Source organism: Symphodus melops (genome assembly GCF_947650265.1).
Source record: "Symphodus melops genome assembly, chromosome: 7".
NCBI classification, from domain to species: Eukaryota; Metazoa; Chordata; class Actinopteri; order Labriformes; family Labridae; genus Symphodus; species Symphodus melops.
The window spans coordinates 23,197,527-23,340,422 of NC_136697.1; the positions used below are offsets into that span (position 1 = coordinate 23,197,527).

Consider the following 142,896-nt stretch of genomic DNA (forward strand, 5'->3'; position numbering starts at 1 on the left):
CCCATCATTATGCAAATGTAGGAATAACTCCTCGGCTTAATAAAATAAAAACAGATCAGTAATAAAAAAATCCACCCCTCTGCATTGTGTATTGCTAAGTGGGATTCCATTGCTTGTTGCAGGCAGCCTCAAGTGGGCACTGGAGGAACTGCATTTTTTTTCTTACTTCTACAATCCACTTTTCCAGCCCCAGAGATCGGTGCAATGAAACAAAATACTGGCAAACAGAGAGTGCAACTACAAAAAACAAGTTCTGAGATTGTCATCTTGCTGTAGCTTAGCTTGCACTAAGTCTTTGGATGTATCTAATAGACTTAATAAACAGATGGACAATATGTCTCAACATCCTTGCAAAAAAAGTGAAGTCAAAATGACATATTTCACATATCAAACTATCAATGCATTTTATAGCATCAAATAACTAATATTAATAACATCAAATCTCTAATTTATTTGATGTATATTTTGATTTCCAACTTTTGGCAATGTCCCATCTGAAGCATGGGACATTAAAGACGAACACGAAGAATGACCTATACTGCTGCCAATGAGTAAGGGTAGCTCTTTATCTTTGGTTTCACTTCAGGGTAGTTGTTGTTGTGGCCATGCTTAATGCAATATATGGTGTAGTTTCTGTATAGTGAAAGCTCATTTAATGTAGTGCTGTTAGCCTAGCTCACTTTAGTTTTCCAAACACTGTTGACAACTTAGAGAAAGCGAAAAATATCTGAGATGTATGTAACAAAGGTCAATATAATCAATTTGCGGTCCAGAGCAACATCTGACTATATTTTAAGAAGTCCTCCATTTGAACAAACACTATTGATGAAGTGTTACAAATCAGTGTTGACAATGGCATTGGTTACACCGAGGAATGTTGTCTCATGTGTTGGAGAAGCAAATGACACAGGTGGCCACGATGGCAGCAAATCCCTAAACAAAGCTGCTACAAAGAAGCAGTTTGAAATGATACAGTCACACAGAGAGATTGTCAGAGAGCCAGATAGACTGAAACAAAACAAAAAAAGGCAGTTTAAAGACACAAAAAAAAACCCCAAAGACATTCATGTTACAGTGGGGAGAAATAAAGGAAAGAAGACAGAAGCTTTCATTACAAAAGCCTGCCATGAAACAATGGTTCCCTGATGGAGGGTGGCAGCAGTAAACATGAACACCCCTGTTTGGCAGACCTTCAGGAAGGGATTGGCGAAACAAGGAGGGGGGGGGGGGTTAGACACAGACAAGCCCTGCAAAAACGAGCCCCCATGACAAGCAGTGCCACCTTGTTAAACTTGACCGTAGGAGTCTCAGCCAAACACTTTGCTTTTCTATGATAATGGCCGACCTGCTAAGCAGCTAGCACAGTCACGCTCCTTTGAACAAGCACTGACCTCAAAGCTGTCTCTCCGTTTCACACCAGTGCACGTTCTAACTAGCCACACTTGCCCCACGATACTTGTTGCATCGTAATTTTTTTAGTATGGGGGGAGATGATTTTATAAAGGTTGTTATTAAAGGCGGTATTAACATTTTCTCTGCTGTTGTGGTCTTCATAAGTTTGGGCTGGGCTGCACTGCATGTGGGCATCAGATAAAGTAGCAGGAGACTCGTGATCGCCAATTACGTCTTAAGACCTTTGAAATCGTGCTCCCCAGCCCATGCAAATTGGCAGAAAGGATATGAAAGTGTTTCCCATTAATGCACATTTATTTACCATTTTAAATTTCGGAGACCTACCGCTTGCCGAGAATCAAAGCGCAGCACATAGAGCCACGAGTCAAAGGGAAGTAACGAGGGTGAGGGGGAGATGAAGAGGGGAAGAGAGAGATAGACGAAGGAGGGGAGAGCAGTGGTTCTCTGAGGATTAGTTCATTTAGACTGCTTTGATCTGTGAGATCTTAATTGCCGGGTAGCACTGATAGAGTCCTCACAGAGAGACTTCGCAACAGCATCCAGGCGAGGAGGGAGGAGGGTGGTCGTGTCTTTAAGTTCTCTTCCTCTTGCCTTCTGTCCCTGGATAAACTCATCTACATTCCTGGACATTCTCGTTTAGTTTCTCATGGTTAGAGAGAATAAGCTCCTGCAGCCTTGTTGTGAGCTGGAAGCTGTTGCCGCTGGAAGTTATTTTGAACAGGGGGTGCTGTGAAAATCTTTTGTTCTTTTTTTTTGGACAAAAAAACTTATGAGCCTATTTAGAATACATGTATAATATACAATTAAGTGTTTAAAAAAGAAATAAATAGATTAAGATTCCCCACGTCATTGTCTTACACTCTTCAGTGAACACAGCCAGGGCCACACACACATCATCAGTTCTCAGAGGAATATATGTGCTGGTACTTAAACTTCACAATAACACTTTAACAATGTAATAGGTTTGATCAGCTGGCATCAACCTGAGTCACTGCACCTGTCACACACCACTCTATGAGCTCCAAAATCCTTTTACACACAGCACAAAGAAATACTCTCAGACAACCTAAGCACGTTATTGAATAGCTCTCCACATCCATTACGCAAACATACGCACAAAATGACACTTTTTTTCCTCCATCTCCAAGTTTCTTACGCAAACCACAAGGAAATAATCTCCGACTATTTACATGTTATTAAACAGTTCTCCAAATCCAATACGCACAGAACACACGATCAAAATAACACTCTCAATCCCCACAACTTTGTAAAAAATACTAGTGTGACGTTAAACTGCAGGTGAAAGTGCGCGGCGGCACCATGATCTGACTTTGAGCTGCAGACAGGGTGCCCTGGTTACAGGTGTCCAAATCTCCAGGTGCGCTCTGGGGCCGTGGAAATAAAGTCTGTAATGAGGGAACGAATGTCCAGGGAGATCAAAACTGTTTGTGTGGGCATGCATCAGTTAAAGGTTTGTGAGTCTTTTCTTGGTGCAGCGTGCCCATGTCTTCAAAAGACGCAAGGCTGAGAAAGTGTTCTCAAATGAGGCCACATAGACGGGTAGGCACAGACGTAACTCAAACAGTTTTTCTGTCTCTGAAAACATGGCTCTTGTTTGTCACTGGAGCTTAGTCCAACATAATGCTACATCTTCAACTGTGATAGGCCTACTCGTGGACCGAGCAGGGACCCTGATATTGACAACGTAACTTCCGTGAACTTGTGTTGATTATGCCTAAAAATAATTAAATCAAAATATACAAATCAAATATATAAAAAAAATCAAATATACGCAATAGCCTACGTGTGTCAAAATCTTTTCCCAGAAGATTCATAAGGGATTCATAAATTGTACAAAAATATTTTTAATACATTTTTAATCTGCAGCACCCCCACTTCTGGCTGTTGGACCCAGCTGTGCTTTAAATGAATCTTTAAAATCATGCTGATATTTAGCAGGTAATCTTGGCCATGTTCTGCAGTATACTTTATTTGGTTAGCATGCTAATATTTGCTATGTTGCACTTCACAGAAATTACAATTGATGTGTATCTGACATCATGACTTGATTTGCATTTCCTCATATTGTACAAAAACCTACAGAAAACTAAACTAAATTGTAACACACTGGAAAGTTGACACACTATTTGAATCTCTTATTCATACCAATCCAGTGTGCAGATGTGGAAACTTTACATAGGATATGATGCATTTATCTTGGATACATTTGAAATGCAGTTTGCACTGGGGAAGGAGACTTTTTTCTGCAATGTTAAGCATCTCCTCTTTAACATATCGTTCTTTTGAGATGAGGTATAATCCTGCCGTCAGAGTTAGGGGTTAAACACAGGTTACCTTTGTTGTTATGACCATTGGAAGAAACAATCAATGGGTTTAAATCCATAAATTCATCTTACCCATCCAGACATTGATTCCTAACTCTATGTGATGTCACAGAACAAGTGAGCGATTGTCTCAGTGATGATTTCCTGACCTGTTCTTTTTGTCAGTGAACAGGCTGTGCAGGTCACCACAGCCTCTCGTATTTTTTGCAAACATTTTGAAATTGCATGGCGCTCTCTACAGCAGTGAATCAGTGTTTAAAGTTAAAAAGGAACATGTTGTTTTTTTTAAATATATATTCCAAAATATTACTACAAAAAAAAGGTAGATATTGTTTGTAATGAGTCAACTAATGTAATCCATCTTTTTGAGGTGGGTTGTTGTGTTGTCTTGAACTTGTGGCTGAAACACAAATGCAGAAAAGTCCAAGGGGAGTGACACTTTGAAAGGGTCTAAATATGAGGACAATTCGTTACCATTTTTTTTTCACGTCCTCATTGTATTTTAGGTAGACATCTACTGTTGGGCTTCTTGTTGCTTGCTTGGATCGTGCCGCTTCTGGCTTTATTAATGAGAGAAAAAGAAACAACTGTGATTTTAAGGAGCAGAAAACATGGATGATTTTAGTCACAATTCACAATCACGGTGGAGGCTCTATTAAAGCTGGGAAAACAAATCTGCCGATAGAAATTTGAATTTGATAAATACATAATTGTGCTGTAATTGTAAAATACCCTCTGTCAATTGAAGTTCTGACATCATGCCATTGAACATTAAATAAATTTTATGTGATCTGATATGAAGTCCTTTTTTGACAGCTTTTGTTTGTTTTGTATCAAGTCCATAAAGCTCCAAATGTATGACTTATTTTTGTATCAAAGATAAAAAGAAATAAGTTGAAAATAAGAATATCATTTTTGTATTTATTGTTTCTGCTGTTTGGGTTCAGAGTTTTATTCTGCAAAGGAATGCTTCAAAGCGTAAAATCAGACGAAAAAGAGATGGAGAACGAGAAAGAACTGCAAAATCTGTGTCTAAACAATGTCTCATCTATTGCTCTAACTCGTCCTGCTGCAGGTGGTCTTTGTGTCCCGACCTGGCTCTGAACCTGAAATCTTCTGATAGCAGGGGAGGGATGTTAAATACACTACAGATCCAAAAAACTGAAAACAATTCATTCAACTCAAAATGCTGAAAGTTTCAAAGTTTTATCCAACGACTTTCTCAGGCAGAGGTCAAGGCCACACAAGGATTTTGTGAACGTTTTAAGCACATTTTTTTCTTTTTCTGTTTAAGTGCTCTTACTGACTCAAAGATTTCCACTGTATGGGAATGTGTTTTGAATGATGAATTGTATTTGAAATAAAAGTAAATTCTGGGAGTTGCACAGACTCCATGTAAATAAAACGTGCACATTGTACAAATTAATCATTTTAAGCTTATTATCACAAAGTGAGGATAAGATTTACAGTACAGGATAAAACATTTAAGACATAGGCACTGTTGTTTTCTCTTGTTTAGATCATACTGAGGTTCATTTGAGATCTAACACTTGGATTTGCCAAATTGAAAATTGGACTTAGCTCGTATTGTTCTGAGATATCTCTAAGAATCAAGGATCTAGGACTATAGACTGAACCTATAAACCATCTTTATGTCTCAGGATCATCTCTGAAACAAATGAGAAAATGGACGACAACATCCTTTAGGTCTAAAAAAGTGCTCATCTTTGTCTCGGAGAAATAGATAAGGTCTTTCACTTAGCCATGTGTGGTTTTCTCTGTTTTCCCCCCACATTTTTCTTTTCTGTGGCGAGGCGTCTTTTTAAACCTTTTCTGAATGCAGAGAAGCTCTTCAGTTGAAGTTTTTTTTTTTTTTATGATTTTTGAGGGGAGAGGTTGTTGGTCACAAGTCGGCAGTTGAATATAAATCTTACAGATAAAGTCTTTAGGAGAGGGAAGCCTTCTGAGGGGAACGGAGAGCTCACCGTATTTGCGGGCAGCTTCAGCTTTTGTTAAATCCCTTTTTAACCCCATATAGAGCTCCAGAGGGGCTGACTGGCAAAGACCGAGGGTTAAGGAGATCATTCAGACAGATGAAGATGATGCATGACTTCCCTCCCTTTCTCTCTCTCTCTCTCTCTCTCTCTCTCTGTTTGTGTGTGTGTCTCTCTCTCTCTCTCTTTCTGCTGCCTTTTGTCTCTCTCTCAGATGCACACACACTGCCCTTTTTCTCCCTGTATTTTATCTACTCCATGCAACCTTGTACACCCATTTCCCTGTCTCCTTCTCTCTCTCTCTCTCTCTCTCTCTGGCTGCAGCCCAACATCTCTGTCACTGCCTTTCATCTCTTTGGCTAAGACAGGAACAGGCAGATTAAGGAGAGGAAGAGTATTAGGGGAGCCGTTCTTACTGCCTCTTTGTGAGGGAGGGGGGCTGTTAGTGCAGCAGAGCCCTACCTCTGCTCAGTTTGATCATTAGAGAGGCTGCAGAGCGCTGGGGAGGAAACGTAAGCCTGAGGGAGTGTTTACATTACAAGAATGGTGGTATTTTGAGACGCTCGTGTAAAAATGCATTCAGTGGGCTTCTGTCGAGTGCTAAGAGTAATAAGGTAATATTTGTGTATGAAACAGCAGAAAGAGCAGATCAACAGTTACGCCGCAAAGTCACATTAAGAGCACGATAACACTGCAGGAAAATGTGATAGCCCAGTGTGAATACTCTCGTTAAAGACAGAGTTTGACTGCTACTTGCTGCACTAGTTTAAGAGGTCTTTAACACATTGAGTTAATGTGTAAAATAGGTTTGACACAAACGTGAACAATTGAAATCTTATGGTTAATAGGAGCTCAAGGGAGAACATACATACATTTCAAATCAAAAGAGCGGAGTCGATAATGAAAATACATAAATACTGCTGCACGGCTGCAGTGATGACAGTCTCTCTCAGGAGCGTCTTTTCACACTGCTTTGCCTCTTGGTATTTAAGTATGTGGATGAAAAATTTATTACAGCCTCTAAAATATTTGATTGATTCGGATGTCATTTTTGTAAAGCTTTACTCATCGTATTGGTCAGTGTTTTTCGAGGGCAGCTGGGAGCAGTCATGGGAAATTGAACGAAGTAAAAATCAACTGATAACATGTTATGTTATTTATTGACACTTTTGTGTTCCTTTTCGATGCCAGTATGTGATATATGCTATCAGAAAGTAGCTGTACCTTTTGAAAAGCTACCTACCGGTTAGGCAATGGTATGTGTAATTTTGTACAATTGCTATTGTTATATATAGTGCATATTGAATTACAGACATTTTGCAAGAGAGGGGTCCTCTACCTAGGCTATAATGCTGTATGAGATCCAAGGCATAGCAAAGTTTGGGGGACCGCGAGCGACAAAGTGTGTTTGCAAAGCCACAAGTCAGCTTGCTGGAAAACATCAAAGTTTCTGTCCTCACTCGTCTCACACAATGAGATAGAAAACAGTGCACTTTATACTTCCTACTTTCTACTCGTTAGCTGTGGCACGCTATTTTCACAGCCAATACTCTTTATTTCTTTGAGAGACAACAATGCATGCAAGAAAACTCACCAAGATCCCTGCAAGCATACCGAGAAAACTTTTTATCTCTACTTTTTCTCTCAGAGTAGAACTATATCTTTTTGTAAAGCTTTTAATAATGTGCCAGTTCGTGCAGAAAGAAGTGTGCTCAAAACAAGGGACCTTTTTTTTCACTAAAGTGATTTGCAGGCAGCTCACTGCAAATGACTCGTGCCTGCAGATGGGAGATTAATTTGGAAGTGAGTGTTTGTTTTAACTTGTGAAATTTGGCCAATTTAAGAAGAAAGAAATGATCTCATTGAGCAAATAGCAGCTCACTTTGTGAAAATTTGATGAGAGGGATCCCAGATTGTTTCCTATTTCAGGGAAGTTTGAAAGGAAACATGCCATGTGGATGAGCTGACATGTTCTGATATCAGCCCTGCTTTCATACGTCTCTCTCTCTCTCTCTCTCTCTCTCCCTCTCTCTCCTCTGTTCTGTTTGTTAAGCCATTATTTGAGCTCTGGCAGTTCTCCACTGCACCTCCAGCACCCTGACAGACACATATGTGATTTGTGATGCAACTGAAAAGCCTTTGTTAGTGCAATGAAAGATTTTTCTGAAAAGGGAAGAATATCCTATCAAATATCAAAAGTACAATTCAAAGAGCGGGCTTTATTAAATATTGATGTCACACACATGCTTGGCGGGATGTTAACGTTTGAAGGAAAACAGCATCACTTAACGCCCTTGTGCTACCTTGCTCTGCAGTTAGCAGCTCTTACATCACACTTGAATCATTCATTCTGAAACCAAAAAGAGTTGAGGTAAACACAAAATCTGCAGAATGTAAAAGAGCTCTCCTGTTTCCACAGTGAACGGTGCAAATATTAATGAGACTATTTGAAGTATAAACTTTCACCTCCAGATACAAGAGGCGAACCCAGCGACACATGCGTCTACTGGAAATTACTTTTTCGGCTTCTTATCTTTTGTGCAAATCCTCCTGTCTGATCACGTCCCGTGTCTGAAGCCAAACCTTGAAACCAGGCATCTTGTTTCTTCTTCAGTGCCATCACAAACATGGTGTGACATAATCCAAGCATTTGCTCCTAATTTCTCTAATCATCCATCCTAGTCACTGTGGTGGGTACTGGCTTTAATTGAAAGCTTTGGTAAATCAGCTTATTTGAATTCAAATGAGTTGAGAAGAATGATGCTGCTCTTGTGTGGGGTCTCTCTCTTGGCGTCGTAGTGACCGGCAACATCTTAGCTGAAGTAAGCGCCTCGACATCTGAGCTTCCGCAACATTCAAAGCAGATGTGCAGTTTGTGTCGCACCGATCTCTCAATGGCTCAGTCTCCCCTCTACCTGTTCTGACAGGGTTGAGCCGTTTGTAGGTCTGATCTCCACTCCGATATGGAGCCCAAAAATGATTCTGTTACTTATTTGAAGTAGACCAAACAAGATGTCTTTTGGTCTGGACAGTCCCTTAGAACAGCCTACGTTGTGCTCTCGCACTGAAAATTCACCCTTGTTTCTAAACAAACAGAGTACCTGGGTTTGAAAATGTGGAATTTTTGCTTCACATTTAGATTCATAATAAAACGTTACACTACTTTTGAAATGATTGCATTAAAGTGTCGCCTTATGTAGATGTATTTAAAGTTAACCTGGTGAGTTGAATTAACAAAACTTTGATAGAAACAGTGATAAAACAAAAGTAAAAGCTCAGAGACAACTTTATAAGCAGTGGCTTTCAGGATGAAGAACATTATGAAGAGGTGTTTTCCTTTCACGACTTGAATCATTTCGAGGGATCCAAAATAGTTAAAGCCATTAAAACTGTGCACACGTGAATTACAGATCAGTCCTTCAGCATTGGGTTCTGACATCTTCATTTGCCTCTCTTGAAGGTGTGAAATCATTTTGTGACAACAGCATTTAAATGTAATCTCAGTCGAGCCTTCTTGAAAAACATAAAATAAATTGGGTCTTCGAAAGCTGAACACAAAAGTCTGTCGCTGAAGTGTTCCAACTAAAGTTAAAGCTCCTCAGCTCCTGAGTTTCACCTCGGTTGAGTACCTGTGCTGAACCTGTCAGCAGGATCTGTGTTCCAGTTGGGCGACTGAGCTTTCCTGCTATCAAAACATGATGACAGTGAAGGCGAGTCTCACACCATCCAATGGAGTCATCAATAATGAGACAAGGTGAGAAAGAAGGAAGGGGGGAGGGGAGGGTTATCTGGGCACAGCACATGCACTTCCCAGTTGGCCGCAGGAGCAGACGGGGGCGGCAGAAAGGCAAGATATGGCGCGACGCTCCCGGAATCTGTGATTTGACGTCGGCTCGGTGCAAGAGTCCGTCAGAGGGCAGGAGAAGGTTTCTGAGGGCACTGTCGCTTCCTTTTCAGTCCGAGTCTCTGGCTTTTATCAAAGAGATCTGACTTGCAGGGCACAGAGAGGGGCTGAGCTGTATAGTGCTCACTGGAGGTGGTCAGTGTTGAATAGATACTTAATCCAGCAAGGTCAGTCCTCCTCCTCCACATAGGTGGAGGGAAACCAGCCCACCTGAAAAGCACAATGGCAGGATACAAATCAGGCAGAGGCACTTATCTGCACACACATTAAACAGAAGATGAGATAAGAATAAAAATAGCAGAACATAATAAATAATAGCAGAACAAAATCACACAGTGCAAAATTAAATTTGATAAAAATATAAAAGTGCCAAATAATATGCATAAAAAAATATTTAAAAAAGAGCCAGTAAGTTCAAGATGTAAGTCTGAATAAACTTTATGAACACTACCATGCACACAGTGCATATAAGGACAGACATGTTATTGCACAAGTGGTGCCATAGATTATTATTTCAATGCAAATCAAATTGAAATAAAAATACAAAGAAAATCAGGTGGCGATGACATCTCATAACATCATTATTGCACGAGAGGGAGGAATGAATTGTCAGGTTTCTGGGTGAGCTTTGCAATCTACTGGGAGCAGTCTTGGTTCAACAGAATATAGAGAGAGAAAAATCTCTGATTTGCTTAAACACTAAAGGTGTGATGGCTCAATAAAAACACTAAAACTCTTCAGACAACCAAGTCATATTTACACATGGCTTTATAAACTTCAGCTCCAGTAACTATTCCTATTTATGTTCATTAAGAATACAGTGATTTTGATTAACGATATTCAAGAGCGTACTGCCCTCGGGTGAGACCAAAGTAAAACATTTAATTATATGTGTAGTGAAATATGGCATAGTGACAAAACCAGACCTACCCTGCCGTCGACCTCTCCCTTCCACCACCCGTTGGACATCTTGGTGTAGATCTTGATGATGTTTCCCTGCAGCAGCGAGAGTTCCCGTGTGTCTCTGGAGCAGAAGTCATAGCGTGCTACTGCAATACCCACCACCCTGGGGGAAAACACTGAGACATGGAGTTCCTTAGTATTATTGCAATTCACCCCCTTAAATGTTCTCAAACAGTCGGAGTCTACTCTCAGAGATTCAGAGTGTTGCAGTAAAGTTCTCAAATAACTCTGGCCGTACAAATGGAAAGTAACTGAGCACTGGGGCTTTAAAGCTCACTGCTGTCAATGGTCCTCACAAAATAAGTCACTCCCAGTAAGACAATTTAATCAGAATCAAATCCAAAGTGTGGATAAAAGAGTTTGCCCCTAGGTGCTGCAACAGTTTCAAGCTTTATTACTCACTTGATAGGAAAAATAAAACATTGTGATGTTGCATTTTTCTCGTCTCAGATACCCCCGCCATTTAGCGCTGAGAGAAATTCTCACCTGTGTCGGCCCTTTGAAGGCTTTTCAAACAATTTTTCTCCCCTTGTATTTGGAATCGGGAGCTTTTTAAAAGATTTCCTTTCAACTCTAAGGTCTGTCACTCACTCGGGTAAGGGCAGTGATGTTTGATGACTGACTTTTAACATAACCCCTAACTGACAAACAGGCGCTTTATAACTTAATTGCATAGGGCAGCATTAATAACAAGAGTTTGGCACTACGATGACAACTTACGCTCAAAATAGTTATTCTAGCTTTAACAGATGTCAAAGCTGCCCATAATGGGGGGATAAAGCTTTCTGGGGCCCTTTAGCAAAAAAAGAAATCAAGAATATCTTCTGTAAATGTCTCTCTTGTCAAGACTGTCAACAAAGACTTAGAAGCAATCCCCCCGGCTGTGTTGTTGTTGAAGCTTTGTTTACATCATGTGAGGCCGGCTCTTTCCCTGCTTATAAAAGCTGTTAAAGTCAAGAACTAGAGAAAACAACAATATCGTTTTTCAGTTTACTTAATGCTTGTTTAAAATTCAATGGAAAATTTTCGATCATGGTCAATTGAGTATGTTCAATGTGAAGTTATAAGCGAACTTGCGTGTGCTAACATTAGCCTGCTAACACAACAATGCAGGCCATATAGGGAATCGCAGATCGAGAAAAGGACAGTTTTGTCCACATCTTGCGCTAAATTCTTTCGTGTGAATGTGAAAAGCGAGAGGTTGAAGGTGTGTCGCTGGAGGTGAGGGGAGGCTTAAGAATAGCAGAGGTGTCGTTTGTTTTGGTTTCATGCTGAGGCTCAAAGGTGACAGCTACAGGATCAAAAAGTCACATATTCTTCCTTTAAAGACACAAAATCACACATGATTTAGTTTTGCTTCAGTAAAATGTAGCCAATTTCAAAATGTAAACCCCCTTCTTCAAATGAAACAGCCTCTTTTTTTATGTTACTAACATAAGGGCATTCAGTGAACTGTTACACCACTTATGTTAGAATCAGTAAAGCTATTCCAGGACCTTCATTAACTTGTTACCAAACGTATTTCAGTCAGCTCCAAAGGATGATCACAGCAAATGTTAGCCAGAAGGATTGTGCTGACATTTCTGATCGAATGTTTATATGTTCATTTAAATCCTAGGAGTGCCTATTCACAAGTATCATCAACAATAAATGTATTATAGCTTTAAGACAATAAAGAGCCTTGACTCTGGTGTCTGAGTCATACTAAGTTCAATGAAAATCACAGCAACTCAGTGGAGAGAGGTAATCATGTTCACTGGTGACAAATGAAGAAATACACTACGCCCAGCTCCATGACCCCAAACAGGCAGCAGAGCACAGGGCCACAGGCTTCCATTGTCATGTGTTGATAAAAGTAAATGTTCAACCCAGCTCACAAATTCAGATTATTCAAGGATGTTCCTACACATGCAGGTCAGGGCTCATATCTCATGTAAGTGTAAAGGTTTGTTTACCTTATCTGTGGTAATACAGGTGACGCATATGAGAGATGTGTGGTATGAAAGCAACACATCTGGCCCCTCATGCATCACTAAGGCACATTATGCCAACACAGATTCGGCACACTCATACATACATGCATGTGTACATACCTACATGCTTATGGACCAAAGTGCACGCAAACGTGGGAAAAATAAAAATTGAAGTAGACTGTTTTTTTCATGCCATGCTGGCAGATTCTCTTATTATTTCTTATTATTATTTATTTATGTTTGAGAAGCCTTGTAGTTACACAATAAAAAGTTAACAAACCAAAATGAGCTATTTTTATGTATTTCACAATTTTGGAAAACCCAAACTGCTGAATTTATGATGTCATGTTGTTATGTAATGTTGTTATTTTATTAATTACATAAAAAGAAGATGCCAGCAGAGGTCTTACGGTCTTCTGCCACCAGTTGGTTGACAATTTTGCAGTTATTTTCCCCAAGTGGGAGATATCATCGCTGTCAGACATTCACTATATTTCTGATTTTGCTTCAAATAAATCAGAAGTGAAGGTTTCTTCCCACATGGCAACCAGTACGTTCTGTGCAATATGACGTAAAAGTACCACCATTAGACTCTATTATTCAACAGAGATGGGAAAAACAAGACAGATAACTGTCTTTGGAAACCCGGAAATGTGGGCAAACAGCAAGGGAGAGATAAAACGAGCATAGAAAAGTTGTACCTGTACCTGACCAAAAAGGCGAGGAGGTGGGAGGAACAAAGCTGCAGCCGCCAGGAGGAACTACAGAGAAATGAAGCGAGTGATGGAGGGGAGGAGGGGGGGTTAGACCGTGGTGGGAGAAAAGACAGAACAGAACATAGGCAAAGAAAACACAAGTTTGACAGAGAGAGAGGGTAAGAGGAAAAGTTGGCAAAGTAAAGAAAAATAAGCAAGGATGGAGTAAGAGGAGAGAGAGGGCAAAACAATAAAAGCATTACACAGAGTTATTTTCCAAGGTATATAGTTTTTAATGTATAATTTTAACCAATATAAATATTTAATAAGGCCGGAAAAGTTGAGGATTCGAATCATTTGTTGATAACACCTTAAGTTAAAATGCAGTTGGCATGCTGTAAATAGTACAAAACAAGTCTCTAAATGACCCTTCATTGTTCACTATTCACAGGTCTCCACAGCAAATGATCTTGTAAAAAAAAAAAAAGAGAACACTGAATCATTTCGAGGGACTGAATAAACACTGTTAGGGTGTTTTCACATTAGGAACGAGAGGAGACGGCCCTGCTGAACGGACACGAGGATTTGTGAAGCAACAGGTGCCGTTTAGAATTACATTAAATAGCAGTCCACTTCCTTATTTGAGCACAGGTGTGTTCGCATCTCCCATGAACCGTACCGGAGTAACATAGGAACCGAGCCAGATCTTACCGTACCCAAGAAGAATACGACTATAGTACGTGGGTGTTTACATTCCCCTTAGTGAGATAGAGAAAAAGAGGATGTGAGCAGAGCTACAGCTAGCATGTTCTACAAAGCCGCTAAGTGTGTTTGTAAGTTCTGGTTTTCAACAGTATTTGTTGTCTACATACAAGTTAACTGAAACATGTAAGCCATTCAATCTCACCATTTAAAATAAACACCACTCCAAGACTAGCTCGCCTACTAGCTTGGCTGCTATCTGGTCTTGGCTGTGTGCATTGTATTGTATTTAATGAGCATTCAAGCTATTTGATCTGTTACCAGAACAACACCAACACCTACCTATCTAGATTGGCTGACTAAGTATTAGGGTAGCCTACTTACTACTTTTGTGGAACAAATTCTCAAAAACAGGCCCCAAATTCTTGGGGAGAGTTAAAGAGATCTTTATTGGATTCAGTATATTGATGCATAGGAACCTTTTTTAATGAGAAGTTACATTTGGGTGTAAAGCTCAGGTGTCCATCTGTCTAAATACTTCCAGCCATGTAGTGTATACCTTCTACAACCTTACCCAGATTTTACTGCATAACAAACAGGAGCAAAACAGGAAAAACAACATTTTAAGTATCAGACCAGGTGGGCTACAGCAGCAGCATGGGGGTAAATATACGTCTGGGCACAGCACGGTGCCCTGACAAGGCAACGGCTGGGAATCCATGCCAACGACTTCTGCTCCATATGAAATCCCATCTGAGCCAACAGACCCTTACACTGAAAAAAAAAAACATCCTCCTGTCATCACCACAATATGGCTCCATGGCTTCTTCCTCTCCCCCACAGGGATAAATAAATGCAGGCCAATATGTGTCAACTTTGTGACCAGAGTGTACACATAAACCACACACATACCCGCTGGAAGTGCACACAGCATAAACAAACACATAAGGGGCATAAAACCTGAACTGCCGACCTACACGAAACATTAAGTAAGCTTAAACTTACTATACAGTGATATCTGGTTCAGTGTTAAATAAATTCTCAGATTCTCAGATCTCACTTCTAGTGATTTGGAATAGCTGTCACCACTCATCTTTCGTCTTAAGCCTCTGGCATATGAAAGCAGAGTTGAGATTCTCATTAAGTGCCCTTTAAAACTCTGAGTGAAGTATTAGGAAACCTAACTGTGTGGTCATGGAGATCACAATTTGGTTTAAAGCTGCCTGTCTCCGCTTAGTGGCAATTCCACATGTGATAACCAGTAACGTGATACCCTAATTGATATGTTAGAGTCATCTGAGTTAGAGGCACTGGAGAATACTGAATGACTGACTTGTAAAAATATTAATTCTAAGTGGCTGCTGAATGGTCCGTTACGAAATGCTTTCTACCATATCAGCTAGCACATATGCAATGTTAGCTGAGATTCCCTTGTTTGGCTATGGATGCAATGCTAAAGGATGCATACTGTAGCTTTAGAAAGTGCTGTACAATTCTCAAGCCGAACTGTTCTTTCCGATGAACAACAACTGCTGATGAAGACCAATCAACAGTGGTCTGAAATAAGCCTTAAAAAAACATCCCTTCAGACAAATGGCCTGGATTCAGGTCCAACCTGTCCTACATGTCATTCCCCACTCTCTCTCTCTCTCCCTGATTTCAGTCTATCCACTGTTCTGTCTCTTCAATGGAGGCACGAAACCATCCAACCAACCAAAACATCCAAAGTCTGAACTGAACACTACGGTCACTGTTTACCCATAGCCAGACCATCTGCTTGGTCTGCGCCAGTGATAACTTACACTTGGTTTAAATGGCCAAAGTCTTGGCTAATTGTTATTATTGGATAGAGGAGTTAACCAGATAGACAAACTTATCGGAGATGAAAACAAGAACATTACCTCACACAGTTCAAACTTAATATCAATATCAAGACATTTCCAAATTTCTTGTACAATATCAATACTTCCAAACATTAATACTCCGGCGATATTAGGTTTGAATGATATACCCCTATAACACTGATATTTCAAAGCACAATGATCTGCCTGACAGATTTAATTGCTTCCCAGTCTTAGTATTCACACACGTACACAGATAAGAAGCACTCAGACAGACTTATTTAAAGATGCTGTCTGGGTTTTCCAAACAAATTACTCCAGAGTTTTGATGGCATTTCAGCAGTTCTGCATCTTGTGAATGTTTGCTCAGCCTTTCATTCTGTTTTCTTTTGCTATGAGGAGTCTGTTTTGAGATCCAAACCATTTTGCGCTTGTTTTTTGTTCTGGCATGACATCTGTCTTTCCATGGAGGCTGTTTACCAGACAGAGAACGCGGGTGCCCACACTAAGTCTGTCTATGGGGGTGGACGACTTAAGGCAATAATAATCTATCCCAGAATGCACCGAGGCAACAGCGGGTATGTCAAGGCTTTCTCATAGAACAGGGCGTTGTGAATGGCACTGATGCACAAACACACCTCTTGCAGAGCTGCTTTGAAGCCTGATGCGCTGGGAGACCGAGGCTGTCAAAGGAGGCACAGGGACAAGGATGTAGCAGAATTATACATCCGAACAGACACAAAGGGCTAACTTTGACTTTGTTCCAACGTTCCTCCGCCTGCCGTGGCTCCTGTCGCCATCACCGTGGTTGTTTACACGTACGCCTCTCTTTAAGTTACGACAGTTTACCTCCAGCTGCTTTCTGCTCTTTTACATCAGATCATATTTGCAAACTTTTCCCCAGTTCTGCAGAAAGAGGCGCGTTCTCTCGGTTGGACCAGGGGTATCCCAGAGGAGTGTGTCAGCGGGCGGCTGTCACACGTTTTTCTCCGCTGCCACCCCAAGTGAAATGTCATGTCCTGTCAGGAAAATTGTGAAGCCATCTCAGAGCTGAGCAGCGTGTGGAGTGTGACGTTTGGAGTAGCAGGCTCCTGGTGCTTGCCTGGGGCATCGGGCCCTAACTGGGACCTCTCTGCCGAGCCTGGTGAGCTGCTGAGGCTCATTTCTATTTCTTCCACTCGCTGTCTCTCTATCACGTTCTTTTGTCTTCTGCTCTCTCTCTCACTCTCTCTCTCTCTCTCTCTCTCTCTCTCTCTCTCTCTCTCTCTTTTCTACCTCATGCCTTCCCTTTGTTCCTGTAGCGTCTCTATTTTTCCCCCATTTACATCTGGTATTTACACGCCATCTGTATTTAGATGTCTCATTAATTCAACCGGCAAACGAATGCAGAATACAATGCAGCCAGAGTGTCTCAATTTTAACAGAGTGTACATTTTTGCAATTACAGTTTGGATATATTTTTATACAAATAATTTGTTTTTTCAAAGCAGTCTTATCTGCGTTTCTGGCAAGACAGCCTATCTGTTAGCATTCTTGTGCCTGCACTTTTAGCGTGAAGCATGCGTCCCTCGTTTCAGCTGAGTATTAAGACTAGAACACACCAGTCATGTTGAATATTTTTTGCATAGAGCAGCTACTAACCAGACTCATCAGACCTGGAACATTCCTCCTTCCTACTATTTTGAAATTGTTGTTTTGCATGGATTTAGCAAATGATATGCTTTAAGCAATGACCTTCAGGTACAGAGACAGGCATACATTTACTGTACACTAGCACATTATCTGTAATGATATCTTTTGCAATAAATGGCCATTGGCCACATTTATGAGGAGAGTGTGTCTAACTTGCATGTTGAGTTGTTTTATCACGTTCTTTGCAGACTTTAGCTAAAGCCCATCTATACAGAAATGACATGCTATACTATTTAATTTGTACTCTAGACTTTCTTCTACACGTATTTAAGGACTGATCTAATGTGTAAATTTACAAGATTATGGTGCAGAGGCAGGCTATACCGGCTTCCCCCTGTTTATTTTTTCATGCTAAGCTAAAATAGCATTCTCTGTAAATACATAAAAAGAGACATCACATCTCCTATTCTTTCCCATCTCCCTTTCTCCCTATTTATGTCATTGTATCACTCTTTTTTGCCTCCCCTTTTCCTCCTGTTTTCTCTCCTCCCCTTTCTATTGTAGTAGGATCTTCCTCTTTAATTTCTCATTTTCCTTTCTCCTTCACATGCTTCCTCAGAGTCACTGAACATCTGCTCCTGTCTTTGAGAGCCAGTGATGACGCAGGGAGTGGACTTACGCACAACAAAGCATCATGTCTAATAATGCAGCAAGTAGAAATGAAAGTTCCTCTTTTACCTTTTACAGACTAAGACTGGCCGACCCTTAACAACAGTATGCTGTACGGTACTGGGTATATTTTTATACTGACTCTATCCCTACTATCTAACGTTAGTGTGACCCACATTGATGAAGTCTGCCACCTGACATGAATAAAATCCATCAGGTTACTTAAGGTAATAAAACAGGGTCACCACTATTTAGAAGGCTGGGCTCCTTTTCTTGTTTAATTAAATTAAGTATTACATTAGTTCATGTAGGACATGGAAGTCATACACCGCAGCTGTAATGAGCTGATCGCCAGATTGACTCCTTGTGTCTATTCATGAACGGAACCAATTAAAATCCATTTACGCAACAAGGTGGTGCCTTGAAATATGATTCCATGCTACGGACACCTGCTACACAACTACTGCTCAAAAAGGAAAAAATTATATTCAGTGTCCTGCTTTGGGTCCACTCTCTTAAGCTCATGTACCCTACATGAGCTTAAGAGAGTGGATCTCAGCTCTGCGTGTTAGCTTAGCATGCTGCTTGGTGTATCCAGGGAGTGTTCGAACAGCATGCGAATGTAGGATATTCACTTCACCTCACGCTCGCTGTCCAAGCTGTATCTGTTTATTATTTACTTCTTGGCTCTGTGAATTTTAGTTTCCCTCCAGATCCAGTATGACATCTAGTGCTTTTTTATTGAAGGTGAACTAATGGAAGTGTAGTGCTTTGTATTGATGAGCTGGCGACTTAAAGCCTTGTCAATAAACAGCTCGCTGTGAGCCAGATAAAGTTTTTCTCCAAATTTGACAAAAGACAAAGCAGCACATTTCAACATGATTATGGATTTTATTAATGCACCCTATCGCCACTTTGTCAAACAAGCTAACAAACTTCCTGTCGTATGCAGGCTATTATTTACACTCATTTTGAAAGATGTGCATTCATAATATAACCAAAAGCACATTTCATCTTCTCCAGATGTTGTATTGGCAAACTTTGGAGACAAGTCTGTAACAGAACTACTTCTCCAGTCTTTCACAGGGAAGTTCACCATGCAAAACTAAATATTTCTAGCATGTCTTAAATGTCAAACATGCCACAGGTATCAAGAAATGGTCTAATGAGCAAGAAAAAGAAGTATCATCATTATTGTGTAATGTAAGCTGGGACTGTTCAACATCAATGTCACGGTGTCAAGATGAGAGCATATGGCTTGTTACCCTTCTGTTCAGACCAAACTTTTATTTTATTCATTTCTGCAAACTGTTTCTACCCTCAGATTCTCCTGTTGTTTCCTTATGATAAAGGAGAGCACAATTAGTTCTTAGAATAGTTCTCTGAATAGTTATTTTAGTTTGTTTAAATAAAATACAATTAATTAATTAAGCAACTGAAAAATATTGTTAAAAATATTATATATTTGTTTATACTCAGACCATAATTATATGCATAATGTTTCTGATTGTGTTGTTTTTGTTCTTTATGTAAATGTAAAAAATTATGTAAAATTTGTCAAAAGCGAAATACAACAAAAAGATCCGTATTAAATCTTTTTTTTTTTTTTTTTACAGATTGGAGAGAGTAGCCTACTAGGAAAACTCACCCCCTCCGGTGCTCCAAATAGGTCAACAGAAATGCTCAGAAGCACTTTCATCTATAACTGGACCACAAACTTATCTGACTGGTTTGGACTTCCATCTGTCAGGTGGATCTGAGGTGTCAGCTGGGGAACACCTGGATGTTTGTGTAGCACACTCACCACTGCCAGTTCTGGTAATGGCCTTGGGCACGTTTCCATTGGAAAGTTCCCTATAGGGGACCTGCAGAGTGGTGTCAAGACTGCTGAAACCCTCCTTCAGAGAATGTTGCTGGTAGTACTCCACTAATTCCTATGCACAAGAGACAAAAAACAAAGGAGAGAAAAAAAATGTGCATGTTAAAAATGGGTGTTGGTAGAATTTGTTTGATCTTGAAAATACACATGCAGCCATGACCGAGGAACAATAATACCACTTTCTTTGAACCTATTTCCCTGATAACTACTTCAAAAAAGCTATTGCAAACAAAAATCAATACCAAGCAGCTGCGTAAAACACCTGTAGCAATGTAGAATTGTAACAATTAAAACACCTTTTTAGCACCGTAAAGAATAAAAGTTACATTTCCACATTCGTGCAATGGTGGATATATTCTATTAACTCAAGTTTCCCTTGATAACAATTTCTTTTTTTAAGGTTGTTTCTTGAGATCTCCCCTTGTCCCATAATCTTGATAAGATCACAAAGCTTGTTTTCCTGTGATAAGATCATTTTCTGGAAAACCAAACAATCATCCCTTTGATAGGTCAGACCAAGAACATGCCGTGCTGCCATTGTCCATACTGACGAGGTATGAACGCCTATTTGTCGAATGTGCATGTGTATGAATTCTGGAGATAAGTGTAGATCTTTAGAAGACAAATGACTTGTTCCCAAGTGAAAACAGAGTTAATAAAACATGCATGCATGTGTGCTTATAGGGCTTCCATAGTATCTCCAAAAAAATGTAAAAAGCAATGTGATGTCAGAATGATAACACTGACAAATGTTTCAGTGGATGATGAGGCATAAGCAATCGAGAAAGAAAAGTAAAACCTTACCAGCACAGTCTTAAACAGGCGACTCTCAGCGATGTAAAAGCAGCCTTCCTTGGTCAGAATCTTAATGTGCTTGACTTTTTCATTGAACCTGTGGAGTATGAATAAGAGATTGGTCGCTAATCAACTATACATGCTTCCACATTAAATCGAGTCTCTATGGTGAACCATCAACGAGATCAGTCTGGGCTCACTGTCGGTTACCATGCTGTGGACATCCAAGGCCAATTCACTCACAGCTGATGATAATAGAAGATTACCCACTTCTACTCTGTCAGAGCACGTTATTTTGTTTACCAGTGGTTTTAAATGTTTTTCTCCCAGCATTTAGATAATAATAGGTGATAGGTGTAGTAAACCTAGACAAAGCTTGTGAGCAGATTTAACAAACATTGGTTCTTCTTCTTATTTTGACATTTGTTCAGAAAAAAAATATTAAAAGTACCCAATATCAAAAGTAAAGTAGAAAAGATGCCAATGAAGAAATCATTTAATGTTACAGAAAGGAATTATCCCGTCTTTCCTCTTCAATTATATAATAATCCTTCAGATCTCTCTCTCTGCAAACAAAAGCTTATGAATAGTTGTATTGTTTTGTATGTATGATAAGACACTATACAACACTGAAAGCATAACTTATAGTAGTTATATTAAAATACCCAGCAGAAAACAACACAATGTCCAAAGGAAAAAAATATAAGAATATGTCAAAATATCTAAAACTATACACGTAGAATCTTTAAAAAGCATTTGAATGATGAGAAGAAAGTCAGTTTATGTGCTATACAAGCAGACACAAAAATGAGGCCAATGCACTTCCTTGAGAATCACAATTATGTCCAATGTGAATACAGCCATTGTTTAATCAGCAGTAATAAACATGTTTAAAGCCTGGAAAAAAAAAAGGTGTGAGCTCAATAGTTCCTCTCTGCTTTGTTGTTTTTTTTTCTTTTTGCAGAAAAAAAAACATGATTCCTTTTCATTATAACACAGTTATTCAAGTGTGCATCATTTAGGGGGTGACTGAGTTTACTGATAGGTTAGCATATTGTATATACTGTCAGGCTTCTTAAGGCCCGACTCAGCTCTACCTCTTTGTCTGTTTCTGAATGATTGAAAGGCAGGTGGTGATAACATTTCCAATATGGTGACTGCAATCATTGGGCTTCATAATGCCTCTTCAGAAACCAATGACCAGTATACAATTTTGTTGGTTGGGAGCAAAGCTCAGATTTGTAATTAATTAGCCCTAATATTTCAGAACAATAATGGAGGGAAAAACTGCTCAGTGATGGACTTGACTGGTCTTGATTTAAAATCCAAATCCACCCTGTTTGAGACCGAAACAAGACCGATTAAATGCTTTTGATTCTGAGACCAGACCAATACCTATTTCGAGTACTAGAATAGTACATTGGAGTACAAAGCACTCTGCTTTGTTGATAAGTGATGTGGGCCAACCTTGGAAAAATACAGAAAAACATTATTCAGGAAGTACTTGCTGTAGGCACATGTGGAGATGTCCTGTCAAACTTAATGCATGCACAGTACAGTAAATAGCATGCCTCTAATATGGTGGTGTGCCGGTTACACTGGAGATGGATCCAGCGTATGAATCTCAGAGCATAACAGATGAGGAGAATATGGTCCTGTTACAGATTGACTGATACATTATGAATATATGGTGACTTATACATTATTGATGTGTGTTGAGTTATATGGTGCATAACATATGGAGATAGATGAGCCCTGTTTGGTGAGAGCTGAGCTTTTTTTCCCCTCCTTTCGTGCACGTCTGTAATACTCGATTCTGGATGGTCAATTACGTGATTCAAAGGTCTGCTATTTCCCTGCATAAAACCATTGCAATAAATAACCGACCATTGCAAGGGACGCATCTCTAATCCGAGATTCTCTGACATGAATTGTAATCGTATCAATCCACCAAATGAAGTGTTTTTAGATATATGCTGCTCTATTTACTGCAAGAAATAATGAGAAAAGAGACAAAGCAATCATGGATAAAAGAAGCAAACAACTGTAGGCTACAACAGAAAGTCGACTCAACCAACGATGGCCGAAGAAGTAAACACTAAATGGTAAGTGGTACACAATAGGGTAGTGTTTAAAGAGTTTTAATAGTAGGGATGTAACAGTACCACAGGAGACAGTTGGAAATCAGTATACATAAGGGTCAACTCAAATCGATGATATAAAAAAAAATTAAACCCAGAGGCACTATCGAGACAGGGCGCTGCAAAAGGTGTACAGTACAAAGTGGAGGAAGCAGGCGAAGATTGCATGAGAACTAACTGCAGTGTCTCCTGCACCCAAAAGATACCTGTGCCGCCCACCCAGGTGTATTTGTTGGCCATTTTAGCATTTTTTTATACACAAAAGATCCTAGTCTGTTACTGATAATCTGGTGGAAAATCTTTCCATGTCTTTCTCACTGGAGTCACCTCAGCACATTCTGCAGCAAACAGAGAGAGAAAGAGAGACATCCTCGGGTAGGTTCCTCCTGTTAATATTCTGATTTATGTGAAAATATCTTTCGTCCAATATGGACCTTCTTATGCTGTGATGTTGTTTAAATGTTTTGGTTTTTTTAAATTATTATTTCAGATTCATTCATAATTTGAATTCAATCCATTTCACTAATCTGGAAACAATTGCAATCAAATCAATTGAATGCAGCATTGATACATGCATTGCATTGGGAGGAACATAAAAAGCAATGCAAGTTTCCATTTCAAATGTAACACTTATTTCGAACATTCCCAACAACCATGTTAAAGTGATTCACGCTGACCCGTTCACCTTGTCTTATGTCACCATCAATGTTCACTTCAATGTGAGTAATACCAACAAGCTTATCTCTTTTAACACTATGGATGCAGCTATGAGTTGAACACTGTGTTTCTTAACAGAAGAAAAGGAAACATTTTCAATCAATCAAATCCAACCCAAGTCAATAAGTTCAGGCTAATGTAAAGGGAGAAGGTTGTTTGAGCAGATGAACCCTTTTAAAGTGATAAAAGACCTCTCTCGCCTTCGCCTCAAGGTCCAGCTCACCAAGTCAGGGTTCCATTGTGCTATAACAACCGGCTCACTAAACATGATCCCTTCCAAAGATACCCCAAGACTACACACACATTTAACAAAACGCACAACCGGACAACTGGCGGTGTTTGACACTCGACAGTTCCAGTTGATTAGTAGCAGCTCTCTGTATAAAGCTCCATTATCTCAAACGGCCATCCTGATAATGATCTTAAGCAGCGCGACAGGCAATTAGGATTGGAGTGTTCAAAGCTTTGAATGTGAGGCCGGTATAAGTCCACAAAAACCAAATGGGCTGGAATGGCGTGTCACTAGCTAAATAGTATTAAAATCCAAACACTGTTTGAGAATATACACGTTCACTGGCTCTCAGTGTAATCTCTCAGAGCCGCCATGCCAGGTCGGGAGGACTCGATATTCCTTTTTTTATTTTTTTTTTTGAAAGACTGAACATGCTTTGATGTAGACTGAGAGATATTCACCAGCGAAATGGACAGTGTTGTATTTCAAAAGCGGCGCTCAACTTGCAGATAAAGCAGCCATATATTGCAGCCTAAAGGGATGAATGTTTTATCTATGATTCAAGTGCGATGCTAGCTGTCTTTGAAATACATTTCTGAGTCTGGTAGTGCAGCAAATAGTATGATGCAAAGATAACAGACTCTCCTTGAACACATACAGACAGACAATAGATAGATGGTGGACTAGATCATTCAAATTCAAACTATGGGTAACAACAACCATCAGCAGAAAGGTTTCAACAGCACAATTTAAATGGGATGGGCTGAAACTTAGGAAAAAGACTTGCCTTTATTATTTTGATTATGATGCAGGAACTTTTGGTTTTCTGTGCCAAGATGACATTTGATTTATTTTTTCTTCATGTATCATGTGATGGTATATAGGCAGAGCTTTCTGTTTTATGCTCACAAGATTTGAAAAATTAAAAATTCAGCAGTCACATCTCTTCCAGGAAAAAGAAACAGACCTCGTTGTCAATTGTTTTTCAAAGGGACTATTTCTTCTGTACTAACTTGTTGCAATGAAGAATCGTTTTCTGCAAGGTCAGGTTATGAAATGACCCACTCGTCTCAAAGAGACACGGCAGACATGTGGGTTGTAATGTGCATTTTGTATTCAAAGAGTTTCTATAAGAAGTCGATCAAGTCTTGTGGTTGAAGGTGAAGCCAGTCTGAATCTGTCTGTAGTCTGAGATGTTCTTTTGTGAAATGTTCGGTTTTTGATTTTACAATATGTGCTTGTGCTTTGTAAATAGTTGCTTTAAATATGCTTTAATGTTTTCTTTCAAAAAGGATAACAAATCCAATACGATTGAATGAAGGGGGATGAAGAACTAAAATAGTCAAAAGCCAAAGAAACAGGCACGTCTTTCTAAAAAAACACCCTGAGAGGAGGAGAAACAAAAACACCACAGCTGAGCAGCTGGTCAAAAACTACATTCAAGAGAAGAGAGAAACTGACTACAGCTGAGACACAAAGGCCATCAGGATCGAGTTTACAAAGAAACTGAAAGTCTGAAATTCTCATGAGAATCAAATCTGGGCCAATCAGTCACACGCACGCACGCACGCACACACGCACGCACGCACGCACGCACGCATGCACACACACACACACACACACACACACACACACACACACACACACACACACACAAACACAAACCTGACAATGCACTGGGATGATTGATGAATATCTTTGAGTTTTGCCCTACAGATTCACTTTTCCATTCATGTAGTGAACCACTGTTTCACAGTGATGAGCAGTCATATGAATATGAACATTTTGTTTCCTCTTGGACTGCTGTTGTCTGCATGTCTTTTCTTTATTCCTCCACCGTTAATCTACTGTTGTGATCATTAAAGAAATGTAATATGTAAAACAAGTTGCCACGTCACTTACTTTATACTGATGGCGTACTCGGTGCACTCTCTGCTCCTGTGTCGAACCAGGTAGGTGCTGTTCCCTCGGTCCAGGAGCTCCTCCTCGGCCTGGATCCTCTCCATTGGCCCTGCAAACCTGAACCCCCCCCCCCCCCCCAACATGAACACATGAACAACTGCTGCACTTACACTGCAATCAATCACTCTGAACAGGTGGATAATAGCAGCCAATACTATCAACACAACAGAGAAAGAATAACTTGTGGTTATTGTTAGCAATCTGTGCTCATTTGTTTTCATCGCTTACCAGAGCTGGGTCGAGTAATCAACAGGTTTTGGAACCTGGCATGGGAAAGAAAACGTGGTTAAGTCTGTGTCTTAATGGAGTCGATACAAATAAGTGGAGGTCATTTGTGGTAATGTGATATTTAAGCCACATCTAATGGCTAAAATCAGTCTTCTGCAGGGCAAAAAAAAGCAAAAGAAAAAGCACTATGTTCCTACGCTTCGACATCAATAGCAGCCATTATCCACTGAATGCATTGTTATCACACATAATGTGTCTTATTGATTATGAGAAATATGCAGACTTACACATGGGCAAGGCCTCACAGCATCACTTGGAAAGAAGCCAACCTTGCTTGTTGCCAAAATTCTGCCCTGCAAAGGCAAATGGCTGTTAATCGCATTATATTTGTCTGTGAGCAACCACACCTCTCTCCCTCTCCCTCTCTCTCTTTCTCCCTCCTCTCTCCTTTTCTTCTTCCCCTCCCACACTCACTTCAATAAATCCTTAGCAATTAGCACACAACAAGCAGCACATCTAATTTGCAGCCCAAGTTAATTACGGTTCAAACTCTGCCGGCAGTTAGATTTGTACTGCATCAAAACAAGAGCCTCGTTTAACACTAAATAATGGATCTTATTCTGGTCTTTGAATATCCAAACAGCGTGAGCTCTCTGACTTGCTCTAGACTAACAAATGCATTTCAGCTATCCTGCCTCAAGGAAGCACAAGCTTTATATGATAAGCGTTAATTCAGCCAACAAACACAATGTAGACAGATTTTATTTCTGCTGCTAAATGAACCAAATTGGGTAAATAAATTACCCACTTCATTTGAATACAGACTTCCTCCTTTGGCTTATTTTACAACCTTAACTCTCTTAAATCTTGGAGACATCATGTATAGGAAGATTAAGCTCTGGATAATTGAAGTTTCCAGAGCTGGGTGTTGAGGTCAATATGAAGTCCATTGAGTCAATCTAAAGACTGTGAGTGTGGAGCTCTTCATTCAGCTTCCTGCCCTGTTGATGCTTTTCCTCCTCACTCCTCTTTATTAGAGTATAAAATGCTTTTTGGGACCGTTCAGGCCCTGGCAGTAACTGGATTGGAAAGCAAATCTTTACCCATCCCCATGATTCATTCTGTGTAATAACATTTTATCAAAGGTTTTTTGAGAGCCCTTCTCTATTTGTTATGCCTTCGATAAGCGTACAATAAAGATTAAACTTATTACACTGTTGGCATAAACAGGCAGCAGCCAAAGGATCAAATGAAATTAAAGTGATTGATTGTATTGTTCTGCCACTGGGATGGGGGATAATTGCCTCCTGGGTAACAGGGGATATGAATTCTCAATGTTGTGTAATTCCATCCTCTGGCGCCACTGGGGACGCTGGAGATTAAAGGCACCCTGTGGAGATTTCATTGTAAACAAACAGGGTTTCGTTCAGATTCACTGTTTCTCCACAAACTCATTGTGTGTGACTTTAAGACCTGGGAAACTTGTTAGAAACAGCTTGCAAACTATTGATTTAGATTGTATTGTTCTTGATGTTTTCATTTTGAGTTTATTTCTCTTAAAAGGGACAATGTACACTGTAAGGTGGAGGGATCTATTTCTGTGTTGAATGGGTGAGGAGAACATCGTCAAAGATTTATTTTGCCATGGTTAAATAACATAACTACATCACAGACAATTGCTCCATCATGCTTGACCAAGACTTCACAATGATTGACAACATGTTTGATGACCAGAACCTCGCAGTCACTGGCATGCTGGACCTGGACTCTGCAGTCACTGGACCCAAGTATTCTTCTTCACAGTGCTCCTTATATTCTGCTAGAAAGACAGCCCACAGATACTTGACTCTGTATAAGGCATGAAGAACACATCTCCTTGACTCAAATGTCAAACATGTATGTTAAGCAAAACCTCTCAGACAACAACAGACAGTTGGCGCTGGATGAATTATAACTCTGCTGCTGTAATGAGATCTCTTCCACATGCATGTATTACAGCTTCACAAACCTAAAAGAATTACTCTCACATGGTTGACACAATTAAAAGATCAATCCACAAATGTATCAACATGAAGCAATCCATAAAAATATGTACTATCATACACATTAATAATATTAAGTAAAGTGAAGGCTATTCTCTTCTCAGTAGACGGCCCGGGTTCGACTTCAACCTGCAGCTCTCTTCCTGTATGACACTCCCCACTCTCATCGCACGTTTCAGACTCTATCCACTATCTTACCTATAAAGAAAAATATACTTCTGTGTTACCTTTAGTCAGATACGACTAGACTTTGTCACAGATGGGCGGTGAAATAAACAGCTCCAGCAAGTGAACTGTATCAGAGGAAGCGAGCTGGTGATTGAGCCACAGCGAGACGCTTTAGAAAAATCTACATTTACTCTCTTGCTTTCTCGTTAATGTTAACTTTTTCAGATATCACTTTGATGGAACAACATCTTCATTTCTGTTTGTTATTCCACATCGTTAAATGTAATTTTAATCTCCAATAAGCAGGAAGAAAATCTAGTCATGCTTAAAGACACATAGCTTAACAGGGAATAAAACCTAATAGTTCAATGTTCACCGTAAGGTTTTTTTCCCCCCAGGTCAAATGACCAACGTATATGTTTCTCCGGATCAATAATAGGAAATCACCCACCTACACCTCAAAGCCGACTGATGGAATTTTCCTCCATCAAATATGCAGGCAAGACCGTTTTCTTCAGTTTAAACATTCATACCTCCACTGTGGCTGAATTTACTTTACCATTCAAACTGCATTTGAAACATCAATCTCCCTCCGCTCGTTTGCAATTGGAGCTGCACATGTATCCCCGTCTAACCCCCTTTTGGATCTGTATCAGGGTGGTCTTCTCATAGTGGCCCATGGGATGTTTTTGAAGAAGGCCTACGTGTGATAGCAATAACAGTGCCACAATGCACAGGACAGATATAGCCTCGACACAAATGTGTATGATTTAATTAACTCTTCCCAACATGGATGGTTACCAAACAACGCCAGGCCATCAGGGCTGTGGCATGACATTCTGCTTGCTATTCTATCGGCTTACAAGAACTCTCCTGGCTCTCACCCTCCACCTAGTGCTCTGTCACAACACTGAGAAACACGCAGCAAAAGAAATGAGGCAAACGGCCAACTCCCAGCCGTGCCGTTGGCAAAGACTGCAGTCTGATTGGAGGACGCGGCTTTAATGCCGCCGTAAAGCAGAGTGAGAAAACAGCAAGGGAGGGCTGCCGGAAGACTCCAGATAAATCGCCATCCTTTCACAAATAAGATAAGGTCAAACTCTGTGAAACGTTGGGCGACCTCGTGAGATGGTTGTTTAATGTGCCTGTACATGAGGTTGTGCACCAAACGTTAAAACATCCTCCAGAGGGTGAAGTATCTGCTGTTTTATTGTCTCACTGCGACACTCTATTAATCAGCTGAAGCCACTAATTGGTTAGATCATCTGATGTGGGCTGTGATTCAATCTGAGGCATGAAAGAAAAGACAGATATCCCTGTTGGTAATGTGTCAGAGGTCCAGTGGAGTTCATACAGATCTTTTTCTGATTTTTCAAATGTACACTGACCTCATCATTATGTCATATTTATGGCTCACCTGACAAGACACAGAATGTGATAAAGAGCCTGAATGTCTCTGTGTGACTTAGATTTAGAATAATAGCCAATAAGTTAACCATTGATGTCAGCCCCATTCACATATTTTTTCAAGAAGCTTTTTCTCTGTCAGATAGTGGGACAGAGAGAGAGGAGAAGACATGCCACAGGGATTCAAACCGATGACACTGCAGAGACATCGCGTGCACAGAGCCAGCCCGGTGAGCTGTAACATGCTGGCTTTTTTTTTTTTTTTTTTTTTTTTCCCAGAGTCACAGATGTCGAAGATAAAACGAAGATGAGTTGAGTGACACGCACCTGCCACCAGGAGCTGTGCAGGTCGGCGAACATCAGTTCAATGACATCCCCCGCATGAATGCTTAGTGGGGGCCCGCAGTGGGGACAGGGGACGCCATCGTAGTCTCTGATCACAACCATCCTGGGGAGACCTAGTAGACGGGGAATATGAATTTACTTACTCTCATTTTAAAAGGCACTTATTTAAAAGACTGATAGAGGGGAACAAAGAGCTTTTACCAGAGAGGGGATACATTGTGCATCCCGATTCATTTAATAGTACCTTTTGATTAGAGATTAAAGATGTAAGAAACCTTTACACTTGATGCAGACAACATGATGAGATTGATGAGATTTAGCAAAGGACAGCTTATAAACAGGATTAAATGACGTTATCTATTGGTGTCAGTATCAACTAAGGATACTAGTATTGTTATTTGTGTGCACTTAATAGAATATGATACGAGATACGAGATGATTTGATTCGATATGATACCTTACAGTACAAGAGAATATGACATGATAAGGGCCTGGGATGAAAACATCCCACGTCTGTGATAATTAGTATGTTGTAAGACAATCACATTATGATTCATCACAACATCTTAATCCATGAAGAATTTAAAGTTATCCTGTAAGGGAAAAGAGCAGGATTCATGTATTCATTCACTGTTCCCCCTCTTATCATGATTCATCTTTTAACATCTTTTTATGGCTGTCCGACAGTGAGTCTTCTTTTCTGCCGCTGTCAACTTATTCTTCAGACAATTAACTTCTTTTCAATTAACCATCATTCATGCACAAACAGGAGGAGTCATGAAGAGGTGACATGGTTGTTCAAATTGCCAGCCCTAATGTGTTGCATTGGCGTGTGACGTTAATGTATATTAAGCAAACTGTCATGGTCCTTAAGGTTTAAGCTCAATTGATTTTTTTTACCATGAACATAAATGTGGACATGGTGACACCTTTCATTATTGAGGTCTAAACCATCTGACATGCTCCATCCTAAAGAAGCAGCAACTGACTCTTGCAGGAAATTCATCTCTTTGATTCCTAAACGGAGCAGCTCCAATCTTTCCTCAGCGTGCCAGACAAATACAGCCACAAGCATCCGGCTACAGCTAAGACTAAACACCGCTGCCAACTTAAGAGACACAGCCACTTACTCTCCCCCAGACTCACACATCTAGCCCTCCTGGGCACGTTCCCCACCTCCAGCCATGTCTCCCCCGCAAAGCCAGCCCGGAGGACGCTATTAGCTGACGGTGACCTCCAATGAGTGAAATATCTCTCACTCTTTTTTTTTTTTTTTTTTTTTTTTAATAAGAACAATAAGCGCAGATGTCTTTTCATAAAGCCCTTTATGGAAATTGATTTATCACAAAGGAAAAGCTGAGCGGTTGAAGCCGAGGCATATAGACTGCTGGAAGTGCTTTTCTGCCAGCAGAAAATTCCTCCTGCCGCGGTCCTCATAATGATTGCACCCACTCCAATTCATCTCAACGCCGTCTTGGGTCTCAGCATCGCGGCATGTGGTGAGAAAAGGGCTTTTTCTGCTTTGGTTAAGGAGTCCTTCTGCATCCTATTATCCATTGCTATTCTTACTCAAATGTATTTGTTAAGAGGAAGCTTTTTTTGATGATTTCCTTCTTTTCAAGCCTCTGTATGAGCACGCGAGATCCCTCTCTGTGTATTTGTAAGAAAAAAAGTCTTCAGGGTACTTTAAAGGGGAATAAAAAGAAAGAGTAAAATTTGATAAAAAAATGTGAGGGGGGTATCTTTGGCAGCAACTGAGGGTTTGTTTTAAAGTAGCATCTATTTCCTCCAGGTTTCACTCTGGCCTCTGACTAACCATATCCTTTTCATCCTCACAGTGTTTCTGTTTTGTTACAGAACCAAAATGAAAGAAGCTTAAGAGGGACCACGTAAAGCCCTCAGCGGGTTCACAGAAGTGGCCAAGTGGTCAAGCCATACTGACCTGGGTCTGCTGGTGCTGTACTTTCCTGTGGACGGAGAGAGACAGACAGCAAGTCAGGGAACAAGAAAGAGAACCAGGAAAGGAAGAAAGAATTTTAGGCAATCATACCTTTCATGTTGCAGGTTCAGTCTGACCTTATGAACCAGTCATACTGTTAATACAATTATCTTTGTGCTCTTTGGACTTGTCAAAACACTTTAAAAGTGAACAAGATAAAAAAAACTAAGGTTACATTGATACTCTGTTCTTGAGCATCTTTTGAGAAAATGTAATGGACCCAGAGCTCTGAAGTTCTAGCAGGTAAGTTAGTACTACTTGTGTGGAGGCTATAGTCCTCCAAGTAGGCGGCCCAGGCCGACCTGCAGCTGCTTTTCCCGATCTCTCTCCAATTTCCACCTCTTTACCCTGTCCTATCCAAATACAGGCTAAGAGCCCCAAAATTAATCTTTAAGATGGATGATGCATCTCCACTTCCTGAACAAGGGGAAATACCCCTGTGACGCTAATATATTGTGCTGGCATCACAGCACTGAAGGAGGCGCATTTGTCAACAGAGCTATCAGTCACTGCATTTGACTCCTTTTTACAATACCTCAAAACTGTTTCAAACTAAACTTCTCAGAAAATAAACACTCAGACATATCTCAGCATGAACAGAGCCAACTTTAAAAACAGAGATGCATGTTTGAGAAAATAAATCGGCTTGTTTTTTTAGTTGTATTGTTTGGCCAAATCTGCTTCCAAGCAAGAGGTGAAGCTTCTAATCTAAACTGCACCTGGCCAGGAGCTGTCATACTGTCTTTTATTTCAAACAGTCTGTGGTTGGACATTGGTTAACTGGCCTCCTATTTCAAAAAAATGATTTCTTCCATTAACACAATGCACAAGTATTTCATGTTGGCATTATGGGAGGGATTTTTTGTGGGATGGATACAAATATTAGCAAACAACACAAATGATATTGTTTTAATGTATTGAAGCAGAAGCAATAGTCACATGTAACGCAGTCTCGAGCCCCTCCTCGTTGAAAATGTGACATCACAAACCCATGATGTCACTGATCCAATCCCATTGGCTCGTTGTAGCAAGCACAAGCTTCCCTCAGACTGACTGCAGCATTCCCAATATGGTAAAAGGGGCGGAAAATATCCCAGAACAAAGCCGAACAACTGACCAATTACAAGAGAGCAGGTTGGCAAAACCAATCCGATCAGACTTGACAAACATTAAGACCTTTTTTTTCCCTCTCTCACTCTTTGTTTGGGATTCTGAGCATTAGAAATACAAGCAGATGAGAGAGCCTGCATGAAGTGGCAGTCATGAAAACAGACACTTTTTAAACATTAGCAATTGTAAACATAATTTTGTTGACACATATATTAGATATATGTATCTATATATAGTTTTTGGGTGTCTTAGTCAAAGAAAGGAAACAGTCCAGGTCTTACCTTGGGTTTCAGCTTTGGGTGATCTGCAGTCAGGTGAGAGAAAGACACAGTGAGAGGAATACATTATGAGTGTGTGTGGTGGCTTCCTGACATACAACCTCAACTGTCAACCTCTGCTGGCCCTCATCACGCCTCAGAATGCATAAAGACCACCAGGCGTCCGCTAAGGAGACTTGTCAAAGCTGTCTGTGTATTCAGAGAAGGTAATGTACCAGAACTGCAACCTACAAACACTGGTGGCAAAGAGCCGATGCACGGCGTAGGACGAAAATGCAACACCTGCTAAATACCTGACATACTTTGGGTTCATTAAACTGATCCAAGTCGTCCAGTGTGCCGTTTGTAAAGCAAAAAGAAGGTTTTCCTGAGGGAAAAATAAAGGTATGTACAAATGGATATAGAAGCCTTAGGGTAGGTCAGAGGGTTACCTCGTCGAGGGAGAATAATTTGTATGGGATCATAAATATTTACATCATATTTCAAAGTACACCAGTTGTTCGAGATCTCATATAACGGTTGACAATCTGACGTTGAGCGAGAAAGACGCTCTTTCAATCCACAAAATGCAGAGAGGTTTTTCTCCAGGGAGACATGAATGTCCTCAGTAAATTTCATGGCAATCTGCCTTTTAGATTCTGATATTTTGTGGGTAATTTTGCCCTGATGGTGGCACTAGAGGAAAGGTCAGCTAAAAATGAGGATGTATTCTCTGAGGGACTTAAACATACACAGCAAATATCACGGAAGTGGAAGCCATCCATTTTGCAAGATTACTTGTAACAGACCAAAGGGTAATAAAAAAAAAAAGTGAAATGCCTCCATCTCACCTGTTCTCCCACAGAGTCCAAGTCGGCCCAAACACTCCTTATGAGCCCCCAGCCCGCATTTCAGACAGAGATAACCCTGGTTAAAGATGCCCCTGGACAGAATAAACCACAAAAAGTAATGCATGTATAACAGCCTCGTTATGAGAAATTCCCTGACATTTTGAGTTTTTCACACTTCTGCTCAAGTCTCAAGATAAGAAACGGACCTGAGAAATGTCCTTCAGCTTTTCTCAAGAATAAAACTGATGTTGTCTGTTGCTAACTGAGACAGTCAACAGTGTATGAACCATGTCTATTGCAATTGAAGGCAGTCGTAATGAGAAATGTACATTTTAGTCAAAAAAACATCCTTTTGAGTGTGAGAAAAACTGACTGAAACCTAAATATAAAATGTCATTATGTTCCTTTCACACCTGAAATTTGAGAGAGATTGAGAGTGTATTTTCATAAGAACAGAGAAACCCAATCAGTGCAGTAACACATAAGGATTTTCCCTCCCAGAACAATGTGTGTAAGGTACTTAGAGTTTGTGGTAACCCTTTCCCAGGTTTGAGTGCTGAAAACACTTTCACACGCACTGCACTCATTTTTCACCATGTTTTTTGTCTGGACTTTTCGAGCCAGCCTCCTAATAACATTTCTGCAAGAAGGGGGCACACAGCAGGTAATATTCGGAAAATTAACAGTTAGCTAGTGGACAGGGGGTAGACATTAGTGGTTTTCTCACACAGTATGTTGTCTTGAAAATATCTAGATCATTTCAGGAGGAATGCTCCAGATGTTCTCCTGAAGTGGCTGTTCACATATGCACCTTACAGCGGGACACTATCCCTTTAAGACAGAGGGGGGGGGGGGACTGGGGCAATCACCTCCCATTGGCTTGAGGTGAATTCTCAGATTATATCCTGCTGCGTTCTCCCATCTGCTCAATCAGACTTGCTGCAGAAAAAAAATACGAGGGGTCTGGGTCTCCGGGTGAAGTCAGATTAATATATGTGGCTGTTTTGTGTCCACACACTCCTGTAAACATGTGGAGTTTTCTGCAGGTGTGAAAACACTAATTATGTGTATTTATGATGACAGGGGCCCTTTTTCATCTTTTGGGTCTTTTCAGATGCCCATTATAATCAAATAAAAGAGTGTGTTCATCATGCCAGAATATTACCTGAGTAAGAGGTGACAGTAACTACAGGACGTGATTCTTTCGAAGGTGTGCATCTTGAACTGGTGGGAGTTGTGGTCGGCTTTCTCCGGTCGGATATTTGATCTGAGGCAAGGAATGGAAACAAAGAATGATTTGATTTAAACTTGTTCAAGTCGTTTGTTTCATTTGATTTTTTCTTATTTAACCGCCGCCGTGCTTTCAGTGTTGACGCCAGCATGCTGACAATGACAGTGCTAATGTTGAGCCTGCATCATGTTTGCTGTACTCTTAGTTTGGCTTCATTCAGAGTCATATGAAGATTACATATATCGTTCCACAAGAAGTCAAGATGAGAGGATTTGAGAAGCTTTTGACCTGCTTGGTGGCGCTACAGTAAAAGTCAAAGTATCACCAGAGTGTTTAAGCTTCATCCTCTGGAGACTGTGAACGTCTGTACACCATTTGATGCAACACATAAACAACCCTGTGTGTGTGTGTGTGTGTGTGTGTGTGTGTGTGTGTGTGTCACAGTAGTCGAGTTGTTCTTGTTCTCTGCAGTTGGAACAAGATTTTTGTTATGCATCAAAAGAAGAAAACAACAATTAATTTGTTTAACTCACTAAAATGAAGTCATTTTCCCCTGGCGTATGTGAACATGAAAATGAAAGTGACTTGCATCCGCCCAAACAAATCACAACTGAAGCTGCGTGTGTTCAAACAAGAGAGAGAAAACATGCACAGCAGAAAAATAAGCTGCCTCTCTGTGACATGAGCTAACAAAGTGTGACAGGGAAACCCATTTTTGTATTGAACACACCATCCAGAAGCCACTTTAAGCGAGTGCTCCTATAAGTGAGTCCTTCATCAGGAGCACACATCCTCTTTACAGGTACAAATTTCACTTTCTGAATGGGCCCCTTCTGGTGTCATTACCCAATGCACAGAGGCACACAGACGCAAACCTTTCACCTGTGGAGAAAAACACTTTCAAGCAGGGTGTGAAAACGAATGTTTCTTCTTCAAATTTGGAAATTACACTTGAAGGATTTTCGGATGGGTTTCAAGGGCCTGGCTTTCATGACGGTTTATTCACTCATTCTTGTTTTTGTTCAAGTAGAGAATCTACATGTCAATACAATGCTTTTTTTTTTTTTTTTTGCAGCACAATCCAGCACAGTATGAGAGGAGGAAATGCATTCAGGAAGGCCACATCAGGTAGTCAGCATGCAGATCAGGGACGTTTCATACGTATCCACCCAAACACAAACAAAAAAGCATTTGCTCAGTCAATCAGAGTGTTATGTCAAAACAACACTGTATTCTCCCAAATCAGCATAACAAAGGATGCAGACGGGATATCTGGAGGAGAAAAACCTCCCACTGTTACAAAATAATACAAAAAGATATACTTCCATAAAGCACTGATTTGAAGAAAGTACAGAGACAGAGAGGCTTCTTTGTAGTGTTGCAGCTCTTTGGCACAGTTTATGTTTGTGTGGGTGTGTATTTCTGTTTGTGTGGGTGTTTGTGTGTGTGTGTGTGTGTGTGTGTGTGTGTGTGTGTGTGTGTGTGTTATCGTACTGTTGTCAGCAGCATGTGCTTGATTACGGCAAAGGCCTGATCAAACAGCGCTCATGAAAGAGTCAACACCTCTCTCGGCCTTGGAATAACATGCATGCAAACAAAGACAAATAAACACCACTCCAACAGACACACACACACAAACATACACACACGTGCTAACTTAAAGTACACAGTTTGTTTTGTACGATGATACACACATATTGGTCTTCTGCAATGATTATCAACACTGTGCTGTTCATGTGTGTCTGTGCTTACACGGCCATTTCAAACTGATCCAGCCACTTCTTCTTCAGCTCCCTGGTCTTAAAGAAGATCTCAAAACCGGTGTGCCCCTGCTGGTGTGTCACGTAGAACCCGTAGCACCACTGCAGATGTCGAGAAGAACACAAGAATCAAATTAGATCGACCTTACAAAGAAGTCTTCTGCATTTAAATATCTATGAATGTTGTGATTATCTCACATAATGTACACTCTCTGAACACTGGATGCCAGGGTAAGCACGATTAACTGTCTCTTTGCATGCTTTTCTTCATCTATTTGTGTCGTGAAGAAGAACATTTATGACGCCAATGGTTGTCGTGTTGTGTTTGTGCAGATTAAAGTGCAAACAGTGTGTGTTGCATGAGTAAGGAAACACAATGGAAGAAAGACTGAAATTACCGACGAGTGAGTTAACACAACAGGTCATTATAATGGTAACTTGTCAGTTTCAGCTTGTAAATATGAGCAGTCTGCAGGTTTTTACACATTCGGAAAACTTTCAGAACTTCCCATGGTTTAATTAGTCACATGGAAGATGTTTATTTTTGTCTCAATGTCAAGCCGAACTTTAGAGGTGGAAGTGAAACATTCTGAGAGGAGTGCTTGTGGTTTCTTTAAAACCATTCAGCAGCATAAAAGTTGGATAAGTGTAGGGGTGCAGGTAGGCAGATTTAGCTTCTTTTGGACAAAGGCAGGTTAGCTAACATTAACTTCATGATCAATCTGGACAAGACAGATTTGTATTACTTTCAGCTGGAATACATTAGAATTTTTGTTCACTTTAAAATTACAAAAGTGTCTTTTTCAGTGACTGATTCCTGTCCTTTAAACTCGCATTCTAATTACCACAGTCGATGATTAATTTCATGGAAGAAACTGCTTTTGATGAGCCCCAAAAATATTATTGACAAAGGACAATGTGTCAAAGACAACGTGTCACTATAACTATTCTCTCTCTCTATATATATATATATATATATATATACAGAGAATAGTAATAGATCTATGTATTGATTTTAAGGGGGTGGGGTTTAAGTTATTTGTTGGTGGTTGACATGCTGCCTACTTTAAGGACAACACCCTGGGTATATGGGGACAAAATATTACTAAGCTATTTCTTTTCTAGCATGGTAAAAAAAAGATCCGTTTTTCAAGTTTTTTTCTGTTTAGAAAGAAAGCATTAGGTTTGGGTTATTTTCAAAATCCATCACCATCAAACTTCTACACCCGCCTGTTATCAAAGACATCAAACTATGCTCAGTATAAGGAGAAAAAACGTTGTTTAAAATCCAATTACAGTCTACTTCTTTTCATAACGAGCTGCCAAATATCTTCCACCACCGCAGCACTTTGGGGATTAAATGTGAATTTCGGGGGAACAATTTTCAATCGATTCCCAAACCTCTCTGCTTTGCTTTGGCCACCTTAATCTGTTCCAGCTTGTTGTGTCTGATCTAAAAAAACTTGTAGGGTTTACCCATCAGTGATTGGCCAGCCCTGCAAAGTCCTGAGTGTTTTAGAGCTTTGTTGAGTGTTAAATCATTGATGACTGTGTGGGTGCTCAGTGGCACCACATTCACACTCTGAAGTTTCATTTAGCACAAAATGATATATGGCTATAAGCAGCCTTGGAGGACTGCACACATTCATCACCTGGTATTAGCATCTCTGTCCCACAGTGTGTGTGTGTGTGTGTGTGTGTGTGTGTGTGTGTGTGTGTGTGTGTGTGTGTGTGTGTGTGTGTGTGTGTGTGTTAAGGTAGATGTAGGTAAACGGTAAGTAGAGTTCTGTGATTATTTGGTGTTTTCTGTGAGCGAGTTTTTTTCTAAATTGCATAATCATGTCATTAAATGTTTAGTACAAGATTGTTAATTTAGCTTTGATGTTAGCACCAATCCCGAGACACAAATCAAAACCATACATTCACAACACCACGGTACAAACACAGCCACGGTCGAGTAAATGAGCTTGATAATGGAGTCCCTTTGAAGGAAAAGAAAACACACACAACCCTTTCGATTCTGGCAAGCTGTCAGTTTTACATTAGCAATCAGCATCGGAGTGAGAAGACACCATCTGTGAGCATACATCAACAAGACATCAACAAGTCCCCTCCTCTACAGTACGCCTGCAAACATTCCCACAAGGCGAAAAAATAACATGTTGTAACTGTGGAGGGGGAAGCTTTGCACATTTCTAAAGCTTGCTGCAAAATAATATTATCGTAGATTACTATTATTTGGCAGCTGACATGTATGTAAACTAAAATCTGCAGCGAAATAGCAACATACAGCAGTGAAGTTTATTATAATATACATGATCACAACACGTGAGGTGGATACAGAGATCCAATATCCGATGCAAAGCAGAGTGCACATGTCCCCATAAACCTTTCTGATTATTCATCGGCAGGCGGACTGACCTTTTTGCACTCTCTGTCTGATGTGGGGTTGTTGGTGATCTTGAAGAAGTTCAGGTCGAGTATGTCCTTCATCTCATAGTTGTCGCCTCGCCTCTTGCAAACAATGACAGCCACATCAAATAAAAAGATATGTCTGAAAAGAGAGATGACAGGATGTGATATTCCCGTGTTCAGACAGATCAGTTCAATCGAGATTATCTGAGTCTGAGACTTCCTCTATGTCTGAGCAAGTTCTCTTCTCATCTGTATTTGCTCGACAGCAGTCATTTGTTATGTGCTTTATTCTGCGTTCATGCTGTACAGACATGGATTTTACTGTGTTTAATCAAAAGTATATATTTGCACTGTTCTTTGAAACAGCTGCAAAGGTTCTGCGAGTGATTCCTCAAGTGAACACAGTAGGAATATATAGTTAATGCGAATGTTTCAGTGGAGCGATCTTCATCAGATATCTAATGGCCTGCTCTTCCTGTTTGCAATCCTTATTTCTTGAAAGAGAACAACCTGTCCTGTTTCCTCTTGTCAACACTGGAAACCATGCGCACTTCTCCGTCTCCTTTCGGTCGTCCAAAGGTGATCAGAGGCTGATTCTGAAAGTAAAATAAAACTTTTTTTAAATGCCGTTCAACGCTTTTTCAAAACGATGTGTTTTTCAAACGATTGAATCTTGGGGTGCAGACGGCCTAGCGGTTAGATTGCACCTCATGTACAGAGCCTTTGCCCTACAAGCAGGCGGCCCAAATCCAACCTGCGGCCTTTTTGACTTGACTTGAATTTCCCTCGGGATCAATAAAGTATCTATCTATCTATCTATCTATCTATCTATCTATCTATCTTTTTCCTGCATGTCATTCCCCACTGAATTTCCTACTCTAACACTGTCCTACCAAAAAAAAGGCAAAAAGCAAAAAAATAGCAATATTTAGAACGATTTAATCTCCAAAGTTTTTGATGATCGATAGTATCAAAGATCAAAGTAAAGCATTAAGAATAAAACTACAGATCTTCTGCTGTATTTTTAACCAAAGAGGAAACAAGAAAGAAAGAGAGAGAGAGAGAGAGAGAGAGACAGAGAGAGAGAGAGAGCCTTGGTCATGGTCCAATTAAAATTCAGCAAATACTAATGTTTCTGAAAATCTATTGGCACATCATAAAGATGATAAAGTTAAGTTAAAAATGGACAGAAATAAGAGGAGGTGACACTGTCTTAACTACAATGTCTAAACATACATTTTATTCGTAATGCACCTTACATTTAAAAGAAAATCTCAAAGTGCTACAAGTACAATAAAAACCATTAAAACAGTAGCAAAAGTCAAACAATTAAAATAAGGCAGAGTTAAGAACCTGAGCATAAAACAAGATCTAAAAGCAGTGTTTTTTAAGAAAAGGCTCTTGTAAAAAGGAACGTTTTCAGTTCCTTTTTGAATGACCAGGAAGACCGTTCCAAAGCCGTGGGGCAGCAGAGGAGAAGGCTCTGTTCCCCATCGTGCAGAGCTTAGCCCTGGGGGGTTGGAGGCAATTGGTAGCGGCAGATCTGAGGTGTTTTGTGCTGGTTTGTGGGGTGAGCAGTTCTTTAAGGTATGAAGGGGCAGTGCCATGTATGCATTGATGAGTGAGTAGTAAGATTTTATATTCGATCCTGGGTGAGATGGGAAGCCAGTGAAGTGAGTGCGGCATGGGTGATAGTACGAATCTTCCTGTATTCGTTCAGTTTGGGTACACTCTGAAGAAGTGATCTTGATATCAACAGACTACAATCTATGCTGAGTAGCTATGACCATACTTGAAGAAACGTATATAATGTCTCTGAAGCAAAATGTACTGACTCGATCAGCTGTGTAATAAGAGATTGTTCTAAATAGATGCTTGACATTCTTAGAGTAAAGGTAATAGGATTCTCCACACCATGCATAGAGGAATCTAAAGCTGGAAGGAATTTGTGACGCATGCTGTGAACGGTATTTAACGGATGTACAGTGATCATTAAACTTGTCTGTCTTACAACCTGCGTTAAGTCTCAGTGTGTATGTCAGATCCCCCGCGGGTTATGCCGTCTTCTATCATCCAGTCTGTTTTATAGATTCAGCGTTAGGGACATTTAGTTAAACCCCTTACAATGGGTGTAATGTGCTCATGTTTTCGCACTCTCATCAGGATCCTGGCAGCGCTGTTCTGGATGTACTGGAGTTTCATGATTTGTTTACAACTTTTGGTGATAAAAGAAAAAAAACACACAAAAAAACAAGAAACGACCCAATATTGGTTGTCCAGGACTTATCATTTTGTTGTCATGGTATCAAAACAGTCAACACTAGCACTTGATTTTTATCATATCAAAGTTAAACATGCTGGTATTGTGAGAGCCCTAGAAATGAGTATAACATAAAATAAAATATTATTAACTTTATGTATTTAAGTCACCAGTATCGATCAATGGAAAGAACGAGATGGCATTTACAACCTGGTGAGCTCTCCTTCTCTTGACAAAACCTGAGTGCTCTCAAAATTAAAGTAGCTGGGAGCTTTTAATACAGCGTGCAGATCCTTTTTTAATTATGACCTTTGGTTTGATTTTCAATCCAGCACTTGTGTACGTTTTTCTTTGGAAGTTCGATTGTGTGTACTCAGCTTGTTTTGTCTTCAGCAATCTTTCTCAAACATAATGCAGGATGGGCGTGATGGTGACTCACTTCTTCACCACTTTATCTGATCCTTTATGTATAATATATATGTATGCATGTATAATAGGCTCTGTATGATACAGACACAGAGTTTAAAGATTTTATTTAGTGTTACATCTCCAAGGTTACGATTATATTTTCAAATTCTTAGATACAGAATCAGGACTTCTTGTTTGAGGCAAATAAATGAAAGTGATTTGTCCGATAGCTAGTTAAGCATGCAATTAGTGTTTCTGTTCTTTCCGTTCAAGTCATATTTTTTTTATTTCTGTGTTTTCTCTATATCTTGTTTTTGTTTTATGTCATATTTTATCACCCATATTTTGATATAATATTTTTTCTTTGCTTACCATCAATTTCGTAGAATTCTTTTAATGCTCTTAATGTTTTTAACTCTATAAAGCACTTTTAATTGCTATGTATATAACATGCCGTCTGCTTTATAAATAAGCTTGCCTTTCCTGCTCTGTCTTGTTATTTTACTGAGCCCAAAACTAAATGTTCTTTAAAATAAAATAAGTAATAAAGCATATCAAAAAGACAGACATTCACTGTGCTCCAACATTAACAACATGCTTTTCTGCATCACTGCACTAACCTTATGAGTCCAAAGGAAGAGCAGATGTTGCTGTCTGATACCCTTAGACTATTCATGAGAGGAGAAAGACTGACCTTGTTGGCAGAAACTTAAACTGAAAATCTGACCGTCTACAAAAAAGAAACCACACGTTGTCCTGATATTTTCTCAGTCTGACAGCTTTGAGGGGAAAAAAATATGTTTTAGTTTACCAGGTTTTCAATAGACCTCTGGTACTGGTCGATCTCCCTCAGAGTCTCATTATCTCTTTTCACTTCGTTGACGTACTGAGCCAGGTCCTGGGTTAGACAGACACAAAAATACACAGATTTTATAGGGCGTAGTGTCTCGACATAGTGATGTGAGTCAAAAAGTCAGGCCAGTTTCATTTATGAAGCTTCACTTGAGGCATATTTTGTAATGCTCATTTTAGATGTGTGGACTCTTTTTGCTCCATCTAAGATAACCCTTTTTTAAATTCTCAGAAACAGTAAGATGACAGCAGCTACACAGCTCTTCAGAACTGATCTTAAAAACACTAGCAGATAATCAGGCCAGCTGATCTCAGCATGAGGACTTAAAAAAAAAAGTGAAAAAGCTATCCAAGCTCCAGTTTGTTCCATTAAAAGTGCAAGTTATAGTTTTAATACTTAGCTTGAGCTAAATATTTAAAAGAGAGTTTTAGCACGTCTGTCAAATAGAAAAGTAAGAGTTGCTGTAAGGGGAACTGTTTTCTTTTAGGGGGAAAACAAGCTAGCTGTGACCCTGTTGTTATGCTAAGCTAAGGTAAACGACTGCTGTCTGTAGCTTTGTTTGGCCAGAGAGATAGAAACAGAGCAAAAGTGTTCACATGCAACTCTTAGAAAGACTATTATAAGAGTGAACGTTACAAGTTTTAAGTCTAGCACTTTCTAAGCTTTTGCTGCTAAGTCCTTCAAGATTAGATTTATGTAGCTCCCTTCAGAAATGCAAGCGAATTACAAAAATGTATCAATTTGTACTTATTATTAAGGAAAACATGGAGGTTTTAAAACCTTTTTTTTTTATTCTTCCATATTTGAGTGGCAGACACGATGTATGAAATGAATCAGCTAAGTTAGCCTATTTTTGCTAAAGCGCTAACATCACGATCTATAGGCCTTTCACAGTAAGAACTGCACTTACTTTCATGGCATCAAGAGCCATCTTCAGGTTGGTTTTGACATCAGCATCATTAGTGTGTTTGACTAGCTCCTGTAACAGGATAAAAGAAAGAGTTGATGGACTGCATTCAAACATAAATGACACACTCAAGCTAACACAAAATTACTTAAACTGATTCAACAAAATGCTTTTAGTTAAGAATAGTCTGTTGATAATATTTTACAACATCTATAACCTATAAAGACAAGAAAGAAGTAAAAACTAAAAACGTTGAGGACAGAAAATGGTTGTTACATAGCCTAAAGGTTATTATGCCGTATAATCCTTTCAACACAAACAGATTATTTGGCCTTATTTATCATCTACATTCATAGTACGTATTCTGCACTGAGTTTCAATGAAATACACCCCAGCTCTCCTGTGGAAGACTTTGGCTGCATTGATGTGGAAACACCAGTTAAACATCAAGTACTTGATGAGACATAAATCCCTACTAGTCCAGACTGAGTCGTTTTCCTCATAAACCTTCTGTCTTTACGATGTCTGCTGCTAAGATTCAAAGTGACCATTACATCTGACTGTTAAAAGAAAGCAGGGATATGTTTTTCATCATAAAAACACTAATTAGGCCTAGACATGGACAGGACAAAATCACCAAAGAGTTATCACTTTTTCCGTGTGTAGTGCCAACATTTGCACAAAATGAAAATTCCTCATATGACTCTTAACTGTTCACTACCTTTTAATATCATGAAAATTCAAAATTAAGACATTAACCATTTATCTGTAGTGCAGCTTCCAGTCATAGCTGTATTTATTTGTACTTCATTCCTGTTCATACGTTTCTTGCTTTTTTCCTCCTTCCTGTTTCAAAGTGTCTCCTCAGAGGGCTGCTGAGAACACCAGGGATCGTCACCTTTTACCACTTAGGCCTTAACCCTCTACAGCAATTTAAAACAGCTGTCTAGTCATTGCGCTCGCCTGCCCTGCCAGCTATAGTCTGACCTCTCATTCATACTGACCAGGGGAGAAGGTGTCACACAGTGAGAACTGAAAGACGGATGATTGTGAAAGTCTGCATGTCGGTCAGAGTGCATGCCACACTGCATGGGACATAGAAGTATAAAAACTGCAGTTGTGTTCAAATTCATTTTCAGTGATGTGATGATCATTTTGCTGGAAATCCATCTTGGCTTTAAAGTGACATTCACTGGAGAAATTCAACATCTTCCCCTTAAAAGTATCTTTTGTGAGAAAAAAAATCTAAAATTATGTTAAGCTGAAATAGAATAGCAGGGATTGAAACTGTTTCATTTTTTCTATGTATTTTCCTCAAAAAATGTTTGAGATGATATGACTTCACGTGAGACCTGAATTGCTTACTGAAATAGATGTCATTTTGTGAGGTGTGAATGTGCGGTGACACTTTAAATGGAGGCAAACTTGAGGCTGAAGTGTGGGGAATGTCGCCCTCAAGTGGCTGTTTTGATACTGGAAGCAAACCATCACATCTTTTGATATACTTTTGATGAAACTGTATAAGTGTTGGACTTTCTCTTATTTGAAGAAAAAACAGAGATATATTTGCTCAAAACTTGGCAATGCTGCTGTTAAATTGTCCTGGAGAACAGGAGTAAGCACCAGATGTTCCAGGAAACTGTACTCAATTTAAAAACTAAGACGTGTTTTTGATGCCTTGATTTTAAATTAGGTGGAGTTAAACCTTGCCAACCTGTAGAAGTAGATGGTACTTCAGCACTCGTTGCATTGGGACAACCAGCAGATCTCTCAGTGTAAACTTCCCGTTGTTGGCTCTTTTTGAACACTCCTTCAACAAATTCCAAATCACATATTTGTAACAGCATGAGCTGAAATGCATCATTACACAGATGACATTAAATGAGCATAACATTTAAAATGCAAGATTACTGATGTGAGTTGTAGTCACGCAATGTATCACCATTGCATCATTGCATCATGGTGCAATAACATTTCATGTTCAGATAATTTGAGGTGTATGACATTTAACGTTCAATAATAATCCTAGTGCAATAACATTTCATATGCACTAATTACGGTGCATTACAATTTAATGTGCAATAATATCCTTCTAAGATTTGAAAACACCTAATACATGTACTAAATTGTTTTCCAAAAACTTGTTTTCTCTATCACTCTTATCTCTAATTGTTCATACCTATTATGGAACAGGCATGTGGGCACAGTGGCATTTGGGAATATGATTTAAAAAAACCATTTCTTTTGACTTTCATTGTACAATCTTCTTTTTTGTTGCCAAATTGCTGTTCTCTACCTAAAGCATAAACACATCTGTCATTGTGTTTATTCATCTGTTTAAGGGAGCATCATAAATCTAAAATGTGTTATTGTTAATTTTAATATATTTTTTAAATATCACCGACGTAAAAACATTTTTTTTACTTCACGCAGACTCAGGTGTTAGTTAGTATTTGTAATGCACAAAATAAACACTAGAGACCGCTATGACTATAGATCTGATGTCTTACCTCCAGCTTTAGTCGAACATCCTCTTTCTCTTTGCAAATGAGGTCTAAAACAGCAATGGCGAGCTCTACCCGACTGCAGTATATCCCATAAATGAGCAGTCTACAATTCAGAGGAATGACACTTAGAGAAAATGACTGTGTGTATTCTTTTTTGTGTTATGAACAAGACATAGTGATGACACACAACTGAAAAGTATCACATTGTTACTCATAATATGAAGCCGTCGTGTGTCTCATAGTAGAGATCTTATATTACAGATATCTAAACTTCATCATGATTATTACCAAAAAGGAAATCCTTCCTCTGATATGGGCAGATCTCACAAAGTCAATATACTTGTGTTAGATAGAGTGTCAGTGAAGAGCATTTATAAATACCTGTCTTTGTAGCTAATGAATATTTGATAGAGATTTAAGGCGTTTTTGTTTAAGATGGAGTCCTGAACATCAACCATCAGGCTCTTGTGAACTTTAACCAAGTCCTGTAAAAAAAAAGGAGAAAAAAAAGGGGGAAACCTTAAAATCAGCAGGTCAACATATTTTTGCTCATGTCACACAAACTGACAGAAAAACTGAAGGAACTTACTGGAATGTTGACAAAGACTTTGTCGATTTCAGCTGCAGAGAAAAATCTCTTCAGAGGATTCAGGAAATACTACAGAAAAGAAAACAATAAACTAAATGAAAACAACTTGTGAAACATTTGGTTCTTTCTGCACGATACTGTCTCAAAATTAAATTCAACTTGGAATAATTGTTATGGTAATTTAATCTGTGACAAGACAGCAACAGCTGAGTGGCTATAACTTCCTTAATGCTCAAAGCACTTTGTCATGTGCATGACATATGTTTTTGCTGATGTTTCATTTGAAGCTCAAAATCTTCTGTAGTAATCTTCTGTAGCATGCAGTATCATTCAGTCCCGCCATCAATTATGGATTAAGAATCACCATCAATGTTGTGGTTAGTGTGACCAAGCGTAGAGCTATACACTAAGGTCAGATGATAGGTCATACTAAAGGAGATTTGGTACCTTTTCTATGGACTCCAGAGTCTCTGTGTATTTCTCCTCTGTTTGTTTGATCTCTGTAAGGCAGCAGCTGCGGACATCTACCTCTGCCTGCTTCTAGAAAGACACACAAGTAAAAAAAAAAATCTTTAACATCATCAGCATGTACGTAAATCAAGATAGCGAGGTAACAGCAAAAACACAATAGTAAATAACAATGGACTAAAGATGGATCCCTGTGGTACTCCCAGTGCATAACATTGTTGTTAAATAACCAAAAACGTAACATAGTTCATGTGTTCATACTTTTATAAACACATTACCTTCAAGAGTCTATAAGAGTCTTATAGCTATTCAGTGGGCACAACTCTCTTGTGTGAACGCAGCTGGTAATATTCATGAGAGTAAATCATCAACAAGTTGGCTTGGTGATGATGATTACATCAGATGACTGCTGCCTGACAGGTGTGATTGTACACATAATCGAGCTGTTTTATAGTCTTTTCTGCTTGCAAATTTCCTTCTCATTAGTTAAACTGTCATAACATCGAACTGTGTTGCTTCAACCACCTCTGCTGCAATTTAGCAACTTGTTACACATTACGAACTTCAGCAGCAGCCTTTTTACACCATGTCTTGCCTCCTTAGACCTTCCCCTTCTGTCTGAAAGGGTAAATATTTTGCTGTGAATAACACGTGTGAAAGAGCAACAGAGGAAGATTTCAGAGGCAGCCTGTCCTGAAAGTTTCCAGAATATTTTCGGAGTGCATGTGTAAAAGGGCTCAAGAATTCAACGATTTCCTCATAATAAGTTTCAGTTGCAGATTTTATCCAATGAATGTACTAATTCAAAAATGACATTACAAAAGTAAAGTATTTTGAAACAAGTTAAATATAAGTTACATTTGTAAGTATCCTGCCCTGGAGTAAGTGTACTGCTTGTATGTGTGGGTATGAATTAATGCTATACCAAAGAGGGGTGCTGCCCAGTCCTCATGAGGTCTTCATAGATTTCTCCACCTGCATAGTCTTCCTCTACTCCGTAAACAGCTGCGTACAAGTCATCCTCATCCTCCAGGGCATTTTCACTATCATACAAACGACCACAGACATACAAATTATTATTTTTAAATGTTTTGAATCAAAGCAAAAATGAACTTCTAGCTAGTAGTGCAACAAATTAGTTATGAATGTACATGTGCCAATGTTTAAAAAATAAACAGATATAAACAAAAGGCAACACACCATCTGAACACAGTGTATGTGTCTTTGTCATTACAATTGATAGATTAATTGAGAAAACATGGAGAATCAGGACTTAGGTGGCTTGTTTTCTCATATTTATCAACACATCATGAATTTCTAATCGCTGCAAGTACTGGAAACTAATATCAAACAGACAATTTATAGACAGCATTTCCTGGAACTGTAATGTGACATGAAATAAATTCAAATTTGATTTCTGTTCTCAACACTGATTTCTTTTTATCTACCTATCAAGCTGTCAACAGCACCCATCAAAATTCTTGATGTGGGTGGTTTGCAAGCACTCAGCAAAAATATGCAGAATTACTCATAAGTTCCATCCGACAGTCAGAGAGAAACAGAGCCAAGCCTTTTACCAAAACATGTGGGTGTAAGACCCCTGGAGAGCATGGATGATGAGCAGAAATAATCATATTCTATCAACACCAGTAATGGCCCTGCAGAGAGGAGCCTCATACATACTCAATCAAGTCTTCCAGATTATTGTAAATGTCCTCGTCTTTTAGGCTTTCCTCAGTCGGGAACGGCCTGGAAATGACAAAAAAGCAGCGTGAGGTGCAGAAAGAAATACAGCAAAGAAACTCATATTAACTTTTGATGTCTTGAATTATATTTAAATGTCCATAACTGCTAAATGTGCGGAGGGATGGCATATAAATCTAGTGTTTAAAAATGTCACGATTTATCAGTGAGCCTTATTGTCTTAAATTGGAAATATGCAAATCTCCTAATTTCACATTCAGAGGATACATTCCAAAATAAAATAAATATGAAAGACATTTAGAGAAATAATATATGGTGCAAACATATCTTAAAATATTACAATAACTCAGAGGTTGAAGAACAACATTATTACTTATTTATCATTATGCTTATTTCCTGTGTTTTTTCACTTTCATTAATTGTTTTTGTTTGTTCATTTCATTTCTGATAATACATTTGAGTAAATAAAAACGTGTAAACGTGGGGATTACTGAGCATTATGGGGTAATGTGGCTGTAGTGTCAGTAAGGGGGTGAGGAGGTGGAACTGAGGTTGCAGTTTCAGGGCACGTTCTCTAAAAACAATATCAATGTCTATAAAATAACAAACCTTTTGTTAGTGTTTTTGCTTGGTAACTTACTTGAATCCTCCTTGCTGTGCAATTAATGTGTATGACAGTTTAGATAGGGTGTCCATAACCTGGTTAAAAAGACAAACAAGGGTTTATTCATATTTTCAATATCAGAATCAAAGACAAACAATGAGAGGAGCGAACAGAGCAAGAGAGCAAAGAATTCTTGCTAATTCTGCGCTCAAGTCATATAATTTAAAAACCCGAATACATTTTTGACAACCGCATACATGTTTCTCTGCTGAACGATACTGATTTGTTGATTGATGCTTGAGATTTAGCAACTAACAAGCGACAACTTAGCTTTTATTAAGTAACCAAGTTTTGAAGCCCTTCGTCAACGTCACAAAATAACACAGCAAACAACTATATAGTAAGCAGTTGTGACACCTTGGCAATTATTCAGCATCAAGCTAGCTGAAGAGATGAATTAACTGATTTAGGTATAGACATGTCTTTCAAGGTCACTTAAAACAAGCAACACAGGCCTTATCTTATGCCTTTATACTTTGAAATAAAGTGTTTATCTGGATTTCTATAGTTAATGTGGTTTATAATAATTGTAATCAGCTAAGATTTGAGTGTTGCTGTGACTGCAGACAGCTGTTAGCTTTAAACAAGGGTGAAAACTGTTGTCAAGCAAAAATCAGTGCAAAACACATTGGTGTTGTTCACTCTCAGTGAATTATAAAGCAATCAATGAAAGGGCAATGTGTCGTCATGATTTCATTCAGTTTTTAGGAGAAAAAGTTTTAAGGAGAAAAAGTAAGAAACCCTTTCTTACGTTAGCTTGTTTGCTATCAACTCAGTTTAGAGCAAATTTTACAAAGCCTATTCATTTACAAATTAAAAGCTTTTTATAGATATCAGAACCACTACCAAGAAGTAGTTACTCATTGTTTTATTAAAGTGAGTTTAATTATTAAAGTTAAGTTTATTCACTTATTTTCTTAAGAAAGACTGGAAAGTTGCGACAGAGTGACTAAGACACAGCGACAGAAAAAGACAAACACTGGTCGCAGGAAATGGTCATGTCACCACAGACTCTCACACCTTTTCATCAACCTGTTTGTGTCACAGACAAAGAAACAGAAAAAGAAAGTAAGGAAAGTCTGCTCTGTTTTGAAAAAAAAAGCAATATTTTAAGTCTCTTCTGTCTGCTTCTCTTGGAGGATACACTACCAAACTGAAAATATCCCACCTTTTTAATAACTAAAGTCATGTTTTTACCAGTCATATTTATGTATTAATTCATATGTATTTTGTTATTAAACACATTTTAATTCTGATGGGAAAATAAACTACTTAGAGCTCATGCATGGTTGTTTACCGTTAGATTTAAGCAAGATTTGTGTGATAATCCGACATTAGTTGTGTATTTATGTGTCTGTAACCACAAATAACACTGAAAAGCTGGACTGATTTGAATTCCAGCATCGAAAAACTGTGCTATAGTACCGTAAATTTTGGACTATAAGCCGCTACTTTTTTCTCACACTTCGAGCACTGCGGCTTCTACTCCGGTGCGGCTAATGCATGGATTTTTTATGGGGGACAATGAGCTTCTGCCGCAAAAACATTTGACTTCGTCACGTCGGATCTTAATATCAGTCATTTTGCGCTTCATGCACGCACCCTCATGATGGAAAACACACGGAGAAATACATATGATGCAGCTTTCAAGTTAAAGGCGATCGACCTGGCTGTCAAAGAAGCTAACAGAGCTGCTGCACGTTAAGATGACACTGACAGCGACAACAGAGACTGAGGAAGTGAGTAATGAAGTCATTCTGAGGCAGTGAATGGATGGACTTTTTCTTGTGAATATATATATATATATATAGTCATCTTTTTCATCAGCCGTGTTACAGACACCGTCGGCTAGGCTTCGTATTGTAACGGTTCATGTTGTAAAGTCAGTAGTTGATAATGTGTTCATAATTCCGATTATGTGGAGAGTCAGTGAATGCACCAGCGAGAACGTGTTGAGTGGCTGTATGAGAGAACGCTGGGGGAGAGAGTTGGATTGTTACGGCAAGTTATGTGTTGCTCTCTGCTGTAAACGGCGTGGTCACGGCCGACAGTGATCGGGTTATTAAAAGTTATTATTTGAACGCTCTCGTCGTCCTTTAACGTCCGTACGGACGCTACAGTATTTGCGGATGTTACCGGTAGCCTACGTCTGTGTAAATAGCTCTTGTTATAGCGTGGACACCTGCGGCTTATAATCAAGTGCGGCTTATATATGTACAAATACATTTATTTACTTATTTTTAGCCGGTGCGGCTTATATCCAGGTGCGCTCAATAGTACGGAATTTACGGTAATCCTTCGAATGAGCACTATTTTGATCCAGTCTGATACGACATCATTACTGAGCAGACAGATGAACCAGAGGATGTTTTTATTAACTTCTGCTGGTTGGTTTGGGTCACACAGTGTAGTCAGTGGGTGATAAAGGATAAACATGAAGGGTTAAAGGATGACATGACATCAGCTCAATGACCTCAAAAATGGTAGGGAAAAAATGTATGCTGAAGAAGATCATCCTATGTGTATTTCTATTTATCAAATTGAATGATTTAATGTTTTTAAATGCACAGATTATGAGATTGAACAATTTTATTGACTTTTTCTGTTTATATTATTCTCCATTGACTCTCAAGAAGCTAGTAGAGAGATAAGAAAGCTTAAAATGCTTTAATATAATGATTTGGATGTGCATGCATGGTTAAAAAGAAAGTAGATGGGGTTAGATGTAACTGCTTGTCTATCTGCAGTGTATCTCCTCTTCCTGTGTGAATGCGTGCTGTGGCTTTGTCTGATCAAACCAGTTGTTCGTGTGACTGAAAAGAGTTGTGTTAGTAGAGCTGACGGGTCTCTAAATCTGTTTCAGTTATCTACAGCTGCCCCGATGTCTTTTTCTTGTAGAAAAGCAATAAATTGGTTGCCAAGTGTGATAATTTCACAATGTTTTAAACAGTGGGGTATACTTACCGCTGAAACAACTCAAAACACTATAAGTAAGTTGATTTTATTGTCTCCCTTAGGAGAACTTTGTTTTGGACACAAGAGAATATCCCAAGCAATTCAGTAACTGCATCACAAAGTAAGAACTTCGTCCCTCGAGTGTAAATATCAATCTTCTGCACGTATGACATTACATAACTGATAAAATACTAAAGAAAGTCAATGATGTGCAGAAATAATCAGCTATTTTTAAGAAGACTTAATTAACAGGCTAAACACTTAATATTTAAGACAGAGGTGTAAAAGTGACTGAAGTGTTTTTCTCACACCTAGTAGTACTCTGCTTCATACCCTAAGATTTAGCCACATGTGACTGCAGAAGTAAAGCCACAACCTGAGACGAAATCCAACCACTGTGGTGAGTCTGGCCTCTTTCCAAAATGTCCCCAAGAGCAACTTAGAGATGATAGCAAACACACAAATATGTGTAACAGAACATTTTATATACCTAACTCTCAAAGAGGTCAAAGAACAGTGTCTTTTTTTTTTTTTTTTTTTATCTGTCAGAGTCAGAAGACGTGGGTTTTAAGATGCGTGTGACTTTCTCTCTCTCTCTCATTTTATAGCTAGCATCCGGCAGAAACAAAAGGTCAAGCAATCAAATATAACTGAATAATTATTAAGGTTTTGTTCAAAACCATGGGGTCCATGAGAGAGTGCATGAGATGTCTGGGGAGTGTAATGCTGTTTACTCTAACGTTGTCGAGATTACTTTTTAAATCATTTTAAACATTACTGGGAAAATTATACAAAGGCCTTTGACAAGAGCAAGTGTGTATTCTGAGAGGATTCTATCAATGAAAACAAAATTTTTAATAGCAATGTACCACATTTTTTTCTTTGTAGGTCTTCATTGGGGATCCCATGTTCCTAGATACAAGTGTGTGTGTGTGGGGGTTTCGAGGTTCGAGGACAGGTAGGATTTGCAACTTTTCAACAGAGATAGGCTGTAGCTGTTTGGCCAGGCTTCCAGTTGTTATGCTATGCTAAACTAATCAACTTCTGGCTGCAGCTTTATTTTCTACCCTTCAGAAAAAAAACATCTTTGTCCCCAAGGAAAATATCAAACTAGCCGTGCCTTTAGCATTAGATCCACTGCTCCGTTCACTCAAATTGAGTGTGCTAACATTTGTTTACAGGCGAGTGGGCATAAATTCATGCTGATAGAACACAACCAATTTCCTCCTACTGTCATTTCTCTGGCCCTTGGCCTTTAACAAGCTCAGCTCCCCAGGGTGAAGCCTGTAGTATCTTAGCGGAAGAATGTAGGTTAGAGAGCTCCCATTTGATATTCAGTGGACTAATACTCAGTCAACGGGCAGGGTTGGCACAACTCAACCCTAGTGGATTAAACTGGCTAAGATTTGAGATGTTCTCTTTTGGATGTTTTTTTCTGGAAAATAAGGAAGAGATTGAATATTTCTTGTTGGACTTTGTGACCCTTCCTGGGAGCAGCCCAGTGGCTGAACCTGCACACACCCATATTTGTAACTAATGATGCAGCGCAATCTTGCCCCCTCCGGAAGCTTGTTTGTTTGATGGACAACCCTTGAACATGACTGAGATTATGCAGCCCGGCCTGGATGTAGTGCACATATTTGCAGGCAGCACCTCCCCTATGGGATTATCGCCAGCCAGATTAACTGGAAGCTTCTTTAGAACACAACGCTCTGAAGTGAAAGAAAAGAGAGCCTGTGTGGGGAAACTGCACGCACCTCTAACATTTGTTGAGAACAAATAATCACTGCCTCTCCAGAGAGGTGTGGTAAATTAGCCTGATTAAAGGACTTTTGCCAATTTCTTCAGGAGCATTAAACTTTTTATTCCTTTATCTCATGAATCTGGAGAACTTGAACGACATAAAACAGTTTAAATTATCTTAAATAAATACTCGGTCATTTATATTTGGTAAATGGTAAAAGGACTTTGTTTAGCGCCTTTACACCACAGGTCACAGGACACACTGATGGAAGAGTGACTGTGCAAAGTGACCATCAGAAGTAACTAATCCCATTCATACACATGCATTTGCCAAAGCAGCGGGAGCAATTAAATGTCATGGCCAAGGACACTTTGGACATGTGGCTGCAGGAGGTAAGCTCGGGATTGAACCCACAAACCTTCTGTTTGAGATATAACAGACTCTGCCTACTGAGCTGCAGCCACCCCAAAACAACAACACTTTGCCTTTTTTTTTTTTTTTTTTTACAGATAATCTAATCACATGCAGAAACTAGTTAAAAAGCTGTCCACATTAGTCTACTGACTAATAAAAGAATATTAAAACCCTCTTTTTAAATGATGTGTATATTGAATGAATTCTCTGTGTTTGAAAAGGCTCTGAAAGTGTAACATTGAAGCAAATAATACAGGATTTCCCTCGGTGAAAGCCAGAGACGCTCTCACAATTCATGAATGTTTTGAAGTAAAGCTACGCAGAGAACATCTTGAACTAAGGAAATGTGAGAGTGAGTATAGTCAGAGTGCTTTCATCTTCTCTTCAGAGTTAAATCAGGCTCCTTTGCTGCGAGCAAGTAGTGTGGAGTTGAAATGGAGGAGCGCACTACAAACCCACTGACCTGGTAACACTGTGCACACACACTAAACCAGCACCCGCAATAACACAATAAAAAGCACACGACTGATTCCTTTGAAAGTGCAGCAGGAAAGTGCAATGACAGGCGATGGGTAGACAAATATTGAATGCACATGCACGCGTGCGCGCACACACACACACACACACACACACATCATGCAAGAGAAGAGAATATTCCACCTCTGACCAGTTCTACATCTCGTGGGTCTTCTTTGCCTGAATTTCCCTCGGGATCAATAAAGTATCTATCTATCTATCTATCTTTGTAAAACTACGTTTTCTTCAGAAGTATATTCAAGCTGTAAATATGTGGATGTTGGACACGCAGTTTTTTCTTTTCCAATGCAGGTGAAATTTAGTGATGAAGTGAAGACAGTTCATATATGTTAATAATTTCTTGTTTTTAGGTTGTGATTTTTACCTTATCTGAATGCATACAGTACAGAGAGCGTAACACAATCTGAATGCGGATTTCACACAACATTAGTATGACATTTTCGAAAGGAAGATTACTTACATATACTTGCTGATACTTGCTCACGTAAGAATATTAAACCTGCAAACCTTTTTGGTTTGGTCTACTCCATGAAGTTAAACAAAGAGTATTGGTTTTGTTTAGGCATGATGCACTTTTCTTGGTTTAAAAAGAGAATTGAAAAAGCAAGACTTGTTGCTGTTTGGCATACTAGACTGATTGATTGGTCGATTGATTGAACTAGAAAGGTGCCAGATCCTTAACACATCATTGCATGTAGAGAATAAGGGAGATAAAGAAGAAGAAGAAAAGAGCAGAGACGGGGGGGGAAAGGATGTGTGACCATAGAGAAAAATATCATTGCAGAAACAAAGGATTGTTTCATTGCTTGTGACAAAGGAAAAGAAAGTGATGAACGTGGGTGTTTACCTTTCCAAAGTCACGAACGTCAAAAAGATCAAAGGCTTCAAATAAGTCGCTTTTCTTCATCCCGAACACGTCACAACACGACGTCAGGAAGGTGCGGATGTTCTTTAAGCACAGGAACTACAAGGAGAGAAAGAAAATGATGATTGTGAATTCTGTATGCTTTGTCTCCTTACAGCTATGTGTTCTTTTTCATTTTCTACAATAATAGATCAGAATAAAAAAGTCCATAAAAAGGTCTGTTCAGTGGAGAAACATTGATATCTTTGCTGTTACTGCCAATCTGATGGGTTGTTGTTTTTTTTTTTTTTTTTTTTTTTTGGGGGGGGGTTTAACCAACAACCAATTACTGTCTCCTAAACAAGATGCTCGATTACGGGATGTGTTTAACTAATCTGATCCACTACTACTCAATGCATATCATTGAGAAATCCAAGTATAACAATGCTGAACTGACATTTCTTTACAGAAACAGTGTCAGGAAAAAAGCTGGGTTTTTTTGTTTTTGGAAGCTCTGTTTCACAAAAGATCAGCTGAGGTGTTGGCGGCAGGTCTGTCGATCATTGAGCAAAAGCAACTTTATCGCTGAAATTGTGGTTGAATGATGTAAATATCCTGTTAATGCTTTGGTGTCACAGAGACAAACAGGTGTGGGTTTACATTGTAGAAAACGGGACTGAATGGTAAAAGATTGCATCACCTGACGGCCAAGTTGCCTTCTCTGGTTTCATATAGTGTTTTTAAAGAGCTTCATTCTGAACTAGGAAATCTGACCTTTTTCAGGGCAAGGGTTTGCAACAATCAGTGTGTGTTTAATAAATGTTTCTGTTATTATTTTAAACTGTTTTATATTTGTGGTTGTTCTATATTTCATTCTGCAGGGCACCCCAGAATACATAAAATAAAAATTAGACCGATTTTTGTCTTTGTTTTTGCCTATCATCTAAATGAGCACATATTGAAAGTTGCATTTAAAGATTTACTGGTAAATCCCATTCATTATGTTTTCCCTTCTTAAATACGAATCAACACTATATAGGAAGGCACACAGAGCTTTAAGTTGTATTTTTTAATGTGAAGGAAAACTACAAACGCACCAAGCCAAACGAAAAACTGAGTCTTCTTTTGGTATCTCTTCCTTTTGGGATCAAATTCCAGTGGTAGATCTTTAACCAGAACATTTTATAATAAAGATAATGTCCTAATGGTTATGGGATTCAGGTGGAGGGTTTGGGCCACTTACACTAAAAATCCACCTACATAATTAGTGCTCAATAAACAAAAACGTACATTATGAAAACAAGCTAGTGCACGTGATGACTCAACTGTGTACTGTGTATGTGATCATTTGCAGTAAAAACAGAGCTGTGGAGAGATTCTTGAGAACAGATAGGTTGTTTTTTATCACGTCAGCTCATCATGGAGACGCCTGTAATCACTCAGTCGGCCCCTGGGGCCCCGTTTGTCTGTGAAGGAAGTGCATGAACATGACGACTTAACGCCCCCACCACACTCTTATTCCCGACTACAGTCTTTACCCGTGGTGCACACTTACTTCCCTTACACAGGGATAATGCTATTTTATTGAGTATATATTTTTCTGAACCTTACAATAGAATTTTAAAATCAAAATCCATATTTTGCGTTTGCAGAGGGGCCTATAAAAACTATCATCATTGTGCATTTCCTCCCAGTGCCCGCCTCTGATGTCCTCCACTCCATTACCTTCATGCACTCGCTTCCATTTCCTCAGATCTTAGGTCAGCAGGACACAATGAGAGGCCCATTTAAAATCTGGAGTCCACTGACACACACGTCTCTCTCTTCCATACTCTGATGGCCTACAGCTGCAGGGGACTGCTATCTATTGTTCAGCACACTGTGCCTTCAGCTTGCTTTTTACTGCTTGCATGAAAGATGGGTGGACCAGTGACAGGGAGCATGCACATCACTTCAGTAAGTAAGACAGATGCCTGGTTGGAAACTGACTTTTCCATATGCACAAATAAACACAGCTGAAATCTTTTGATGTAAACAAAAATAATCATCCTCAGTCTGTAATATGTCATCGGGTTGCAACAATACTAGAATTTTAAACCTCAATGTGTTAATATTAACCAAAAGATATCCAAACCTATTTCAAAACCACGGCAACAAAAATAGAAGCCATGAGCAACCAATAGAACAGGTATTACATTTCAAAAAAGAAATTTGCAAGGAAACATTGGTAATGTCGGGCAATCTAGACAGTACATTTCTCTCTTTTTGAAACCATCCATTTAATAAAATAAGCCAAATTGTATCATTTTAAATGACGTAATGAAAAAGGATCTAGTACATTAAGAGTCTTGAAACTCTTAAAATGTCATAATAACTAAATACTGTGCACGATTATCTCAGCATTTCTTGCAGGCATACTATACTGCAGGTGATTCGATCTTTATCCGGCCTTCTTAGAAGTCTAATACATACCATTGATTTATAGTCTATAGTCAATTTTGATTCCAAGAAATGCTGTGGTCTTCAATGTAAAAGTTCAAAATTAGCCAGAAAAAAAAAAAAGGACAACACGCAAACAGTAATAAAACTTCAGGTGCACAGCCCCAAAACGACTACAAAGAAAAGTCAACACACTCAATATCCTTTAAAGTATTATCTGGGTAGAGCAGCAGCGATACACGTACGCTGATGAGGGCTTTGTGCTTTGTGCTAAGATGCATCCGTTACACTGCTGCTCTACCCAGAAAATACAAACTTTAAAGGACATTCAGCAGCAGAGACTTTTCTTTCCAATAAAACCACCATGAAGTAGTTCTAATCATTTCTGATTGAACTATTTATGTTTACTCTTTGAGACAGATTGTTCATTATGAAGAATGTTTCGCGCCCCCTGTGAACAAAGCAGCACCTCTTTCAGTCTGTTTCATAACTGGATTAAAACTCTTCATATATTCAATTCAATGAAATAGCTATACCCTAAGTACACAATACAAATGGTTATAAATTAATAAAGATAGTCTGTCAAATCCGGAATTTAAACAACATGTAAATCTCAGTTTGTGAAATGTGATTTTCTACATCATAAAGATGATGTATTGTTCTTTATGATACATATGAACACCAATTAGATGCTCTTCTTTGCAGGAGTCCTGTTTAAAACAGAGATCTATGGCTTCTAGCGTTTGATTTGGAGTGTCAGAAAGTCTTATTGGTAACTTCACAGGCGATATAGGACTTCACACTCTCATCTATCCACGAGCTGCTGCACTCATAAGTTCCCTGACTGATGGGTGGATCAAAGACAGGATTTTTATCAGGCCTCTCCAGTGGCAGAGGGGAATTATTGGTTAAGAGAGGTCAAGCTTTGGACCATTCCTTTGAATTTCAAAGGCTGAGGGACCATAAGCACTCCCTCAGCTAATCAGAAAGACTTTTAAATTGTTTAGATATATTAACTTTTAAATAGAGATATAGAACAGTATGAAGTAAATGAATGAGTATACATTAACATGTTTAGAAGAAGTGAACTCCTACAGATGAGTCCACATTTGATGATCATCCGAGTCTGTCACTAGCAGACCAAAGGCAGACTGAAAAAAGAGGAGGATTGCTCTCCTTCCTCAAATTTGGACTTGAATGCAATATCATGCATGATGCATAAAGAATGGTCAAAAGCTTGTCCTGTGCTGCAAATCTCTGACAATTTACAGACTTGTTTGACCTCTGCTTTCACTTTCTTTAGAACTCTATAATAAGATCACTATAGGTAGTAGACGATTGCTTGCAGGTAATCACATAGATAGATAGATGGATGGATAGATACTTTATTGATCCCAAGGGAAATTCAAGTTCATTACCTGCATTAGAATGATCTCTAGTCAAACAGGGAGAACAGCTGCAAATGTAGAGCAGAAGTTCAACTTTATACATACAAAGTCTGTCTTTAAGCATATAAGAGACAAGGTTGTGTGGTCGTCCACTATAAGACTAAGTGTAGTCTTGGTTATTTGTAAATTTGGGTGATAGTGTTTGTATATTTGTACATTTTCTTTGATTTTATCTTTTGATACTTGACATGGCTTCTGCTGCACTGGTTTGCTCTAACAACATTTCGTTGTACTTGTACAATGACAATAAAGATATCTTATTTTATCTAATTTGACTAGAATGTCCTTTGATTGGGTTAATTGGGGTTCATTAAATGGCCTCACCTTTTGTTGAAATTTTGCACTGTTTACTTTGATAGCATGCTTCTTTTTGCAATCATGTCCATACAGATTTGGAGAGCCTCTAACTTCTCAGACAGTAGGCTACTATTTCCTATGCACACATTTAAGCCAGAAGTTGCCCAGAAAGCAGAATCGGTCAATACCTGTGACATCTGAGGCCGGAGGTTGATTTCTTTCAGGTTGATGGTTTGAGGTTTTAAGTTGTTGAGCAGTTGGCAAAGCAGCACCCCGTCCCGCAGGGTTTGCGCCAGGTCGAACACCTGCGCAGTTTCCGCAGTCACTCGGTGGTTCGCTGGCAGCACGTTGCAGCTGATCAGCCACATCGCACACTGCCTCCAGTACTCCATCGTCTCGAGTGGAAGCAGTTCCAGTGCTTCTAAAATGTGCAAGATTTGCCTCCGATGTTTAGTCTACGCACGGCATGACAGTTGAGTTGAGCGCGGACAGCTCGCCTCTCCAGACTCCAGCAGAGCCGCTGCAGCTTGAGACTGAAGGCTGAACAGCTGGGACACGCTGCGTGAAACCCCCCTCTCTGCATGAGCGAACTTCCCCTTCCTTTCTCTGTTGTGTTTTAACGGAGGTGGTCGTATAACTTGAACGAAATCTCTTTGTTATATATAGCCTATCCTCATGTCTTCATACCTGAAAGGAGTTTCCACTTCTCTTGGGGAAAGAAAAAAAAAAGCGCTGCAAAATCCCTGTTGGTGAAAGGTGTTTCTGTAGTAATATGTAGAGTAAAGCCTGATTTAGAACTTCTTTTGAAATCATTTTTCAACGTTAAGGCAAAATCCAATAGGCCTAAGGATGTTCATTTTTTTTAAGCCAAGGAGCTGCCACTTCAGATTAGTTACATTATAAATGAATCTGAGATCATTCAAACTAAATGGAAGGACAATTGTCATATTTATCCAAAACAATAAATGAAATGATAAGAAAGATAAAGGCCTGTTTGTCCAATTAGTCTTTTGCTTAGTTAAAATTTCTCGCTCATCAAATCGCTTACATGAGGCCTAAAGAGTAATCCTCTCCTCTCTCAGCTGACATTCCTTGTGTGGATTAAGAACTGCTGACAGGTGACTTTAAAGCTCCTGCAGAGTTTTTAACTGGTTGTGAAATTGACAGGGCTGACACTGATGCTTAAATGACTAAAAAAAACAGTCAAACAGAAAGCTCTGATCTGGGTTCAAACTGAGGTAGAGAATGAATTATCCTGCTTTGGGATTCACTGTACATCTCTGTCATTAAACCCATGACATAAACACAGGAAGGAAACCGAGGGATCCCATCTTGTTTCCCCCTGAGTCATGGAGCCAGATGTTTCCTTACGGTTCAGAAACCTCAGCGAAAGAGAGAAAACTGGAAAAAAACACTCTCTTGTTTATATTAATAAATAATAATAACTTTATTTATAACACCTTTAAAAACAGATGTTACAATGCAATGGCAAGAACTCCGACACAAAACAATAAACATCAACTGTAAGGCCAAACAGAGACATTTCTACAGAGGGAGCTATATGTACACATAAATGCAAACACCAGAAATAATACAATAAGACAATAAACCACAGGCAGTTTTAAAAATCAGATAAGTCTATAACATTTTTAGAAGAAGAAGAAGACGACATCACAGGGAATAAAATAAATGGACACAGAAAAGGGGTGAAATAAAGGAAAGTTGGTAAAAAAAAAAATTATGCAGCAAAGGTCAGAAGAGTGAGACTTTTTAAGAAAGTATAAAAAGAATAAGAGCAAAATGAATAGAGGAAGGAGTAAATGTACGTAAAGGCTTAGCCATTAAAAGAAGAGTTAAGAAGTTAAATATAATCTATGATACAATAAAACACACCACATTAATGTAATGAATAAATATTGATAATGACCACTACAAATAACTCCTAATTTTCATTATACAGTATATAATTTCATGTTTTTTAATCCCTGCCCAATGAATGTTTAAAAAAAACTTTGAAGAAAACTGCTGATAAATGTCCACTGAAATAAATTAAATAAATGATCTTATTATTAATGTTTCCTTTTGTAGTCACAATAAATCAAGTGAATATATCTTCAAAATGATGATCCCAGAAATTGAAGCCACCAATCAGCTGTTCCGAGCTCCTGATTTTCATTATTCTAATTATTACAGTTGATTCCTTTTTCAGTTAACTAATTCATCTTTTTATCAGCCACACTCATATTCACACCTATGGGCAATTTAAAGTCACCAATTAACCTAACTAGCATGCACTGTGAGTTAAAGCTGAGGTATACAGACTTGCAGACAAACACAGAGAGGCCCTGACCGACGGGGAATTCAACCAGAAACCTCCTTGCTGTGAGGCAACAACACTGACCATGCAGCACCATGTAGCCCCTATAAATGAATATCATTATATTTCTTAAGTGGTTATTTATTTAAAATGTGAATTTTTTGACAAAATGTGGGTGTAGTTGAAGAAGATATATGGAAAACATTCCCTTTGCAAAATTGTGAGAATATCTTTGATCATACCAGTCAGTTGATGTAAACATTTCCACACAACTGTTTCCTATGTAAGTGGTGATTGTGAAACATAACACCTTGAATGGGTGATAATTGTTATAGAATTTCTTTAATTACTTAGTGAATGTGTAATGTTAATTCACTGTTGCTGATGTCTGTCAGACCAGATACAGGTAAGCTTTGTCTAGAGACCAAGGACAGCTTTCTGATATCTGCAGGATGTTTGGGAGAACTTGTTGTTTACTCCAGGCTCCTAGACGTCATAGATTATTCTAGGTGGGTCAACGTGGCACGACCTTGTTGATGAGAATATATTTTTAAATATATGCAGAGCCTTTGTAAGTTATCTTTGAGCATGACACTGAATCACAAATGTGATGTTGAATCATGTCTATAAACTTTCTTCAACGTAAGCCATCTGAGTCTAAGGAGTCTTATTGTGTGAGTGTGAGTCAAGTCTTGATCATTTCCTTGACAATAAACTGTGTTGAATCTGTCAATGCAGGATAAAACCGTTTGTTACTTGATCATGCAGGTCTGTCTTGAAAAAGCTGAAAAGGCCTCTGTGCAAACTTTGATTAATTGTTTATTTCAAAATAAAGTTAAAATTAGATAAACCCAAAAAAAAGACTGGATATAAGTATTTGAAAAGGAGTAGGAATAGGCCTAAGTAAAAGTTTGTATAAAAAAACATATATCCCTACACCCATATTACATTTCTTTTATTACTTTATTGATTATTCCAATATTGACAATTACTAAAAGAAGAAATAAAAGAATGTATAAAATCTCCTGTGATGAGTTTTTGACTGGTAATATGAAACAGACTGAAATCAATACTAATTCCTTTACGTGACCTACAAAAGCAAATAACACCAATTGCAACAAGATTGATCATTTCTACACTGTCCATGCAATTTTAAACGCTTGTAACCACTGCCATCTAGTAGGTGTGATGAAGTGAGTTTCTGTAGGCTGCACTGACATTTTCAGGTGCAAAGATTTCATTTAATGAGACACTGTTAGAAGAAACCATCATGACTTTCTCTTTTCAGAAAACACAGCTTAGACATGTACAGGACAAGACCGGCAACGAGATAGGAGGCACTGTTGGTCAACTTGGGACATTTAAAAAAATAAACCAATCATTAAACGAATCTCTATTTGTTTAGAAGCAAATTATAACAAATGTTATCTGAAGACACTTTGCAAAAACAAAAAAAGGAACCAACAGGCCTACAGATTTAGAATTTTAAATTTCAGAGTAGATATAATTATTAAAAAAACATAATTTGATGTTTTTGTGTTATTTCCTATGTAGGCTATAATGTTTTTGTCTGTTCACAAATTATTATAATTTTTTTGTGTGTCTGGCGTCTGTCCTTTGTGAAGTAGGTTAAAAACGCAGCGAGCACGACACCGGAAACAGACAGACCAAAAAAAAAAAAACAGAAGAAGAAGAAGCTGAGCCGTCAAAACATAAACAGAGCAGTCCAGCTTGTGTGAACGCAGCTAGCTTACTTTAAAGTCCGTCTGCTGACAGAAAGCTTTATGCACGCGCTCCTCATGTCGTGTGTTAACCGTGAAAGAGTTCATAGTCGAGGCACTTAGCTCTGTTGCTAGGCAGCGGAGTGGACAGAATAAATCTGCTATAAAGATTAGGACTAAAACTAAGAAGTACGCCTCGTCGGGCCTTCGAGTAGAGGTAACGCTAGCCATGCTAGTTAGCCACCACAAGCAGTGCTAGCTGGTTGTTGGCCTTTTTGTTTTTTATTTTTTTTTGACAACCAGCTGTTTGATTGTTCAACATTACTCACAATATTTGTTAGCTAACCTGACATGTGCTAGTTAGCAGTAACAATGACAAGTTGTCGGGAGCACTGCAGAGGATAACATAATGTAAACATGTAAAAGCAAGATAAGGCATTTGAACCAGCAAATTCTTTTCATTTTGTCTCGAAATTAATCTGTCCTGTTTGTAAATTGAAGCTAAAGAGCTAACGGGTAAACTTGTGCCCCCGAGCACACTTCAGCAAGTGCAAGCACATGTTTGTTTAGTTGTGCATGTTGCAAGTTTCCTTCAATTCAAGCCCTCCTTAATCTGGTTAATAAACAGCCTAAGTAGTGTTTGTTTCTTATTATCTGACACATGAAGGTTCTCCCTCGGGTCGACGCAGGACAAAGGAGACAGAAATGGCCGAGGCTGACGGAAAATCCACTGCGCTGAACGGTAAAGGATCAGTGCCAGATAAAATGAGTGTGACAACAAGTGTGGCAGAGAGTTGATCAGAAGTTGTGTTTGTTGTTTACCAGGAGGCTCAGAAGAAAAAGAACCTGCAGAAGATCAACACAAGGAGGAAAACGCCTCTGGAAGTAGAGAGGGACAAACACAGTCGTCTGCTCAGGATGGTAACCACTTTCATCTCATTTTGCAAACACAGCTTAAGTGTGTCATAAATGCTATTCTATTTTTAATGGTGTGCTGCAGTTGATAAAACTTTGGTTGAACCTCCCAGTGAGACACCTTACATCCCTATTTCTGTAGCTCCCAAAGAAACAGGAGAAGCATCTGGAGACAAGCCCAGTCCAGATGAGGAAGGAGAGGCAGGGGAGAACAGAGAGGGGGAGGTGGAGGACGACACTGACAGCATGGATGGCAGCGGCCTTTACTCCCTGACTGAGGATGGCGATAGAGAGAGCGAGGGAGGCAGACGAGAGAGAGCAAAGGACAAAGATGGCGGGAAAAGGGCAGCTAGGAAGAGGAACAGGCCCGGCGGAGGCAGTAACCACTCCAGCAGCTCAGATGACGATGACGATGAGGACGAAGAGGAAGATCAGAAAGACGACGAAGATGACGACGACGATGATGAGGCTATGGAAGCATGGCTGGGAGCGGAACTCCAGGATCTGCGCGGCCCCATATGGCGGGCGGTACCCTCACTGTGCTCCAGAGAGATCGGCAGGGACTCGCACCAGTTTGTGAGGCGCGTGTGCGGAGCCCGCGGCCTCGTGCAGAGGCTGGAGCTTCAGGGCCGTCTGGAGAAGCACACGGGCTGCGTCAACACATTGCACTTCAACCCCTCGGGCACGCGCTTGGCTTCGGGCAGCGATGACTTGCGAGTGGTGATCTGGGACTGGGCTATCCGCAAAGCTGAGCTGGAGTTTGAGAGCGGCCACAAGAGCAACGTCTTTCAGGTAGAGGGAACGGCTGAGGGAAAAGAATCTAAAACAGAGACGAGATGTTTACAAATTGAATGGTGAAAGATAATCATGGAAAATAAATATTGATCTTGCATGAGAGTAGACTGAAGATTGAAGTGATTTAGCTTGTGGCTCATCAGTGTGGCTTGACCCTTCAATAAGACCTCTCTTATCTAGGCAAAGTTCCTGCCTCACAGCGGAGACTCCACCTTGGCCATGTGCGCCCGAGACGGTCAGATCAGAGTGGCAGAGCTCTCGGCCACACAGCGCTGCAAGAACACCAAACGTGTAGCACAGCATAAAGGGGCGGCACACAAGGTGAGTGAATGGTGTAGCTGTGAATATATATATATATATATATACACACGCACACGCACATATACCTGGGCTCAGACTAAGGAGTTACAATCCTACAATTCACTGATGCACATCCGAGGGAAAGCACAACACAAGAAAGCATCTGGAAAGAGGAAACAATGTCAATAAGTGCAACCGATCAGTCACAGGTTTCAACAAAACCATTGTCAATATCAAAAGCCATTTTCATCATTCAGGTTGTAGGTCAGAAGATTTAGATGCAATGTAGTTAGTTAACATCTCTAACCTTTAAAATGACTCAGACTCATCAGGCTGTCATGATGTTGTCCTGGTACATTTTTAGCCTTCAGTCTAACTATAACTAGCATACAACTGTTGAGGGAAAATAAAACCTCCCTCATGATGCAACCAGATTTACCGGTAGTTTTTTTTTACACTTCAGCTCCAGTCGATGTGTTCATGCATGTGATCCCTTCTCTAAGTGTTTCTTCTCTCCTCTTTCGGTCCAGCTGGCTCTCGAGCCAGATTCCCCCTGCTACTTTTTGTCGGCTGGAGAGGACGCCGTGGTGTTTGGTATTGACCTTCGTCTGGACCGTCCTGCTAAGTGAGTGACGCTCTTCTGAATGTTCACCAGTTGGAAGCTCACATTTACTGTAAAGGCAAAGCCATCATAAATTACAACACAATGCACGTAATGTTTGGTTTCAGTCCCTGATATGAGAAATAGCACAGACCACTTTGTGTTGTGTTCATAAGAAATGTATTTCTCAGTCTTTTTCCCATCTGTTGTCCTTTTTTTTGTAAACTCGGACTAACAGCCTTCCTTTCTCTTTGTTTCTTTAAATTTCTGTTGCAGCAAACTGGTGGTTGTGAAGGAGGGTGATAAAAAAGTTGGGCTGTACACCATCTTTGTCAACCCAGCTAAGACGCACCAATTTGCTGTGGGAGGCAGAGATCAGTATGTGAGGTACGACGTTCTCTACTGATGAAAACACCGTGCAAATGGAAATCCTTACAGTTATATTCATTTTTTTATTTTTTATTTTTCTGCCTCTTAGATCTGACTTTTTTTTCTATCCTCCTCCCCCCTCCGTAGGATCTACGACCAGAGGAAGATAAATGAGAACGATAATAACGGTGTGCTCAAAAAGTTCTGTCCTTCTCACCTGGTATCCAGTGAATCCAAAACCAACATAACCTGCCTCGTGTACAGTCATGATGGCACAGGTAAGTGTCGGGGCTCCAAAATCCTTTCTCTTCTTTTCCCAGTAAAAATCGAAACAGGAAGTAGCTAACACCTTTTAAATGCCTGTGCAATTTATTGGAATGACCTAAATGTCCTTCCATCATTTCTTACTCTGTGTTGAGCATACAGTGGAAATATTACAGATAAGGATTTATTCTTGTTAACGCCCAGTCTTAAAAAAAACAGGAACTTGTACGTTTCTTACCACGCCCGATGTAACCACAACGCAACATCAGAGCAGTGTAACACCAACAGGAAATCTAAGTCCAAAGAATTTCTGTATGTCAAAGATTCTCTGATTCCAAGCTGTACGATAAAAACAAATATCTGTATGGTATAAAAGTCGATAAAACATCTGACCCTGTGCGTGTGTGTGTGTGTGTGTGTATGTGTGTGTGTGTAGAGCTCCTTGCCAGCTACAACGATGAAGACATCTACCTGTTTGACTCCAACCACAGTGACGGAGCGGACTATCGCAGGAGATACAAGGGACACCGCAATAACGCCACAGGTATTACTTTCACCTTGAATCACATCCAAGCATGATGACATTATTGGGTTACAAATAATTGTATTACTCTTGGTGTTATTTGAATGGATAGAAGGTAATGTCTGTGAGAAGTTATCGGTTAGCATTAAACGCTCACGTCATGTCGCCCTTTCTCTCTCTCAGTGAAGGGGGTGAACTTCTATGGGCCGTGCAGTGAGTTTGTGGTCAGCGGAAGCGACTGTGGACACATCTACCTGTGGGACAAGTTCTCTGCACGCATTGTCCAGTTTATGGAGGGAGACAAAGGAGGAGTGGTGAGTCATAAAAACAGTGTAATAGATTGATGTGGGCTGCAAAGAGAACCCAGGAAAGGCTGTAAAAGCACTCAGCCACTTTTATAGAGTTCCTTTTTTTTTATCTTTTTATCAAAGTACATCTAAATGTGTTAAAGCAAAGTACACTTGACGACATTTGATTGTAATATTTCTACGTACTGGAGTAATTAAGTGTAGTCGTATGAGTATTTGTCCTAGCACTACACTGGGATTTCTGTTCCCACAAATCCTCTGTATAATCTCCCTTTATCTGTACATGATCATCTCAGTCACGTCTTGTCTACCCTTGGTAACTTAAGGTGAACTGTTTGGAGCCGCATCCACACCTTCCAGGTATAGCCACCAGTGGGCTGGACCACGACGTCAAACTGTGGGCACCCACAGCTGAAAGCCCCACAGGACTCAAGGGTCTGAAAGAGGTACTTCCTTCCACTTGTTTGCAGTCTCAGCCTTTCTTTTGTGGTGACATTATTACCAAGGTCGTTCTAAAAACATAGGGATGAAGTGACATGATCAAATGATACTTTACACAACATTCTCTGTCATTAAACAACATTAATATTTAACCTTTTTGTCCAAACTTCCTGTGATGAAAAGTGAACCTTCTGGTTTTTATTTCTCCATTGACCTCCATGGTGAGATTCCAGCTCTGTTGAAATAGACACATTTACTTACATGGGCTAGCAACAAGATATCTACTTATTCAAATCATAAAAGGGCGGCTGTGGCTCAGTGGGTAGAGTCGTCTTCTCTCAAACCAGAAGGTCGAGGGTTCGATCCTTTACTGCGAATAACATGTCCGATGTGTCCTTGGGCAAGACACTTAACCCCCCTGCTCCTTCAGGTACGCGGGTCGCTGCTCCTGTGGTCGACCGCTTGGTGCGCGAATTAGAGTTTCAAAGAAAGAAATAAGTGCAGCAGCCAGTATGTCCTCCTCTTAACTTTAGATTACGGTCTTTGAGAAGAGAAGAGAACTGGTTAAATCTCAAACAGTTTAAAAACCAACGCAGAGCTGGTGAAATCCCAAAGATTCAGAGTCTACAACATGGCAACCTGTGTGCACATGGACTCTGGAGGGGGAGACGCTGCTCTTTCACGTTCTGAATTTGGACTGCAGTACCCATTTCAAACACTAGGTGCCATAGTTTCATATTTATTCTTTAATTATGTCATTTAGATTTTCAGTCCAGGTTTCTTTTCAGAGAAGTGTTTGAATCCATGAGAGCAGTTACACTGTGTTACATTCTCTGAACTTTGGGTTGAGCGATCTTTAAAAAAAGAAAAAAAGATTTGTTTCAGGGACATCTCTGCCGTGTTTGCGTGCTCTCAGGCTTCACACTCGCACATCAGGCGTTAAATCATTTGTCCTGTTTGTCAAGGTGATGAAGAAAAACAAGCGGGAGCGCGACGAGGACAGCGTGCGCCACGGCGACCAGTATGACACCCAGCTGCTGTGGTTCCTGATGAGACACATGAGGAACAGACGGCCAGCGAGGGTGAGCGCTCAAACGCAGCAGCATTTAGGACTCTCTTTGAAGTGCGTCTCCTGCTTTTGTGTTTTTCACAGATGGTCTGACTCTTTTTGTCGTTTCTCCTCGTCTCTCTCCTGACAGCCCCGGGGTGCTGAAAATGACACGGATGATTCTTGGAGCTCTCCTGAATCCTCTGATGAAGAGGAAGGAGGTCCAGACCATGTCCAGTGCATGTCGTCCTGAGCCACACACACACACACACACACTTACACACACACTTACACACACACACACACACACACACACACACACACACACACACACACACACACACTTACACTTTATTGCCCTTGAATTGATGCACATAGGCAGGCACTATTGACACACTGGCACACTCAAACACTGATGAGCCGCAGACTTGTTTTCTCTCTCTTTTTTCTTTTTTGCACACATACAAACACATTTTCATGAACATACAGCTGAAACAGAGTGACAACTAAGCTTGACACCCCGGTTTCCCAGAAGTTGTGAGTGTGCAAATGGCATCTTATAAAATGCACACACACCTCCAGAATCCAGAATTGTGCCGAGTGTTTGTGCGTGTACACCCCTACGAGCCTTTATCGGAGGCCCCTCTGCTCGTCCATAGATCATCTGTTAGCTCTGCCTCACCCAGAACGTTGTACTGTGTGTGAACGGCAGCAAGCACCCTGTTGGAAGCTATACATCACCAGCACACAATCCCTCCCCCTCTCCTAGTAGCACCTACTTTATTTGGAAGAAGGGTGTAACGTGGTACTCTGAAACTAATTCATCGCCCCACTCTCACAGGGAGTTCTGTCCCTCGGCTTGTGCAGCTCGGTCGCATTTCCTCAGACTACTAAACCCTTACATGCTGCATCACCCTTCATGCTGCCCTTTCCTCCTTCCTCTTCATCACCCCCTCCCCATTTCTGAGTGCACTTTGAATCAGGGATGTATTCATTTGAGACGGACAAAATGTGCACTGAGTGTAATCTTTGGGGGTGAGAGGCGTTGCCCTGTGTCTTGTATTGGAAAACTCAATTCAGTTTAGCTACCATACTTTTGTTTTGTTTGTTTTTGATTTTTTGGGGGGGATATTTTGCACTCTGTTTGACTAAGGTAGAGGAGGTTTTTTGTTGTATTTTTTTTTTGCTTCCACCAGCCCTTCTTCCTCCTTCACGTTCCACCCTGACACTGAAATGAAAGGGGAAAACTTCAGTTCAAATCTCAGTCAGCGTAGACCTACAGATAAAGATGGTGTTCAGCGAGTGTATTGGATATAAGAACACAGATGGAAATGTGAAGAGACAGAACGGACCTGGATTCAGTCAGAAATTAAATACTTCCTGTGTGCCAATTGACAACTGAATTATAACGGACTACAATTGTTTAAAAAAAAAAATCTGCGATGTGATTCGGCTGCAATCCATTGCTGAGTAACATTTATCTGATGAATATGTTGAACCAGGTCGCACATTTGCTGCCAGCACTCTACGATGGAGGAAACTGGTGTCTGTGCAGCATGAACAGAGGGGGTCAATGTGCTTGCCAGTCTTACAGTATGTTGTGTGAGAGCGATAAAGTCCAGCTTTTCTCATTTTCTATGAGAACTCTACTTAGAAGAATTTATATGTAAATACATAAATATATATTAAAACTGTAAAAAAAAAAAAAAAACTTTAGCAAAAGCTGTTTGACTTCCAAAAAAAAAAAAAAAAACAAGATGTCAAAACATTAGATTGGTATTGATGCAGAGGTTTATATTCTATATGAGGAAATAGTACTTTTAAAACCCAGAGGAGGAAACAAAGTTGACTTGATGCACCATTTCTGTTCAGTTTCTCTTTTATGAATGACTTCCCTCTGTTCAGAGCAGAACCGCTGTCATTTGAAATGTTCAAAGTTTGGATTCTCTCTTGTTCGAGATATATTAAACAAAATCAGTATTTCCTTTTAGATCTTAATCCAACATTTGGGACTGTTTTATCCAGAGTTTCCCACTGGCTATTTTTGGCATCTTGTATACATTAAAAAAAAGGCTTTTGATGAACTGTTTTGTTTCCTTCACTGACTAATATGACATGATACCAGTTCAGTTGGAGGTATGTACAATTCGTGCAATAAACAAAACAACAGTGTACTTCCTGTTTGTGTCATTTAATGAGCTCATGCCGTTTCATGGTGGCATTATACTTTAGATTGTTTTATAATGGAAGGCAGGGTTGGTAATTGTCTCCAGATACACTTAAGATTTTGGTTGAAATCGTCTTGAGATTCTGACAAATGAATTTGTGCTCTAAGAAGAGGAACAAAAAATCTCAGAAGAACAGTCGGTTAGAACCCCATAAAAACTTCGACCGTCGGCCATGAGGCACCGATCTGATGAACCAATAACATTTATTTTTCTGAATGTTGTGCTTGTTAAACAGTTCAAATAAAAAAATGTTTTTTTTGTCAATATACGACGAGATCAGGACAATTAAATAAGCCCTGCTCTGTCCACAGGGGGCGCCAAAATCCACATCCTGAAAATTCCTTACAAAGGCTTTAATGAAAGGCTGTAATATTTCCCATAATGCAACCTGAAAAAAAAAATCTGTGGTAATGTCTGTGAAACTCAACTCCCCAAAGTATCTTTTCTTACATTTTAAGGACAGACCAACTGCTCTAACCAGCAGCCTCTCTTATCTCTCTGAGAAAGGCCTAAGAGCTCACAAATCAACCTTTACACATTTATCCAGTCAATGTTTTTAATCACATATTTTTCACTTTGTAACCATTCTACGTTTTTTTTTTTTTATTCGTAGAGTGGAATTTTATGGTTGTATTTGAACTTTATGTATAAAGTTTTTCTCCACATTCATAAACACCTCGTTGCAGCTGAAGAGAGAAAAGAACCTGTCAAAAGATCGTTACATCATATTTTTTTTATTCAACAGCTCTTTGAGAGGGAATTTCAACTCCAGACATGTTGGCAGTCACAAAACACATCTACCTAAACTGATATTCAATCACACATTATATCCACTCTTTATCTGAAACAGCCTTACTTCACATAAACAAACAGTCAACATGTACAAACAAAGATTTTTGGTGTATTTTCTTTTTCGAGAACCTGCGCCCAGATGTACAGCTGTAAGCTGGTTCTCCAACCTGGTGTCTAGAAACGAGACTAAATCTATGAAAATACACATCTGCACACGTCCTCTGCCAAGTGTGTGAAACCGGAGAGATCTCCAAACAAAATGACAGATACTTGCTCACCTGACACACGCTGCTTTCTCTCTCTCATTCACTCACTCAGCACACCTGATGCAAGATCACATTGAAATCACAAGGATGTAACTCCAGGAGAGAGCCGATAAAATATGAAACCAGTCGTTATAAACTCTGCGAAAATAGCCCTTTATGCAAGTCATCCCAAAGAGCCAAAGTGAAGAAAGAAAAAAACGTTGATTTAATACTAAACCATATTTTGGAATGAGCCGCTTATCTTTACAGTAAGCTAGTTTAAATCACCCGAGCGCAGGTGGCAACAGTCGTCAACCTGTTTCAGTTTATCTGTTGGACCTCCTGCGTGTAGATGTCATCTAGCCTGTCAAATACAATCTGCCATGACACAGTGCAGACATAAATATTAAAAGAGGCACTATCATGAGCTTTCACTTCCGTGCACTCGCACACAAAAATCACACTGATGAGAATCCAAAGTGTCAGCTGTGTTACTCCTTGTACTCCAGGAACTGCTGCAATCTTTTCCGATGCTCAGCAGACATCTGAACAGCACTGAGGAGTTCAAACAAAAAAACCAGTCAAACAACTGTCAACTCTGCTTGCATCGCTTAAAGACGGTCGATTTGTACAGAGGCCTTACTTTAAGTGACTTCCAAACGTGGTGGTTATCCTGTAGATGGCGGTCTTTAAGGTGGCCCTGAGAGCAAAGCGCAGGGTTTTGTACGTGGAGTCTCCCATGCTGCTGCTCGACCTGACCGGCTTACTGGAGGCATGAGGCAGCTTGAAGTGTCGATCTACTGCCTGAACATATGGAGGCGGGGACACGGACACACGGACACACACGGACACACACACACACTGCTGTTAGTGGGTGCAGAATCAAAGTTTTATTTTTTGGTGCTAAATAAAAAAATCTGCTATCACGCTGCAGTGTGTACGAAGATTTCCTGGTCGTGTGTTTGTGAAATATGTCGGGTCATGTCTCTACAATAACTGCAGTTTGATTGTTTGTTTTTCTTTCTTCTTTCTGTGCTCTACAACGGACTACTCAACGTTTACATATCACAGGGCTCCAGTAGACTCGTGGTTAGTTTGTGCGCTTCATAAACAGAGGCTACAGTCCTCCAATCAGGCGGCCCGGTTTCTCATGCGACCTGTGATTCTGCTCATCATTCCCCACACCAAGTCTGCTCCATTTATTTAATGATCTTTTTAGATGTATGCTGGTGTTTCTTGCCCTTATTTGGACAGTGGATAGTGTAGGAAATCGTGGCGAGCGCGTGCTGGATAGAAGCCATCCGCTCTAAGGACTTTTGAATTCACTGAGGTGCGACTTAACCTTTAAGCAATCTTTGCCTCGACAGTTTGTGACTCTATACACTGTCCTTTCTCTAAATAAAGGCAAATAAAACGAGAGAATATTTATTTTTACAAGTATTGTGAAAATTTTCAGAATACTAGTGAAAATCAAACAATTCATTGATTTAACACCAGAAATGGCTTACAAACTTTTTCCTACCATCAACAAAAAAAACATAAAAAAAGAGATTGAATACTATTTAAAAACGTTTGAAAAACTTTCGAAACGTGAAAATGTACACAAGGGCAGGACTCTAAAATCTAATTATTGAAACCATATTTGCTCCGCCAGTATATCACCACTTACCTCTTGTAAGACCAGCATGCAACTGAGAATGCTGGGTAATGTGGTCTGTACAACCCCAAACTGGTCCTCTGAGAAGGAAGCTTGAACCAGGTAGGACAGCCCTGGAGAGGAGGGTGTGAGAGGTGGTTGTCATGGAGATGATGTATGCACAGGTAACATGTCTCACATGCGTCAACTTGAATATGTGACTGTGGTCGAGCACGTCCTCCTACCTTCTAAAGCCCAGATGTGAGCCTGGCTGTCTGCAAACAGAGCCTGACTGGAAGCTTCTGGAAGCTTTGAGAGACAACATTAATGAGCAACATGTTTATACTGACGATTAAAAAGGTTGATGAATTAGGTGCACTAAGATGGACATGTTTCGACCACCACACTACAACATGCATGACCGAGAGGAGGGAGGGCTCAGACTACTTTCTACACCAGGACGAGAAATGCACGACGGTGTTTGTGATTAACGTCTCCACATGTGATTAGTGCAGATGACGCTTATATAAAGAGCACAACCAGCGCGTTACACAACTCTTTCATTCAAGCCTCGGAGTGATTAATGCATGCGGCTCATTGTGACAGCCAGGCGGACGGAAAAGAGATTCATTAGTAATGTCTGCACTGAGCAAACTTAGGATCAAAACCAGGAGTTCAGAGGAGAGGTCTGCAGGGGGGGGGGGGGGGTGCTGCGTCAGCATGCAGGGAGTCCCTCACAGTGATCGGGAGTCTACAGAGGACACGCATCCTTACCTTGTTAAACAAATACATTATCAGCACCCGCTTTGCCAAGAAATGTTTCACCTGAATGGAGCAGTTAAGTGTAGAGTTGTTTTAGCTTTCAAAAAAAAAAAAGATGCGCACACATGAAGACAATGTCAAGGCTTTTCACACTTTTACCCCAGGCTGAGCTCATCAAAGTGCTGCTAGCTGAACTCATCTCGTCTCTTAGAGCGGATGCAGACAGAGAGCAAAGGTCGTGGACTTGAAATAAAAGAAACTTGAGTTGCAAATGAGGACAGTCGAGAGATTGTTAACACGTCTGTGTCCATAGAGCAGAGACGACAGATCCCTCTATCAGGCTGCCATCGTTAGTCCAAGGGTCATAAAGTATGAAAAGCCTTTTTAATAAAACACATATCAGTACTGTGTTTCTACATTCTAAGAGTCAAAGTGAAGTACCTGTTCTTTTCGGTTTTGGAGGAACTGAGCCAGCAGACTTGGTTTGGAGTGTTCGGCTTTTGGATCGGTTACTGGGGCGGGGGAGGGCGGGGGGCTGCCGTTCACCTGGGAATCTGCACAGAGACAGGCGTTAGATGTTACCATAGCAACCAGAGAGAAAGCTTACGCGTCCTTCATCTGTTCAGTAATGAAATGATCACGTCTCACACACGCCTCAGGAAACCGCCGACGAAGACACGATGGACTTCCAAAAAACAAAAACATTACAGAGCTAAAAAAAGCTCAAATCAATAAAGTTAGATAGATAGATAGATACTTTATTGATCCCAGGGAAATTCAAGTTAGAAGGACCTAAACATGGTGTGAAAGTCTTCGATACTTTGATGGACACGTGTTTTTAAAAAAGTATAATCTTATCTCAATTATCAAAGTATGAAAAGGTACTGAAACTTAAAAAAAAGTGCACAAATTCATCTGCAACTTTTCAGTAGCATTATGTTAGCAGCAAAAAAAAAAAAAAACATGCTTCCCATTAGTTCTTCTCGTTTCAACTAACTAAACAAGAAGTTGTGGTAAAGGTTCAGCAGCAGCAGCAGCTTCATATTCAGAATGTCCATTTCCTCACGTTGGCCCATAAAGAGCCTTTATGATCTTCTACTAGCCTCCTCTCACCTGTGGAGGTGGACCAGAGCTTTGGGCCTCTCCTCATCACGTGTGGGCTCTGCACTGTACCGAACCACGGCGAGCATTGATCCACAGGAGCAGTAAGTCGCCGCAGGGCGGGAGACGCGAAGGGGCTGTCCAGGTCAGGAGTGAAAGGCGCCGTCAGCGGACTCTGCTGAGAGCCAATAACGGAGCGTGCAAAGACTGAAGCCGGGGTTTTGATCAGTAAAGTGGGCCTGGGGCTCATCAGATCCTCTGTGCCTGAGCTCACTGTGGAGGAATAAAACAGACGGATCAAATGTAAAAGAATAAAGAGGACTCTAAACGATTCAGTTTATTTGGGTTTTATAGAATCGTACGTGACGTCTCGGACGACGTCTTCCTTTCACTTCCAGTGGACAGGGATTTGGCTCGGCCGTTTGTTGCCACCGTGTCATGATAGGTTACGAGTCTCTGGGTCAGATCAGCCAGCAAAGACATGCACTCCTTACTGATGGCGTTCCAGTTATGAGGATGGCCACCTGGGACAGTAAGATACGCATTTTAATTTTGTGATGTGTTACTCCTAAGGACAGTCTGCATATCTGAAGTGTGTCAACATCCATTTAACTTGAGATTTAAAAAAAAAAAAAAAAAAAAGTTCAAGAGACACAGCAAGAACAGACCGGGCTGACTCAGACTGAAGACCTCACAGCGTCGCGATGGGGAGTGTTGAGACAGCAGAGCCAAGTCCTGCAGAGCGAGAAACTAAAAGGTGGGGAAAGACGAGTTGAAACACTCACATTTCATTCAAGTAAAGAACACCACGAGGAAACCTAAAGACCCAGACGCCTTTCACCTACCTTTACTATGATCGGCTGCTTCTCAGTGAGAACTTTGGGAAGACACAGGAGGGCATCCTCGGTGAAGGAAGACTGCACAGGAAAGCTGTACACCTGCGGACGAGAGGAAAAAGGTTCAACCTGAAACAGAGCTCGTCGTGTGAAGTGCTGAATCATCGCTGCAGTTTGGGTTTTTGGTTACTTGAACATTCGAAGCAATGACTGCACTCTACTTTACAGCAAATAACAGCCTCACACTGGACGTCACATTAGTTTATCAGAACTGAGCAGAGTCTATATAATGTTACAGTGATCAGTCTGCAACTTGGGCTTTAAATACTGTACAACTTCTAGACTTTGGATGACCCAGGTCAGACTGCATTAGATAGAAAATAAGTCTTCATTTATTACGAGATTTATAAAACATGGGGGGGCCGGTAAGTCAGAAAGTCTTTATTTATATAGCACTTTTAAAACAATTAGTTACAAGGTGCTTCACAAATGCAAAAAGTAAAAACAGGAAAATGTACACAAAGAGCAAAAAAAAAAAAAAGGCAAAAAAAAGGCAAAAAAAAAAAGTAGGCATAAGGAAGGGTAATTGATTACATGAAGGCTCGTCTGTACAGGTGGGTTTTTAGATACTTCCTGAAAATGTCCAGAGATTCAGCAGATCTGAGGGTTGTTGAATCCAGAGAGTGGGGGCTACAACAGTGAAGGCCCGTATGTGCTACATACCTCAGTGACAAAGATCCGAAAGAGCAGCAGTGTGACGTGCCATGTGAAGAGCAGGAAGGTGGCACTCATCCACAGGTGGTAGAGCAGCGAGAGGTCCAGCAGTCCTGCTATGCTGTCAAGCTGGTGGGCAGAACTGGAGATGATACAAACATTTAAAATCAGTCCAGCGAGAACGCACATGGTGAAGGACGAGAACGGCAGGAAGTCTCCGTACTGACCTGTCCAACTGAAGATTTAGTGTTTTACAAATCCACGCTCTGGGAATGTCTCCTGTTTTTGATGAAAATGTGACATATTTAGTCTCAGGCCAAACAAAAGAAAGAGAACTACAAGGCGTTAAACTCCTTGAGTGTTTTGTTCAGATTGGTGTCACTAACTCACCCAAGAAGAAATACACAACAATGTAGTTCCTGACAGAGTACAGTGCTTGAGTGGCGCTGCACTTCACCACCAGAGGTAGGGATCCTTTGAAGCGGAGGTATTTGTATTGCTGTGGATGGATGACAACAAGTTCACATCAACCAACCTTTTAAAGGTCAGCAGTAGTTATTTTGTTGTTCTAAAGTTTGTCGTTTCAAACACTCGGACTAAGTTTTTTTTCTTTTTTTCATCGTCTTCTTGAGTGAAAAACTCTTGCAATAAGAACTTCAATATTCCGAAGCGGCTGTGACAGCATCAGTCAGGTCAATCAGTGACATCATCGGACTTACCTGAACGGTTTGAAAAGCCACATAGTTCATGTTGTGGATCACACCCAGCAGACTGTGAGAGAATCCAACGAAGGCTCCAGCCAGCAGCAGGAAGACGTGATACTCGTTCAGACACGTTTGAGTGGAACTGCCAGGGTTTAAAAGACGACGACAAAATGAAGGAGGATTCACTTCATGTCATGTCATCATTGTTGTTCTTCCAGCTTCTTACCCATCACAAGAAGAGCCGAGTGTCTCATATCTGCCCCCGACGGTGATGGCACAACACCAACCAACGATTATTCCCATGATGCAGTGGGCCAAGGAGCTTAAAAACTGCCGAGGGTGGAGCAGCTGACCTAACAGGGCGATCTTTGAACAGGCGATGGTGGGAATGACTGCAGAAAAGACGACACACATCCGTTAGAGTCAAAGACCAGCACGCACAGATCTAAACTTCTTCATCTGAACGTGTCCAGTGCAAAGACCTTATAACCCAGTGTCTATGCTCGGCTCCACGTGTCGAATTACTCGAGTGCAACGGACAGAAGGACTGAAACCACTGATTACTGATCAGTTTGGGAAATATTTGAATGAGCTATGTTGAAATAATTCAAGAAAAGACGGAGCATTTAACTCAATACTGTTTAAAATGTTTGTTCAGACCAGAGATTAAAATTAACAAACTTTTCTTAAAAAGAGAATTTTGCATAAACTTGAGATGTTACACAAGGACTGAATACGAGAGGATTTTATTATCATCACTTTGAGTAAAGACAAACGAGGTTTGTGAACGATTCAAACCGTGTGGATTATTTAAGGTATTGATTATTCTAATAACTTGTGATAATGACACAAAACATAAGTGGCTTCTGGGTCATACTGGCGATATGTTACACTAACTTGGTGCGATGCGGCTTTGCTCAGCTATCTGAAAGTATCTTTTCAATCACCTGTATAATACTCCAGATTCAGGAAGCCCACCATGAGGATCACTCCAAACAGTAATATGAAGGAGAAAATGGCACTTGCACTTGTTAGGAGCGACAGGCATTCTGTAATCAGACAGTAATCCACAGTTAAGTCTCTCATATTTTGATAAAGCAGTGAATCAAATCTCCCAATGGCACGTCGACTGACCTGATGTTGTCTGGATGGGGTGAAGGAGGCTGAACCTGCTGAGGAGAACAAACACGGCAGTCGTGGGCGGCAACAACAGGACAGCCCAAGCAATACTGGCTGCAGCTCTCCAGCAAATCACCTGAACGGAGCAAACGGTCAGTTATGAAGTCGCTTCACAGAGCCTCTGCTGTTAACAGCAGACTCTTTAAATCAATAAAGTTCATCCTTATCCTTTTAAAATGGACACAGAGCTGGACCTCACGTTTATCTCTTTATTTTCATTTTTACAATTATTTCTTTTTGAGCGTGTCACAATTTAAAAACACACCTCCTCCATATGTTGACATGTCTTTAAAGATATTGTATATTAACAAGTTTCTCTGTTTCATGTCAGGATGAATGCTGACACATATTGGCATCATGCGTTTCTGATTTTATTTTTTTTATTTTTTAATTCTTTGATGAAACTTAAGTCGTTATCTTTGGTTACATTTTTAGTATATCTGCACTGTCATTCATTTACTGCTCAGTGTGCTTAAATTGCCCCCCCAGGGACAAAAAGGTTTTTTTTAATTGAATTGATCTGCAGCCCTGGTGAAGGCTGATACATGTCTGCATGCGTTTATGAATGTGTTCAAGACTTTTTAATTATCAGACCTCTGAGTTGGACTGAAGAGCAACAGACAAACTAATATAAGTAAACTAAAATAAGTATAAAACATTTTTCAACACTCGTGTATTTGATTTTTGACAGAATATTTAATAATTCAATTATTGAATGGTCACATTATAATTACATTATTGGATGTAAATGGTCATGTTTACATTCAGCAGGTAGCACTCAAATATCTCCCTTTATATACATTTATTTCTGCTCTCCTTCATATAGTTGATTTGACATAAGTCTTTAAATTATATTTAAAATAAACAGTAAACATTTAGTCAAACATCCTGATTTATTGTTGTTGTGCATGTTTATTTTGACTCATAGCCTTTTAGCTTAAAGATGCTAATTATGTCTTTCTTCCCGTGCTTTTACTGTATGATATGCTTTAAGTCATAGTAATACATTTATCTCAGTCTCATGTCTTGCTCTGTAAATTGTCCCTTCTCTTCATTTCTGCTTCTTCATAGAGTCTGAAACTGCTTAAAGCCGCGTAGACATAAGCTAGCATAACAGTCTATGGCATAAACACACAGGCTACATGAAGTTAGCACGCGCACAGTTCATTTTCTCCATTAAGAAATTAAAATAAAGTTTTAAAAACTCACCTTTCGGATGAACCAACAACTTTGCTGTGTGGAAAACATGATGCTTGCAGAGATAGAGAGCCACACGGTGATTGTAATCTCTTCGGCTCTCCTGCTGTCAACCTATTTTTTTCCCACTCAGCTTCCCATATCGCGCCACATGCATTCAAAGGACCTCTGAAGGACCCCGATTAATAGGTCTCCACACAACTGCCTGTTTCTAATTATTCAGCCAAACCATAGAGTTAAAAAAGCTCAGTGACTTAAAGAAAAAAAAACATGAATACATTCATAAGAAAGAGTAACTTCAGAAACTATAGCTGTATAAAGCTGATTCAAATATATGCTTAAATCTTAGGTTATGGATGATCTAATATAAAAACAAAGAAGTCATGTCCATTTTAATTTATTAACAGGTATATCCTCTTTGAGTTATCAGTTTTGTCCCTATCAAACATGTTTTTTTAAAGTCCAGTAATGATGTATAAGCTGCATTTTCTTTATTCAGATTGTAAATGGTGTCAAGTCAATTCTGGATGCCATTAGTTTCATCATGCATAAACACTTTCTTATCATGATGATTGCCATTTCCATAAGTTGCAAAGCTGTGTTTCTCCAAAACAGTCTTTCTGTCATGTTCCCGAACAAATGGTTTAGTCTCAAAGGCGTTGACTGGAAGCTTCTGTGACGATCCGATGGACATCTCAGTTTGAACAGCTTTATGGATGAATGGTTTCTGTCCCGGTTTCTGGTTAATTGCAGGGAGGGCAAGCTGCTCCCTCTGCACCTTCTTGTCTTCCCACAGCTTCAGTAGGCGCCGCTGGTTATTCGTCATATCCTTGAGATTTTGCTGCAATGACTGCACTTGATCTTCCAGCAGTGTTTTCGAGGTGACTGTGTTTGCTAACTCTGATGTCAAATCGTCAATGGTCATACTCAGTTTCCCAACCTTCTCCACCAGAGAACTGCACTCACGCTCCTTGTCATGCAAGTCGTTGATTATGTCCTTTGTGGTCTTTCCATTGAACTTTGGGCTGCACTCCAGTCCAATCTCAGTGCGAAGGGACTTCACTTGTTTTCTCAGTTCCTTGTTGTCCATAGTTAAAGTCTTCCACTTCTGTTTCAGAGCCTCAGTTGTACGCATCCTGGACTCATACTGTCTCATTTTCTCTCGGAGCACACTTTCCCTGTGCATGGCATCATCTCTTTCCTTTCTGCATTTCTCCAAAAGTTTCAACGTCTCAAATTTAGAAACCTTTTCTACTTTCCCATTTGAGCTGGCCATCCTTTGGTAAGGTCTCCCGATCCCAATATACAAAAACCAACAACTTTAAAAAGGCATTTCTTCTTTTAAAAGCTGTTACTCACGAGCTCTGTTCAAGTAATCCCTGAGCTTTGTGTTGGTAAATCCTCTTCACAAGCACGAGCAGACACATGAATGCCTGAAACTGAGGCAGGTGACATTTCTGTAACAGGGTTATCTGTTTGACAGGCAGCTCCTGTGTAACTCAAAGCTAAGGCTAGAATGACCATTAATTAGGGCGCCACCATCCCTTTGACACCGTTTCAAGTGACACCATTTTTTTCCTATTTTGTTAATTAATCTAAAAAAGTCTGCTCTTTTTAATCAATGAAATATTAAACACAGACTCCGCACAGGTGCTTGACACCTGTATAACCAGGATTTACATACATAAGTAACATTTTCCACTGCAGGTGATCTCTGCATCCAAACAGTGACACCGTAGATTAGATTCTATCAGTTTGCTCGAGCACACGACAGTTTAGATGGATGAGTTGGAAAAACAGTAGCAGCAGCCAAATGTCCACTTCCAAAGTAAAATGCTCTCTTTGAAATGTAGAAGTTAAACCTATTAGTAATGATCTCCCCCTTTAATATTTAAAACGTGCAACTGTTGAAATGTACTGGCGGCCGTTAATGCTGCGAGGAGCTGCTGGAGAAGAGTCACGTTGTCTTACACGTGGAGAGGTGAGTCAGGGTTGAAACGAGAAAGATGCAAACAAAACCAGTCTAGAAAACTTCACATTTCAAAAAATAAATAGATAAATCTTGAAGTAGATAAGATGTTGCAACCATTCTTAAAGTTTTGAAACAGTTGTGCAGCTCTTGCTCTTCCAGTTTAGTTTGTTTTATTGTGGGATAGTTAGTAATCTGTACTGTACTGTTCTGTGTAATGTTGTGCTTTTTTCTGACTATTTTATGCGTTTATACAGTATTTTATGAATTTTAAAGGCCCATCAAGGCGCTGGCAATGCAACTTAGCTTAGCCTAGAAATACTCTAGTGTTACGGTTAGCTTGCTCCAAACTTGTCCCTTTACAAATAAACACAAAATCCAATATTCATTAACATGTTCAATATGATATTATCAGAAGCTAAATGGACACTAGTTATTGAATTTACAGTGCGGCATTGTTTAATTGAAGGAAAATCAATGTAATACCTGTTTAACTAAGACTATTCTTTTATAGGTTTTGGTGTTTTTTTAATGAGCTTTAGAGGTGCTCAGTCAAATCATGTATCCCCTTTGAAAAGAAGCAGTCTAGCTGTTATTCCATTTTTAGTCTGCAGACAAAGTAGTGTGATAAAGAGGAACGTAATAAAAGAAAAGTGATCTGTTCACAGAGTTTATTTGTGAAAACGTGTGCTTTAAAAGGGCTACAGGTTGACTGTAGATGGAGTATAATCACAACAAGGATCATATCATTTGTAAAAGGTAGGTTCAAAATGAATCAATGAAGGTTTGAATCTCTTACACATGCAGCACTTGAATGAACACATTAAATTCCACATAACAAACACGTTGTTAATCAAACTAAGAGTTATTCATTCCCCTTAATATTTACACTTGGTCTTTGGCATTAGTCAAGGGCACTTAGGGGTTACATCGGTCGCAGATAGATACAAAAACTCAATTTGTACATAACAAGTCGCACCTTTGATACATCTACTTATCATTTGTTGTAATTTATAGACATTTTTACAAAAAGAGAAGAAGCTGGTTCCCGATAACCCAATAAAAAAATGCATATCTTTAATGCCACTGCACATATTTAAACGAGAGTGTACAAAGTTGAAAACTAAATTCTAAGAGACCTTATGTGCAATGTAACACCATAACCTATATTCATTTTAAAGGAAGTTTAGAAGCCATCCCGTTAGAAATAACATACTTGGTACCAGTATTCATTTTCAGAGGTCACGCAGTGGAACCGAGCATGGACACTAGGTTATAAGGTCTTCAGCGAGACGGTCCAAGTGCAGGTGAAACCCAGACGACCCGTGACTTCATCACCACAGCAACCTGACTCTCTCTAATAAGGCAACAGGAGAACCTGCAATTTTGAATAGAATAACACATGCTTTGGGAAGGAGAAATCATGTAGAGGAAGTCCGGTATCAGATGTTGCGCTTTAGCGGGTCAAAGAAAAAAAACCACACACATTTAGGCAGAAGCCGTGAAAATAGGCCAGCGATGTAGAGCCGCTGAAGTAAAGAATGTTTTATTATAAGGCTGAAAGTGTGATCAGATATTTTAAAAACAAAAAGTCAAGTAATTGTTTAATTTTATGCTCGCAATACCGTACTAAGAAAGTTGGCAACAATAGACTAAAAAGGCAAGAAATGAGAAGAGAAGACACCTGACTATTCATTAAATGGGATTACCTGGCAACAGGTTAGTAATATGGTCGGGTATTTAAGAAAATGCAACGTCTGAAGGGAGGCTTGGGAGGTTGTTGCTCTGTGAAAAACTGCAGGATCAAAGTTTATTGCAGCCCGAGTGTTTGTTGGTCCAGACTCAGTTAAAATGGACGGAGATAGATGTGTGGTCCTCTGGGCTTTAACCCAGAGGAAAATAGAAAACAGGAGCGAGGGACCATCCGGCATCAGTCCTCAGTTTAAAAGCCAGTGCCCATGGTGTGGGTAACCTGCATATTTGTGAAGGCACCATAAATGCTGAACACTTCTGTACATACAGGCTTCGTTTTGTTTTTGCTTGTTTTACTGTGCTTGTAATCTCGACCATGCTGGAAACGAAGGAAACCTCAGTGTCCTTTTGAGAAGAAATAAAAGGTTTGAAACGAAATCAAATATGGCCCTGTACTGACTTTATGAAACGTGTTGCTGATGTCAAATTTCAAATGGGCTGATATGTAGTCTTTGTGCCATTTTCATTAAAATAGGATTTCAGTGGATTTGCAAATCCTTGCATTCTGTTTTGAGAAATTACACAGTGTCCCAACTTTTTAGGAAACAGGGTGGTACAAAAACAGACATTTGAAAGTGGCAGCCAGAGGACTATGACTTACACGTATCAGGTTATGAGTGTATTTACACAAGGGGATCATGGCTTTAACAGGACGTATCTCACTTTTGTTTACCTTCAAACACCAGCTCTCATGTGGAAGTCGCTGCCTTGATCGTCTCGGCTGCAGTTGAAATTTCAGCTTCTAGTGCTGGTTCTGGTTTGCTAAAGAAATAGGCCTGAAAAGAAAATGCAGAAAAGAGAGTAAATGTATCCTCCAATAAGGGAATGACATCATGAAGGAGCCTACTAATCAATCATGAACTGAAGCTGGAGTGTTTGGGACTAAGTGATCAGCAAATGTTAAAGCTGAGAATAAAGCTGTGCTGGCTGGCATCCATCCGTCCATCTCGGTCAGCCTTCAGACACAGGATTACCTCTGAGACTCATTACATGAATGTGACCAGCCATATGACACCTCTGTGGACCTGACAGTTTTCACATTAACAAGTGCACGGTCCCACACCAGTTAGCGAAGGCTGTCACAGTTTCCAGAAAAGAGAGACTCCCGAGAGGGGACTGAACTTGATACTATCAGGTCCCCAGAAAACACAAAATGTCCCTGTGCTGAAGTGTGTTGTCTGTGATTGACAAAGACAAGGTGGGTCAAGTCTTGGCCACGCTACGGAGATCATCCCGGACAAATTGGAGTGAGTCAATCATTGTTGTTATCTACACCGAGATGGACAGGGAGCTTGAGTCAGCCAGATTGGGGAAGATGGAGTTTGCCAAAGCAGGACAAAGAATGATATATCCTGTTTCCTTCAACAGATTTATTTTCCATTTCTCTCAAATTTTTAATTAATAAAATAAAAAATTAAAGTTACGCTAAATCAGCATCATAGCTATTGAGTACTATTACCTTGCAACCGATTGCAAGCAGCACGTTGAGCAGAGCGATGGTTGAAAGGATCGATATCATGATTTTGGGATGGTCATCTCTGACTGCAGGCCAGAAAGTCATCAAAAGTACAGAGCCGGAGAGAGACAGAGCCACGGCGATGGAGCACCACCTCAGCCACTCATACGGGAGAATCCATAGGACCTTATGGAGAAAACAGTGCATTATGATGTTAGCGTTGCATGTTAATACAATGTATACAAGGCACAACTTTACATTCAACGCTTGTTACTAAAGGTGACTGGAGTGGTTGAACATCTGGAAAGTGTTTCACCTCTCCTCCGAAAGGCACCTTCGGTTCTGAACTATCTGGTGGCCGGAGCTACAGATGTAAACCTCTAAGGATCATCATCAGCATGAGCGTGCTAATGATCAAGCATAATTAACATCAGAGGGGTTAGCTGAATGGTTAATGTAGTTTTAGATTAGTTGTATATTACCCCCCCACCCCCCACCCCCCAGGTGTTTCACCTCTCCCCAAAACATGTTCAACATCTTCAACCAGTCCAGTCGCCTTTGGATCGAGCCTCAAATTTACCATGACCTGGATGACTAAGTAGAAAATGTCACTTCAAGCTGTTTAAAATAAGTTTAACTCTTGTTCTTGAGCTGAGGTGATGTCTCACAGTCTGTAGAATATGAAACAGAGAAGTGAACTCTCTTGTTTTATTATTACTCGTGCTCTCTATTTAAGTTCTTACCACTGCTGGAATGTAAATGGCGAGGGAATATCCGTACACACAGACGATCTCCATGAAGGAATAAGACACCAGGCTCAGGACTTTGTTGTTCCTCCACAGCAGGGTACCCCAGAGGGCAAGAGGCACCAACCAAGCATAGCTGAAGATGGCTGTTGCAGCAATGGTCACTGGAAAGTGCAGCAGATGGGGGAAAAAAAGTGTTAAATTAAAAAAAAGAATAATAATCTTCTTATATGAAACCTGCAGAGGAAAACTGAAAATAACAGCACTCACCTTTTCTAAACTCGGGCGTATACTTATAGTTTGGTTTGCCTAAGTGCACCAGAAAGTTGGATATGTTTCCACTGATGGCGATGGCAAACACTAGAGTGGTGCAAATCCAGAATGGCCCTAAAAGCAATAAATATCATGCATTTTCATTTGTGCAGTGTTTGTCTAAACAAGAATACATACAAATATTACAAGATTTAAGATACAGCAAAAAAAAAGAAAAAAAACCATTAAACTTTTCAAAGGAAAAACATTTAACTGGTCGTGTGCTTACCATAAAGATCAGGATTTCTACGAAGGTAGACATGAATAAAGTTCCTTATAGGCCATGGCCGCACTGATCCAATGATCCTTTCCTTTACCTGAAAGAAAAATTAAATAGACATACATCATATATGCTAATCAAAATAACGTTGGTTCTGTTGTATTTAATTTACAATAGGCAGGGTTTTTTTAAATCATCTAAATAAAATGTAAACATGTTACATGATGGGTCTCGATGTCAAAGAACTGTTGGTAGTACTCAAACGTCCAAAAAGGGACACTTTTCTTTTGTCCAGAGAGAAGCTTTGGGTTGAAGAGAGAAGGAAATAGAGGACATTTCATGAATACAGAATCTTTGATGTAACATTTAGTAGTTTAAAACGAAGCACATTAGTGTGGTCCAGACCTCTGTCCTGTCATCCTCCTCAGTTCCACCAGCAGAGTAAGCTGCAGCTCTTTTCGGCTGATCCTCATCTCCAATGCTTATGGTGACCGCGTCTCTGTTTCCTTCCAGCAGATTTCCAGCTTCTTCAAACTCTGATTTGGAAAAAAAGAAAGAAAAGTATTTCCACGTTATTGCAGCTAATACATCTCAGTGCAGTAATCAAAGGGACAGATGTAAACGAGTGATGAACGTTTACAGACTGAACAATGAACTCCAGCATCAGTTATGCAAAGTTTTAATCACTATGGAAATAACTGTGACGGACACTTACCTTGAAATTCAAATGCATCCTTTGTAGACGCCATTTAAACAAATGAACTCAGATGCGAGGGTTGTCTCTCAGGATCAAAGATTACAACGCAGTTAATGTTGCCAAGGCAACAATTTATTCTCGTAAACTGTGCGGGGAAAAAGAAAGTTGTGAGGTAAAGATACCTTCATAATCTTTCAAACCAATTTATTTTAATCTGCGTGTTGGTTTTATACTTTGTGGGAAAAGGGAAACACCGTTTATAAAAGTTAGCTCAAGTTAGCTAGCTTATCAACTTGTCTCTTGACACTTCATAAACCAACCAGTGATTATTAGCGACATTTAATGGCCCCACATAACAGCCTAAACTGGCCAGAGCTTTTCTTGTATTCGCATACAGAGTCCACTCTTTCACTCTTAACAATGCATGCTTACCAATTTCTCTCCCAAAAGTCATTAAATCATTTCAGCTCTCTTCAGCTGAGTTAGCGTCGTGATGCGTGGAACAGGACACAGTGCTCATGTAAACAACACTTCTTCCGGTTTCTACACATGTCAAAGTAAGAGTTGGACCTCTTATTACTTCAGCCAATAATGAACGTTATCGTGGTGTAATATGGTGAGTGATATATTATATTTATAGAGGTATATTTGTGGGGAAAATTATTTTTCTTATTTTTCTTTTTGGTATTTGAATATGAGTTGTTACATAATTTATTTTGAAGTCAGCGAACATCAAACTCCACAGTGATAGCTTCACCCTGTACGCTACAGCAGTAAACTATTCATGTAGTCTAAAAGCGTTGGTTAATTATCATTACATTATTTGGAGAAATATGCTGAATTAGAGGGAAAAAATCAAAAGACAGACAACCGTAAGGCGCATGGGTCATTTATTCCTATTTTAGTTTAGTTAAATGAAGGACAATAGATTAGCTAACTGGCTAGCTAGTTAGCTTGGGTTTTTAATAATGTTTCAGGAGTTTAGCCGGCTCACTTAACTCGCGCATTTTGAGAGTTTTGTCCAAACAGCTCAGGGGAAAAGAGTGGGGGGGTAAACATGGACAATGGCAACATTTATGTCCGAGAAAAAGGCAGCCTTCGTCGTGTCAGTGACATAGTCTTGGCACAGCCAAAGCCAGTGTCATCCTGCAGAAGGACAAATCCGTTTGTGCTGAGAAAAGAGCACTTCATATTCACCTACAATGCAGAGGGGAGTCTGAGGTACACAACAAAGTCTCTCTTTGACATCACTCTGTTGTTCGTCGCTGACAATATACACCACGTGGACTCTTTAGTTGGTTTCCCAGAGCAAATAGGGGACAGGCTTTTTGCAGCAGCAGAGGAGAACCGTGTATTTTTAAACTCAGACATTTCTGCCAAAGCCCTGCAGTTATTTAGTGATGCATATGGAGAGCTGGTGCTTGGATCACTGTGTCTGAGAAATAGGTGAGTAATAGTATGAACATACCTCCATCCTTTAGGTTGCCTGCAATGGAAGACTGCAAACATGTTGTGCCTCTCTCTTACTCTTGCAGGTTTCCACTCTTGCATGAGAGGATGAATGAAATCAAAACATTTCACAGCTTAAAGTTTCTCGACCTGTTTGGCTGCAGACTGGGTGATGATCATGAGATATTCCTGCATCTAACATCCAGCTCGCTGGCAAGGTAGTACACAAAGACGAGCTCCAAAGACGGGAAGTGGAGAATTTCAAAAAGCTGATAATATCATCTCTGCCGTCTTTTTTTTTTTCAGCAGCCTGATTCAGCTTTTCATAGGTGGTAACGGCCTGTCGGATGTCGGCCTTCAAAGACTGACGGCACCTGTCCGCATGATGAGGAAGGGATTAGACTGTCTTCAGACTCTTGATCTTTCCTGTTAGTAACATGCATTACATGTGCTTTTACTTAGAGAAGTAGCTGCTTTAACAGGACCAAATCCAAGTTTAAATAACTTGACAAAAACCTCAAAAATAAAAACAATATTAATGATTTTATTTCTCCTACAGATAATCCTATCTCAGATCGAGCTTTAAGATACCTGACGTGCCTCCCCAAGCTCGAAAAACTTGACGTATCAGGCACAAGGTTGAAGGTACAAGAATGATCGTTGTGGTTAACACTTGGCTGTACCTTACTGTGATGCTGACATCTTAATGTGACTTATACCTCCAGCTTTGCACAACATTAAAGACCACCGTATGGGACCAGCTGGGGCTCGTTCATTCAAAGAAACTGCTGGACACTTTCGATCACACGAGATGTAAAACAGAAGGCTGGGCGGAGCAGGTAAATATCTGCAGACATTGATGGACATCACTGACCGTAAACACATTGTGTCTTTTCAGCATCATTGTCTTACTATAGGCTACGTCTGGCAGAAAATATTAACAATTGATCATTCATAAATAAATGTATTGTCTTGTGTCTAGATTGTAAACCAATGGGAAACAAATAGCTCACTCATGCCAAAACAGAAGAAAATTGACGAATCCAGATCTTCAGCACTTCGTTTTTGTAAGTTAGTTTAAACATCTACATTGTGTTCACAATATTTTAAAAGCCACCCATGTCATTATCATACATGATCATTGCGTAATCGATGTCTTTGTTCTGTAGTTGGCAGGCAGAAGTTTGTCAGAGATGTTCTGAATGCAGCACCTTTGGTATGTGGGAGCAAAGAAGATGACAAGAATGAGAGACTGCATTTCTACAGACCTGCAGCGAACGATCCCACACCGGACAAACACACTTCATCTGCAACGAATCATCAAGTGAAGGCTTTCCAAAACCTCAAGAAAAGGAAGCGTCAGTCAGAAACGTGTGACAGTGCCTGTCAAAGTCTTCCATCCAAGAACTCGCCCTCATCTGTCCTAACAGCAGAGGACATGGACTTGTTAAACTGCTACTGATGCAGGCGACAGTGTGTCAGAGAGCTAATTATACAGGAATATTTTCTACATGACTCACTTGGTGAACTGTGAAGATGTTATCTTAAATAGAGCTTACATTTGTTTTTATATTGTTATAAATAAAGCCTAGAATTGTGTTTGTCACCTCTATTATTTTTCATTGCTATTCAAATGTCTTACTTTTTTTTTGTTTTCACACACGCACAGAACTCCCAGAAACTGTCGTGCTGAACTGCATGTGTGAACACAAACGGATGCATTTTTTTTTCCTGTCAGCCTCCAAGTTAAATGTCCATGTGTCAGGGGGAGCCAATGTGTGAACACAGCAGGTCAAGGTCGGAAATATAATCCACCACAATGAGTTTAAGTGGGTGATACTGTGTACATCCTGTGGCCGGCGAGGAACTGGTGCCAACTTTTTGCACATAATGAAATGGCTTCATACTGTTCAGTTCACTGTGAGGCTTTGTGTGGTCTGAGGTTGTTAAATATGCACATTTTAAATTGTAATCATTGGGAAATGTCTACAAAATTCTTTTGATAAGAAAAGGTCTGTAGGCACATTTAGATTTATTTTTTTGCGTACATACAGAATTGCACTCCTAGTGACTTGAAACAGACTGATGTGTAAAATCCCATCAATCCCCCCCCACACACACTGCTGAGCTGGAGGTAATGGAGCCCTCCAACACAGTCAAATGTACAATGGTATTGACAGGGGGCCTATCAGCTGGTGAATTCAGCTGTGAATTTCTCCCTTTTTTGGCTTTGTAACATCTGCGTCACTCGCTTGTCAAACAGTCAGATTTCGGGAACTTATTTTATAGATCAAGCTGTGAGAATATTCACACTAAAACACTTGGCATAATGGCCTTGTAGGCTGGAAGAAGAGTGGGAGAAAGAGCCCACTATGCGAAAATAAGACACTCTTAGGTAGCTGTGGATTTTAAAATTGGACATTTCAATGCCACTTCCTTTCAACATTCACATTTTTTTGATGCTGGGTTGTTGCCTTTGTAAGCCATCAGGCAGCTCAATACCCCCAAAACCTTTCAACACACAGGTAACCAGGACTACTTTCTGCAGTCTTGTATAAATAACCGACTGCTGAGTGCAGAAAAATAAACTTCAAATGACAGTTTCAATCCTTTCAGCAAATAAATGGTCACCACTGATTTACATGTCAAGCAAAAGGAAGCATTATGTGAACTGCTGGAAATAAATATAATACTGTAAGTGCAGTGAAGTGGTTCATTTTTCTACATTCAAAGGCTTTAAAATATCTTAACATGCGAGGAGTCTTTGAGGTTAGCCTGCCAGCTAATAATGCTCATCACACTTTTATACACCCCATCCTCCTCTAATACACTGTAGCTCTATTTTGAGCGCTTTTATTCTGCTGTGTTTGAAGTGTTCAATAATGTCAGATTGTTCTAAGCTCTTTAACATTGCAGGTCCCACCTAGCTGTTCACACACATTTACCATCAGACGTTTCTAACTGCATTCACCAGACCTGACGAAGCAGAGGAGAGAAACTCTGGGTTAATGTGTGATGCCCAAGGACACATCAGACATGCATCTTCAGAAGCTGGGGATCAAACCGGCATCCTTTCCTCTACAAACTGAACCACGGCCGCCCGTGTCATCTTGTGTATTAAAGATATATTTGCACACACAAGTCAACGTTTATTTTTTGTTGTTGCTCTGATTTTCTCTGTCCTTCCTGCATCTATCTCATTTTCTAAGCCTAGCAGTTTCAGCCAATGGCTGTTCATCATGTGTATGGTTTTGTTTGAGGTTTCTACCCCTTGCTTAGTGCTTACGATGGATTAACATTAGGTCTTTGTAGATAATATGACAATGAGAAAGGTGTTTTGGATGTCTGCCTTTGTAGTATGACTCTGTTCCATTTCAAGTTCACCACAGCATATAAGAGCTCAATGAAATAATCTCACCCATGTCAACAACTTCATTTCTTTGTATTTTATTCTGATCCATCATTAGGCAAACAGACAGTGAAGCAGACATAGACCTACTGTTTGTACCGTCACTATAAATTAAGATTGAAAGCAGGGCATTTTGTTGTACAATTCAATCTCACCTGGAAATCACTGCAGTAGTATTGTAAGAACAAACTGGGAAAATCTATAGAAAACTCAAGTTAAGAGTTAAACCTGGATCACTTCAAATACACAGTTCATTAAAAAGTGTTCAATAAAATAAGCACACCACCAGACAACTTACTCTCAAATCAAAATGTAGGGAAGGTCCAAAACCCTATTTTTTCTGCAATCCCTTTAATGCCTCAATCATACAAAAAAAAACAAAAAAAAACTTTTGATGACTCCAGATTAAGAAGCTTCAAAAGGGAAACAATGCATTATATCAAAATGTGCTAAACGTTACTCCTGATTAGACCGCAAGAAGCACAGGTCTGGTGCCAGAGGATAAAAAACAATCTAAGACTATTCAGAAAGGAGGACATCCCTTTTTTTTTTTTTTTTTTTTTTTGCTACATCTTTGGCTTCTAGATGTTGGACTCGCCCAGGTTCACTTTGGAAGGTAGTGGGCCGGCCTCTTCCTCCGGCCCTTTAGAGGTGATGATCAGCAGAGAGGATGCTGGGTATGGGATCAGTTTCTCTTCCTTCATGAACTCTTTGTCACCATAGATGCTCAATTTCTGAAAGATTAGAAAAAAAAACAACATTTGAAAACATGTGATCAATATTTAAAGTACTCAAAAGTAAAGCTTTACCCTGTTGCATCCAAACTGTATTTGCATACAGGAGTCCTGCATATCCAGCACTCGGTCTGACGTGAAAACAACTCTAGCCTGACAACTCACAAACACACTTTGTGTCTTTACATCCTTGCTGAGAGTTGATGAGTAGATAAACACTACTTTGAGATGTGTAAGATAAATCGAAGCTACACTCAGCAGCTAACAAAACAGAAAAACAGTTAACAGCTAGCCTAAGCTATCTGTAAGTGACAGAGGGTTACGCCTGGTTTATACTTCAGCATCTAATCTCCACTCTGGGTTTGCTTAGCCCTGTACTGACACAGACGCCTACAGTATGTACGTGGCCTGAAAATGTGTCTTCACTTTAATACACCACAGGCATCAAGCTCTGTGACTGGTCTCCTGGGTGGCATTGCATTTCCATTATTTATAACATTTCCATCATGAGCCGGCGTATTCAAAACTCTGCAGAAAGAAAAAAAACTGGAAGCATATGAATCAGCTTCAAATCCAAAATGATACGCTCAGATTCAGTCGCCATGGTTTCCTGTACCCAGATAGAAGAGAATGTTGTTGATCTGACATTAACCAAGTATTTCAAAGCTTTGCAGACACACAAGCGGCTCAGGCCACTACAGTGAGGCTGTGCAGCTCTGTAGAGAAGAGAAGGCCTGTGATTACAGAGTTTAAAACCTGCAATACTCAGTGTGTAATAATGAACTTTTACTGTGCTGGTAGGTGGATTTTTTTTTTTTTTAACTACAAATCTAAACTACAGCATCTTCAAATTTCACTCAAACATTTAAGTAACTTAATTGTGCTTGTTTCTTATCCAAGGCTTCAGGAATGTGTTCAGAGGGAAAACACTCACCTCAGCAGGTACATACTGGTCTACAGCGGTTGCCACAGTGGCACAGCAGATCCAGATCAGGACCAGCACAGACAGGATCAGGGTTGTGGTAAGGATCCACCCTGGTAGCCACGAGTTCCTGATGAAGCCAGAATACATATTTAGCTTTGGTGGGATCAGATACCTGCTGCTGTGAAGGTCTTCCTCTTCCTCTCAACCATGTTATCCTGTACGTCGACATTGTAGTGAAACGTTAGCTAACCAACCTTGAAAGGCAGCCGAAAAGTTTGTACTCCTCATCGTAGCCGCGGTCTCCGCTCAAATCTCTGTCCCTCGCCTGGATCAAGGACGGCTGGTATTCTTTGTAAACTGGGCTGCCGAACCCGGGGACTTGAAATTAAAAGAAAAAAAAAAAGTTGTATTCCTTTATCACCCACGTTGTCTTATTGTCCTTATAAATAATAATAAATTATTTTTTTTAAGATACAATGTAGATATAATATGTCAGTGGTCTGGAATGGGGATGGAATGACAAGCAGCAAAATAGCCACAGGTCAGATTTGAATCTGGGCCGCCTGCCTGGAGGAGCACAACAACAAACAACACTCTAGTTTGTCTCTTGATACGATCTATAACACCACTCTGCCCGGGCACTTTAGAAGACCGGCATACTGCGACAGATCCGTTTGTTCCAGAGCTCATTATGCAGCACTTTCTTTATGCTGTGTACATGATTTATTTCCTTTTTTACATAAACAACCAAGTACAAGACGAGTGGCAGGATGAGCCCCATTATCACCAGATTGAAATGTCGCCTCTCTCAAGGATGGTTGGCCTTTTTATTCTCCTTCTCCAAACTTCACACTTAAGTTGTCAGATGAAGAGACTTTTGTGAAGTCAAAGTCAGCAGCTGGAGCCTCAGGTCAATACTTTCTCTGAAAATGTCAACCAGTAAAAACTGGTTACAAAATGAAAGTTCATCTTTTAAATGGCTCCGATTTCCCAACTCTCGTCAGCAGTAGATTAAAACGTGTATGATGCTCTTTACAGTTTGGAAAGCAGCCCAGAGGGAGGGTGGTGTGTGTGTATATATATATATATGTATGCCGATACATTGTGCAAATAAGCGTCTCTCACTGCATTGTTTTTAATGTTATATGTATAAACAGTGCTGTATAAATAATAAATAAAGCTTGAGTGATATGATTGGCTGAAAATAACCTTCTATCCCACATTCATTTTCGTTAAGAAGCACTCAGTCATTCAATGCATCTACAGTGGTCTCGGACACTGAGGATTGGAGCTCAGGTTTCTTTAGACAAACACTGAAGGATCTGGTTAAATGTGATTTTTTTTAAGGAAATGTGTGTTTGGCTTACAGCTTTGCTCTGGCTCTTCTTTGACTTCTTTGTCCACAAAAAACAGGGAGAAAAACTTGACTTGTGGCTCAGACTGTGAATCAAAAGACAGAACAGTATTGTCAACATTGTCTTCCACCTCCACATAATGACCTCCTTTGTTTGTTTGTCTGATACAGAGTATCAAGCGCCTTTTGTCCTACTGAGCAAACACACCTGGAAAATGACAATTTTGCCATCATCAGCCTGGAGGTAAAACGTCCATGTGGAGGTTATAAAGCTGTGAGCCTGACTCATTATGTCGCCCCACATTCCTCTGACGAGACTTAGAGGGTAAAGCAGGTGAATCTTTGGCATCATAGCCTCCAACTGAAAAACAAAAACAAACTATAGTGAGTATGCCGTTCTTTGTTATTTGTATTAATACAGACTTAAGAGAGATGTACCTGCTCATTTCGTTTCTCGGCAAACGGAAGCTGATTGTGACAGCCCAGGTTGCATGCATACTGCTCATCAGTCTGGGAGTAGGCCTCACGACAGGCTGTGAAAGTTACACGAAGGAGAATTTAAGACAAGAGAGTATGACAAACAAGAAACTAAAAGGTCTTCATCGCAAGTCCTGCCTCTAATGCAGGGGTGTCCAAAGTGTTTTGTTAAGTATGAAAATGAACCTTTGCATATTTTTTTTTTTAACGGGTAGACCTATTCATAACTATTTCATAACCTGAGTTAAATACAGAAGAGCTTTTATCAAAAAAAAAAGTGAACAATGTTACAGGTTTGATTTTGAGAAAAAAACAAATGGAAAAAAAAAAGCTGAAGAACGAAAAAAATCAAAGTATTTGATGTTCTTTTCTTAAAGGATTTCATTTGTGAACCTTTTGATTTTGATCCACAAATCCTTACTATTGTCTCAAAAAAAACCAACACAATAGTTTCTCACTGTAATTAGTTATTGTGTTTTTAAGTTATTTTTGTAGGTCAAGATACAAAAAGTTCCTTACATTATGATTTCAAAAAACAAAACCTGTGGCCTGCAAGAACAAACTGTGTCACTCCTGCTCTAATGGATGTGTGTGGGTAAACCTTAAATTATGCAAAAGCACTTCTTGTAATTTACTAAAATGGATATAAAAAGGAGGACAAAGACAAGGTATGAGGTCTGGGGGGGTTAAGTGCATGACTTACTAGATTCACACTCGGATTTGGTCCGATTCAGGTCGTCGCCGTCACGGACAAACTGACAAATGGAGAAGAGACGGCAGCCTCTCTGACAGGCGTACAGCTCATCCTCCTTCAAAACAATAAACACACACAGGAGCATTTCAATGTCTTCACACACACACAAAAACATGACACACTTTGGCACACGTTTTAGACACTGTCATCCTCTATTTGACAACATGACTGTCAAAAAAGCGACAGGTTGACTTATCTAAAACTGATGTGTTAAAAAAGAGCTAGCACGAGCAGACATGACTTCCCCTCTCTGAGATAATAAGTACTCACCGACGGATACGTGTGCAAACTGTACGTCATTTCACACGACTTGTGACAGGACGCTGTGTTTCCCAACACGCTGTTGAACACATCTGCTGATGCTAAAGTGCACGACAGTAGGACGAACTGTGCTAAAACGCGAACAAAAAAAGCAAGGCTCCCCATTTTGCCTGCGAAAATCTAAACAAACAACAACACGCTCTTCTTCTTCCTTAAACGGCTTGAGAGTCTCGCGGGAACTTAAGGCTCGCGAGAGTGGTATTGAATGTATCGTGATGTTCAATGTCTCCTCGTAAATGCCTCAATTCTTCAAAAAAGGTCAGGAGATATGAGAACTGGATTCAAATTCTGCATGTTTTGGAGCAGTTGGTCCTTTTGGCCCTGTGATATAATGTTGAAAATGAAAAAAAAAAATCCTGTTATCTGGAATATATATCCTGTGCTCGTTTTAAGACATATAACTTTGCTCTCTCTTAATTGTATGTGTAGTTTATTTTACGTTTATTTATGTTCCTTGTCCATTCAATGTTGTACTTTGTATAGTGTTTACACTTGAACTACAGACTTACATCTTGAAGTTTCTGGCTCTTTTGACTATTTTTTATGGATATATTTTTTAACATTTTAATCTAATTTAATTTTGCACTGTGTGATTTTCCTCTGCTATCCTGCTTTGCTGCTGCAACACTGTACATGTACATCTTATCTTATCTTACTTTTGATCTTCCATACCTATCTTTTCCAGCACCAGTGATTTCCTATGTGAAGTTAAACATGTGTTTGTTTGTCAATTAAAGAGGTCATTAACATTGGACACAATTAAAATAGAAGAAACAAACATAAACTTTAATTACTGCATGTGACTGTACACTGATACAGGGCCGTTTAGAGACTGGGGACCTCGGCTGTCCCTGGAGATGGACAATCTATCTATCTATCTATCTATCTATCTATCTATCTATCTATCTATCTATCTATCTATCTATCTATCTATCTATCTATCTATCTATCTATCTAAAGTATATAACTCTAAGCACAGCTGCACGGTACACACACACATACTTATTATGTACCCACCAAACAATGGCAACACAAGTGAATAACCCAATAAAAAACCTGAAAAAAACTCAAATTCTAGTAATTAAATGAAATACAAAAAGGCAGAGCTGTTGACATATAAAACATAACAATTAGACACACACAGGAGTGTGCATTTTCATGTGTTCAGAGCAGCAGACACCTGTGTTGTTGCTGTCTTGCAGTTGTCCACATATATTTTATTTAGTGACTGTAAAACCAAGGTGGACCTTCATTTGCACTGTTAATCCTTGCAATGTGAGAATACAGATGAAATTGCATGATCAACAAATTTAGCAATCTCGTTGTTTGTTGATCTGTTTTTTTTTTGTTTGCTTCATATTCGTACGAAGGGTAATTTGTTGGATTTTTTTGCAAAATACTTCCATTGCTTTGAATGTACAAAACATCCAGTGACAATCCATCCCCCCTCCCCCCCACCATCACCAGAGACCAGGTGAGCAAGGAGCTGAAGAGACTCCGCCCCAGGAAGGCAGCAGGCCCAGACAAGGTGTGTCCCAGGATGCTAAAGGCCTGCTCTGCTGAGCTGGGGGAGCCACTTCAGCACATCTTCAACATGAGCCTGCGGCTCGGGAAGGTTCCTGTGCTCTGGAAGACCTCGTGCCTCACCCCTGTCCCCAAGAAGAAGAACCCCAGTGAGCCAGGCGACTTCAGACCAATCGCTCTGACATCCCACGTTATGAAGACCTTCGAACGGCTGCTGCTCCAACACCTCAGACCCCAGGTACAACACGCACAGGATCCACTGCAGTTTGCATACCAGGCAAAGGTGGGCGTGGACGATGCCATCCTCTATCTGCTACACAGGGCTTACTCTCATCTGGACAAAGGGAGCAGCGTGATGAGAATCATGTTCTTTGATTTCTCAAGCGCTTTCGACACCATCCATCCCCTCCTACTGAGAGACAAGCTGACCGAGATGAGGGTGGACTCGCACCTGGTGAGGTGGATCACGGACTACCTCACAGAGAGACCACAGTACATCAGACTGAAGGACTGCACATCTGACACTGTGGTCAGCAGCACCGGAGCACCACAGGGGACCGTGCTCTCCCCCGTCCTGTTCACCCTGTACACCTCTGACTTCCAGTATAACTCTGAGCTCTGCCACATGCAGAAATACTCGGACGACACTGCGATAGTTGCTTGTGTCAGGGATGGACAGGAGGAAGGGTACAGGAGCCTGATCGAGGACTTTGTGACGTGGTGCAGTGCCAACCATCTGCAGCTAAACACCTCCAAGACCAAGGAGATGGTGGTGGACTTCCGAAGGAAGAAACCACATCTAGAACCTGTTTCCATCGGCGGGGTCGACGTGGAGGTGGTCAGGACCTACGGGTACCTGGGGCTGCAGCTGGATGACAAGCTGGACTGGTCGCCTAACATGGACACTACCTGCAGGAAGGGACAGAGCCGTCTGTACTTCCTGAGAAGGCTGGGGTCCTTCAACATCTGCAAAAAGCTGCTGCAGATGTTCTACCAGTCTGTGGTGTCCAGCGTCCTCTTCTACGCAGTGGTGTGCTGGGGAGGAAGCTGCAAGAAGAGGGACGCAGCACGCCTGGACAGACTGGTGAGGAGGGCCGGCTCTGTGGTGGGTACAGAGCTGGACTCACTGGTGACAGTGGTAGAGAGGAGGTCTCTGGACAAAATGCTCTCCATCATGGACAACACACACCACCCTCTGCACAGCACCTTCACCGGGCAGAGGAGCATGTTCAGCGAAAGACTGCTGTCACAGTCGTGCTCCACGGACAGACTCAAGAACTCTTTTGTCCCCCTGGCCATAAGACTGTATAACACTTCACTGTCACGGTAGGGAAGAAGCGCACGGTGATCCCTGGACTCTTTTTTTCACTTTTTTCTCACTCCTCATCTGCACTGCTGACCTCAGAGTCAGCCCCCAGTTGGACACTGTAATGCATATTGATAGTCACCTTACTGAGCACTGGTCACTTTAAAGATAATCACCCTAATCATGTCTGGTTTCATCCTACTGTTGTGTTATGCTACATCTGTAATGGCTGACATGATCACCCTAATTAGGTCAAGTTTCACTCTATTGTCTTCAACACGTAATGCTAAGCTGCTCCTCAATAGTTGGGTACTTAACGATAATCACCCCTAACCACTCCTGGTTTCAGGTTATTGTCTAGGACACTTAATGCAAATCACCGCTCCTTTAAGTTGGTGAGCCAATTTACATTCCTGCATTGACTGTTTAACGACTGTCCTCACACCTCTGGCAATACCTCAAACACCTCTGTACATACACATGTAACTAGTTTCTAGAAGGTCAGCACTTTGTTTCTAAGGCTCCTTAACTGTTTACCGGTCTCTTTTAACCAACACATGTTTTTCTCTCCTCACAGGTTATGTACATTATGCTATATTAGTTTTAAGTCTAACTGCTAATACTAACTGCACAGGTTTAACATATAATTATGTTTATTCTTAGTCACATAGGGGCTGCTATATCTTGTTTGGGGGATTTTGTATACAGAGGGGAGGGGGGACAGCGGGTGTGTATTGTAACTAATGTCTTGTGTCTTGTGTCTTGTGTCTTGTGTCCTGCCTGTCTGTATACTGCTACTGGATGCCTTGAATTTCCCTCGGGATCAATAAAGTATCTATCTATCTATCCATATTTCCACCTCGTTAAATGTGATCGTCCAAACCAGAGTGGTCACTGGGATTTCCGACAACACTTAAAGGCACCTGTAGTTGCTTCTGTTTGCCATCCAGTTGCAGCTAGCCTCACCAAACAGATTTTCTGTCGTTATTGCTGTTATGATATGAAGGGAAGATTTGTATTAATCGAGAATAGGTGACTCTGTCGAGTAAAAATAAATAGGCTTAAATAAATAGGCTCTTTGATTTTAAACTTTTATAAGTGTTGACGATGCAAGGTAAACCGGGAAGCTAACAGCTGGATAACACTACTGTTTTCTCCTTGGTTTGTTAAATCTGACCAACTGTGAGAAGATGGACAAGTTTGTAGTTAGGCTGTCAAAGGGGGAATCTCCGAAGAAAGCAAAAAGCAACGAAAAGGTCTACAAACAAACTACTATTGAGTCTTTACGGGTGAGTTAACACTTTAAAACACACGACTCATTTGGAAAGTCACACAAAGCGTGCGACATGTTGACAGCAGTCCTTGTGTTTCCTCCAGAGGGTTGTTGTGATTGAGGACATCATGCGTTGTAAGTCCATGCTGGAGCTGCCTGAGCAGAGCAAAGACAACCTGCTGAGCAGCCTGACTGAGCTGAGCAAGAAGATCCCATCCAAGGAGGTGCTCAAGTCCACCAAGATAGGTAGAGCAAGGAAAACAATGCACAAACCCCTATTTATATCTTTACTACTTAGAACATGGCACACACTGTAGAGAGCACATAGTCTCTATTAAATGCATGCGCACGCTTAAGATGAAAAAAGTAAACAATAAATGTTTTGTAATTTAGAATACATTTTGTCAATTCAATACAGGCTGCTTTGAAGTGTATTGTAAAGGAAGGTAAAGCTCCAGCTCTTCATATAATTATTGTTGCAATATTTAACAATGTAAATAATTGCACATTGCTCTTTCCCCCCCATATCCTACAGGCCAAATAAATAGATTGAGATATTCTGGGGAAAAAAAGTTTTTCATTTTAATGTGTGTATAAAATAGTTTGAATTACATAACTTACCGGACTTTGTTGAGCAGCTTTACAACTCAAAGGAACAAACAGCTACTGGATCACTTCTTGTCGAACCCTTAGTGTAATTCATCCTGCACTCATTAGTTCAACCCATGATGAAAAACCTCTCTCTCCTCTAAGGTCACACAGTGAACAAAATGCGGAAGCATCCGGACCCTGAGGTGAGTTCGTTCGCAGCAAAGGTTTACACGGACTGGAGGACGTTTATCGAGGAGAATTCCAATAAGCCGTCTATTGAGGTGCGCTCCGACAAACAATCTGAGGGACTCCGGAGCAACGCAAGAAGACTGATGTCTGAAGCTCTGGAGGTCAAGGTGAGAAAGAGTATCTCAGTGTAGTTATATGCAATCACAAATAGTTTTCCTATTCATTCCACCTCTCATTTACAGTTCACCTTACAGCTACATTACACTGGTTGTGATCTTATGAGATTATCGAGGAATAGAAATCTACAGTGTGTGGTCAGACACCCAGCTCTGGTCATAATAGTTTTTAATGTATGGGCATCAGAGATACTGTTGCAATGTGGCCCTCTTACTAAAAAAAAACCACAAAAAAAAAAACATGATGTATCTTGTTGTTGTTTAAAGACCTTTACCAAATCGATAGCATCTGCTTTAATGCAGCACACTTACGTCGATGCAGCAAGCAGCACTGTAATGTTTTATTAGATTTATATACATTTAACGACTAATGCTAGCTTCCCCACCATGTTCCTACAGAAACTAACAGTAACATGGCTGTAAGGCCATTGAAATCTCCTTGTCTATCTGTCTGCTAATGAAGACTTTTCCCTTATATCTTTGTCCAACCTTCAGGAAGAATGTGGTCTGATAGACAACATCGAGAGGGAAGTGTTTCATCAGAGCTCGCGGTTGGTCAGCGGCTCATACAGGCGGACTGTTCGAGCGCTGGTGTTTGCCTTCAAACATCACCCTGAAATCAGAATTCAAGTGAAGGACAACACAATGTCAGTCAAGCAGCTGGTGTCCAAATACAAGAAATAACTGATAATGAAACAGTCGGAGCCTCCAACGACACAAGGAAGACCATGTTTTACTTGAAAAATCCAGTTTTTCTTTTATTTCTTCCTCACTTTTCTGTATGTAAAATATAAAAAAGATTTACAATTCGTGGCACATCAGCATGTTAACACTGTTTTTAAACATGCATGTTGGTCAAACTCACTAATATGAAAAAAAAAGTCTATGTGACTTGTAAAGCCATTCTTTGGTACTTGAATCATGAACTGTTTCATTCTTGAAAGAGTCTTTTATACTGTTGGTGAACTTTTTTTGTTGTTTTTTTACAAAATATGACGGCAAATGTGAAAAATTCGGAGTCCTTTCTTCTTCTTTTTTTTTTGTTGATACAACCGCATGTGACGAGGACACTACAGCAGCACCAGCCAAATGATGGCAATCACCATGAGAATCACAGCTAGAACACAGATGCTAATGAAGACGATATCGCTCAGGTCATGAGGCTCAGATTTAGGACCTTCTGCGTCACTGCGATCGACACTTGCAGTTTGCTGGTTCTGCTCCTCGAGACGACGCTCCTCTGCTGAAATGATGGACACTGAAGCTACCTTCCGCAGGGCGTCACACTTCACCTTATATTCCTGCACATTCTGCTGCTTCCCATCCGAGAAATCGATGTAGAGTTTGTTTACCAGCATGGTGATGTTCCCGTGTTTCTGTCAAAGGATTTGAAGCAGCAGGCATATTAACAAATCAATTTAACAGCTAAAGCTTGGTGTACCAGTAATGAATATGACACTGCGGCTCCTCACCTGGCTGGCAGTACCACAGTTGACAAACTGGGTGAGTATCTTGTAAGAGGTGGCTGTCAGCTGGGCCGCACAGGTCGGGTTCCCCAGGTAGATCCTCTCGCGGTCCAGCTGAGGTAAGGACTGCTGCGGTATCAGAATGGTGAATTCTGATCTTGTGCAGCTAACGTTTACAGGAACCACTTAGGTTGCAGGGGAGCAAAAAAACAACTCACTGTTACATTTAAAGAGAAGTAAAAAAAAAAAAGTAATGACAAGGTGAAAGCTTTCTATATTTGTAGTTACACCTATAAAAGTTGATTTCATAATTTGTCATCTTATAATCAGGACATTTACTGTATGTCACAATAATATCCTAACATGGAACTTTATTTTTATTTTTTTAAATAAAGCCTATTTGAAATCTTCACCAGCAGAAAAGAGCTTCCAACAGACCTCTTCTTACACATTTACCTCCCAGATATGAAGCAGTGAAGCCTCTATGAGCTTCATTCCTGTCTGTGCTGAGTACCACCAGCAGCTTGTTACTCTTTGAGACCAGGGACGGAGGTTTCTCTCTGCCACACCAGCGACCCAGCAATGTGTCTGTCTGACTGTCCCCGTCGTACACTGCGATGGAGTCGTAGTCGCACTCGTCTGACAGACTGTTGCGGTCTTCCAGGTCCATGATGGGGAAGAAGAGTTTGATGCGGTATCCGGCTGCCAGAGTGATGCTCCAGTGGCAGTTGATGTTGTTTGGGTAGATGTTTGGAAAATGGGGGCTGCTGAAGTTGCCGCTTACAGCCGACAGAAACTGCTGGCATTCACCTGATAATTTCAAATAATCAGAGAAGTTAATCAAATGTGTTCATTTTGTTAGATAACCATAGCATGGTAAACTTTAATAACAAGGCTCTTTACCATTTCTTAATAGGCTGTCAATGTCTTTACATAAATATACAAAGGATAGAGAAGCCGGGGAGTTGGGAACTCTAGCAAAAGAGAAAAATAAGTCGAAATGTGGAAAATATCCCTTTAAATGTAAGATATCAGAAATTGCCAATGTTATAAATTATTTTTGTAATATGGCAATTTCAATGAAAATTTGATAAAAGGTAGATTTTCCTTGTAGCTCAATTTAATATGTAGCTAATCCTATACTGTAATGTATTTTCTGCCTACTCATTTAATAGTAAATGGACTTGATAGTGCTTTTCTGGTCTTCAGAATCCTACATATTCACACCTTGATGCTGGAGGCTGCTTTGTAAAGAGTCCTTCAGTATATTGAATAATCCCAAAGATACACATTCACATGCTGCTGCTGATGAAGCAGCAGTCTGTGTCCATTAGATGTATATAAGGATGTTTAATCCTCTTGGTTAATGTTTGGCAAAGTCAAACGAGGACAGTCTGGGCTCAGCTGCCTAAAAGTATCCAGCAGTGTTTCACTTTAAATCAAGTCCTGGCATTGGCTAGACCACTTGAGGACTTTCACTTTGCAGACTTTTGTCTTGTATGTGGGAGGGCTGGTGTGAGACAGGGAATGAGCTCCTTTCTGCTCAGAGATAGCGATCCACTTTGAAGCAGAAGTGTTCAATTTTCTTTTCATCAGATGACAGCATCTTTTGTGTCATGTTCTAGATCTTTCATGTGCCTTTGTTTCAAACTCTCAGCGTTAGATAATATGTTCTTTTCTTTCTTGCCACTAACATCAGCTGAATCAATGATCCCATTGTTTTCTCTTGTCCAACTCAGTCCAACACAATTTTGTCAACATTTCTATGGCCCTTTGCCAATGTATATCTCTTCAGTGCACTTTGGATTTTATGCAAGCTTTTCTGTTCTGAATGGCATATGAATAGGGTTTTTGTAAACAAAGGTTGCTTTATGTAGTTCCTGACAATGCCAGAATATGTGACATTGATGGTTTGTTATAATTGTCTTGCAGTTACAGAAAAACATGTCGAGGTAGTCCACAAAAACATTCCCTGGTAGAATGAGCCAAAATAACCTACCAGAGTAATAGTAGGCCTTGAACCCACGTCCACCAATGTTGAAGTCCGACTTGAAGATCACCAGAAGCTGGTTGGAGGTGGTGATGATGTTTGGGGGTTTATCTGCCCCGCAGTATTTACCAAGGTGGCGGTGGGTGACTGTCGGTCCATCGAACAAGGCGACAAAGTCAAAATTACATCCTTCATTGTTTTCCAGCTGGAAGTCTAAGAAGACTAAGGTGACCACACTGATGTTGGACACGTGGATAGCCCAGGAGCAGTCTGCATTGTTACTGTACTCCTGAGGATACCCTGGACTGGAGATGACCCCTGAAAGACCAGTCAGGACTCCACCACACATATCTAGAGAGGATGGATGACTATACAAAGTTAATATCACCATGACAACTGGATTGACATTGTATACCTTCATTCATGTTCTTTAGAAAAAAGACCCAAATAACTTTAAGGATCACTTCCGAAGGGAAAAACACGTTGAGAAGATCCAATTGACCCTTTATGCTCTTAACCTCAAACATTTTTGATGAACTTTCTTGGGACACATTTGTGGTCCTCTGAGGATGTTTGCTTTTGAGATTAGTGATCTGCTCACACAGTGAAACAACTTACAGTAGTTAAGCAGTAAAATCATTGGTCAGGAACAGCAGTCACTCACTAACATCTACAACACCAGAGTCCTGAGCAAAGGCACCCAGATCTCCACTGACCCTTCACACACCCTGCACCCTCACTACACTCTGCTGCCTTCAGGGCGCAGGTACAGGGCGCTCCCACTGAGGACAAAGAGGGCCAGCTCCAGCTTCCTCCCCACCTCCATCCGCCTGTTAAATGGCTGACAGTGACTGTGATCACTTTTTACCACTTAATTTATCACTTAATTTACCACTGCTTTTAATCTATTGTTGTTTTTAAGCTATTTATTAGGGACTTCATGACCAATCAGAATTTTTAAAGTGTGAATGTTGTGTGTGTTGTGTCTTGTGTTCTGTACTGGCGCTTTCCCTGCAACGAAGTTCCTAACGGATAAATAAAGTTCATTTGATTTGATTTGATTTGAGTTACTCTTTAATAAGATTGTAATGGAACATGGACTGATATTAAAGATCATTGGACTGTGAAACATTTTTACTGGTACCCCTTCTTTTTTTAGCAAAACTATGAGGTTTAAGTTCTTGTTTTTTTTTTCTTTCTTGTATCTCAAAACACATTATCTGTGGTTTGCTTTGAAGTTTGGTTCACACTTTCAATGTCCAAAGAGGATGCACAACAAAAAGCTTTGATAATAACTACTGGAGTGATTGCCTTGAAATGTAATGTAGATATTCAAGGTCTAGAGGATGGATCCTTTTTATTTTGATTGACTTACTGCTTCCTCTAGCAGCACTATGAAAATGTACACAAATGTTTTTATACAAATGTCTGAACAAGTACTGGTTACATTGCTTTAAAGATCAGTACGCACATTCAAAGTCCTTAGAGGATGGTGACGATAAGCCTATGTGGCCCTCAAAGGATTGCGCTTTAACTCCTTCGATCCTCTAGCCCATTCCTCTAAATTAGCACTACTTTCACGTCAAATTGTCATGTTGTCATTTATTTTCTAACGTTCAATAACCCTGTTTAGAACGAAAGGCATTTCCATTATCCTCGGATGTACATTTTGGTTCTTGTTAGCATGTAACGATAATAAACTCAGAGGATGAAGCTGTGAAGCTGTAAATGTGATGCTGATAGGAGTTTTCATGTGTTTCCCTTCCTGTTTATGTATTATGTTTAGGTGAGGTCTAAGTTACCCATAAGATATTAGCTTGAGGCCATGAGTTACTGAATTGCAGGAAAAAATCATTTCAAGTTTGAAGTAGTAAGCTGTAAGATCCCTGTCACTTTGCATCGTATCTTATGAGTTACCTTTTCTATAGCCAACACTGAATCCCCTTTGGGCCACATGGCGGTCTGAATGAAAGATGATCGACATGACATTCCAAGAAGAGGTAAACTGTGGTGGAGAGATGTCTCCACAAAATATCCCGAGGAGGTTCCCCTCATCCTCAGATATGCCATTGTAGATCTTGATGTAGTCGTAAGCGCAGTTAGCGTGGTACTCCAGTTCAAAGTGGTGAAAGGTAAGGAGGACAGAGGAACCCTCTGCTACGACTATTAGCCAGGAGCAGTCGATGTTGTATGGATACAGGCCTGGGAAGTTTGGACTGGAGATATTCCCAGATGAAGCAGAGAGGATCCCTCCACATTTGACGCCTAATAATTGCAAAACAAATACTTTAATTTAAGCTCCAAGAGAGGCAATACCATTAGCTCATTGAGGCTCTTTCCTTGCTTAATTATTCATGACTATTTTTCTAGCATCCTGATACAACTTCTGAAAGTAAATGACATTGAGCGATTGCTATCCAGATCTTTCTGTGTGTAGTGTACCTTCAAGATGAACTACTCCCATCAAATTTAAGTTTTGCGGCATCAAAATAACAAATAGCCACTCACCTTTTTTAGAACCAGCCTTGTCAACAAGCAGTAGTAAATGAAGCAGTATAGCCACCCAAAGATTCATATTGTTATTGTTGATTCAGCTTCCGTCACACCTCAGCTACAATACAGTACATGCAGAGGAAGACAACGGCGGTGTCAGAGTGCACAGCCTTGAGGCATCAGCAGCCTTGCCTTTAGAGGTAATAGGACTTTGAAAAATTCATTCACAGCCTTAATGAGGAACCTGATACATACCCGGGACATGCTTTGCCCTCTTCGCTAAATTTTAATGACTGATATCCAATGAGCAGGGGTGGCTTGTCAGGACACTGTTTGGAGAGATGCTATACATTTTTAATGATGGTCAAATAGACACACGCTGAGCAGCAGCTGTGAGTGGGGTTGATAAAAGAGACAGGAAGAAAGAGAGAAAGATCACATTTGTCAGTAATAAAAATGGCTTCATTACAGCGATGTGAGGGAGCATGGAGCCGGAACTGCAGGGAGGGGAAATGAAGACTTTTTTTTTTTTTTTTTTTTTTACAAATTAGCCACAGCTAGAAACCTTTATCAGGGAATCTATTTTGTGTTTTAAATATGGATCAGTGTTCATAGCATGTGTCCCTTTTAAACAAAATGGAAAAAAAGTATTGTATCATATCATGTTGTATCAGGTATGGCGGTTAAGCCCCATGTGCAGTAGCCTCTTTTTATGTGTATCGTTCCCCACTCTCTCTCCGGTTTTTGACTCTGTCCACTGTCATGTCTCTACATAGAGGCATAAAAAGTCCCCCCCCCCCTCATTGGGATTTAATTTTCCATTTTTAATCTTACATTACAAACTACTTAAAGACAGGCAAACACATTATGACTCATAGAATATATGGTTGAATTACTTGCTTCATTATGCATGCTACTTTAATGCAAATATTGTTTACGCTTGGTTTCCGTTTCTGAGATGAATACTTAAATCACAGAGACTTTGCTGTATTTACCAAATGTCAATCATATTCCATGACTCATTCCTCCTGTTATGTCAGCTTTATCACTCAACAATGCAGACAAGTTTATAGACAACGAAAATCCAGACTTAATAGCATGTATAGCAGACAGGCAGATAAAGCACTCTTGCTAGAAACATTTTCTTCTAATAACTGCTTGCTATTCCAGGAGTGCTGTAAAGGCAGGGCTTTTAGAGTGAATATCTGATGGCTTCAGAGAACAATACCTTAAGAAACCTGCTAGATGGTGCTGTTGCACTTTGACAACACAGTAAAAATAACTGGCTTTTAAAAAACGTCATGCCGAGCTCTAAGCTGAAATAAATAAGAATGTGATTAAAATCAGTCAAGTGTTTTTCACACAGCGGTTCCTGGAACTAAAATGAACCGCCTTGCCTTTGAATTTTAATTCTGTCCTCTCTGAAAGCTTGTCATTGTTCAAGGATGTGGATACTGGGCAGTGCTGAAATGTGTTTCGGAAAGATATTGTTTGTTTGGAGCAATTAAATCAACTATTAGCGAGTAAATATTCAGAAAACAAATGAGGATACTACTGAAAAATTCCTTCAGGATAAAGGGGAACTTCAGTTATACTAATTGCAGGCTTTTGACCCAGCTCTTGAGGTTTAATTGAATGAGTTTCGCCCATGAAATACAATTTTTATTTTATTTTTACAATGATTATTCAAAAGTATTAACATATCCATCATGGACACCCTGTATTAGAGGCAGATGGGTTTTAGCCGGTTGGCAGGTGAGAGGAGTGACTATAAGTGTCTCAATGTGTTTGCGTTGCTGTGGGATGGGGCACTTGACAGCTAAAGCATCTGGCATCGTTTGATCCAAAGAAAAAAAAAAGGCAAGAAGGCACAGGATGTGAATGTTGGAAATTTTTTAATAAAACACAATCTGCTTACAAAACATCTTTCTCCACATCAGGACAGATTATGTTCGATTCTGCTGGTATACCGGGGCTGCTGGTTGCTGCTCACTTTGACGAATGTTCTCTAAAGCTCCTGACAGTGAGATGAATATATAAGCATATATGTCACAGGACAATAAAAAGTTAATGCTTCTGACAGAGCCTGTGGCTTGGCAGAACATCTCCATATATTCCTGAGTCTATCCAGAGCGTATGGTGTCTTGGTCAGCATGATTTGTCTTTTAATATTTTGGACGCATGGTGTATTTCTTTAGCAAAAGCTTAAGGATAACCCTGAGTACATAGATTGCATGTTATTTCGATGTATACACTACAATACAGCGTTTCCTCCACACCTTTTCTTCTTCAGTTGGATGGATTTTTGTATTCTGTTTCAGCTCTTCAGAGTTCATTTTGCACTAAAAGCTTTATCTACCAACATAGCTCTTTACTTAATGACAGTCAGAGTGTTTAACATTTATCAAACTTACATAACAGTGGTGATAGTCTTTTGCAGGAGCAGACCGGTCCAACTCACTGCATACAGGGGAAACGTTGCCGCAACCTTGTACCTTGTATTCCCAGCTGGTGCTCACTTAAAGCTCACAGTAATGTTTTCTCTCTCTCTCTCTCTCTCTCTCTCTCTCTCTCTCTCTCTCTCTCTCTCTCTCTGTGCTTTCCCCCCTTTTTTTTCTGTGCCACTTTGCTGCATCTCCAACTAGTCTCTCTACCAAGGACAATATTGATATCTAATTGCACCTCCAATTCTGGGAGCCCATAGATTGGATTATGGACCATAGTGAGCTAAGCCTCCTTCTGTACACTGTAAATATTTTTTTCTGTAAAATAACAGTAAAGAGCTGGCAGCAGAGACGCCAGCAATATACTATAATTTTACAGTATGAATACTGTGAAGAACTTTACACTTGTGGGCTGTAAATCAGAATTACAGTATATTTCTGTGTACTAGCCAGATATACTGTAATTCTGAATGATTGAACAGTCTAATACAGTAAAATGAAATACTGGATAATTAATATTAGGACGTTACTTCAAGTTATCACATTTTACAATAGAGAGGCACAATAGATAATAATAAAGGAACTAAATTACTAGAATTTTAAAGATTATTTATAATATCAGTGCAACTAAGAATACAACTTCATTATTCTGTAGACTACACACAACTGCCTAAAATATGCTTTAATGTCATGTACAAAATAAGCAATACAAAACGCATAAAGGATTGAAATAAAGTTTGTGTTATTTTTAAGGGCAATGTCAACATGAATGCTGCTACTGTCAAATTGCAACAATAACAACAAATGTACAAACTCTGAGGTGACCCAGAGATTCTAGCTTAAAAGATTTTAAGTAGGAAACTGTGAATGCGTCCAACTACACATAGGAGAGACATGAAGGACAAAAGTGTCATTATATCATCAGCCGCTGTTGCTTCGTCCACCATCTCTGCATCCATGTTACTTTTTACGTCACTTCCTGCCTCCTGAGATCAGCCCACTCCTGTCCAAGAGGGAGGGTCTCCTGCTGTGAGGTGCATTTGTGAATAAGCATTTAGGAAGATTTCTGGTGCGTTTAACATTTTCAGTGGCGCATTTGTGATAACAGTTTTAGAAGCAAGGGTGTGGTTGCTGTAGAGACTTAGACACAATTGCTGCCTTGCACTTATCGTCTTCACATAATTACTTCCCAGTTATACTTGCTACATTGGCAGCTCAACATGGCTTTTTAACGAAGACGAAGGACTGCGGCTTTACTGTTCTTCACATCATAATCACATATAGACTGCTGAGAGCCTGGGCTTTGCTTTCTGTTGGAGCTACACTCACCTCCACCCATAACAGTATGTGCCATTTTAAATGCCAAATAACCTTTTAAAGACGATTGTCAGGGAGCTTTTGTGATTTTCTGTTTTTTTTAAATATGCAATGGTTAATGCAGAAATGCTGATGGCTGGCAGGTTGCTCAGACTGAAAACTGATTTCTCACTGAAAGAAATAATAGGGCTTAGTTTTTCACACAGCGCTTACTCTGCAGCCTGCTGCTGCATGGGAGATGGATTGATGGGTTTAGAAAGGTTGCTGCCATTCTTGTGGCTTGTTTCCTTTGTACTCACTTCAAACCAAGTCTGTGGTAGAGTGAAATCGTATATTAGCTTAAAGCTCAACATGGCTTTTGTCAAACTAAGGCAGTCAGTTGCATTTTCTCCACATGGGAGAAAAGTGAGATTCAACTTTAAGCAACAGGTTTTTACAGTGCACACTGTTTCCTTAAAAATCTAGTTCATGGATTAATATCTCATTCATATTTTGGTGGAGAACTGTTCCTCAGTCTCTGCTATTTGCAACGCTTTCTGTGTGCTGTGGGGAGTGAGTCCATCTTTGCCACAAAAGGCTGTTAATTTTTTTTTGAAGGCATGATCTGTTATAAACAAAAAGATAGCTTAGCTACCATGAACATAGGGTAGGCAGCTAATAGGCTGCTCAAAATGATTGATATACCTCTGAAAGCACATGAAACAAGTTTGTAGCACTTGCTGATGCAGCTTCTTTTACATAATTGATTAAAAGTTCAGCCTTGCAAATTGTGCAATTTACTTGGAAAGGGACTGTTTCAGCTGTACCTTGATCAGTGACGAGTGAAGTGTTTCTATATCATAATAATTGTATATATCACCGCCGAGGAAACACATAAAATCAGAAGCAGAGCTCCGTAAATCAGTTCCTACCGAGGCGTCTTGATGGCTGTGTTGTTTTGGACTAAAAGCGACAGCATTTTAATTAATCTCTCACAGCAATGCGGCTGTGTAAATACTCCAGATAACAGGAACTCAAAATGGGAGGTGGGGGGGGGGGGGGGGGGGGGGGGGGGGGGGGGGGGTACCATGGCACATCAACAGAGTACAATTGTGGCTCTTAGCAAGAGCACTTGATTAAGCTGTTTTAGTACCCTTTACTCATTGAGTTCTAAACATCTGACTCATAATGCATCAGCTGTAACAGAAGATTGCTCTTGTTATGATCTTGCATGAATATTCACAAGTAATTAAAAGAAGGGAATGATGAAGTGGACAGGAGGAATCAGTGACACAAACAGCTCAACTACTCGATGATTGACACGAGGATTCTGACTTGAAAAATGGAAGAATTATTGTGTCACTTGAGTAGTATTTCATCATCTGAAGTGCAGGTCTCTTCAATCTTTCAGTTGAACATATTAAGACTGTCGTTGCATTGGTTGTGTCAGCAAATGCTTAATAGAGTAGAGACTAAAATAGAGAAAGTCCTCTTGTAGCCGTCTGTCTGAAGAAAATTGGCACAATATGATAGTGCTGCAAAATCGGCTGAAGGTGAAGTTTGGACTTGTTGGAAAGATCTGTTGTTGTTTCTTGTTGACGGTCTGGTGCTTCACCAATTCTTTTTTTGTCTGAACCCAACCAAACCTTTACATTAGTGGTGTCCTGTCAGTAAAATGTTACATTTTCACCAGTTTTTTCCATAAATATGAGATAGATATGTCTCTTCTGTAAGGCTAATTTAGTTTCCTGGTAAAACAGTCGGGATATGCCCCGATGTATTAGCTTATCTCTGGTATCTGCACTGTTAACAGATAAACCCATCAGCAGATAATCTGGTGTAAACCAATGTGAGTAGCCGAAGTTTATTTCTTGTGTCATCTCCATTTAAATTCTTGCATTCTTTTATACCTAACTACTGACTCGGAGAACATTTTTTTTCAATTTGGCCGAAGAAGTCACCTGTTGACTCAGATTGGTTTTCATGGTCAAATATGAGAGAAAATGTTGGCAGTGTGGGAGTCGTACACCGAATGAAGTAATAAAAAGAAAGCCATCTGTATTGAAATTGGCAATCAGCTAAATTGGTATCGGTATCAGTATTGGTCCTGATTTTCACAGTTGGTTCCTCTCTACAAAAAATGACGTGCCTACTTACAAATGTGTAATCTTGGAAAACACCAGTGCATCTTCTGAACATCATTTCACCCACTGGCAAATAATGTGGACTACACCAATGTCAGATGCAAATATGTATCTGTTGTGTTGAATCATTTTACATCTGGCAAGCTAATATACCTGACTGCTGATTCAGAAAAAGAGGTTTTTTTCACCTGTTGGAAAAAACCTTTTCACATCACTTGGGGAGATTTTTCGCACTTGGACATCTGGATTGTAGTTATCAGGACAACAAACAGACCTTAATGTTTACAGCAGATTATCAAGCAGTGCCCAAAGCCCCTCCGAAAAGTGTGAGAAAACAGGTGGATTTCCGCAACTTTTCACCATGAGGTCTGTTGGGTTTGGGGAGGAAGAGACCTCTTCTGAAAACATGTCAGGACATTGAACCCTAAAGAGACATTTTAAGGATATGATTGTAATTATACATCCTGACACATTGTGACACCTGCATTGCTTTGTGTACAATCAAGCATAAATGCATTAGTGCCAATATTCGGTTGGAATGGCCCACACCTAAGACAGGAGCTCTAGTATTATGTTCATATAAATACCATTAAGAGCCATCACTAGCCTCATTTTTCTCCCTGCTGCTGACCCTTTTGGCCTTGGTGGCTTCTTCCGTTTCAATTGGCTCTTCACTTCCTGACAGATGGCCTCGTGTGCCAGTTATGTCCCAGTCTGTAGGGGGCACCAGCTGTATGTACAGACTTGGCACATGCAGAACACCCAGTCAGTCACACCATATTTAGTTGCAAACACTGTGAAGTCTTGCATTGCCCGACAACATGAAAACCAATTTCAACAGGCGTAGTACTTGACAAAGGCCAGGCTGGTGTAGTTCCATCCCAGCAGTTTACATAATATTGCAGTCATCTGAAAAAACACGGTGGTAAAATAACACAACAACGTCATTATTCGGTGACATTTCTCTTATTAATATTGGATGTGGCTTTGTTGTTGGTGTAATCTGTTTGACGCCTTTATTATCAGCTGAACAAACAGGGTGTGTTTGTGCGAGATACCAATTTAAAGTACTCTTGAGGAGTAAATCCACCTTGCATGGATAAGCAGTTGGAGATAATCAACCCCTTATTGGGCACCAATGAAATTTCTTCCCAGGGGTCATTTGGAAAGAAAGCCCACCAGTATATTAATAGTTTGTGGGGACAACAGCAGGGACAGAGACAGAAGGTTAACAGCTATTGGCCAGTCAGACTCCTGGGATGCACAATCACCAATTACAGTGATTAATAGGGGTCTAATTAAATAGGCTCCCTTCCTAACTTTGCCACTTGTGTTTCCATGCAATAAAACAAGAGGGAGATATTTTTGTATTCTGTCTCTCATTTTATTACTCCTCTGTTGTCCATATCTTTGAATCTCAGTGTTGTGGGTGGATCGTCGATGCCTCTCATAAGACATAATCATTACTTGCGTGGAGACTGATGGGAGTGTGTTTGTGATTTTCTGTGTATGTATGGGGTTGTTTGTGCCGCGTTCCCTCATCTATCACTAGGCTGCCCTCCTCTGATGGCCACTGAAGCTCCATTAGTACCCACAGTCCTGATTGATGTTGCACAATACTATGTTCGAAGGCTAGGATTGTTATTCTGAACCAGCAACATGCTTATTACAACACCTTTTCACCGCAGGGAAAAAAAGGAGAGGAGATTGCTATGCCGGTCTTGTCAGGATTTGCATTGGTGGTGAGCTCAGCAAATGTCCAAAATTATTTACTTTTCTGGAGTGTTTTTTCAAATACACCATGTTTTCAAGTAAGAATACTGTTTGCGAAAACAGGGCTGTTAAGATAATAGGGTGTTTCATGAATGAATTTAAAGAATATGTTTCTCCATGTGGAACAGTTTTGGATCCTGACTGACAGACTGTACAAGCTCCCACCGATTCAGAGGATGCAGAGCTGCTAAGTGGCTACATTTGAGCCACCGTGCCGGTTGAAATGCTGCAAAACCTGCATGATTGAAAGGATTTAAGCTGCTGTTGTGGGAGCGGTGATAGTCAAGGTCCAGTCCTCTTATGATTCCACTTGAAACAACAAAAAAGTGAATTGAAAACCGATAACCTGAAAGCCCTGATCAAATTGAGGGACGTTTTTTTAAAACATTTTTTTTACTTGTGTTCAAAACACTTGATCACATAAAGACGTCATGGCTGCTTTTATTAAAATAAAAAGCTGTGAAAAGTATAAACTGGCAAGTTTATGAGATCAGTCGTTGATATCTCCCTGATGAAAACATACTTCTTCCATGTGATCTCTCTGCTCTCTGCAGTTATTTTCTTTCTGTCTTTGTCAGCAATATTGCACATCTTCAGAAGCCAGCGCTTGAGTTATGCTGCTACTTTCCAATATGACCTTTCAGTTCTTGTCTGCATTCATTAGTGGGAAGCAATGGCATCATGAGTATCAGGGCCAGCTGCCAAGACATCCATGCCGCGAGACAATGAGGGAGATAGTCGGCTCTGTAGCCTGCTGATGAGTACACAGTTCCTTTGATTTTGCATTTGAAACAGAGATGTAAAGCTTGTAGCCTGTCGGACTGTCAAAAAGACGCCAAGCTGAATCACTGAAGTTTGGTTTTAGTTAGTGCCAGCTTTTGCTTTTGTTCCTTGTGGCTCTCTTTATTGTCATTATCAAGGTCATACAATATGAGTCATAGATGGAGCTGAAAATAGTTAACACATTGTCTTTCCCCTGTTTTAGCAGAGGTTTGTAGGGGATTATTTTCCGTTCGTGGGAGTTGTCGACAATGATTATGAAATTTGAGATTATTTCTCTCTATATATAAATGTTGGGAGTGTAAGAGAAAGGGGGTGATAGGCAGAAAAAGGCTGAGTCAGATTCAAACTGACATAGTTTCCCCCACACAAACAGTTCTGTTGTATTGTTAAATTCATGCTGTTTGGCAGACTAGGTATATATTTTTTTAGCACATTTCTTTGTCAGTGTTATCTCTGCATAGCGTTACCTTATGTACAGTGACATGTGGCAAAGTGTAAGAGATTGCTTCGCTGCACATTGAACGTACCATTTTAGTATTCCAATGCCGAACATTATTACACCCGTTTCCACATATTAACCTTTCCCGAGTTCTTTCCTTACCGTTGTGCTCATGTTTTCCCAGACTATGATTAATATGCCTTTGCCATCATGTGATAAAATCTCGTGAATCTCCCTCCCTGCCTTCCTACAACTCAACTCACCTTATTATTTTCCAAAGGTTGTATGGTCACTGAGCTTAGATTATTCCATTCCTCTTATGCGCCACATATCCCTTCTTCATTCAAATGTTTTTTTTTTTTTTTTACTGCAGAAATGGAATATGTAAATGCGTTTTAGCTTATGTGCGGCTGATGTTTCAATGTACCCCATAACCATTTCATCAACCTCCCAATAGGGCGGCTGGTGCGGATGTCCTTGGTGTACTGGTGTGTTTTACAGCTGTTTCACTGCAGCTGAATTTTGCTTTTTTGACTCATGGAGTAATTGTATTGAGAACTATTTAAACATAAATAAGTTATGTTTTACAGCTCCTTATTATTGACAGACTTTTTAGTTGTATATTTACATACACAAATACTCAGAGGAAGCTGTCCTAATCATTCTGGTTTTGGTAATATATCCAATGGAAGGACCAAAACCAGCGATGCCGAAGCTTGTCTCTCAACAATGTGAGAATCTATTATTTGCTGTCTGTGGCTCTTTGATCAAAGATATTTGTTGCTTCAGAAAGTGAAGCTCAAATTTAGGATTTTATTTTCGATCAACTCAAACAAATTATTCAACAACTGTAGTTTTTGTCACTGGATGTAACAAAGAAATCAAATGTTGAATTCCCTCAAAGTAGACAGTGATAAAGAAATTGTGAAACTACTGCAACATTATTGCTCACAGCCTGTCCTGACAGCATGTGAAGCAAACAGGCAACTAAACCAGCTTGATTCTTCTGTTTCCTGTTGGATTGTGTAACTGATCCTTAAACTGGGCAGGTAGAAGATGTTTGGTTGGGAGGATGGTTGTACCACTGCTAGCCCGGTAGATTTAGCAGCTTTTGTTGTAGTATTTGAGCAGTCTGTTCAATAAGTGAAAATCAATAACATAACAAAAGTGTGATCCAACCGAGGTTGGTGCAACAGGTGCAGCAGAACTAATTAGATGTCATATATCTGTGGTTTTTACATTCTGGTGCTCTTTTGAGAGATGTGTTGAATAAGCATCAGTAAGGGCAGCTCACTGGTCTCGTACTGCAGTCTTGGGGCTTTAGAAGGAGATATACTTTAATCATCCCTCGAGGAGAAATTCAATTTTACACACGCTACACACACGTGCACAAACAGGAGCCTATGGACATGCTCTGCTGTCAGAGTGACACGGCTGCCCACGGCCATTTCTCCTGAGCTGGTGTGGCTTCAGTGCTTTGCTTCTTCTTGCTCGGCAGTGCTCAGAAAGTGAAATGGGACCTCTCCAGCTACAAGACCAATATCACAACCCAGACTTGAACTGTTGACCAAAGTCCCTGAGTCCCAACCTAAGACTGTGTGCTACTGCTGCCTAGATATGTAACAGTAACAAAATAATAGTCTTTCTACACCAGGATTTCCTTGCGGATCCTTCTAAGGTTTCCCCAGCAGTTTGATTGAAAGATGGCCTGACTGTTGGACTGACAGACTGATCTCCTTGATCCCAAACTGGGAAATTGTGTTGCAACAGCAGCAGGTAATCTGAGCAAATAAAGCAATAAAGAAATCAATACCTTACAGTCAAGGATAAACTGTGCACATCCACATCTACTGAGCTGGTTAAACTTTAAATCTCATAAATGTAAAACTAAAGACTATTTGAACTTGTAAACTCAGTGTGCAGGTAGGTCAACCTACATAGTTGTAAATGTGCAGTCACAGAACATAGAGCTGTCGGTGTGCAACGTTATGAATGTTAAATAGTAAGAAATGATCAGTTAAACAAATGAAAATGCTCCAGATAGAATACTTGCTAAAAATATCAACTTTTAAATATTCATTTATTTTTATGCCCTTTTTTCAGAGATAGGACAGTTGGTAGAGTCTGAAAAATGGGAGAGAATGACGTGCGGGAAAGGAGCCGCAGGTCAGATCTGAACCCGGGCCGCCCGCTTGGAGGACTTTAGCCTTCGTATATGGATATATAAACTTTACTGTTATTGCTAATTTGGTTTTTACTGAAGAGATGTAACTGATTGGTTAAACTTCATGGAGCCTGAATGAAGTCCACACCCTGTTTGGGCTTTAATGTCAGGATGTCATTACAGTAAACATGAATAATTGACACAGCTCAGCTCTTATGAAATATTCACGTGTATGCCGCGGAATTTGTTATTTGCGCTCAACAAACATCACACCTCTGGATTGAGCTATTATTAGTCTTGAATAATTCAAAAATAATCTTTTATACATGACACCATCTATTATTTATTAATTGTGGTGTTTTTTTCTACTGGTTGCTTATTATTATCACATTTTACAAATCGGAGCTGCTGGAATGGGTCTTGCTGTATTAATCATATTTAATGAACTATGTTTGAACTGATTTCATAATTATCATGAGGCAGAAAGCATTTGTCGCTTCAGGCGCTAACATCTAAAAAATCTGTCATTTAAATCATAAGATCATCTTGTTTTTTATCTTCTCTGACTGTGTAGTTGGATCAAACGAGAAAAAAAAAATGTCTCCCAAAAAAGCAGAGCGAAGGAAGCTATTAGCAAATGTTTTCCAGACGAATCATCTCTTTCCATGGAAGAAGAAGTACTCTAACTTCTCCCGTGAGCCTCCGACTGTAGATTCAACTCGAACATATCAGACTAAAAAGCTCTGTGCATTAACTGGAGTTAAAAGCTCATTCTGACCAAATGAACCTACTTACCCACGTATTCTGTGTCAATTAGCAAAGAAACAGTGACGAAAAGACATCCATTACAGCCCACAGCAGGTTTTCAACAGTGGCAGGTCTGAAGTATGACGGCAGGAAGAACAAGAGGAGGAAGTGATTGCTGCTGTCTGTAGTGTTACTCTGGGGAGAGCATTTTGTTCGGTGGTGCAGCCACACACACTTTCTCTTCTTGAGCTTTCCAGAACATCAGCCGTTTCACATTTCCTCAAAGCTTGCCGTTATTTTCACAGCGAGGTTGTGAGAGATGCGGCACCATCACCTATCCATCATTTTGTGGACACTTTACTCGGTAAGATGTGCAAGTAGCAGAAAATGGAGGCAAACTTATTTTATTTTTAACATCTTGGGTGTTGTGTTTCTTTCAGTGAATGGACTTGAGCTTTATATCAGGCTTGTCTTGTCATCTGACTATTCAAAGTGCTTTTACACCGCATATCACATCTACCCATTCACAAACTGATGGCAAAGGCTGCTGTGGAAAGTGACCATCCCATACGTACACATGGTTACCCCGCTGTATGTGTCTTCACATCAAGGCATGGCTACAGGAGCTGGGAATCGAACCCCCGACCTTCCGGTAGAGGGGATACTCTACAAACGGATCCACTGCTGCCCCAAGTGCAACTAGTGTCCATGAACGTGGGGGTGCAGGGCGTGCTACAGCACCCCTAGTGGCGAGGGGGAGATTTGTTAAAAATGTATTAAAAATATTTTTGCACAATTTATAAATTCCTTATGAATGTTCTGGGAAAAAAATTTGACACACGTAGGCTATTACGTGTATTTTTTATTTTGATGTAATTATTTTTAGGCATAATCAACGCAACATAATCAAGTTTACGGAAGTTACGTTGCCATCGTCAGGCAGGCGCGTGGTTGCAGACGCCGAGTGAAGTGAAAAGGTTCCCCGCTCGCTCCATGCCCGGTCTACGAGTGTCACAGTTCAAGATGTTGTATCATGTTGGACTAAGCTCCAGTGACAAACAAGAGCCATGTTTTCAGAGACAGAAACACTGATTGAGTTACGTCTGTGCCTACCCGTCTATGTGGCCTCATCCGAGCGCACTTTCTCAGCCTTGTGTCTTTTGAAGACATGGGCACACAGCACCAAGAAAAGACTCACAAACCTTTAATTGATGCATGCCCACAAAGACATCATGAATTCCCTGGACATTCGTCCCCTCATTACAGACTTTATTTCCACGGCCCCAGAGCGCACCTGGAGATTTGGACACCTGTAACCAGGGCACCCTGTCTGCAGCTCAAAGTCAGATCATGGTGCCACCGCGCACTTTCACCTATGCAGTTTAACGTCACACTATAGTATTTTTTACAAAGTTGTGGGGATTGAGAGTGTTATTTTGATCGTGTGTTCTGTGCGTATTGGATTTGGAGAACTGTTTAATAACATGTAAATAGTCGGAGATTATTTCCTTGTGGTTTGTGTAAGAAACTTGGAGATGGAGGAAAAAAAGTGTCATTTTGTGCGTATGTTTGCGTAATGGATGTGGAGATATATTCAATAACGTGCTTAGGTTATCTAAGAGTATTTCTTTGTGCTGTGTGTAAAAGGATTTTGGAGCTCATGAGTGGTGTGACAGGTGCAGTGACTCAGGTTGATGCCAGCTGATCAAACCTATTACATTGTTAAAGTGTTATTGTGAAGTTAAAGTACCAGCACATATATTCCTCTGAGAACTGATGATGTGTGTGTGGCCCTGGCTGTGTTCACTGAAGAGTGTAAGACAATGACGTGGTGAATCTTAATCTTTTTAATCTAATTTATTTATTTTTAAACATTTAAATGTATATATTATAAATGTATTCTAAATGGGCTCATAGGTTTTTTCTGTCCAAAAAAGAACAAAAGATTTTCACAGCACCCCCTGTTCAAAATAACGTCCAGCGGCCCTGCTAGTGTCTGAGGTTGTGTTCACACTGCAACAAAGTAACCTGAATCAGACTTTTTTTTTTTTGTTCCTGTGTGACTCAGATTTTTAATGACAGTCTGAACAGCACATCAAAAGCACATGGAATCTGATCTTTTCAAATCAGACCCGGGCCACTTTCATACGTAGATTTCCACAAGAGTCTGTCCTCGGCCGAATTTAAAAAGCAATTTGAACAGCCACACAAAAAAGAAAAATCTGATCTGAGAAAAAAAAAGGCTTGCAGTGTGAAGCGCCCTCGGATCTTCAAAACATGGGCACGTTAGTTGTGATCTCAAAGTGAAAGAAAAAAAAACAAACCTTCTGCACTTTTGTCACATTATATTGCTCATTGTGAGTCCATTCTGTGGAAATAGTATCCTAATCAAACGTGTTTGGTCTGCGTGCAAATAAATCACTGTCCGACAATGATCCATTAATGACAAGCATTTAAAAACCAATACAGAGATAATTAGTTTTAGTCAGTTTCCCCCCATTTGAAGATTTCAGGCCTTTATTAAAAATGTCTTTGTTGAAGCCTCAGTAGAGTGTCTGTCTTCCCAGACTACAGCAATCACAAGTAGAGGCCTAAGTATAATAATTGCATTACTGCAAGAAAATAATGAAACAGGGCCTAAGATGTAATGAACAAGAATAATTCCCCAAGTCGCAAAAAAGGGATTGAAGGACATTGCAGGCTGCCACCTGTGGTACTTTTTTATCATTGCGTCTCTTCGGGGAAAAACTATTTGTCCTCTTTTCTCGGGAGGGCACCTTGTCCTCATAAATTACTGCCGCGTGTGTATGTGTGTGTGTGTGCTTTCAGACCACAGAGGCACCCTGTATGTGACTGCGTGTGTACTCACTCAAAAGTGGGTAAATTTGCTTGCCTATCTGCCTGTCTGATCTGAGTACAGGCTATTAAAGGAAGAGCATGCTGTGCAGATGCCCTTTCCATCATGGCAGAATCTGCTCTAAGTGTCACCTTTGTCACTGTGACTGACAGTGTCAAGCGGAGAGGGGGAGGGGCCACCTGCTCCCCAACACAAGACCACCTGTCAGAGCCGGCAGGCCCCCAACTGACGATGTTTAAGATCAACTTGGGGGCAGTGGACTTCACTTCAAGGATGTACGCTTCATAAACTCAATGGCGGCGCATTCATTAGCTCCATTAAGCCTGGACTTTGAAAGGGTAACAGTGGCATTGACCTGAATAGAGCGATTTCTGTGGGAATCATCATTCACCTAATGTTCTGGAGACCAATATATCCTCCTGGGCCCGACTAGTCAACTTTCTTTAAAACTGATGGCCCATGTCTGCTTTTTTGAGGTGATTTGATTTGCTTTCAGTCACTGCCACAGATTCCCAAGTGAGAAATCCCTGTTTCTGCACGTTTCATGTGTGTGCCATTGCTACACACATGATGACACGCTGTCGGGGTATTTCCTGGGGATAGGTGGTCCCCTGCTTCCATAAGATGCTCAGTGAAGCAGGAAATTGAAAAAGGTGAAACACCAGATTTATGGCCCATCACCTTTATTAAGCCTTGTTTGCACAGACAGAAAAGTGAGCGTGTTCATTTCACGCTAAAAGTTACAAGTGTCAGCTGAAGCACTTCCAGCTTAGCCGGAGCCGAGACGGTGCCGCTGTGTTTGTCATCAGCCTTCTAACAGATGGGGCGATTCATAGAACATAAGTGAAAGTGTGATCTACATATGCAGACAGGAGCTCATGTTGATACACAAGTTAAAAACAATTAAATCAGTCACCCTCTGATCGGAAGGAATTAACCTCAGCAAACAGGATGAGGGTTTTGGGGGTTTTTTTTAGATCCGAGAGGAATACTATAGCCTGGACTCCAGGGTATGAATGGACTGTTATCTAAGGAAGCTGTGTCATTGTTAATATTTCCTTTCAATGTCTACCAAAGAAGGCGTATTTGACACAGTCATACAGGTTGCAGACGTCATCATGTACAAGCTGGAAATAGCAAGCTGCTGCAGCCCTAAATCACCGTGGGAGTTTTAAAAGCGAATGACCACTTCCCCCTGCAGTGGCCCTGGCAGTCCTTGCAGTGACCTGAAAACACACTGAAACAAGAAGACTGGGACTCAGAAGCAGCAGGTTAGGAATACATATGCACACTGTGAACTGTAGTGATGACTATAGCATCAGGCCTGTGCTGCTTGAGACAAAAAGTGGGTCATGCAAGAACGTCTTAAGGGACTGCTGTGAAATTCTAAAAACTCATTTGCTGGGAATTGAATTTCTAATGATACTAAATGAAAATGGAGCTGTGAAAGTGTTCCGCTCCTGCACGAGCCCCACTTTCTACAACCCCAGTGAGACAGCGAGGCGACACGGGAGGCTAGTAAAGGCACGGCTTATGGAAATGAATGGCACCATGTGAAAATCACATTTCATTGTGCTTTATTAAACTTTATGGCTGCCTGATGAGGCCCACGGCTCTTGGATGTGATGTCATTAGTTTACAGTGTGGGGGGATGGAAGTTTTACATCTTCATTTTCACATACACTAAACATTAAACAGTGCAAGTTGACTACAGTAATGGCCTGGGAGAAATTGTTAGAGCAGTTACACTCACATGTGCGCTGACACAATCCCAGTGTTGTACAGTAGAGTGGGCAGCTTTATTGGGGGAGTAAGGCAAGCACTTATTGATTAAGGGGATGAGCAATAACCCGCCCAGTTAAAAATGTTCACAGAAACTCACCTCCCACGACTTTTCAGATCTCCAGACTGACACTTTCTGTAAGGGATTAGTTCTGTTTGGTTCAGCTAATGATTTTTTCATCATGGATTATTTTTCAGAATCAGTGGCTCATTGTGTAGTCGATAAAAAGACGAAGGAAAAAAAGATTTAAAAAAAGCCCATCACAGTTTCATGCGGAGAGAGAGATTTCGTCTTCAAATGGCTTGTTTTGTCTGAAACAGCTTGAAACAAAGAAAAAACAAGAAAGATTACAATAGTTTATGGTGGATAGAAAGTTAAATATTTGTCATTTTCTGTGAAAAACAGCCATCAGTAAAACATAAACTTCATATCGAATGGATGGCAGTTCTCATCATGCTGATTTATGTTTTTTTGAGAAGTTTAGTTTGAATTAGTTCTTTCACAATAAAAACAGCCAATGTAACGTCATGATTGACAGCTCTGTTGACAAATGTAGCTCCTGCTGTGTTTTTTTATGACCAGATTAGCAAAGTGGAGGAGGAACAGAACATCTATTTATCGTTTGATTAAATGTCTTTGGATTAGCTGAAGCAGCATAACACCAATGTCTGAGTCCTTCCAGTTGATCCCTACTGTTCATACTCTGGCAATATTTTAAAGCTTGTTTTCGGGGTACTTTGGCTTAATTTCTGTATGATAGTAGGAGTAGAGGGGTTGTCCATATCGTTGTCCTGATTGGTGTGCACATTTTCTAACCTGCATTTCTGTGGCCTGCAGAGTGGAGAAGGGGGTCGTGAGGCCGATAAAGAGCACCTGGCTCACTGGCTCCGATGAAGCTAAAGAAGCTGCAGACCCAGAGCTCTCTCTCTCTCTCACGTCTCAGGATGGACTCCCAGGGAGCACAACTGCTCCATACCTGCTTTTTTTTTGTTATGGGTTAACTTTTGACACACACTTACTGTTAAAATCACAAGCTCCAATCACTTAGAATCATCACACCTGCCCTCCACCACGCCTGTATAGGCCACACCCCCAACATTATAAAATCCTGCCCCCGTACCTCCAGCTCTCTCTTTTTCCTCCAAACCAAGCGTGGCAGGCAGAAGAAGAAAAGAAACTGACAAACCTTCTGTGTTTACCCTGACCAGGGAATTCGATGCGTCATTGATGTGAGTTAAACAGCATCATTTGGATTATTGTTTGTTTAGTATTATAAGTTATTGAGTAAATGTTTAAATTTCTATATTGTTTGTGATAGAAAAAATCCTCCACATTCCCATCCACCCGGTCACCAAATAAACGCCTTCAAACCAAACAACAGTGGATCCTGTGTTTCAACGTGCGCTCCCCATTCGATGTCTTCTGAACCTGCACTAAGCTCTAACAACGAGTTTTTTCACTTACAGTCCATTGTCTCATATCCATATGTACACTACGTCACTGCTCTTACAGATTTGCATATTTTGCTGACCTTGTTGAGAGTGAATATGGGATCAAATAAAACACTGAAAATGATTTTCCTTGTTACCAATAGGAGCCAATTTGTAACAATATATACAGTGTATAGTTTAATAAAGGAAACAATAACAGTGAACTGATCAGTGTTGCAGCCTAAAACTGGCCTTCATGGTGACTAATAGTGCCTAAATCTGAAGGAGCAAACTTATTTAGGACAAGATATCATCCCTTTTCTTCATCCTGAAACAGTCTGAAGTGACCATGTCTGAGTCTGCCTCTCTGAAGGCACTAATAATGATCACTTGGCAGTGGGAGTGTATTGATTATTGACATTTGACCATATCTATTACGTAGTCTAGACTTTTGTCAATCTTTGCCTTTTCCCCTTGTCCCCTGGCACTTTCTCTTTATTCAAATCTTGTTCCTACCCTTGCAGCTGCTGCCCTGTTGCAGCACCCGGCTTTTAGTTACATAAGCAGGGGAAATGCTCTTGACTCGCTTAAAACAACAAATATATAAATAAATAGAAGCAAAGTGGATTATCTGTGACTCATCCCAACATTCGTGAACACTTGAAGAATTTTCTAATTTGTTTGATTATCTTTGAAGAGAGTCATGCATAGTAATCCTGATTTATGCTAATATGCTACTCCTCTTTCTCTCTCCCAAACTGAGGATGGAGATATTGGCATCGGATATCTAAGACGGGTGTGTGTACCGGGGGGGGAGGGAGTGAAGGTCTGAAAATATAAAACGAAAATGGACCGGTTTGATCTGTTGCTCTTAAATGCTGTGCCATGGATGCTGCTCATTGGTCTAGTGGTGGAGAGGCTAATTAACAGCAAAAGCCTGCTGCTTCGGTTGCCAATACTAACAGAAGGGCATGTTCCAGATGCCAGCTGGTATCTGGAGGGTTGCTGCTTTTAGATTAATGTGGAGCACATAGTAGAGGGGAAGTTAAAAGTGGAGTTTAAGGGCCTCTCAGTTTTTGCAGCTACAAGGCATTCTGCTTCAAGTAACGTCTTGATAATCATTTAAAAGATAGCTGATCTCACAGTTGGACTGAAATATGAGTTATTTTTACTTACTGTGGGAGAAAATAAACACGTTTATCTGCAGCAGCTTTGTGAGAAGAAGATTGCAACTTTTCAGACACTTGTAGACAGGCATCCAAGCTTGCTGCCTTTGGGATGCTATTCCCAATGCCAACGGTTGACTGATATCATAAACCTAGTCCACACTTCTTTTTTTTTTTTTTTTAAGGAATTGGGTTTTTTCTTCTCCGTTTTAAGATTACGTCCCGTCCACACACTCTAACTTCTCATAAACACCTCAGTTCAAATGATAAAGCAGAAACGTCAATCACACTGTCGCAGCTGTCATGACTATGCCAAGTTAACAACGATGTCCTCGACATTTTCTTTACATTCCTCAGCTATGACGTATTCCTTTCCGAAGTTGCCCAACCACTCGAAGACTAAGCGGATCTCACCAAAGCTGCCCATGTTGGCGGCGGGGGTTTGTGTCGTCAAGAGTGCTGTTTGAAGCAGCAGTGAACTCCACTGTCCATTTTAGACAACATTGTGGGACAGCAACTCTATATGTATGTTTCAGCTTGTAAAAACTAGGTTAGCAACGTTAACACCAGTAAGTCTGCTATTGCACTAATTTCATGTAAAAAAAAAGTTACAGCGCCACACAATGACATCAAATGGAGGAGAAACTGGCGCACAGTGTGGAAGTAACAAGCGCAAAACTCTTCCTGCCATAACAGATGGCTGACGTCACTCAGGCCTCAGAGCAAACAGTGCTAAGAGCAGCGTTACATACACGCATGGGACTCGACTGACTCGAGAAAGTCCTTATTCTGGATAGCTGTTTTTGTATCTCATTTTTATTAACATTCATTGGAATGCAACTTGTTGACCAATCAGAACTCAGGACGCAAACGAGCAAAGTATCGAAACCTTGTGTCAAAGACGAAACGGCATATATATTTCAAATCTATGTAACATGACTTTTGAAATAATGCAAACAGTAAATCACTCTGATGATTGATTGAAGATGTTTTTGTCTCTTACATTCATTACATGATATTCAGCTTTTGGATGAACATGTCTTAGAATATCCCTTAGAAAGGGAAGCTAAACGTATTAGCCTGCTGACGTCAGCTGTGTTTGTTTCACAATGAAGAAGGGGGGGTGTCAAGTTCTTCTTCTTCATGGGTCTGTTTGTGCTGATTGCAAACCACCACACTGTCAGAACACACAGCAATGAGTGGGCAGCTGACATCCACATTCATCTGTGGGGATATATGCGCTTTTTTGAAGATACTGCACCAATAAAATTGCATATACCTTTCATCCAGTACACATTTTAAAATCAGTTTATTTTAAAATGTGCTGATATTTTCTGAATTCCCTTTTGAGTGAAACAATGAGACTGAATCTTTATGGGCAAGGCCCATATTCTGGAAAGACACTGCCTATAAAAACAAATGAGTACATGTTATCGTTGACAGATTTACATTAGACTATTTATAAATGAAGTGTGTCCACAAACAAGATTAACTACAATACATCAGTTCCTCTCACCTCCCTGAAGGGTTCCTGTCAATAGAGGTGAAAAATGACATTTTTTTGACATTATCTTTTTGCTCATAATGTAAAGTTAAAAATGTGATGAATGTATCAGCGTTCCTCGGTTTATGAAACATGTTGGGCTAACAGAGCTGAGGGAGAGACCACTGTTTTCCCCCCAGCCATCCAAAGGTGTACCTGTAGAGGTGTTCATTCATAGATGCTTAATGGGCTAAATGAAACGGGTAAATTCACACCATTTTATCACATAAATCCCTCGAAGTAAAAACAACACCTGTTATCAAGGAAGGACTTTATCACTGAGGGTTATTTTGTATATCTTAATGAGCCTTTTTTAATGAGTGATGAGGAATCTTTTAAACAGCTAAGGCATCTGTTGAGAAGTCAGTTCAAGATGTTTTGCCCTTGAGTGTCGGGTGATTAAACTACTTGACAGAGTAATTGCAAACAAAGTGAATGAAAATTAACCATCTCGCACTGTTTTTACACTCTCTACTGTACATGCCTGAATCTAGCCCCAAGGTTTATAAACAGCGAGGGATGTTTCTTGGGTTCAGTTTCAAACCAATGGAAGTCTTTTGGAGGAGAGAGGAATTCAGTTCCATTCAACAAAGTATTATGTTTGGTTTGGGAAGATGGTGAGCCAAAATTAGTCATATTGGTGATGGTAAAGGACTCCCTGGACTCATTAGCAGTCGAGCTGAGTAAGACTTCTGTCTCGCTACTCTAATGGCTTGTCGGCGAAGAGAAAACATCTGATATGACGCCAGCAGAGCCCTGTGCTCTCTCTCCTGGCTCTACCGAGATAATGAAGATATTTATGAAGCCGAGTAAACCACCACTATCGGAGTTGTTCATAGTTGTTGTATTTTTTTTTACCCACTTCTGTTGTTTTCAGAGGTATTTTCTGCAGCCAATATTTTCAGACTTTCTGCTCAAGCCTCTAACGGTGACGACTTTGTCATCAGAGAATGGGCACAAGTCTCCAGTGAGTTGTGGATCGATCAGCTAAAGGCGGCTCATATTCTATGTGTCTGTTGAAACAACGTTTGTATCAGCATGTAGGAACAAATACAGTCTTAATTAGTCAGTAGAAAACCATTTCTCACTGTTAAAAGAAAAATCACATTATTATTTTGTGCTGACTGTGTTTCCATTTATATAAACTCATAAACATTTATCTCGGTGGTTAACAGTATCAGGTTTATTTCAGTAGGACACCACAGCATTAAAAGGGCACTTTAATATCACAAGGACCAAAACAATAGATTGCGTTTACCCACGTTTCAAGGAAAAATCATCTTTCTGTGCAAACCTCTTTATAAAATGAGGAAGTGCGGCGTATTTGACTCTTTGACAATGAAGAGATTTAAGGCCAAAGCATCACTTCATAGTGTTGTAATAAAAACGTTTTTTATGCCTTTTGGTTTTTGTTACTGTAATAAAAACCTGAAAAATGTTAATTTTGCCCGGTAACCTCCTGTGGCAAACATATAAAAGCGATCATATATAACATCATTTACACAGCCTACACTCATAGTATTTATGGACGAGGGTTTAAGCTGCTTTATATTAACTAGTTTGCTCACACTTTTTTTTATTAATAGTACATTTCCCAATGAAACTTTAATGAATAAGAGAATAATCTAAAGTTGACCGATTAATGCTGATCATCATTTTAAACTCACTTTTAAACGTTACATTGCTGGATGCCCTTAACAAGAACAATCCCAGGTAATCCCATGCAGGATGAGTCTGCAGAGGGCGCTCTTATGTCCAGATTGAGCTCAGTACTCATTTTTCAGAATGTGAATCTTCACGATTAACCTCACGATTAATCTTCACATCCTTTTTGGTTTTCGGCTAAATAGTTCTTTTAAACATCAGTATTATCCCTGATCAGGGCATCTCTATGATATGGATAATCATGTTGGATGCATGGAAAAGTAAATGTGTTTTTATTCACGCTACATACTTCATAGCAGCTTGAGAGCTCTGTGGTAAACAACAATAACGGTGTGCAGCTTGTTTGCTTGCTGTTAAATAGGATCCCCTTGATTTATTTATCAAGTCCCCAGATCTGTTACATCATTTTACATTATGCTGGTTGGAGTATAACCGTTTACATGGCCCTGTGCAGATGTAGTCATCGGTGAAGCTGCCTGGGGCATGCCTGTGTTTACCGTCCCCCTGATATTCATCTTTAATCAGCCAGGCCACAGATGGATTAGCATGCTACATGTAGAGCAGTGTCAGACATTAACATGCTCTCCGTTGGCTGGCAGAGAGGAGATGCAGGGGGGGAGAGGAGATAAGGTCAGCAGTTAAATATTATCACTAGCCACAGGAGAGAGACCTGGATTTGGGGGAGGATAGCAGGGAGGTAGCTGCCATGCTTCAGCTGCTCTATAAACACCTTTGAATCAGGAACAACCAGGGGCCCCCTTAGAGTCATGATCCTTTCCTTCAGGCGTCAGCCTTAATAGAAGCTAGGACCAAGGTAAGGACACAAGATGATAGGCATTTCAATTATCACTCACCTACTGATCTCATCAGTGCCAAATTAGGCCAGACAACTGGCTGAAATGTGATTGGCTGGTGATCTTTTAGCCTGCTATTTTCACCTTTTGAGCTCCAAATTAGATTGAATCCGTTCAGTATGAAGTATGGTTGTCACGATACTAGAATTTTAGACTTAGATATGATTAGATGATATGAAACATTTCAATACCATGCCAATAAACGTATCCTTTGGAATCCAGTATTTTGTCATTTTCTTGTTTGGAAATGTGGCAAGCTCCTGCAGATTGTCTAAATTAAAACAGTACCGAAACACGGTCAACATGTTTGTGCCTATAGCTTTTTAAGGACTTTACTTATTGATCTTTTAAAATGGAGCGTGTAATGTTTTAAAGCTTGGTTTTTAAAAGAGCCAAAAAAGTATCGAACATTTTGACACTTGTAGACAAAATACAGCAGCAGAGAATTTTTTATAGATTTAAACATCTCTGTTCAGACTGCATCTTATTTGTTTTTCAATCAGCTGCGACACACATTCGATCTCCTGCGAAAGCCACGATCACGTTCCCTTCACAAAGCAAAGCTCATAGTCTATCTCCGAAGTCTGCATCACATTGGGTAGGTCCCTCTAATATGCAAGGGTCAAATAGCCTCCATAAATCATAAAACACAGCACTTTTCTTCTGGTTTTGCTGCAGCTCTGCTGTAATGGAACAAGGAGCCAAGATAAATTGTTATTACTGCTCCTGTAGCAGGGACCAGTGGTTGGAAAAAAAAAAAAATCAATTGTATAATCACTCGTGGAGGAGGGGGGAGAAAGGGCGACATTGAAGTGTTCCTCCATTTCAGGTTATTCCTCTCATGGAGGCTTACCGCTGCTCACATCGGGGTAAGGGGCAAAACAGTGAGAAAAATGATTCATACTCAACAGCTCTCATCCAGCTCAAGCACCCAGCAGAAAAAAAACAGGTATGCAACTGGCATTTACACTTCATTTGTTTTTGCGAGAAGTAATTTTCATTAGCAAAACCAATTTCCCCCTAAGTCCTCAACCTGAATAATAAACACAGAGTCATACAGGGAGAAGGCAAAAAAACAACGCATCAGCTCAAACTCCTCTGTGCAAAAATATTTTGGGATGCTGTCTTTGTTTGGGCTCCAGGTAAGAGGTGTCATAGTTTGCAGAGCGTGTCTTAATCACTTGCCTTGAGAGAATCCTGCATGAGAGCTAATCATTACCACCCTGCCAGCTTGTAGAGGGGGGGCCCTTTTCTCCTCCTCTACTTTAGGCTGTTTCCCCCCCCCCCCTCTCTGTGTGACTGCTGCCTGTCAAACAAGCCATCACTGGTTGAATCTGCGAGTTTACATCAAAGCCACTCACGACAACAAGTTAGTTTTGAAGCCGCAATGAAATATTTAATGGCGTCTGCCTTTTAATCAGAGCAAAGCAGCATTATAAAGTATTCCACAATAAGTTTGTTTCCCTGAAAACATGCTGCCTTTCACCCAGAGCTTGGTTGTCATTTTTGGATCCTCAAAGAGAGAGTCAATTTCTCCATTTTCAATATTTCCACAATTATTCCATACCAGTCTTCTAATGAAGGTGCCACTGGGTTTAGCCACTTTCTAGTGATTGATTTCTTACTTGCAGCTAAAAGAGCCTGCAGCAGTTTTTTATCACTCCTCTTATTCAGATACAGGATGTAGCCCAAGAGACGTTCGAAGTTCGGGAGTAAATGAGTCTTAAATACCTTCATTAATGTTTTAAGCACATATCTATAGGTGACATTTTGCAGTTATAGAATAAATTAAAACATTTATTTCATTATTTTATTCTAAGTGTTTTATTGCCTGATGTCTGGCTTATCTATCCATCTATCCATCCATCTCTCTGTCCGCCTGTCCATGCCAGCAGGTAGTGGTAGGACCGATGATAGACGTCTCCTTTGTGTGTCAGGACTGATAGTCACCAACATAGTGACCATTTGGTCTCATTTTATTCAGTAGCTACAGTACAGAATGTGTAGTGATTTAAAAGAGCTATTAGAACTGTCTTGGGTTGCTAATATTTTCATATTGCTTTGAGGATGCAAAGGATCATCAGAAAGTTGTTGCTATGCTTTTGCTTCTCGGTTCAGATGTCAGAGTATTTCTTTTCTGACTCATACATGTCCCTGCTGATGTGCCAGGTGCTCTCTATCTGTTTAATGTCCTTAAGAAAGCTTTGCACTTGTGTTGAATGCAAATATCACAGAGACAGCGCAGGCCTGCTGCACAGGCTAATGGTAAAGACTTAAAAGTAGGCCAGCATTTTGATTACTTCTGATCAAGTCCAGATAGTTCATCTTTAACATTCACGGCGGCACTTTGTCTACCCCCTGGGGCGACTAGATCAAATTCTCAATTAGGCTTTTTGCAAGTGTGCCACTGACCTTGAGAAGGGCTCTTTTTCAAATGTGCTTCTTGGTTTGAATGTTAAGCCTTTTCAGGCACTTGGGGATAAACGCTTTGACGCATGTTGAGCAACTGGAGAAATACAAAAAGGTGACAGATTTAATTGAGAGCATTGCTATATACCATGTGAAAGTTGACCTGCAGCCCTTCCGTTTTTTACATGTCAATTATTGTAATAAATAATACTTCTAATCCGGCTAAAACTATGTGGGGTTACTCTCAATAGCCCTATCTCATATTGTTTACAACAAATGAATTACAGCACATACACACATGAGCATGCAGCTGATTCAGGGCTCCTAATTGGCTTTTAATGGAAGCACAGTGTGTTAATGAAAACCAACCGCTCGTATCTTTTTAGGAGTGTTGAACCTTGGGAGGAAGTGATTAAATTGGTTATTAAACAGGTAAGATGCTCAAACACTGGGGTGATTAATTCCCCAGGGGGCACCTTTTCACCGAGACATCCTCTAAAAAGATGAATGTAATTGTACCAATTTTCATCCGGTGCCTCTCTCGCTCTTTCTCTCTCTTGCTCTCTCTCTCTCTCTCTCTCTCTTGCTCTCTCTCTCTAATTCACTGTCAGTCACAAGTGCAGACGAGGGGGTCTAAAACTAAACCAGTGACATATGCACTGAAGGTCTGATGGGGGGATGAATGAAAACTGAAGGCGCCCAAACTGGAATATTCAGAAATACATTTAAGTCAAGCAATTATCCGGAGTAGTGAAAAGGTAATTACAGAAAACAAAAATGATCAGGGGGATTTATGGAAGAATAACAAAATGTTGATGTTGTCGATATGTCAGTGCATCCCACACTGGGCTTATTGCATTAACGTGTGCCTTTCAGAATATTAACACATGTATTAGAGATTCAAGGCAAGCAGCATCTTTTACACCAACACTGAACTGAAATATTAGTTTGCTCAGACAGATTTATTGGCCTAGAGCAGCAGAATCCTAATTTTCAACAGATGTTTAACATGTCGAAAATAAAACAAGTGCAGCTACAAGTTGATGCTATGTATGTGTTTATTCAGTTGAACAAGCGAGACAGATTACATTTTATTACCACACTGTCTGCTTTTTACGGGAGAATTAATTTGTTATTCATAGACCAAGTTTACTTATCTAGGGGAAAAAAAGTAAAAAAAAGGACACAATTACTTTTATTCATAAATTCAGCTATAGTCCAGTCTATATTCAAGGGATGCCCAATAAACACGCCATTCTAACGGAGAGGCTTTTGTTTGTCTTCTTGTGTTTTGTGACAGATGAATTAATGTCTCAGAATCTCTGTACTAAAATGTGAAAATCATTTTATCTACACTGAAATCTACTTCTGTGCTTGGCTTCAAAAAGTATGCCATGGGAAGTTGTCATATACTGCTGTATTAATGAATGGAAACGATCAAAGTCAACATCAATAATAAATTATTGACAATCACAAACACTGAGCTAAATGGGTAACTTGTGAATGTAAAATTAATTGTAAAACTACTTCTACAATTGACCTAAATAGATGCTGATAATTCTGATTTGGATTGAATTGAGCCTGAAATTGTTTTCAACGATTATTTCTGGATAGAACACTAAACCTCACATGACTTTAACGTAGCAGGCTAATTTCTTTCTAATTCTTGTGGCTACTCATACTCACGGTCCATTTTAATTATCATCATCTGTAAAGCCGAATAAAGCAAGAGATACAATTCTGATTTAATAATGAAGACAACAGAAAACAGAAAAGTCTGACCACTTCATTAGAACTACTGTACTTTTTCTATGAAATCACGTGCAGCACTTGTCCCATACATCTAGCTATGAAAACTTTGGGAACAGCTGAAATGTCAATTGGAGACAAAAGAATACAATGCACATCAAATATCAGTTTTAAATAGTTTTCTGTTCTGCATATGAGCGATGGAAAGTGGTACAATGTGCCATTATTGAGTCATGTGCTGCATGCTGGCGGCAACTCTAAAAGCTTCAGTACCATAGTTCCTTTGGCAAATAGATCACTATGCATATCATCAATGGCGGTTAGCAGTCATCAAAGGACCAACTGCATAACTAAAGCACAAATCATTTCTTTTGTAAGTTACTCTGAGGCACATTGCATTGGAGCGCCGACTGAATGTAATAAGCACTATATTAGGCCTGTGGTTGTCACAAGGAAGCCTCAGATATTGTACTCTACATTTGAAAAGTAACATTTTTCAACACTTCCATTACATCAAATCAAAACCCTTAATGAGAAAAGAGAAAAGCTTTTACAGAACTTCACAGTCAAAGAGCTATCTGTATGCATCCTCGTCACCGAAATTGAAACAAATGAAGTGAAAAACTGATAACAGCTGGCTGAGTGGATTGGGACCGAAAAAAAAACAACAAAAAACCCTGAAACCTTCTCTGCTGTGAATCCCTCAGAAGGCCTTCAAAGTTTTCCAGCCTCGCTCGATAAAAATGAATGAGGGGAGAAATTTCGACTGATGCTGCTGTCTCATAGAGGGATGCCGAAGTCTTGTCTGTGTTTTCTCATCATCATCGGAGTGGGGAGACTTAAAAAAAAACCCAGCAACCTACACATGGTGTCAGTAAGAAGACACATTTTCCAAGAGAGCTGTTTCATCAAAAGAAGCTTAGGTGTGTAATGATGGTGGTATCAATCGTCCTGTGACAGAAACCACAACCACCATTGCTTTGGCAGCTATAACAACTCAGTCCTCCTCGAACCGTTTGCTCTGGTCCACATTGTTATTACTTTCCCCTTTATTCCTCTCAAGTTCTCTGAATCGTAATGGAATCAGACACATCCTCTTCTCGTCCCTCTTACAGGTGTTGTTAGGGTTGTTATGCTTTCTCATTTATTCCTAGAGGACTCTATTGATGGCATACTGGACTTGTATAATTGCTTTAAAGCAATCTGCGTACTCCTGAGGTGAGTGAAACAAAGCGTAGCACAATGAATGTCTTCTTTCCTCTTAATAGAGTGGCTATGCATTTGAGTGTAGCCCACTTTTATAAGATTAATGATAGCGGCCAAGCCCTCCTTAAGGCGTGTTCATTACCCTGGCCTCATCTCCCTACAACCAAATACAACAACATGAATCACATGTGTCTCATTCAGTGAAGCAGCCCTGACGTCTCTTGATCAGTTTACTGTGTGTCATTTCCTTTTGCTTGAGGTTCAGACTGAGAAAATTGTGGTGGCAGTTGATGTGTTTGTCCTGTTAGGATATTAAAAAACTTGTGTTTGTGTGTGTGTAGGTGTGTGTGTGTGTGTGTGTGGCTCTATTCTTTGATGGAGACTCTGTTATAACACTGCCAAATAAAGACCTGCCACAGGACAGAGAGCCCAACTTGTTGACATTCAGCTCATGGCCTTAACGTCACGGTGACGTGGGGACTTTTGTATGACTCACGTGCATGGGATTATGACATCACTCAATAGAGTATATATTTGGGTTTGCATGAGCCACTGGCAACAACTAGCGTGTGTAGATAGATGGAGAGAGCGCAGACGGTGTTGAGGGACTGAAACATGTGATGTGCACTAGTTACTCTACAGTTATCTCTAGTTATGCACATTTGTTTGGCACATCTAATTTAGGTTTCATTTTGATCTATGTAGGGGATTCTTTAAATCTTTGTTCGGGTTAATATAAACAAACGGGAGGGGAGTCAGAGGATGTTGCGATTTATCAAATGTCTCATGTCATGTGTCTCATGTTAGCTGCTGCTGAATGCTTTGAATTTCCCTCGGGATCAATAAAGTATCTATCTGCCTGTGTCTCTGTCTGATACCTGTTTTAATACCGTGGCAACAAAAATAGAAATGTACGGGTGGACAGTCAAAGTTTTACATGAACTGAATTGAAGTATGCGATTCTGGTTAGTAACAACCTAAATATGACCGTTCCTGTTATAAAGAATTCCCAATGTCCAAATAAATGATTCCAAAGAAACTGTATTAGTGCACTGATTTTTCTCTACCAGAGCTGCATGTAGCTATGACATGTCGAAAATGTCATTAATTTGAAGCATTGCTAATGTCCAACCTTACTTATTCTAGTGTTAGATTGTTAAGACGTGTAACAGTTTTCTCTAAAGTTGTAGAAAATAATCAAATGTGACGAAAAATAGGGCTCGACTGATGTGGGATTTTTGGGACCGTTACCAATATTAGGCAGAGAAAAAATCTGACAGGGATAGGCCATTTATTTCTTCGCTCTATCTTCTATATATTGATGGATTGATGATTTATATCATACTAACTTTAACCATCCCTGGTGTTGTTTAAGATGTACAGTCACGTTATTACTTTTCACAGCGTATTGCAGAATCTACATTTTATCTCAACTTCTGTTTGTTTCAGTTGTTGGAATTAGTTACATTTGAGATGAATAAAAAATATGTAACCAGGCTCCATTGTACATTTAATTTAACAAAATATCAAGAATCTCCAAATTGATTAACAATGCATCAATAATCAGAAGCCCATCACATGATATGGAAAATATGTCAAGTAACTAATCTGAAAAAGGACCTTCCTCTGTACAGTTTTTGTGCTGTACAGGGTTGTTTTTCTTAGTCTTCCACACACTGGAATAATCCAATTGAGCAGCTCTATCATATGCAGAGCATTACAGGCAGGTGTGAGAGCAGTAAGAATAACAGTGGGTGTGTGTAAGGGCAAAGTGTATAGGATCAGGCATGTAATTGTTTGGACGTAATGGCAGTGACAAAGCATATCTTCAGTTTGAACAGATTGCACCTCTCAACAGAAGACAAAGGTGTTATGTAAAGGAATCCAATCCGCTGTGCTCTCTCTCTGTTCTGTTGCATTGAAAGTGAGGGGGCAGCCATTTGCGTGTCGGTAACAGGTCGTATAAATCAGCGGACAACAGTGCTGAGGTGTTTTCTAAAGTTCTCCCTCATTGTGTGGAGCATTGTGTTTTTGAAGCGATGGCAGGTTTTTGGGTTCAAATAGAAGGGCGAAGTATTGACTGAAATACCATCAAGTTGCAACCTATATTTCTGCCAAAGTGCTCGCGAACTTCTGCTGAGAGCTGGAGACGACTTGTGTGATATATTTCTGTACAGTGTTGCGATTGAATCAGGCCTCTGGTGCAGTTTGCAACAATGATATTGTTACTGTTCTGTATTGGCTGGCTGCACCGGTCGGAGAAAAAGGAGCGAGTCAGAGATGTGATCGAGGTATAATGGAGTTCTTCACAGGTCAGCGCAGAACTATTGACCTCTCAGCGGGTTCTCTCTGTCCTCCGCTCATCTGCCACAACATCCAGCACTCATCAGCAGTCCATCAGGCCAGGGTTTCCAGGAAGAGCAGGAGCATTGTGAATTACACTTTTGTGCAGCTTCTTACTCTGTTTGTCCACTTCAATTCCTCTTCCTGTCAAATATTCGTTGTATACTCCAGCTGCGGATGCTCTCACGCATCAATCAAAACGGCAAATGGTCATCAAAAGCGATGAAATGGGAATCTTTTAAATAATTGGCCATCTTCCGAGCACATTAGTCTCAGTAACAAACTTCTCATTATCAGCAATTTCCTCTGCTTATCTCTCTCCGTGTTTTTTCTCTCTCTTCCTTTCATGCCACTACAACATTTTGCACATTGAAAGACACATTGAATTGGAGGCTATTCTTAACAGCCGCCACAAATTGGATTGTTTATTTCCTCTCCCTACGAATGCTGTTTTAGTCAGTTGTGAGCACATACTGTAATTTCTTTTGATCCTATAGGATGACTCTTATGTCGTTTACGCTCTGTGTTTTTCTCTGGTGTACAGCATCCCTGTTAGATCACTGTTGACGCTTCCTCTGAAGAGAGTAACACTCGGAGCAGACTCCTGTGTACCGGCAGAGAGAAATAAATGCCATCAAAGTGTCTGTATTCTTTAATTCAGAGTGTAGCTAGAAGAGAGTGGCAGCTTCAGCATCTTTGCACGAGGAATGATTAAATTCTTCCTGAGCAGCAGCAGCAGCAGCAGCAGCAGATCGTCATTGATAACATTTTCACATTGCATAAATTAAGTGATAAGGCTGGGGTTTGGATATTTTTTTTCTATCGTCAACAAATTCCATAAGGAGATGGAAACCAACGTTGTTTGACATCAACAGTTCTTACCAACTCAATTATCCAAGCAGTTCATGTCAGCCCTGTGTTTTACATCTTTTAAATGGGGTCATAAATGTTTGAACTAAAATGTTTATTCATATTCATATGAAGATTCATATTAAGCACCAGAAAGTATAGCACATTTGTTGTAGACTGTTTTCAGTCATGGAGCGACAGCCATGTTGAGTTCTCACTAGGGATGCAGTAAAAACTCTGAGGACATTTTTGCCAAACATCTTATCCCATCTCCCCCATCCCATTTTCAAGCCCAGCACAGTTTAGCAGATGGCTGCTCCGTCATGAGCCCGGCTCTGCTGAAGATTTCTGCCTGTCAAAGGGAAGTTTTTTCGTGCCACGCTATGACGGATTAAGCTGGGCTCTTGTAATATAGCCATAAGTAAGGTCCTTTACCTGTTTTTTGTAAACATAACAATGAGCATGGTCTTGTTACCTGCTCTTTTGTTAATGTTAACAGACAAACAGTAAGGTCCTTTACCTGCTTTTTGTAAAGCGTCTCGAGATAATACCTGTTACGAATTGATGCTATACAAATAAACATTGATTGATTGATTTTTTTAGCAGGTAAACCATGTTTTTTGTCAACTTTATAAATGAGTTTATTAACTAAAAAAAACACTTAAAGGGACTTAAAGTAGTACCAGGGGGCTCTTGATCAATATAATAACAGAAGTTGGCGTTGAGGCTGGCAAGGAATCATGGGAGTTCTTTCCGCTACTCCCCCCCCAGCTGGCAAGTGCACATGTGATTTTGTTTTCATCGTCAAATGTGAACGAATAGTGTTGGAATTTGACTCTGTCTCTGGGAAGGCTCAGTGGCATACAGTGTGTAAGACTTGTTACTACTCGTTAAGAAGGAGAACTACTAACGTCTATTATAATACAGAAGTCTCATTGTTCTCTTTGTTAAACATACACACAGAGTTTTAAAAACATCATGATAAAAACATTGGTATCTGAAACATAAATCAGCTAATTGTAGCTAATTGTGATACTGGCCCAATCAGAGCATCTCTAGCATTAGCCCAATGCAAGGCTAGTTAGTAGTAAACTAAGCAACCAGTTACACCAAATCAAAGCTACTGAAGCTGCCCTGCATCATTTCTTTTTTATATATTTATTTTTAAAATAACCAGTTTTATTCCAAGTCAATACGTGTGTCACTTTGTTCTTGTTCTTACTAGACGCTTTGTTAATAATTAAATCAAAATCCAATGAATTATGTATTAAGAACGACAGTATAATATTATCTTTTATAGAGCTGGGAAAAATACTGATACAGTAATATATCATCATCCTGAAACATGTCGTATGATAATACAATCACAATTTTTTAAAACAACCTGATATGGGCCTCAGCTTTCCCTGCTTATTTAACTCCAACATCACTTTATACTTCTCAAGATGTCACCGAAATAAGTGAATTTAATTTAAATGGACATTTCTTGTCCAAAGAACAAGTTGACACCAGGTTAAAGGAAGAAGATAGCGAGATAATGTCAGCTAGTGGTAAAAAACAGAAAATGGATTCAGGAGAATAGAAGGTGAAACAAGCAATAAATACATAATTACAATTAAGAAAAAAAAGGCCCCGGGGGGCAATTCAAGAAATTCCTGCACTTGCATTTTTTTTATCTGCTTTTACAAAAAACTAAGAAACTATAATGACATCCCAATTAGATCCATCCACATCCTCAATTATATAAAGACTGAGCCTATTAGAAAAAGTGGAATGCCTCACATTCGTGGGTACAGAAGCTGTAGACCTCCAAGTGGGTGCCCTGGGTTCAAGTCCGTCCTGTGGCTCTTTTAATGCATGTCATTCCCCAATCTCCTATATCCACTGTCCTATTGAATAAAGGCCTAAAAACAAAACAGCCTTTTTAATGTGATCATGTCTGCCTCTCTCAGAAAGACATGGATA

General features: G+C 40.0%; 9 protein-coding genes across 13 annotated transcripts; 3 read left to right on the forward strand and 6 right to left on the reverse strand.

Annotated features, from left to right (window-relative positions):
• Positions 1 to 8,937: 8,937 nt before the first annotated feature.
• Positions 8,938 to 61,314, reverse strand: vav3b (vav 3 guanine nucleotide exchange factor b). Of its 2 annotated transcripts, XM_079348097.1 has the most exons (28): positions 60,897 to 61,314; positions 56,528 to 56,644; positions 50,007 to 50,065; positions 49,346 to 49,411; positions 48,588 to 48,705; positions 47,642 to 47,734; positions 47,195 to 47,263; positions 46,987 to 47,090; positions 46,609 to 46,708; positions 45,813 to 45,908; positions 44,102 to 44,170; positions 43,150 to 43,236; positions 40,181 to 40,266; positions 39,677 to 39,809; positions 37,248 to 37,357; positions 35,430 to 35,531; positions 34,265 to 34,356; positions 33,438 to 33,460; positions 31,990 to 32,014; positions 30,030 to 30,160; positions 26,373 to 26,438; positions 26,086 to 26,120; positions 25,798 to 25,914; positions 20,815 to 20,902; positions 19,936 to 20,065; positions 13,294 to 13,353; positions 10,587 to 10,735; positions 8,938 to 9,866 (listed from the first exon to the last, which is right to left on the reverse strand). In XM_079348097.1, exons 1-28 carry the CDS (start codon positions 61,098 to 61,100, stop codon positions 9,825 to 9,827), a joined length of 2,571 nt encoding a protein of 856 aa, XP_079204223.1. In that variant the 5' UTR covers positions 61,101 to 61,314; the 3' UTR covers positions 8,938 to 9,824. The 2 variants fall into 2 exon arrangements, with proteins under 2 accessions (XP_079204223.1, XP_079204224.1); XM_079348098.1 differs by lacking the exon at positions 13,294 to 13,353 and having other exon boundaries at positions 60,897 to 61,312.
• Positions 61,315 to 64,695: 3,381 nt separating this feature from the next.
• dcaf8 (DDB1 and CUL4 associated factor 8) lies at positions 64,696 to 72,484 on the forward strand. Of its 2 annotated transcripts, XM_079347962.1 has the most exons (13): positions 64,696 to 64,963; positions 65,414 to 65,488; positions 65,572 to 65,667; positions 65,804 to 66,453; positions 66,637 to 66,777; positions 67,287 to 67,381; positions 67,634 to 67,744; positions 67,874 to 68,004; positions 68,427 to 68,534; positions 68,697 to 68,827; positions 69,148 to 69,267; positions 70,228 to 70,344; positions 70,462 to 72,484. In XM_079347962.1, the coding sequence occupies exons 2-13, from the start codon at positions 65,452 to 65,454 to the stop codon at positions 70,561 to 70,563; spliced, it is 1,839 nt and encodes a 612-aa protein (XP_079204088.1). In that variant the 5' UTR covers positions 64,696 to 64,963; positions 65,414 to 65,451; the 3' UTR covers positions 70,564 to 72,484. The 2 variants fall into 2 exon arrangements, with proteins under 2 accessions (XP_079204088.1, XP_079204089.1); XM_079347963.1 differs by lacking the exons at positions 70,228 to 70,344; positions 70,462 to 72,484 and adding an exon at positions 69,346 to 69,371 and having other exon boundaries at positions 69,148 to 69,310.
• A 769-nt stretch (positions 72,485 to 73,253) lies between these two features.
• ndc1 (NDC1 transmembrane nucleoporin) lies at positions 73,254 to 81,868 on the reverse strand. Of its 2 annotated transcripts, XM_079347954.1 has the most exons (18): positions 81,717 to 81,868; positions 80,463 to 80,583; positions 80,276 to 80,377; positions 79,555 to 79,720; positions 79,344 to 79,470; positions 79,015 to 79,123; positions 78,852 to 78,903; positions 78,634 to 78,766; positions 77,920 to 78,012; positions 77,743 to 77,824; positions 77,437 to 77,598; positions 77,087 to 77,347; positions 76,415 to 76,527; positions 75,986 to 76,036; positions 75,457 to 75,520; positions 75,245 to 75,345; positions 74,219 to 74,379; positions 73,254 to 74,130 (listed from the first exon to the last, which is right to left on the reverse strand). In XM_079347954.1, exons 1-18 carry the CDS (start codon positions 81,753 to 81,755, stop codon positions 74,067 to 74,069), a joined length of 2,001 nt encoding a protein of 666 aa, XP_079204080.1. In that variant the 5' UTR covers positions 81,756 to 81,868; the 3' UTR covers positions 73,254 to 74,066. The 2 variants fall into 2 exon arrangements, with proteins under 2 accessions (XP_079204080.1, XP_079204081.1); XM_079347955.1 differs by lacking the exon at positions 75,986 to 76,036.
• A 114-nt stretch (positions 81,869 to 81,982) lies between these two features.
• LOC306826569 (uncharacterized protein) lies at positions 81,983 to 84,226 on the reverse strand. Its single transcript, XM_079347961.1, has one exon. It carries the CDS (start codon positions 82,978 to 82,980, stop codon positions 82,222 to 82,224), a length of 759 nt encoding a protein of 252 aa, XP_079204087.1. The 5' UTR covers positions 82,981 to 84,226; the 3' UTR covers positions 81,983 to 82,221.
• A 104-nt stretch (positions 84,227 to 84,330) lies between these two features.
• Positions 84,331 to 89,392, reverse strand: yipf1 (Yip1 domain family, member 1). The gene is made up of 10 exons (XM_079347960.1): positions 89,289 to 89,392; positions 88,875 to 89,001; positions 88,565 to 88,695; positions 88,381 to 88,461; positions 88,169 to 88,256; positions 87,898 to 88,014; positions 87,625 to 87,791; positions 86,885 to 87,067; positions 86,099 to 86,201; positions 84,331 to 85,051 (listed from the first exon to the last, which is right to left on the reverse strand). The coding sequence occupies exons 2-9, from the start codon at positions 88,906 to 88,908 to the stop codon at positions 86,115 to 86,117; spliced, it is 888 nt and encodes a 295-aa protein (XP_079204086.1). The 5' UTR covers positions 88,909 to 89,001; positions 89,289 to 89,392; the 3' UTR covers positions 84,331 to 85,051; positions 86,099 to 86,114.
• Positions 89,393 to 89,496: 104 nt separating this feature from the next.
• Positions 89,497 to 91,904, forward strand: lrrc42 (leucine rich repeat containing 42). Of its 2 annotated transcripts, none has more exons than XM_079347956.1 (7): positions 89,497 to 90,302; positions 90,392 to 90,523; positions 90,612 to 90,733; positions 90,865 to 90,950; positions 91,031 to 91,144; positions 91,288 to 91,372; positions 91,475 to 91,904. In XM_079347956.1, exons 1-7 carry the CDS (start codon positions 89,914 to 89,916, stop codon positions 91,765 to 91,767), a joined length of 1,221 nt encoding a protein of 406 aa, XP_079204082.1. In that variant the 5' UTR covers positions 89,497 to 89,913; the 3' UTR covers positions 91,768 to 91,904. The 2 variants fall into 2 exon arrangements, with proteins under 2 accessions (XP_079204082.1, XP_079204083.1); XM_079347957.1 differs by having other exon boundaries at positions 90,615 to 90,733.
• Positions 91,905 to 93,736: 1,832 nt separating this feature from the next.
• On the reverse strand, positions 93,737 to 98,460 carry tmem59 (transmembrane protein 59). Its single transcript, XM_079348376.1, has 8 exons — positions 98,229 to 98,460; positions 97,908 to 98,013; positions 97,166 to 97,260; positions 96,936 to 97,088; positions 96,741 to 96,813; positions 95,628 to 95,751; positions 95,383 to 95,500; positions 93,737 to 94,448 (listed from the first exon to the last, which is right to left on the reverse strand). The coding sequence occupies exons 1-8, from the start codon at positions 98,382 to 98,384 to the stop codon at positions 94,296 to 94,298; spliced, it is 978 nt and encodes a 325-aa protein (XP_079204502.1). The 5' UTR covers positions 98,385 to 98,460; the 3' UTR covers positions 93,737 to 94,295.
• Positions 98,461 to 102,013: 3,553 nt separating this feature from the next.
• tceanc2 (transcription elongation factor A (SII) N-terminal and central domain containing 2) lies at positions 102,014 to 104,257 on the forward strand. Its single transcript, XM_079348270.1, has 4 exons — positions 102,014 to 102,398; positions 102,487 to 102,628; positions 103,136 to 103,329; positions 103,834 to 104,257. Exons 1-4 carry the CDS (start codon positions 102,300 to 102,302, stop codon positions 104,020 to 104,022), a joined length of 624 nt encoding a protein of 207 aa, XP_079204396.1. The 5' UTR covers positions 102,014 to 102,299; the 3' UTR covers positions 104,023 to 104,257.
• Positions 104,089 to 109,369, reverse strand: cdcp2 (CUB domain containing protein 2; the record flags this gene model as incomplete). The annotated part of the gene is made up of 6 exons (XM_079348882.1): positions 104,089 to 104,714; positions 104,811 to 104,989; positions 105,261 to 105,614; positions 106,804 to 107,145; positions 108,712 to 109,059; positions 109,303 to 109,369. 6 exons carry the CDS (start codon positions 109,367 to 109,369, stop codon positions 104,409 to 104,411), a joined length of 1,596 nt encoding a protein of 531 aa, XP_079205008.1. The 3' UTR covers positions 104,089 to 104,408.
• Between the last annotated feature and the right edge of the window lie 33,527 nt (positions 109,370 to 142,896).

Bases quoted from the DNA above. Each gene is read 5' to 3' on its own strand.
- vav3b (XM_079348097.1), bottom strand. From the start codon at position 61,100: ATGGAGTACTGGAGGCAGTGTGCGATGTGGCTGATCAGCTGCAACGTG. The intron at 47,735-48,587 runs GTATAGCATTAA...GTGTCTTTCTAG, and splicing joins CTGGGCAGCACCCCTCTTTG to AAGCAGGCAGAGGTAGATGT. The intron at 35,532-37,247 runs GTAAGCACAGAC...TCCTTGCCTCAG, and splicing joins GATCAGTTTGAAATGGCCGT to ATCAAATATCCGACCGGAGA.
- dcaf8 (XM_079347962.1), top strand. From the start codon at position 65,452: ATGGCCGAGGCTGACGGAAAATCCACTGCGCTGAACG. The intron at 66,778-67,286 runs GTGAGTGAATGG...CTTTCGGTCCAG, and splicing joins ATAAAGGGGCGGCACACAAG to CTGGCTCTCGAGCCAGATTC. The intron at 67,382-67,633 runs GTGAGTGACGCT...TTTCTGTTGCAG, and splicing joins CGTCTGGACCGTCCTGCTAA to CAAACTGGTGGTTGTGAAGG.
- ndc1 (XM_079347954.1), bottom strand. From the start codon at position 81,755: ATGTTTTCCACACAGCAAAGTTGTTGGTTCATCCGAAAG. The intron at 79,721-80,275 runs GTGATTGAAAAG...TCTTTTCTGCAG, and splicing joins GAATCTGGAGTATTATACAG to TCATTCCCACCATCGCCTGT. The intron at 77,348-77,436 runs GTACGATTCTAT...ATTCCTCCACAG, and splicing joins GACGTCGTCCGAGACGTCAC to TGAGCTCAGGCACAGAGGAT.
- LOC306826569 (XM_079347961.1), bottom strand. From the start codon at position 82,980: ATGGCCAGCTCAAATGGGAAAGTAGAAAAGGTTTCTAAATTTGAGACG.
- yipf1 (XM_079347960.1), bottom strand. From the start codon at position 88,908: ATGGCGTCTACAAAGGATGCATTTGAATTTCAAG. The intron at 88,696-88,874 runs GTAAGTGTCCGT...TTTCCAAATCAG, and splicing joins GGATGCATTTGAATTTCAAG to AGTTTGAAGAAGCTGGAAAT. The intron at 88,462-88,564 runs GTCTGGACCACA...TTCAACCCAAAG, and splicing joins AGGAGGATGACAGGACAGAG to CTTCTCTCTGGACAAAAGAA.
- lrrc42 (XM_079347956.1), top strand. From the start codon at position 89,914: ATGGACAATGGCAACATTTATGTCCGAGAAAAAGGCAGCCTTCGTCGT. The intron at 90,303-90,391 runs GTGAGTAATAGT...TTACTCTTGCAG, and splicing joins TCACTGTGTCTGAGAAATAG to GTTTCCACTCTTGCATGAGA. The intron at 90,951-91,030 runs GTACAAGAATGA...TTATACCTCCAG, and splicing joins TATCAGGCACAAGGTTGAAG to CTTTGCACAACATTAAAGAC.
- tmem59 (XM_079348376.1), bottom strand. From the start codon at position 98,384: ATGGGGAGCCTTGCTTTTTTTGTTCGCGTTTTAGCACAGTTCGTCCTA. The intron at 98,014-98,228 runs GTGAGTACTTAT...ATTGTTTTGAAG, and splicing joins GTTTGCACACGTATCCGTCG to GAGGATGAGCTGTACGCCTG. The intron at 96,814-96,935 runs GTGTGTTTGCTC...TTTGATTCACAG, and splicing joins GCAAAATTGTCATTTTCCAG to TCTGAGCCACAAGTCAAGTT.
- tceanc2 (XM_079348270.1), top strand. From the start codon at position 102,300: ATGGACAAGTTTGTAGTTAGGCTGTCAAAGGGGGAATCTCCGAAGAAA. The intron at 102,399-102,486 runs GTGAGTTAACAC...TGTTTCCTCCAG, and splicing joins CTACTATTGAGTCTTTACGG to AGGGTTGTTGTGATTGAGGA. The intron at 103,330-103,833 runs GTGAGAAAGAGT...TCCAACCTTCAG, and splicing joins CTGAAGCTCTGGAGGTCAAG to GAAGAATGTGGTCTGATAGA.